Below are 142,302 nucleotides of genomic sequence, written 5' to 3' on the forward strand. Positions count from 1 at the left end.
AAATAAAATAAGAAGAAGAGTTGGTAATGGTCTGTATATATATGTATATATATATACACACATACTTACTTCCAATTGAAAGACAACTCACCCTACCACTGAGCTTTTTTAATACTTTTATATCTAAAACTTACTGTAAGTACATTTTATATCAGAAAATTACTTTTGATACTTAAGTACAGTAAATGTCATGTACTTTTACTTAAGTAATATTATAGTATAAGATACTTGTAATTTTACTCAAGTATCCCTTTTAGGTACTCATGACTGCTTAAATGTGTATTTATAGATTAATTTTGCATCATAAAAACAGTTTTTATTGCAAACTACATATTGTTCCATATCAGAGCAAACACTTTTATTTTCATTTTCTTGTCATGATTTTGGGCTCATACATATATCATCCAACGAGGGTGACCTTGTGTCTTCCCTCAATTGTCTGGGACTAGAACTGGGTCAAACCAGCTGAAGGAATTTCTCTTTGTGTCATGTGGTCATACAAAAGCTATAGTCATCATTACAAATGTTTATTTAGTTATTCATCTCTTGTAAATGAGATTTGTTTTTAATTTTGAATAAGCTGCATGACATGTAAATTCACAACTGGCCCCAACCCTGGAAACTCACTTTTACTCTTTGGCTTTTAACCCAGCATGGTAATTGTGTGGTCTCTGTCTGTCTTTGTGTTGTATTTTATGATGTATTGTATTAATGATTTAAAGTGTATTCTTAGTTTTCAAGCGGTGTACGAGGCTGAACATTAATTGAAAATACAGCGATACTGCAATTTACAAATTAGCAGCACAACGTTTTTTTAAAGCCAAAATGTGTGTCAAAATTAAATTATAAGATGAATTATTGTCTTGACCTTTACACATCTTATTCTACAGACTGAAGAGAACATCTTTGTTTCACACATATCTACACGTCACGCAGTAATCATGTTTTTTTCAAATGAAATTGAGAATAAAGGTGTAAAAAAATTACAATTCCCTTTTATATCACGAATCATATCCCCAAAAAATCAGTTTACAGCACTTTGTCAACCACGTGTTTTTTAAACGTGCTATATAAATAAAGTGGAGTGGATTGGCTATGCGCCCCTATAATCCCAGCTGAGTTATTGTGAGTAATTTAAGTTTTCTGAGTCATACCCACAGGAATCTCAGAGATGCCTCTGTCAAAACATATACTCAAAAGTTTTAATTGGGGGGATGGTGTTGTCGGCCATTTTGAAGGTCATAAGTGGCGAACCTTATTAACTACTAACTCTTATTTTGTAGACATTTTTTTACATACTCATAAATAAAAGTCTCCTAGTGTGGTTCCCACAGTTCTTAAAGATGTCTATAAATAAACCTATAAAAAAACTAATCAAATGAATCATGGCAGTACCTACATTATTTCACAGGGTGGCGACAATTGCTACATATGAGCCACACTGGTACATGGTAACAGCTGGTAACAGGTTTCTTTTCGTCTCATCAACCTGTGCTGCTGTTGTCCTGACTGACCGCCAGGAGGCGATAGAGGGGAAAAGGCGGGCTTCATTTCATCTACAGTCAAAATACTGACCGACATCACTGCATCCGCTTAATCCATAGGTACTTCAAAATAAAAGCAGAACAAAATGTGTTGGGGTTTTTTTTTTTTAAATACACCCACACTTTCTAAGTCGTATTCAATCGAAAGCTATGCTCACTTGTACACACAATTAATGTTTGATTAGAAACGTGCAATTCAGTTTATAACAGAATATTTACACAAGCATCCTCTTGTTTCTAACACAATCATTTCTATGTGATAGTCATTTCCGCTTGCTTATTAGAATAATAAATAAATAAAACAATATAAAACTGTTAACAAGTTAATCTCAAGGACACTGAGATAGGCAATATATTTTAGTTATTCAGTTTTCTTTTCCTTGGTGTTTGCATGTATATACTGAAATGTATTTGGGCACATAGACATGGTCAAGATGAGCTCCTGAAGTTCAAACATCAGAAAGTTAGAGATGCCACAAATTGCTGATCTGGTGATATTTATTTGTACACACAATCTTTAGAGTTCACAGAGAAAGCTCAGAAAATGAGAAAGCAGCAATTCTCTGTATTTCTTTATTTAACCTGAAATAAACATGTTTCCAAACCATAGTTTTACATGGATTAGCAGCACCCAACCACTGACCAAGTACATTAAAACAAAAATCTAGCAGTTGCTCATCTTCACGTGTAACCAGAGCCACTGGTAGAGGTGACTGTGAGCCCTCCTTTAAACAGATGTTGTTTTCAATAAACTTCCTCTCAGTCAAAGGTTGTGCTTTTTGGAACAGTGTCTCACCATCAGAGAGAGTGATCAAGCAACATTTAAAAAGCATCTGAAACTGTGGTTGATATAAATGTGTGAAATAATGGATGGATGGACGTGTAAGGGCTTTGTGCGTTGTGGGTTTATGTGCATTTCCCCCAGAGTGCTATATTTGAAGGGTGGTGTGCAATCAAGCAATTATGCAACAATGCATGTATGAGTATGTGTATATGTGCATATTCCCATTTTAATATTTATTAATACGCATTGTCATTTTCTTTACATTAAAAACTAAAGTAATTTAACAGAAATGCCTTTCTCCTGAAAATCCAAAGAGGAAGTCGCTCTTCCGCTTGACTGTTGTCGGCAGCAGCGTCACTTTACTTCACCATCCTCCCACAACAAAACACAACATACTGTGTGTTCCTACCACAACACAATGGAGCTGTAATGACAGCGACGCGCGCGTCCACAGCATATCCTCACCAGTACTGAGTCCGTGTATGGATCTAATGATGATGAAAAAGAAGAAATTCAAGTTTAAGGTGGATTTTGAGCTGGACGAGCTCTCGTCGGTCCCTTTCGTCAACGGTGTGCTCTTTTGTAAAGTCCGACTGCTGGACGGCGGCTTCTCCGAGGAGTGCTCCCGGTGAGCAGGGGGCTTTGGTTTCAATAACAAAAACACCCCACTTTTCTTTGACTAGTCGCAGGTTAATTAGTCAACCAGCTGCAGCCGCTCATTAAGCTACATTCATAGCCACAAACAGGGCTATTTTGAAGGGATAGTTCAGTTTTTTAGGGGGCAAGTAGGGGTGTGTGGAGCACGTATGCAGGAACAATGTGTTACATATAGTAGACATCGCTCAGTACACTGGCTGTTTGAAGAGACAAGAGAACAGGAACATGATTTACATGTTGTTTCGATATGAACCAGTACATCAAAGTGACGTTTTTGTAAGAAAAATCAATAACCTTCCAACTGCAAGCTATATTTCAAATATTTCCAGAGGTTTACATGCTGTCAGACAGGCCTTTCCTTAGGACATAACATTTACTCAACATAATCCTATAGATGTCAGGATGTCTGGTAGCATGGTAAATCCCTGAAAGGGTTTCATATATGAGAAACAGTAAGAATTATTTTTGCAATTTCTCAGTATGGGTTTCTACTACTGGTTTTCCCTGTCATCATTTACATCACAACAACATGAAACCTCTTGTCTTCCTCTACAAACAGGCAGCACACTTAACACAATAATACACACTGTCTATAGATAAGCAACGAATACACCTGCCCACTTTAAAAAGGCTGAACTGCCCCTTTAACCCAGTGTAAATTAGGTATAGTCAGTTGTCAGTCTTTAAACTGGGTATGGCTGAATCAAAATCGCAGGAGGCGCAATATTTGTTAAAGACAAAATGTGTGTTAAATTACAATTTTAGAACAAATGTTGCATGCAATATCTGTCCGTCCTCTGTCTCTTCCTGAGGTTTCTCCCTTTTTTCCCCCTGTACAAGCCCTTTGAGGCACAATGTGTTATGTTATTCAAATGAAAATGAAATCATATTGCAATCACAATCGCAAATAGATCTTTATTCTAAGTCATTCAGCTGCTCCCTCTTACTTTTCTTGTGCACTCTCTCACCAAAATGCAGACTTAGCGGTGGATGATTTTCATTACTATGTTTTTATTCTGTTATTCATTGTTGCAATGTTTCTACCCCTGTTGTACTACATGTAAATGTCGCAAGTGACGTGATCTGCAGACATTCACTAATGTACACTTTAATCAAGGAAGATCATCAATTGTTACAAAGAGCTTAAACTGTTGTGTTCTTTGCTATTCAAACCTTTAGGTAAATGCAAGAAGAAACAATAATTTCCCCCTTAGGGAGCCTTAGAACGCCCCACTTTCACCTCAAAATTTCCACTCCCTCGCATCAGAGTTTCTCTTATACAGAAAAAAAAACCTTGTTAGTTGTTCAACTTCAACGTTTCCACCCACTCAAAGCATTTTTAGGTGGGTAGTAGGGCTACAACGATTATTCAGTTATCAATTACTAATTGCTGTTAGCGTTTATTGATTAAAGTTGATCAGGCCAGCTGTACTTATTCAAATATCTGCCCTACAGTGGGGAATATTTTCCCAGTGTAAACGAATGGCAAGAGAGCGGAGTAGGCCTGCAACTAATGGTTACTTTAATTTTTCATGATTAATTAATGTGTCCATTTAGTTTTCAATTAATCAGTTTGTCTGTGAAATGACAGCAAGTAAAATGGCCATTAGTCTCTCCCACAGAGCAGTGTGATATCATCATGTCTTGTCCAACAGTCTAAAATAATAAAAGTATTCCTTCATATGTAACAAGATACTTGCAGATCAATCCGTTGCAGCTTTAGAACAGTGTGATCCACTTTTCTAACTCAGTCTGCAGATGTGTTGTCAACACCGTGGGGTTTTTTTCTTTAGTGGATCAAAAAGGGAAAAGGGAATAGCAGTGACACAATAATGCTACTATTGCCGTCAATGTTAGACGAGAAAAGACTGTAAACTATTCAAGGTTTTGATGGATGGAGAAAAAGTTGTTGTTTTGGAGAGATTATATAACAAGCCGTCTGTCTGTCTATAGTAAAGTAGTTCTCATAAAATGAGCACAAGAGAAAAGTGGAGTGATTTTCTGAATCAGGAGGGGTCATTTTAACATGGCTACAGTTTTCTTGGTTTATTTCTTCTCATCTAAGCAGCCACAACAGCTAAATATAATCAAGACAGACGAGAATTTTTTATTTTTTTCTTATTTCTGGCTTTGATTAAAACATCCTGCTCTGCCTCTGAAGTGTTTAGTACTCAAGCTCTTTGACGGTTTATGTCTTCCGCTATAGATTTTAATCAGAAGACTTTGTAGTCACAAGTCTGAGACAAGTTAAGTTGTAATTTTCTGAAGTGGTTTGATTTGTTGGACCTCTGATACTCCTGAGTCATCCCAACTGTGAATGTAAGGGAAGTGGGCATTGTTGTTTTATGAGCCTTTTCTTTCCCTTCAGTGTGGTCTGTCATCGGGATTGTGTCATTGTTTCAGCCCCAAAGTTTCCGTCTCACGTTTGCCTCTTTTCAGACTTGATCAAATCCATGTCAGATTAGTTTTTTCTGTGTAGCATTTGTGCTTGTGATAGTTTATCTGAAATCTGACAGCAGGGGCCTTCAAAGGGGGGAAACAGCTGTGGTTTAACAGCTTATCTGACACATACATACACACACAGATTAGATTGATAGGCACTGGATGTGATTAAAACCAGTTACTCACACTCACTAATAGGGTTTTGCAGCAATGAGAAGTGTTGTGAGCAACATTCCACGTAATCAAGACAGAATTCCCGAAGCTGACGGTGTCCAGCTGGATGGGAATACAACATCTGACAGAAAAACAAGATGAATTCAGTGTTTGCACAATATTAGTCACACTGTTGCTGCTTTTTTATTGTTTTATATTGCACTGAATCAGGAATGTGCTGTTGTGCAACAAGTCAGTCAGTTCAGGCAATTCAGGCAAATTTCCAAGCGATACATTTCCAGGGTGACCACTAAGAGCTTCTTTACACTACAGTTTTGCCATTCACTCACACTTACATACAGCGCATCTATGTGCAGCGCTTTTTTCTATCGCTCATCTTTCATACTCAGTCACACGCTGCCGGCACAGCCATCAGGGGCCACGGTTAAGTGTCTTGCCCAAGGACACGTCACAGCATGTAGACTAGTGGAGCCGGGAATCAAACCCACAACTGGAGACTTGCTCTTCCACTGACTTACCGTCGCCCTATGTTGCGCAAGTATGTAGAAGAAGAACAGAGATTTGGTGTCTGGGACACTCCATGACAAGAGAAGACATCTCCTACGATGTGCTCCTGGACGTTGACCAACAGGATAACAAGAGTGCTCTAACACGGCGCAACATACAGACATAAACATGGCGAAGAGAAAGAAGGATGCTGCTGTTAGGTGGAATAATGACACAGAAAAACGTTCTGTTGAGCTTTGGCAACAGTACGTCCGTCTCTTTGATGTGTCCTTAAGGGACTACTACGACAAAGTAAAAAGAAAACGGAGAGAAATAGCGGAGGCTCTTCTGCAACCGTTGAGTAATGATTGGCAACTCCATACCCCGACGACCTATGAATTTGCAGTGTCATGAATGATGATTAACATGGCAATAATCCGTGCCACTGGGATAGATAATCTGACATGGTGACCATCGGGAATGACAAAAACATTGTGTAGTCTGATCCTGGTGTTACCCATCTCAGCGTATTTTTATTACAGATGCAAACACTTCAGAATCTTAACTTGTTGCATAATTTTCAGCCACACTGTGCTAGAGAGGAAAATCCTCCATTTGGCTTGTGTTTAAATTCAGCAGAGTTGACTGAAATGAATGGCGTGTGAGCCGTCTTTACAGGAGGGAGTTGGGTGGGTGGGTGGAAAAGGAGACGATGCCAGTGAAAGAGAGGCCATCTGGAATATCGTAATGCTGCCCACGCACACAAAGTCTTTCTCCTGCACTTCATCTCATCCTTTCGCTAATAGTGAGCCGTCAGCTTCACTTTAGCTTCAGGCTCCTGAAGGATGGATAGTTCTCTCATGACAATACAAACCACACAGTCATAACCTTTGGGCTCAACAGTTCAATACGTGAAAAACAGGACTGTAAGTTATTGGTTCCTTCATTAGGTGGCCACAACCAGCTGATGATAAGCACACAAGCTTTTATTGGCAGTTTGAGTTAACAGCCTTAAGCAGGTACAAGATAAAGGAGTTTTAATCCAGTTGTCATTCACCCTAGTGGTTTCCACCGTTATGTAATAGTGACATTAGAATTAATGGCACGTACAGTTCAGTGATGTAATATGTGCTACAAAACACAAGAGGCAAGGCAGGAAATTGATGAAAATTTAAATAAATAATAAAAACAACCATTGTCAAAACCATTTGAGCAAGTTCTGCAGTGTATTTTATATTGCTAATGAATCAGGTAACCTAGCCAAACAATTAAGTAATAATTGTAGTGCGAGTTGTCAATATTGTAAAATGTTATGGACCAGTTTTATTTGTTTAGTGGCAACAGAATTCCGAGACCCTGCCAATATTTGTCTGTTTTTATCCATTTATTCTGTAACAGTTATCCGATAAAACACTTGCACTAAAGTTGCAATGCGGTCTCTGCACATGCATGATAATGTGACCTCAGCTTGTGCTGAAAGAAGTGTTTGTGATTTCCTCTCACAGGGAGCCGGTGCAGGCCAACTGTGTTCGCTGGAGGAAGCGGTTCTCTTTCCCCTGCAAGATGAGCGCCAATGCAGGGACGGGTGTCCTCGACCCGTGTGTGTGTCGTGTATCTGTCAGAAAGGTACAATATGCTGCGTTTTCCCCCCAAATAATCCATTTAAACAGCTGTGCTTTTATACCAGTGTTCAGGATGTAACATCCTGTGACACTGACCACTTCAGATTAAATGGCCTTTGAATTATTATTGTAAACGCTATACAGTGATGTCATAGCTTTCTATTTCATGATAACATCATTTACTGTACTCTCACATCATAACTGAGTATACTATGACTGCATACTGTAATGTAATAACCAACATATGATGCCAAAATGCACTACACTGTGTCTGAATTATAATGTCATACAAGTACACAAGTGGACTGAGCACACCCTGTGTCCTGAAGGTGTCTTTATGTCCAATCACTAATAACATATTCAGAGGTTGTACAAGGACACGTGTCAATGCAACGTGTCCTCAAAATGCATTAGAGACCACCTTCTCAGCTGACATCCTCCCACCAATCTGTTTCACTCAATCAATCAATCTTTATTAATAGAGCGGCTTTCATTTACATAGAAAATGCAACACAAAGTGCGCTACCCAATCACGGAGACACTCACATACCTCAACAGATAACAACCAAGACTAGAATCAGTCATATTATGACAAAGGGAGCTGAGGATTTATTGCCATCGTCACAATATTAACACTCCTCCACATGTTTTGTGGCTTTTTTCCTGATGGTTAAGTCTCTTGATTCGCTCATCTCCTTCCAACTATTTTCTCTCTACCTGTCACTCGTGCCACAGATGTGCACACACACACATAAAGGCTACACTTTACATTACCAGGCTGAAGTGAGTGAGACCAGGTTTTTTTTTCAGGCTGTGTAGACACAAAAACCCATTCACCAATTCAATCACCAGCACAAATTAACACCAGGTTAGCACCACATAGTTCAGACCTTAGATTAGAGTGGATGCTGGTAGCAGGTCCATAGGGAAATGTAAGTGTTATTTTGTCATCTAATCTGACCCTTGTAAAAGCTGCAAGTAAAATGGTTGTGTCAGTGTATAACAATAAATGTGGATCTGAAAAGGTGAAACATAAATATAAGTTTCAGAGCAGAAAGCAAACTCATCAATATGAATCTTTTTTTGCTATATTTTACACTTAAGCCTTAAAATGAATGGTCTGTGCAGTCTAATCGTGTCATGCAAAATAAACAGTAAAGGATTTTTTTAAAGGTTCAAAAAGGATATTAATTAGCCTGAACTAGTTACATGCATGTAGTATCCACATTGTTTCTGTGACCAAATGTATAGAACCTTGTTCAGAATTAATGCCAAAATTATGCGTACACATTTTGTAGTGAGATTTGTGCAAAAGCCTCATTTCAACATAGATATATGTAGAAATGAAGAGTTAATTGTCCATCTGCCCCATAGGAGCAGCTGCCAATACATACAACTGCTACGCAGAGCTGTGGCTATTTTTAGCATCCCATACCATAAATTAATCACATACACCATCATTATTTAAAGAATTACATCGTAAAAAAGAAAATGTTGAAGCTCAAAGACATCTGACGGGCCAATTATTTTTCAATTGTGCTTAAATTAAGGTTTAAGTCAAGGTTTTTTGAGTAATATTAAGATGTTATTGTCATCCCCAGGAACTGAAGGGTGGGAAGGCATATGCAAAGGTAATATGCTCGCACACTAATGCAACCCTCACTCTTGAACCTGACCTCCATGTCACCTACATTTACAGTAATCATCCATATTGAAGTAGATAGCCTGGTAAGCTCGTAGCACACAGATGGTCCTCAGTGCCTCCAGGTTGGCTCATTATGTCATCTGTTCTGCCTTTAACTCACTGACAGTAATTACTTACGGTGCTCACTTGTACACGTTCCTTTTTTTCCTGTAACTCGTTAATAGCTTCTTCTCACATACACATAGATTATCACATTGCTGACTGGGCAAAAAGTCAGTCTCCCGAGAGAAAACAAAAGGTCATATTTTGTCATTCTTTCTCCTGCAGCTCGGTTTTGCAGATCTGAATTTAGCAGAGTTTGCCGGCTCAGGGAACACAACCCGCAGATGTCTGCTGGAAGGCTACGATACTAAAAATACACGCCAGGATAACTCCATTCTCAAGGTAACACTGAAGATGCGATCAGGTATCCACCGCACAGTCATTTGACTTTTTCAATAAGATGCCATGCTGGGGTTTTTTTACATTCACATTTAGCATCGACAACAAAAATGGCCAGATGCCAATGTAGTCCATTAGATGGTAACCAGAGCAAAAACAGCACAAGTAAAGTGTCATCTTAAAAAATGTTGTGACAAAACCATTACTGGAATAACAACAGAAAAATAGGGCTGGGTATTTTAAGCTCCTGACCACTGCAAATTAAAAACACTGAATTCAACCTGAATAATTGTTATTTTTTCTTGTCATAGGTTGTCATCAGTACACAGCTCATGTCGGGAGATCCATGTTTTAAAACGTAAGTTATCGCATCTTTCTGCTTTTTTTTTTTTTTCCTGTCTGGTGGCATTACTGGAGCTATTGATACCGTATTAATTGAGTCAGGGTTGGTTGTAAATTGAGATTCTTGTTTATATAATCCGAAAGGATTAAAAGACAGTCAGTTTGACTATTCTCGTGCTACTGCGGTACCATTTTCAGAAACCAAAACCAAAGCTCAGAACTTGGCTGCACAAAAGCATGAATACTAATTATTTGTTTAAGTTTTACATCTATTGTGGATTATTTTGACTAATTAACACATTGAAATACAAAAAAAGACTAAATAAATAATAAATAAAACATCATTTCATCTGTCCTCAGGCCTCCGTCCACAGCCACAGTGATAGGAATTCAGGGAGACGGAGAGAGCCTGCTGGAGGAGAGGAGGGGAGGAGACTCACAGAAAGGCTCTTCTGGTGAGACAGACCGCGCCACATTACACTCTTTCCTTATGCATAGTCATTTCATTAGTCATAACACTTGCATGGACTAAACTTGGAGTTTCTAGTCAAGTCAAGTCAAAGATTATTTATATAGCACATTCAAAAATGAGCTCAGTTAACCAAATAAGTTGGTTGTTGTCATGTTGGTTATGAAGTTCTCAGATTAAGCTGTAGATACTGATCTAATAACCCGTGTCTGAATCTTTGCTTTTGTGCATCGGAGCGTTGCACTGATATCCTGAGAGTATGACGCACTTCTGCTTCGGCGTAACTGTTTATCCACTTTTAATGAAAATACGCCCATATCACATGTGAGCACATCTCTGTGTGGCGTATGCATGTTCCTCCTGGATGCTTCAGAGTGTAGCACAACCCTTTTCATGTATAATTTAAACTAGTGCTCTTTAGATTAGCTACAATCTGCTCTGGCCCTGTGGGCTCCTCTCTGGTTAAAAATAGGACATTCTGCAAGTCTGTCTCGTGTGGTGTTGGGTTTTTTTTTTGTATGAGCTCTCACCACATGTGCTGCAGATACTCTTTCCTGTCAGATGCTTCGTGTCTGTCTGTTTGTTTTTTTCGTGTGCAGGTGGGTTTTGTGTGTGGGATCAAAAGTAGATGTTTGGCAGATTTAGAGAAATGATGGTGTCAGTTTCTGTAAATGGATTATGGTAATGTGATGTCTTATCCTACATGAGAGACATACTCAAAGAAGTTTTGTTTACCCATCTCAACACTGCTGTTCCTAATTTGCACAAATGAATTGATTCTGATGTTGACTGTAATTAGCGGATCACTGAAATACAAGAAGTACAGTATTTAAACAAACCTATTTCTGAAAGGGACAATCACACGTCCATTTATTCTATTTTACACATTTATTTTTTGTTGAATTTTTGGTCAAGCTGCTGTGATATTTTTTCCCTAAGAAAGGACTGAAGAATACAGACAGGGCTGTGTTTCCACACGTTTTAAAAAGGGCCCTTTGTACACACTGTGTAAAAACTGTGTATTACATGGTTTCCCTTTGATGTCAAAACTGCTCAGTTCTTGTTCTATTGGACTGAATCAGCAAAATAGCATCAGGAGTTACAGTGAGATTTCCAGCCATTCCTCTAAGTGTGAGTAATCCTGAGCAAAAATGAACGCTGTACTTGACAAATGTGTTCACTCGCTCATTAGCTCAGGGAAGGTGAACGGTGTGTGTGGGAGGCAGAGAGGGGAGTTCTCTGTTGTTGTAGTTGCTGCTGCCACTTTACAAAAATAAGCTGCAAATCAAAAACACATCGACAAGGTGTGAGCTCAATACTGTAGATCCTCAATGTAAAATATCTAAAAACAAGACTGTTATATATCGTAGTGTACTTACATAATTCAAAGATTTTGAATCCATATTTTTCATTTTAGTTGCCCGTTTATAATTATAATCCACTTTAACAGCATCTGCCTCCAGGACAAACCCCCTGACCTATTTCATACAACCAGTGTGTTGGTCCTTTGTTTTTGCATTGTATTGTGTGTATTTGACACTAATGGATGTGGCCAAAGCGTTCCCGGTAACACAGTGGAACCAAACAAGACCACAGGCCATTCCATTATCCCACACTGCTTCCCACTGTCATAAAACAAGGTTTTTTGTTGTTGTTTTGATTGAGAGACCTCTGGTGGAAATTACAAATTGTCATTAACATTAAATATATCTAGTGTTTTCAGTGTTGCCATTATAGTTACTTTCTGAATATAAAATTAAGATAACTAAAGCTACACATATATTTATGTAACTTTCAATCCCTGCCATTTTCTCTCGTTTCATTTCATCCAGCAGAGAGCCGTGAAGGGAAGTGTCCGGTTACTTCTGAAGAGCTTGGTGGCTGCGGACACTCTCGAACATCCAGCTATGCCAGCCAACAGTCCAAACTTTCAGGTAGGGACACCTCACATCTGAGAAAAACACTGCTAGTTAGTGTGATATGAATGTCATACAATACTCAACGGTGTATGCAAGTGTCTAAGCTGACATAGTCACTAAACGGAAAGGTGTGCAAGTTCAAACCGAGACACCATTTGACTGAGGAGGAGGGGGGAAGATTATTTTCCTTTGTCACTCTCACTCCTCCTGAGCAGTTCAGACCTGGAGCTCGAGTTTCCATTACAGGCAGCTCAGATGACTGTAATAAAAGATCACAGGAAGTGCAGACGCACTAAGAACTGCTCTAATTGCCGTCTAATTCTGAATTTGAAATGTATTTCCTGCTACATAACTCTCAATACACATATTTCAGCCTCGTATTAGTGTGACGGAAGCTTGCATTTCTACTGATGCACTGAAATGACTTTCTGCTTTAAGTGGCTCGCTGCACGACTGTGCTGAATCATTGAAAAACGTGTTTCAAATCAGGCCTACAGGAGAGTGCATCGGGTTTTTACTGAAACTACGTCAGTGCAACATTTAGTAAGAATTGCTGATAACAGTTTTGTGAAATTACATTTTAAGAAATTGTGGGCTACAACTTATCTTCTATCATTAATGATAACATGCAGATTGAACCAGTGATGCAGCTCTTTCGAATCCTACATAAATCTTTGATGGATTTCACAGAACGCACACAATTACTACCCATTATTGAATGTATCCGTTTCATTAGTCGAGTTGGACTCGATACAGCAGATCAAAGATCAATTTTAACTGACATTTACAGAGGAAAAGGTTTGGCCAGTTCAATCTGAAAATGTCAAGGCACCCAATGTGAAATCAGTCGATGCCAATCTTTTTGCAGGCTACAGCACGGGCCACTCCCGCTCGTCCAGCATGTCAGAGTTCAGCCACCGGAGAAACCATTCCGTAGGCAGTGCCTCAACAGGCATCGGCAGCATCCCAGAACCCAGCGAAGACCGGGACAGAGAGTCCAGACCGTGTCCTGCGCTGCCTGAACACCCAGTCCCCACCAACACCACCACAGCAACCACTAGCAACTCACAAGGCACACCAGTAAGGAGTGCCTCATCCTGTGAACGTCTCAACAGGTAAGTACCTGTACTTGCTGTAAGAAGCACAAAGTAATGTAATTCATGAAAAGCAAATATGACCACTTTCTGTTGTAGACAGTGACGGAAATAAAGTGGAAGTTATTGTTTTTTGTCACCTGTGTTATACTTTTAGGCAGCTGTGAAGAAGAGCAGTACAGGAATGTTTGCGGTTTCACGACACGGTGTCGCCGCATTCTTATACATGAAATCAATATCATTCAAAAAACATTGTTTGGCAGGTGTATTACATATTTGTGGATGGATACAGTCAATATATGCATGTGCAAGATACAGTCGGTTAAGAGCACAATGAAGTCTGTGTTTGGATATGGGCGTAGTTTAAACAATGAATACTACGTAATCCTTTAAGAATATAATTTTGACACTTGTGTGGCTGCTACCAAACGTGTTCTCCGTCACATCAGCGTAAGCTTAAATGGAATGCTGATTCTCCTGCTTGGCCAAATACCCGACTATCCCAAAATGAAATGCAAACTTTAAGAAAGAAAACATTCTTTAGTGGTTTAATTAACATGAAATGGCCTCCTCTATCTTCCCGTCAAGACACCCAGTGAAACAAGACTCCATGGAGTCTCAGCTAAAGAGAATGGACGACACGCGGGTGGATGCAGACGACGTTGTGGAAAAGATTCTCCAGAGTCAAGACTTCACACCCAGCCTCCTGGACTCCAGTGCTGAAGGTAAAACACTCGCTTCTACACAGCTTGTTCAAGGAGGGAATGCTGAGTATTCTGTATGACAATAGAGATAATTAATAACTCACATATAGGGTGAGGGCTTTGGTCTCTTGGTGGTTTTTAGGTGTAATATCTTTGTAGATTTTTCTTCAGATAGTTTTTATTATGTCGTTTAAATATTGCCACTGTAAAACGTCATCCGAAGAACAGGAGAAGAAAGAGTCTAGGAACAGCAGACTGGGCTGTTATGATATTAATATTATTTATACGTTATTAGTGCTGTTATACAAGGACGTTATTAAATCATCGCAACTTACTGTAAATTTTTTGTTTTGTTGCATTGTCTTGCTCTTTCAGAATTAAGAATTAGAATTGTCCCCTTCTGCTTGCTTGCAGAGGTCCACTTGACCTACAATATATAGACAAAAGTATTTGACCACATATGTTAAGTATTGAATTCAGGCATTGGCCTCGGCCCATTATTTCCAATGAAGGACAATCTTAACACTTCAGCATACCAAGACATTTTGGACAATGCTGTGCTTCCAACTCTGTGGCAACAGTTTGAGGAAGAACCTTTTCTATTCCATTATTGTGCTCCAGTGCACAAAGCAAGGACTACAAAGACATGGTTTGACGAGTTAGGTGTTCAAGAACTTGACTGGCCCGCACGGAGCCCTGACCTTAACCGCATTGAGCAGCTTTAGGACGAACTGGTCCAACATCAGTGCCTGACCTCATAAATGCTCTACAGAATGAATGAATGGTCACAAATTCACATAGAAACACTTTCAAATCTTAAGGAAAGTCTTCCAGGAATAGTGGAAGCTGTTACAGCTGCAGAAGAAGTACCAACTCCATATTAAACTACTGTATATGTATTTGAATACGTCATTACAGTCCTTGTTGGTGTAATGGTCAGGCGTCTGAATACTTTTTTCCATATAATGTATATTTTCTCATCTGCCTGTTCCAGAGGTGATCTGTATCTACCCATTTTGGGAACGCAAGCAATCCTCTAGCTTGGGTTTGTGGACACTCTGCAGCACACATTCTGCACGCTCTTCATAGTACTACTACTCTCTAATCCAGTGGGTGGCACATTGTTGTTTTGGTCAAGAGCCAAAGTAGTAGTAGTAACCGTGGACACTTGCTGCAAGGAGGTCCACTGTTCACAAATCAGTGCAAATACAAGTACATCAACTCCTGGTGAGGAATCACCATTACTAGAATGGAATGTGAGATTGAGTAGATCTCAATGAAGTGACTGACATGGAGTCTTGTTTGGTATGAACCCAGCTGTGGGCATGAGAATTAGTTTGGAACGTGGAAAGTATGACCCGGCTCTCGCTGATCAAAACCTACTAATCAAGTAAAGTTAATCATTTTTAATTGCAATTTGCTGTTGTGCATCAGAGAATGTACTGTAAGTGCACAGCTAGTTTGCAAAAGACAGTAATTAACTTGGCAGTTCTCTGTCCCCCCCATGACTCCATGGGTCTTTGTATTTTGAGGAGCGTGGCGTTGTTTTTCTATGCAAGGTCTTGTCTCGCTCAAAGCTAGAAAAAGAAAGCTTCTGTCAATACATGATTATTTATAGGTTGCCTAGCAACTGGCAGCTTCTCATAACAGGAATCTTACCGGAGGACACTGTTGCTCTTGCTTCTGACTGAATGTTGCGACAACTGCCTATGTTTCAGAGGAGGGTCTGCGGCTGTTTGTCGGTCCTGGTGGAAGTACGGCCCTTGGAAGTCATCACCTCCCCACCAGGTGAGCTTCAGTTAATATTCACTGTTTTGAAGCCTTATTGATTTGTCCCTGGCAGCTGTACTCTGTAATTTCTAAGTCTTTTTATCTGGTCTTGTCTTCCTGTAGGGTTGGTGCCGGAGCGTATGAACAGGTGGTGATAAAGCGTTAAGACCTGTGCGGCTTACACCCAAAAAAAAAGAAGACAGGACTGTGTTCATTCCAGGCATGGGACAATATGAAAATTTCATGTCAGTTATCCTAACCAAAATAATTACAATTTACATGATTGTGATACATTTAAATGACCCTATCACACACAGAGAAATCATTTTAAGGGGCTTTTTTGCATTGCAGGTGAGATAGGGACGTTTTTAAAAGTGAAACATGATCTTAATTTTAAATAAGACCGTTTTAAATGATGCAGTCCCCTTTGTTGTACTAAAAACAAATCACTAGAACTGTTTGTTGGCAACGTTTACAGCATTTGCAAGTCACAAATGTGAGATATTAGCTATTTTCCCCATTTATGATTATACCTAATCTGATTATGGAAATCATTGTCCTATTGAGAGTGATATTTGTTTTTATTGCAATGAGGAAATAGTATATTGCTCAGTCCCGAGTTCCTTCCATTCTCCACTCCAAGCAGCACTGTGTCACTCAGTGAGGCCAACATCACAACAGTGCCCCCATGTGCTCACATCAGCAACGTGACACAGTAGCTACATTTCTAACATCTGTGATATGTGAAGGCAAATGAAACGCTGACAGATTTTTCAAGAACTTTCATATTCATGTAACAAAAACAGCCCATTCCTCACTTCCTGTTTTCAGTGTCAACTGTGTTGCCCCAACTTATTATAAACGTGTTGATAAATGACCAACCTTTAAATTCTAATGGAGGACAGAAGGCAATCTAGACTTAAAGAGTATGTCCTGGGTTTGATACATTCCTTTTTGTCACCTTTTTTGTATTCCTTCCTACAAACAGGACATTGTATTTAATATTTGCCTGTAAGCTGCAGTTGTTGGCGTCTTGAAGGTGAGAATATTTTACTACAAATATGAGGTGCAAGATTTGAGCCACTGGCCGTGTGAATGTTGTGTATGCGTGTGGTCATGTGTCTGCTATGTGATGAGACTTTTGGTCACTAGTACCAGTTATCCTGTTGTCTTGAACGAGTGGGGGGAGCTATTTGACCCTACAAAGGCAAAATGCAGTGAAACTCACTTGAGATTAAAATGTTTGCCCTACAATGAAAAATAACAACTTTTATGTATGCAGTTACTACAAACCTGATAGTCAAACTGTAATTGTCTCTGAAACACTCTTAGTGTCATGATTAGTTATCAATACATAAAGTTGTCTGGGGGGAAAAGAAGGAGAAAAAAATCACGATGAATAATTTAAATTTAGAACTACGGTTCACTTTTAGTGTTTCCCAACAGGTGATTCAGACATAGGGCGCTTTTCCACAATGCATACATGTACCACAACTTGACTCACGACTGTTGTTGTTTCTTTGCTTTTCCATTAGCGATAGTATCTGGTGCTTTTTAGTACCTGCTCTGGTGAGGTTCGAAGCGAGCTGAGCCGCTATTAAATGTGACATCGTCAGAATCTCAATATTTAACAGTCTGGTGTATTTAGCGACAGCACTGCCGAAAGCTGGCGACCTTGAGCCGCATCACAACCCCTTCAGCCGTATTTTATCTCAGTGACTGTGTCAGCCAGAGTCTGTGCTCCAGTCATGCTGGAAGTACTGAATTAATAATCTTATTAATTCAATTAATCAATTAATTGTAATGATTCAGTACACTGAAAACAACTGCTTTTGCTCGTCGCTAGTTTGTGTCACGTACAAAACAAGATAACCGCAGTTTCCTGCAGCCGTGGTATGATAACTCCATAGCCATGCTACAACTGTATAGTGGAAAAGCGCCAATGATGTAGTCAGCAATCTCTCTTCCACTGGATTTCTTTTTTAATTATAATTTTATTATTTTTCGGTCCCCCAGAAAACCTTATTTAGTGACGACTTTCCGGATCATGATCTTGGCTTATTGTTTTTGTAACTGACTGCTTATTTTGTCTCTGTAGGCTAGAATGTGCAATTAGATGAGGAGCTCATTTGATAAATATGCTATGAAAGGCATATATAGGCATACTGTATATCTAATTCCCAGTGTTTCAGGTGTGCATCTGTTCAACACCTATGCTTTGCAAAATGTTTAATCTCTCCAAGCTCACCAAGCTCCGGTATTGCACCTGGCACCTAATACTGATATAAACTGTAGTATGGACAGTACAATGAAGGACGCGTCAAAGTTACCCACTGCCAAGAAGAAAATACGTAGTAATCCTGAGACTGCATACATGCATCGCCTAGCGACATATCAACTGTTGGCTAGAGCTATCTCATCAGTTAGTGCTTTAGAATGAATTAATGCAGCAATGTCAAATTTGCTAAATACTACTTTGAAGCAGATTAAGTGCACAGTCTGTCCAACATCAAATTAGTCAAAGTACTCATCATGCTGATGTTACCCGGAACTGTGTCAGGCCTATGCATAAATTAATGACAGTATAAGATGCATAACAACTAGTGAACGGAGTGTGCAGTGTGTATAATCTTCTGTCTCCTGTCATTTATCACAGTATTATATCATGCTATATCACACTTCATCAGTGTATGGTATTTTAACTATACGTCAGTGTTCAGTTTTCGCGTTCTCGTGTTCTGCATGATTTAATACGTCTTTTCTTTTTCATACTGTGCCATGTGTTAAACTTTACCTTTCTACACAGAAGACACCGTTTTGTTTGCCTCTTTCGCATGAAGGCAGTCATTTTCTTCTCATTGCTTGCTGTTCAAAGACGATATCTGCACATTATGTCGGTGTGTAATTGTAAATCAGTGTTCTCATTTTATGTGCGTGTGTGTTGTTGTTTTTTTTTTTTTATGTTCAGCATGGTTTTAATGTCCCTGTGCTGAAAGTCATATTTCATTGCTGATGTTGTGCCATATTTTTGCTAAACATTTTATTTGGGGGGGGGGGGAGATAAACCATCCCCCAGACATAGCTAAGACAGTGTTACATGTAAAAAAAATATATATATATAGTTACCAATTATAAACTACCAATTTTTTTTTGTCCCTTTTTTGTCTTTTTGGATCAAAGTTACTTATGCCTGTGTGAACCAGGTATATTCATCTTGGTACCTAACATGTTGTTACAAACATGGTTGCTTCTTCTCTTCTGTGAAGCTGTTGTCTGTATAAAACTGTAAAATGTATTATTCTCCTGTAGAGTGATGTTCTGCGCTGTTCTGACACTGTCCAGTATTTCCTGTTAGAGACTTGTATTTTTTTGACCAACGTTTGCTTCCTTAACAAGTGTGCTGGATGCTTCAAATGTGTACCATGCACTGAATAAAACTGTTCAAAAGCCTCCAGGTGTATACATCTCCTCCCAACCTGTGTGCAAGTTACAGCGTTTGTCTGATTGATCATTATGAATAAATGTTTACATTTGGATTGTGCAAGTGGCTTTCACTCTGCACTCATATTTTAGAGACCAAAGGATTTTGTGTTTTCATGCCATTTTTAATACTCAAAACATCGAGCTTCAGACCAAATAAGCCTCTGTGCAGACTGTCCAACGGGGACTTTTTACACTTGAATCTGATGAACTGACCTACTTGTCCTGGAAAACAAGCTGCATCCTCCTGATCAAACATTTGCCCCCCAGTCTTCCTCTTGCTCAGCAGTGAGGCAGTGCTGCCTGGCCTCTGCATACCCGCTGTCCTGCAGATCATCCTGCTCCTCCTTTTCCCCGAGGTCTAAAATCACAAATGAAAGAGGAGCAGTGTCACAAATACAAATTTATTTAATCGTCACATTCATGAGCAGGATAACACTCTGTTAAGTTCGACTGAGGATAAGTTGTTTTTTTATGATAAAGTGCAATGAGCTGTGTTGTATAGAGAGATTTTGTTTGGGAACCGCTTCACCACTACGGAACCAATGCGCAGTGCCCTCATAAAACATAGTTTAAAGATAGTTTGCAGTCTAATTAATATTTACTGCCGTTACTTTCACCTGATGATCAGGCAATTTTGTGTCACTACTAGTCGGATTCAGTGTTGTGTCTTTTTATACCAGGAACATCACTAGTGAATAGGTAATACTGCATAAACCACGGAAACAGCAGCAACTGCATTATAAGTCATATTTCACCTAACACATCCATTCCCTTCTTCTATTCTCTAGTTGATATTTTACACATCTAAAAATGTGATATACATATAAAATCAAGGTTCCCAAAACTTGGTTGACATCAAATGACTTTCCAGGGCCAATTCCCTCAAATTCAAGGACTGAACATGCTGACACAGCTTAAGATGGGAGGGCAACTTGTAAGAGCCGCTGGACAAGCGATTATCCTTGGGATCTTGGTTAAAGTCAGTCTTTGTCATTTTCTTTGATGAGACAGAGATCTTTTGAATTTGCATTTCCCAGGCATCACATCATTTGCTCTCTCTTGCTTAACATTGCTCGCTCATTGTTCTGCATGGAATCTCACATCAACGGCAAAGAGAGACAGTGGACAATGTCCACTTTATTTACCTAAATATAACTTCTTTCTTGCACAAAATACAAGCACTTTTTCCAAATTCACAAACTTTCAAAGATTTTCAAGGACCCGTGGGAAACCCTGATGTGAAATACACATTAAAGTTTCAGTGAACAGATCAAAAGGCAACAGTACCTTGTTCATCATACTGTAAGAGCACAGCATTGCCGTCTTGGCTCAGATTGACATCAGGATCATCTGTTAGTATACGCCTGAGATTATCGAGACTTCCACTCAGGGCACTGACTTTGGGACAGTGAGACCACAAGACTTCCAGAGGTACAGACTCACACCTGCTGACAAAGACAAAAGGCAACATGAGTGTGGAGGTTATCATGAGGATCAAATACCCCTCAATACTTCTCTTCTGACATACAATGGAAACACAACTGACTCATCTTTCTTAAGAAAACTCACCGCTGTAATTTGGAGTAATCATTTTCCTGATCCTTGGACAAATCTTTCTCACAGGGTCCCATCAGCTCTCTCATCTCTGCTCCACACACTGTAGAAATGAGGGTTCATTTGTTTAAAGAAAGAGACTAAATGTATTTTATGTGTGGACCAAGTTCATAAACCCCCCCCTCTTGGGTTACCAGCATTTGTGATTATTTGTTTCTGGCTTTAATTATTCACCTGTCTGCTCCTCTTCCACCTCCATACATCGCTCTGAGAGACACTCCTCTTCTCCTCCTTCAATTCCACACAATGCCTCATCACAAGTCGTCTTCATTGACCATCTACTCTTCAGATTTTCTGTCCAACGTAAGACCTCGCACACCAGGACCCTTCGCAGTATGTTGTTATCACGCAGGCTGGGATAGTTTATACTGTAGAGCTGAAACAGAAACAGCTGACTTTGTTCAGCCTATTTACACCACTGTATTTTAGCGTTGGTGATAATGGTGTTACTTCCAGAGTTCATCATTTTCTCAGGTGGTACGTGGTGTAAAAAGTTTGAGAACCACTGCTGTAGGTGTTCAGGACCACATTTGCTGCAGTTCATACAAGCCTCCAGCAGAGGCCAGTATAGCTACAACTTTAAATGCAGTACACTCACCAGTGTGTATGCAAATACATCCTCTGCATTGTCACAGCGCAACATGTTGCATCCATCTTTTCCCTCAAGCCGGTGAAACACGCCAATCTGAGAGCAAAATCCAACGCTCTCCTGCTGCCCTGGTGGTGCCGCTCCAACACCAGTGAACTCCACCTCGTAACCAAACTTCAAACACACCGTCTGAGCCCTGAGTATGAATGCCAATTTAAAGATCAGTTAGAAATCATTATTATTATTATTATTATTATTATTATTATTATTAAGGACACGGATAAGAGACAGATTCAGTTCATCCATCGATGTTCCCAGTCACTAATGAATCCAGCCCAAAACAGGTTTTTTCTAAATACTGTACTGTACCATGTCTTGAATTCGGCTCTGGTCCACTCAAACTTGTGGTCACTGTGCCTGAAACCTGACAGTCCGGGGAGAAAAGGGTTGAACTCAGAGTTTGGGGTGCTGATGATAACGTCCACCGGGTTCATGTAACCAAACACCACCTCAGAGAAACACTCCACATCATCCAGAGTGAGGTGTTCTATGCTGGGGAGAATCAGGGAGAAATCATGGCAATAGATAGGGAGATAAATTGCACACAAAGATAAAGAAAGGATTCAACAGTAAAATAAGAAAATACAAGACAATGTTGCTGCAAATGTTTTATTGTGCCAGCTTCATGGTGCCCAGTGGACCTAATAAAGTGGTCAGTGTTGCATTTAAACAAAGAATTTCTGATTTTTCAGCTTTTTAAAAGTGAATATGTTCTGGTTGCTTTGCTCCATATAACAAAGGAATTGTTTAAATCATTAAAGGAATCATTAAAACTGAATAAGTTTGTTTTGTGGACAAAACAAGACAATTGTGAACATCATTTCCAGGTTTGGGAAACACTAATCAAGAATTTTTTAACGATTACTTAATTAATCAAGGAAGTGATCAACAACTACTCATTAGTTGCGTTCCTAATTAAGTGAACAGTGTCAGTGTAGTGTTTCCAATAAAGTAATCAGTGTTGTGTTCCACATAAAGTTATCAGTTCTACCTAATTAAATTGGTAATGGATTGGTCAAGGAGGGAAAGTCGGTGTTGATGATGGAACCTGAAATATCCTTTCAACATGAAGAAAGCACTATAAAATGGTGAACTTACTATATATATTTGGACTAAAGTGTAAGTAGCGAGTAATTGGGAATTCAGCCTCTCTAGTTTCACCAGTGACAGATAAGAAAGTGTTAATATGTATGTTCTGTCACTGGGCCTCATAATAAGAAAAATTGTCACTTACAGTTCTATACTGGTCACCAGATCAAATCCTCTGAGGCGTGCATCTTTTTGTGTGACTGAGCCCTGGTAGAGCTCAACGCACAGCTGTTCATAACTGGGCTGCAGGTAGTCAGTTGCCATAGGAGCTAATGCATGCCTAATATTAGACACAAGCAGAGAGGACACAAAGTCAGTCCACATAGATGGACTAGTAAGTACAAGACCCACGCGGTGTGAAGAGTCACAGCAGATGAGTTTAATGAGGGTAGCTGACTTTGTACTTACCAATTACATAAATTGTTTCCGATTAGGTTCGACTACACTTATACTGTATATACACTCCTGATCAAAATTTTAAGACCAGTTGAAAAATTGCAAGAATTTACATTTTGCACTGTTGGATCTTAAGAAGGTTCTAAGTAGTGCTTCAAAATGCAAACAGAAGAAATGAGTGAGGTAATTGAGTAAGCAACCATTAAACTGAAATAGGCTGTTCATCAGCTGATCAAAAGTTTAAGACCACAGCCTTTAAAAGCCTAAATCTTTGCAAAAATGTGCATTCAGTGCCATTTTCTGTCAGGTATCCACACTGTCATGACCTCCTGATAGCAAAGGCAAAAAAGCTTATTCTCTTTGAACGCGGTCGGATCGTTGAACCTGCTGAGGTTAGGGGAACATTTAGCAAATAGGGACTAAGCAAATATTCGATTAATAGATTAAGTAAACGACAAATGGATCGATTGTGAAAAAAAAATCGTTAGTTGCAGCTCCATATATACGCACATCTTTTTCTTGACTTTGGTCCCGTCGATGTCCACTCCGACCAGAAGGTCAATTTCACGTTGAAACCACCTGAGCTTTTCTAGGAGGGTACACTCAGCACAACCCAGGTCCACGACCTGAAGAGGACAAGGACACGGGGAGTTAGTGGGACATTTAATTAATTAAGACAGAGGAGAAACGATGGATTACGAGCAGAGAAGTGTTAACGTAAGCAGTGGACGTCACTAGCTGGTGCTAAAACAACGACTGTAGCTACAGTTAGCTCTGTGAAGCTAAATTACTCGGCACAACTTTGAATTTGAGGATAAATAGGGGGGTTTGTTTTCGAAAAACACATCGGCTACCTTTCGGGGTTTGTTTCTTTTGACAAAGTCGATGACAAACTGGTGTCTCTGTCTATGAAGAGCCGGACTGAACAGCGGTTCCATTTTCAATACCTACGTTCAGCAAACGGACTTCCACAGCGCCGTCCGCCGGCCGTAAGGGGGCGCTGTTAATCTGTGACACCGATGCATGTAAACAAACCAACGACAGTTACAGCAAGGTAAAATATCCTGTTTGTAATATTCATCAGGTTTTTTTTGGTAGAACTTGAATAAACTACCCACATGTTTGTTTTTATAAGTGCACAATCCCATTAAATAGCCTTAGGAAAATTATTATTTTTAGGCAACACTCTTGCTTTGTGGATACCGCCATTTTGCGGCGACGTCGTTTTGGAGCGTCACTACTGATTTTTCCACTCATTTTATATAAATAATAAAACAATAATGAAATACAAGCTAAAGAGGTGTGTTTCATATCTTCCCCCCACAAAATAGTGTCTCAAAAATCATTAAAATGTGAATAACAAAGGGAGATATCATATTTTATTAGACATATTTCAATATCTATTTTAAATAAAAGTCATTGTATCCATTGCAGCTAGACTTGTAGAGGATATGGAGGATATGTCATCTCTCAACCAAAGAGGCTTCTTCAGTTGTGAAAGTTGGTGGTGTAATACAGGAATTTCATCTCTGTGACATGTGGAGTGTGAATTATGTTTCTCTGTCTGAGACTCATCTGCAACATTTCCATGACCCAAGATATTTAAAGTGATCTCATCTAAGTGGTCACCACAGTAAAACAAGACACACAATGGCAATAAAGACAGTAATCATGTAATCGACCACAAAGATAAACTAAATTAATAAACAGTCACAAAATCCCAGTGATCCCCTCAAGAAAAGGTACAAATCTGACTACACAAAGCAGAAATGACATGAAACAGGTACATATGCAACCACAGGTAGAAGGCGACACAGAGAAAGGCTATAAAGGCACAGAAGTATTATAGTAAAGCAACTACAAAAGGAGAGAAAGACACAAAATATCCACAAACATTCAAAACCACTTGAGGGAGAGAGAGATGGCACCAACAGAATGAAACAAAACAAAACACAAACAATAGAGGGAAAACTAAGGTGTTTGTTCAGGTTCTCTGTCATCCAGGACATGCACCTTCAAGACTGTAGATTTAGGCAACTGGACTTGATTGAGTTAAGCTGAAGACACTTTAGTTAACCTCATACAAGATGCCTCTTTACTTCTGACTGGTGGGGAAACTCCATATATTTAAAGAAAATAATAATCTAATAGTTAGGTCATCTAATAGTTACATCATTGTTTATATGTGTAAAAATGTGGGTTACACCACACCGCGCTGCACCCACAGTAAAGAAAGCACAAACCTCCACCAGGGCTGCTCAGTTTTCCACACTGTTAATATCCTCAAGTGACCAGTATCACCAGCCAATCTAATCAGGTTTTCCTTCCTGCATAATAACCCATATCCCCAGACATTTTCATCAAAATCTGTCCTTTACTTTTTTTAATTTACGCAGCTCATAAACAGTCAAAAACATAACCTCCTCGGTGGAGGTATAATTACTTCTTTAATCAAGCAGAAACAAATAGGAACAAATTTAAACGAAGATATAATTTTTCAAGCAGAATGACATCATTACAGCTTCTTCGATGTCAGTGTTTGCTGCTTTTCATTGTCTCGATTTACAGTATTTTACTTTTACGTGTGTATTTTAGACCCAACTATTAATAATGAAGAACACACATACACACACACACATAAAAAGTAATACATTTTCAACACTGGTGTTTATACAGGGGGGTGTTTTAATGTTTCACATTTTTATTTGTATTCCTTTATTTCTGGGATTGTTTAAAAAAAAAAAACTGCCAGTTTAATAACATCGGAAGTATTGCTTGATAAATTATACGTTTCTGTTGAACAATCATCCAGAGAATCTAATATCCTAACTCAAAAATAAAAGCATTTATGATAAATATAATTTTAGCAATACTTAGTAAGACAGCTATGAAGCCTCTTGTTGCTATGATACCAGCCACAACTATGAGAATGTATGCAACCTATTGCTAACAAAGATTCATAAGCATTCAAATCAAAAGGTTCTCCTCAGGTTTGATCATAATTTATTAGTGACATGTAAGACATAGACCCCACACAAAAGAATTCCGCTGTAGCTTTGCAGTTGTAATTACTTTATTTTTATAGTTTCCCCATTAAAGTTATAGGTAACGACTCTTTTCATGGCACTAAAGAGTGGAGAAGACAGACATATAACCAGTCTGATGTCACTGCTGAGTCCAGGGTATTTATTTAAACTGTGTGTGGTGTTTCATTTGGAGCCACCTGTGGTTTTGCACACTGGCCTGGAGTAGCTGCTTTGGTTTAAAGCATTTTTGGCTGCAACCCTGAAGCAGTAGGTGGTCCAGCTCTTCAGATCAGTCTCTAAGGAATATTCAACATTCACGGTTTTCACGTTCACTGACTCATTATCCTGCTGCGCAACGTATGGTACAAGTGTGACGAGTGTGTACTCGGTTGCATCGTCCACCAGCGTCCACTTCACGAGCATAGACACTTCACTGAGTGATTCTATCTCTACATTTGGAGCGTCAAGATCTGAGATGGAAATGGGAAAAAAAGAGAAATTGGTAATAAATGGACAACTTTGATTGATAACTTTGTTTTCAATTATTTGCAGGTGGTGTAATATAGTAGTCACAGTATAGTCACCTTGCCCTAAATTGGCCTGGATTAGACTGCTCCGAAAATCCCTTCTTCTGCGACTTACTACTGGACCTGAGGAAATAGAGGAATGCCTGTTACAGATGGATTTCAAAGTCGCAAAGAGGACAAAGTGACACCGGCTGTTACAGTGACAAAAACCTCAACAAAAATACTAAATAATAATGATGTTGAATAATGATCATGTTAGTGAAATACTTTGTGTACAAACTGCACAGTGGCTGCAGTGTCACTCTGGCTTCTCCCCGAAGGTTTCAAAGTGTACTGAAATATGACTGTATAAACAATAAATAAACAATATTTGCACATTCTGAATGGTTTAGCACTGTGACAGTATTGCACAACTAATTGCACCTTACATTCTGCCTACACTACCCTTTTTTAACCATACTTGCTTTATTTTATTTATTTTCTATGCTTAGAGTTAAGTGTGTTCCTTTATTTTAGTTTTGTTAAGGTAACTCACAAAGTAACTTCCATTGCATAGTGTAACCACTATAGTGCAGCAACTGTAACATGTACCAAGGAAGGGGAGGGACCACCTGTATCCCTCACTGACATATTCACAGAGCCAATCAGGCAGAACAATGATGTAGGTGAATGATTTTATTCCAGAGAGCACTGAGACAGTGACTGAGCAATATTCACAACTACTACATATAGTAGATACTGGGCTCTACTACGCTCTGCTCATGCTTCCATGCTTTAATTGTCATGACACAGTCAAATTCCCTGTATGTGCACTCATACTTGGCCAATAAAGCTGATTCTGAATCTGATATCCATTTCCTGGACCTTCCAGGTGCTACAAAGTCTGGAAAAGCTGCTCCAGTTAAAATACAAATGCTCTGTCAAAACATTGATGATTTATGATACTAGATCAGGGTGCAGAAAGGACAGCGTCTGGGTCTGGATTCAGACCTAGGGTCTAAAGGGTAGCTGCATTACACTGACAGCCAGTACAAAAAGTTGACTTTAATCTTTTCACATCATCCACAAATGACTGAAATCAAGGAGAGAGAAATTTTGCTGCACCAGACCTGTAATCATTTGGTTCGGGTTGCTTTCCCCCACATCATTGCTAGCTGTCACTTCAGTGGCACTGGAATTGAAGTCTGTCAGAGGGCAGAAGAGTCCAGTGGTGTTGCAAAGCTCGGTGCGGTTTCCATCTGCTGTACTGTAGACGGTGTACATTGTAGCAAACACTGACGCGTCCCAGGTGAGCACAGCAGACTGTGAGTTACCGCTGTATCTCACATTCTGTGGAGGACAGGGGGCTGGGGAAGAACCAGTGAGATGCTGTTAATGAACAGACGGGAGTGTAATGTTTCAAACGTACAATAAAATGTGTGAAGTCTGCCTTTTCCTGGTCTTCGTATGCTGCTCTGTCAAGCAATACTATCAGACCTGACCGAGGGAGCGTTTGTGTGTATTCCCCCACAGTGCAGAGGTGGGTGGAAAACTGGAAAACTGCTGAACAACTAGCTTTTTTTGAGTAGCAGAATTCAATTATGTAACTTTTGTGGGCGTTTCTTTGTGTTTTAAGTTTTAAGTTACGGTTTTACCTCTGCTATACTGAGAAACACAAAGTGTGTTGTGTCGAACTGAAATATTAAACACTAGAGTTTTTTTAACAGCACCCTACTTTAAAGTGGCAATCTGATTTATTTTTAACTGAATAAATGTATTTTTAAATCATTCTCTATCACAGAATCAAGCCCACTGACGCAACACTTGTTTAAGTGCTTGTGTCATTGTAATATCGCATGTAAAATGTACTGTCTTGTGTTTGATATTCCACTTATGTACAAAGACATTATACATCAAAAGTGTCTCTACTATTTGTAAATGCCATGTTGTAGACTTGAACGTGATTTTCTTATTTTCTTCATATAAAGCTAAATACAAAAAGAGAATATTTGTGAATTTTTACAAGAAAGTCAAGTAAATCAGGGATGAGCACTATGTAAAATTACCTGTGACTCCAGATAGGGCACTGGAAGGCATGCCGGCACCAGCAGAGTTTCTGGCACGGACAGTGAGATTATAAGCTGTGCTGCAAGGCATGGGAAACTCAAAGTATTGTCTGGGCCACCAATAAGAAAAGACATCCATCTGGGCCTGTGGGTTATTTTGGATAAGGCCGGATATGTCTGCTCGATACTCAACATGGGAGCAATTGACATGGTCCCATGTTGTCATGGCCCAATATGTTTTTTCAATCCTCTGCATGCGGACCTTCAGAGAAGTCGGAGGACATGGAACTGAGAAGGAAAGAGACAGTATTTTAATAATGGACTGAGCCCAGTTACATTTTCAGCGCATGTCCTTCAGGTGTAGTTCTCAAAATGAGCAAATACAAAGGTACAGAGAAAAATTTTCTTTTTAGCTTTTGATGTGTACCTGCTCCAGCCTCCAGAGGTTCACTACATGAGCCGTTGCAGACGCTGTTAGAGGCTTCCACTGAGAAATTGTAAATTTTCCCACACTCCAGATATTCAAAGGTACAGGAAGGAGTAGTGCTTTCACAGTAGAGAGCGTCTCCATCCGTAGGTTGAGCACGGCCATAGTACATGACAGCGCCCGCAGTGGGATTCCATGACAGGATGGCAGAGTTGTCCTGACAGTCGATATTCACCGTGAGACCAGATGATGGACAGGGCACTGAAAGGAAGGAGCGTACATTTTAAAAACCTTGCACTTGTGTTATTGGAAAAACTGAAAGACCGCAAACCACAAAAATCACAGATTTTATAGGTTTATAGGAATAGTGAGTGAATCTTCTATTAATCGAATATTTCATTCAGTCATAAAAAATATAAATGTTATCATTACAGATTGCACTGTAAATTATACTGTGACCTGGAAAGGCTCCTTGTGGAAAATCCCCCAACAATTCTTCCTGTCTGAAGAAAGGAGGCTCACCTGTATCAGCCCATTTTCTAAGGCTGAACTGACCTCAAGTTTCAGCTGTGTTTATGGTATGCAAGTAGGGCTGCAACTAATGATTATTTTCAAAATTGATATAGCGGTTGATTATTTCCTCGATTAATCAAGTGATTGCTTGGTTTATATAATGTCAGAAAATGTTGATCAGTGTTTCTCAAACCTGCTGGAAATGATGATGTTCTCAAATGTGTTGTTTTTGTCCACAAACCAAAATTGTTCAGTTTTGATCATTTCTTTGTTATATGGAGCAGAGAAACCCACGCACACACGGGGAGAACATGCAAAACCTCAGTTGACCCTCTACTTGTGAGGCGATAGTGCTGCCTACTACACCACTATGTTCTGAAATCATTTTATCATTATATAATGCATACTTTGGTGAAAGTTTCGATTGGAAAACTCACATCTCTTGTGTTTATGTTGACTTAAAGGAATACTTCACCGATTTGCATTTAGATTTGTATTGAGAAATATCTTCATTCTTTTCTTTGTTACGTGCCCACCAGTGACACTTGGTCCTGTTAGCATAACTGTTTACATTCTGGGAATGAGGTCCCGTCTAAAAAGTGCGGAATTAGCGTTGCAATTTCAAACCTCGGACCAAGTGTCACTGGTGGGAACGTAACAAAAAAAAGAATGACGATATTTCTCGACTCAGGGGAAACTGAGGTTGGAAAGCAAAAATGTATTTACTTATTCTAGTAATACAAAGCTAAATGCAATTCGGTGAAGTGTTTCTTTAAGAGTAATCCTTAAACCAGCATTATAAAGCAAACTCTTGTCAAACTGGGGTCTACCTGTTTGGAAGGATGACAAATAAGGCATGCTGGTGCAGTTGTCTCCACTGGCAGTGATGTTCAAGTCGTACAACTGGCCACAGTGCAGATCAGCCAAGTTGCAGTTGCTCACTGGGGTGTTGCAGGTGGCGACATGTCCATCTTCTCCTGTGGCTGTGAGCAGGTAGGATATGGCCACAGGAGAGGCTCCCCACGTCACCACAGCCCCATTCTCCTCACACAAGTGTTCCACTGTCACATTTGCTGGTACACACGGTGCTACGAGAGGACAGGACATTTTCATCTGTGTTAAGTTTAAATTCACATCAAGCAGAGGAAATGTAGTACGTGCGAGTTTGTTGTCCCGAAAGCACAGAAAGTACCTGTTTTGATCTTCGTTGGTGGACTTCTGAGATTGCTGCATTTGTCAGAGGTAGCGGACACGATGACGCTGTACTGCATGTCGCAGGTGATGTTCTCCAACAGACAAGAATCAGAGGAGCTGTGACAGGAAATAAGGGTGTGGTTCTGATTCTCGGCAGTCACCACGTAGTCGGTTGTGTCCACTGTATTATCCCATTCAACCAGGATGGTGTCACTGTTGCATTGTGTCTCTACACTAACGGAGGTCAGAGCACAAGGACCTAGAGGACAGGGCACATATGATTAAAGATAAATTACTAGTACTACAACAAAAATGAGACCACATTGTATTAAATGTTACAACTATGCTGCCAGCCAGCAGACAGAGGAAATCAGTTTAAAACATTTAAATCATTGGACAACGTGCCCGTCTCTGGTGGACCACAAGATAAAATTGGTTATAAGGTAATTATTGGCATCACAACCTGGAATCAATTTATTCACATTCCCATTTTTGTTGTCCTTCAAACATTTAATTTGTTACCCAGGTCCAGAGTACGCAGTAATAACATTGTAAAATTAAAGTAATAACATTGCTAAAAAAACTAAAGACCCCAAGAAGGAAAACAATCAATGACTGAATAAACAAACAACCTCAAACCTTATCATAAATAGAACATATAGTTAAAAACTAAGCATTTAAGTGCATGGGGCAGATTTTTAGTGAACTTTTAGTATATTATAAACAGAAAGGGCAAGCTGTGACCCCATGGCACAGCGTCATTTATAGGACCTTCAATGTCAGTGTTTTATTTCAAGTTTACTTGATTAATTAATTAAATGAAATGCTTACAATTAACCCTTCAATGACTTCACTCAAAAATATCGATTAAATACCTGTCACAAGCTCAAAGATGCTGCTCTGGTTACTGTGGCAGTGTGTGTTGGCAGCAGTGACGCGGAAGGTGTAACGTGTCCCACAGTTCAGATCCAAGACTTCACAGTGAGAGGAGGTGCTGGTGCAGCTGGAGTTGTGTCCGTCCGATCCTTCGGCGTACACTAAATAGTGATGTGCCCCTTCAGACGTTTCCCACATCACGTTGGCCGAGTTCGCCACACAGTCCAGATCGCCCGTGGCATTGCTCGGCGAACACGGAGCTGTGGAGGGTGAAATGGAAAGGACTGAGCATCCAGACTGAATACTGTAAGAACTGTTTACATTATTGCAACTAACTGTTACACAAGATTAGATGTGACTTTTCTAAGCATGAGTGAAATGTCTTTTCATATTATTCTGTTTTTGTTTGCTTCGTTCTGATCTGGATATGCTTACAATACACACAACTCTCTTGTTTTAGAGCATTTTAGAGTTCAAAAGCTTTGCAGACTCAATTTTAGTTTGAAAACCTTGAGGCAGTGTTTTTAGTCTGGACAGGTAGAAACTGAGGCCTTTCGTTCTTATTTTCCACAACACGACTATTAGCTGTTAAGGAAAAGCGTCATCAACATTTAATTTCAGTTTCATCTAATCGCGATAAAAAAAAGAAATGTCTGCTCTGACTTTTTACTACTGTTGTTTCTACAACCACAGAGAAGAAAATCAGCCTAGTGCCCCCAAATGGAGAACTGTACGTCTTTAAGTGGACACATGAAAAAATAATAGGTGCAGCCTTATAAAGCCTGTTCCAGTGCATCACAGTACTTGATTACCATAATACAGCTGACTGCTTGAAGTTTACCTGAGCATGTCTTCACCACAGCACTCAGCGTGCTCTCACAGCCATCTCTTACAGACAACACAGTGACGTTGTATTTCTGTCCACATGGTAGATTGTTAATAGTGCAAGAAGTGCCGGTGGAGTTACAGTAGTGTCTCGCCCCAGTCTTGCTAACAGCCAGCGCATGGAAGTACTGGGCATCAGGGTTCGGAGCCCAAGAGATGGTTAAAGCACCTTCAGCACACTCTGTATTAACGATCACATTCTGAGGTGTACAAGGAGCTGAGGGGAAGAAAGAGCAAGAGCACAGAGTTAATACAGGAAACCAGAGAAATCCACATCGATAACCCACCACAAAGATGAGGAATTTACAGCACCTGTCCTAACGTAAGACACGTCACTCGCTACACTTGAACAGTACTCATCGAGGCCGAACACGGTCACATGGTAGGTCTGTCCACACTGAAGGTCACTCAGATCACAGTGGGTCATGGTGCTGTTACACTCCGTCTGATGACTTCCATCTGCTGTGACACCCACTGCAACATAGGACATTGCTCCACTGGCTTGCACCCATGTCACTGCAACAGTGTTTGAGTCACACTGTAGGGTAGCCTGGACATTAGTGGGGGTGCAGGGCACTGGGGGGAGAGAGGACAGAAGGTGTTAGAGGTTTTTTTTTTTATAAAAACACGGGACAAACATGAAAGAAGACCCAATGGACAAACAAACTCAGGTGCTGCCTCAATAATTCTTTAAAAAGATAAAATTGATTTAATAAACCAGAACCAAAGGAACCTGCTCACTGTACTAGCTAATCCTGGAAGTAGTCAGTGGTGTATCAGTAGTGTTGGTCAGTGAGTTGACTGAAATCCATTTGCAAATGAAAAAGGCCAACGTTAAAACTGAGTTTTAAGGTCCAGTGTGTAAAACCTAGAAGGGTTTATTTACTTAAATCAAATATACTACCCTTAAATATCTGTATAATTGTTTCAAATCCATCAGTTTTCAAAGCATTGAATAAGCCTTTTTTTATATATTTCAGGAGAGGACTTCATCATGCCGAGGCAAAAGGCCGACTCGACCAACACGAACCTGATGTGATAAAACCTCTGTATCTGTAGGGACCTCATTAGCTGCCGGACAACTCACAAGCAAAGGCCACCGTAGTTTACCGACACACTTGGGAAAGCCGTTACAATCTCACTCTCACTATTAGATGTCACTAATTGTTGGAATGGTTATTTCCATCTCACATTTCTTAATAGCAAAAGACCAGCAAATGTATACTTTCCTAAAAGGTCCTAAGTGTAGTGGATGGAACCCCTTATATTTAGATCCCACAGTGGCATCAGTCTCAACGCACAAGACAGGAATCGTTGTGTGGCACCTTGTACCAGCAAAATGCTGTGATCTAAGTCATCATATTTACTCACCTGAGAGCAGGTCCAGGTACGCGTGACTGTTGTCACACTGTCCATCCAGAGTGGTCACTGTCAGGTTGTAGAGTTGACCACAGTGCAGACTGTGCAGCTGACAACTGTTTTCATAGCTGTTGCATGTAGTCATGTGACCGCCAGGCCCAGAGGCTTGCACCAAGTATGAGGACATAACCTCTTCCTCGTCCCACCTCACCACGGCCGTGTCATTGCTGCAGATCATCACTGCGCTCACGTGCTGTGGTACACACCGCACTACAGACAGACAAGTAAGAAAGGTATTTAACATGTCTTACATCATAGGACACATGTCTAATGAAACTTCAGCATTATCCTGATAAACGAAATACAGAATTCTTACATGAGCTAATGTCCACATCAGAGCTTTCGCCGCTTCTACACGTCTCGTCTGAGGCCGAAACAGTGATGGAGTAGTTGAGGCCACACAGCAAGTCGCTGAAAACGCACGTCGGCTCGCTGCTGTTGCATGTTGAGGCATAGCCACCGTTGCCCTGGGCAACTGTGGTGTATGACGACGCCCCTTTGCTTGCCTCCCAAGAGACGGCCACAGCACCGGACTCACAATTCAGGTGGGCTTCCACCATCTGTGGTACGCAAGGTACTGAACAGGCACATGCAGACAAATATTAACCTCATAGCATGATTCAGGATCAATATTATTACTTCTAACTATAACTACTGCTAAAAGGCAAGTATATCTATAAGAACAAAATTTTTCTTCGTTATTTAAGTGAGCTTAATTAAAAAAAAAAAAAAAAACACAGCTATCAATCAAGAAGTTGACTTATTCCTACCTGCTTGTAGCTGCGTAGTGGCACTCCGCGATACATTGCACTTGTCATTGACGGCAAGCACACTGATGTTGTAGGTGTAGCCACACATGAGGTCAGGGAGGAGGCAGGACTGTGATGTCGTCTTACAGCTGGCTTCATGTTCCTCCATGCCAAATGCTTCCACAATGTAGGAGTCTGCCCCCACGCTGGCCTGCCACTCAACCTGGGCCGTGTTAGTAGAGCAGTTCAGGACGGCCTCAACGTTAGCAGGAGGACAAGGGACTGGTGGAGGGAAGAGAGGATGTTTGTGATCAATGTCAGCGTCTTCAGAGAACAGCTAATGTAAATTAAGTCACTTTGTCACAAATTGTTTAAAAACTTTTCCATGGATTCCAGAATGACAACATAACTGCAGATCATTTAAGAAAATTTATCAATACAATTATAATGTTGTGCTGACTAGAGAAAGCAGAGAGAGCACAAACCTTTCACCAAGGCTGCTCATTTCACTCAAGTGGTGATCTGTACTTGGATCACCACCAAAATGTATTCATTTCTTCCATGGGCCATAACCTACTCACCTAAAAATTTCATTAAAGTCTGTCCTTTCACATTATGAACGTATTTAAGGTGCTATTTAGAGAGTTTACCTGACTCCACCTCCAGACTGGTGCTTGGAGAACTGTCGCACTGCTCATTGGAGGCAACAGTAATCACATTATAGATCAGGCCACACTGCACATTCTGTATCTCGCAGTTGGTCAAGTTGGAGCTGCAGGTGGACGCATGGCCGTTAGAAGCACGGGCTGTTGCTGTGTAATCCAGGGCACCTCCTGAGGAGGTCCAGGCCACGTTAATGAAGTTAGTGACACAGTCCAGAACCACATTGCCGATGGCAGGGGTGCAAGGAACTGAGCGGGGGAGGGAAGAAATAGAGACTCGGTCAGTGACACAGTCACATATTATTCAAATAATGTTCTGAGATCCAGATTGTTGTACCTGATTTGAATTCCTTAGAAGGACTAGCCAAACTGGAGCAGATATTGTCCTCTGCTATCATCTGGACAAAGTAGGTCCGCCCGCAGGTCAGGTTGGTCAAACGACACATTTCATTTGTGCTGTCACAGGCGGAGAAATCTCCCAGAGTGCTCTGAGCCATCACTTGGTAAAACAGGGCCCCATTGCTGGCACTCCAGGACACAACGGCTTCGTTTGCAGAGCAGTCCATCGACACGTCCATGTCAGTAGGAACACAAGGCACTGGAGAAAACAAGAGGGATTAGCTCATCATATGACGAGTAAACAAAACCAAATCAAGTTGCAGGGATATCGAATCAAAATATTTTGCACTTGAACTGACTATAATTTATTTCCCCCATTCATTAAAACAACCTGTTATGAATCTACTTTTACAGCTGATTCACTTGAGATGGTGATAAAGAACAAGAACTGCACAACAAACACTGCTCTCACTAGACCACACCACACATAACCAGGCTCCTCATTCCTCCCTTCCACATGCAATATACTGTAAATTTTCAGTGCAATATACTTAATATTTATACTGTAAATATGAAGTCCTGTATATATTCTGCAAACTGTCTATAATGTACATTCTCCATTCTATTTTAGCAAATTTATAGCGTAAGTTTTAATATCTTTTTATGTTGTAATTTTTTTTGGTAATGCATGTTTATTATCTCTATCTTTACTGTCTTTGCTGCTGTAACAATGTAAATTTCCCCACTGCGGGACAAATAAAGGACTATCTTACCTTATCTTATCTTAAGAAGAATAGAGAAATATCAATACAGCAAATATAATAGCAATTGATCCAAACTAGTTTCATAAACTGTATTCACTTTTGTTAACCCACCTGATTGCAGGATCGTAGGCTCACTGGGGTCAGAGTTACACTCATCATTGGAGGCAACCACAGTCACGGTGTAGTTCTTTCCACAGGCGACGTTAGAAATGCCGCAGGGCTCACCGGCGGACCAGCAGCTCTTAGACTGGCCATCCTCCAGTGTAATTGTGGCAGTGTAGAAGTCAGCATCAGCTGAGCTGATCCACGACACCAAAGCAATGTTTGAGAGGCAGTTCATGGAGCTGGAGATGCCAGTGGGTGGGCAAGGCTCTGAGGGATCGATCAATCAATCAGTCTTTATTTGCATAGCACTTTTCATACAGATCAAATCTAACACACCTGTGTTAAGACATTGTTCATACAGAACTGAAAACATAACGCCAGTGTTTCAGGGGGATAGAATGAGAGGAATCTACCTGACTTAAGCACCAAGGGCTGACTGGGTTGACTTGTGCACTCAGAGTCGACCGCCTGAACAGACAGATAGTAATCCTGACCACACTGGAATTCTGAAAAGTAAGTCCAGGTGTCGTTGGTAGAGAGCTGCACTTTGTGGCCACTGCTGGTCTCTGCAGTCACGAGGTAGAGGTCTGCCTCTTCAGTGCCATTCCACGTCAGTGATACCACCTTAAAAATAGACGATTAAGTTTCGATTTTAGTCAAGAAGAAAATAATAATCAATCAAATCTTTATTGACCCTAGGGTTAGGGTGAAAAAGAGTTATACATTACCTCACAGATCCAAAACAGAATTGATTATTAAATTATTTCTATGTAAGAGAAAAGACAGAATATTCACCTTTGTGCTGCAGTTTATTGATGATGTCAAGCCATATGGTATGCATGGAGCTGAAAATGGCAGACACACAGCTTATTTGTGATTATGGTGGCATATACAATTGTTTCCATCATCAAATTTTCTGATGGTCATTGTGGAATCCTTATTTGATATATAAAATTGTACATAACAATACAGTGGAGATGCTACAACTATGGGAGGTTTGTCATGTCTGTGTAGAAATGTTTTGAATGATAAATCAAGTGTCATAATTGTAACTAACTCGAACCCTTAAGAATTAGATTTCATACTTTTATAGTAATGTGCGTACTTTATTGTGACCAATAACATTTATCTCAGAATGGGCATGTTTTCACATAATATTTAGGGGAATGCTGGACACTTACCCATCCGTATTGAGGTTGTGTTGCTTGGCAAGCTGCTGCAGTTGTAGTCCATGGCAATGACTTGAACTGTGTAGACCTTTCCACATTGCAAGTCATTCCAGGTGACGCTGGTGGTGTTTGTGCTATACGAGTGGACGGTGCCATGCGGTTCCGTTGCAAAGGCCAAGTACATCTCTGCTCCGTCGCTGCTGGCCCAGCTGAGCATACCCATACTGTTGTCACAGTGGATGATGCTCTGGACATGCATCGGGACGCAGGGAGCTGAGGAGAAAATAATCAGTGGAATCGCTGTGAACCCATGCATGTTTTATGAGACAAAAAAATATAAAATGAGTCATGTACTTGTCTTGAATTCTGCGGGCAGACTCATGTGGCTGAAACATCGATCATCCTGGGCTTTCACAGTGAAGCTAAACAGTTGTCCACAGGGCAGATGAACATCGATCGTTGTCTCATTTGTTTGGTAGAACATGACGTACCCCAGGTCTCCCATAGCCTCCACCATATAGTTTGACGCTCCCGCAGCTGCCGACCAATGCAGTGCCACCGTGTCGTTGTCACATGTCCCCCAGACCATCAGGCCAGTTGGCTGGCAGGGTTCTGGTGAAGGAGTTAAAGGGAAACGTCACTGCTTCAGCATAACATTGCAATTCAGGATTCATTTTCGAGTTGATTAGTCCCTTAGCCCTTCATTCAGCCCTTCAACATTTTGACTTTGAACAATAACAAATACTTGAATGCACCATACCTTAGAATTGTGTGGTCATTATTTTAAGTAATAAATAATTAAATAACATTAATAAAGAACGCCATTGAATATTATCACCTTGATTTAGAGAGAATAAAATACAAATATCATAAAATACAAATAAAATGCCAATACCAATTAAATTAACATCAATGTGAATGTGAATAACAGTGACAAAACTCTTGTGACGTCAAACCTTACTGACGTGCCAATGAATAAAAAACAAAGAAGATGTCTCATGTAACTATTATTAACAATCTCACATCAAGAATCATACAATTTTTTTGATCCAGTACTAGCAATAACACTCCAGTAATTCACATATGTGCAGTATCTTATGCAATCCTTCACAATATATACACTATAAATAGTAAACCTGTGTATATTCTGGTCACCCACTCTCTACACTGCATATTTTGTTCTATTTTTGTTGTAACAATATTTAATGTTTTTCTATACTATACATTCATTGATGTTAAAATGCATCTTTTCATGCATGTCTTTGCAAAACTCGTTAATTAGTGGTTAAGTGATAAATCTTTGTACCTGTCTGAATCGTCACAGTGCTGCTGGTTTCACTGGAACAACCATCAACATACGCAGTCACAGAGAATTCGTAGGTTTCCCCACAAAGCAGGTCGGGGAACACACAGGTGGAGTTGGTGGAGTTAAAGTGCAGAGTGTGCATGCTGCAGGTTGCAGTCACCACGTAGAGCTTCATTCCCTTAGCTTCTTCCCAGAAAAGGTTGGCCGTACCCGTCCCACACTGTTGGTCCACTTGCAGATACATGGGTTGACAAGGACCTGGACATGATGTAAATTTTAGTCTCACCAATCACAGAAAATGTGAGACATCTTATGTTTGTTGTATTGAACTCAGAATAAATGCACTTCCCCTTCATCTGCTCGGACTAACTAATGAGGTGTTGGTCTACTCACGTGTGCTGAAGGTGACCGCAGTCTGCCTCTCGACTTGGCAGTGGTCACAAATGGTTGTGAGGCTGATGGTGTATGTCAGACCACATTGCAGCTCGGTGAGTTGACACTGGAGGTCACTGGTCTCACAGGAAGCTCGGTAGCCCTCAAGTGTTACGGCAGTCATGATGTACGAGGTGGCGCCGTCGCTCGGGTTCCAGGAGATTACAGCTGAGTTGTTGTCGCAGTTCATGTCAGCCAACACGTGGACAGTTACACAGGGAGCTGGATACAGAGGAGAATGTGGTCAGAGGGAGACAGAACATGAATAAGGCTGCATTTAATTATTTCTAAAGATTTTTGAAAACCTAAACACATACTTTCTACCATCGAAACGTTGTTGTGTTAAGTGAATTTACTTTGTTGCTTATTTGCAAAAAAAGAAAATAGAGCTTGACAATACTTAAATTATAAAGATATAACCTGTGATTAATCTGTTCCTCAGAACCTGAGCACAGGCGAAAAAGTTCACCTGATATTAATCACATTTTTATCACATGCTAAAAATTGTATTATTTTGTGATTAACACCAGTTTTTAAGTCCATATTAACAATTTAAAGGAGCTCTTACCAGTTTGTCTTGACTGAGGATCAAAGTAATGCAAATAAAGTAACTTTACAAAGTTGACTTATTTGATTTATTTGATTATTTCTAATCCAAAGAAGTGCAATAAGCCTGATAAACACAGAAATGTTAATGCAAAAGCATTTGCACTTGGCAGGAGTTCCATTTTAGTTGCCTCTGTTTCTCTGTTTCATACAGGCTGTGATTTAGGGCAGTGGTGTTAACAAATGCAAACAGCCTGAACTTTTACTGACAGAGTCAGTCTGTGACACCAAGAAGCAGAAGAATTTCTCACCGTCTCAGCAGCTGCAGCTTAATTTATTTATTTAGATTCACTTCCTGACTAAGTGATTGATCCACATTTTTTTCCCCTGAAGTTGTTCCGTATTTGAACGATCATCAACTTGTCTTTAAAAGAGTTCACACTGGCCGACAAGACATTCTCAGAAAGATTCACTTGTGAACAGCGTAACAAAGGTAAACTAAAGTGCATTATATAGCACATTATTTAGTTGAACTGAAGCCACAACTGCAGGTGCAATACCTGCGACGAGTAAAACAGTGTTGGAGGCGCTGCTGTTGAGCGTCTCTCCGATGGCAATGACGCTGGTGTAGTAGGTCACTCCACAGTGAAGATCTTCTATGTTACAGAAGGTGTCAACATTGTAGCAGGACAGGGAGTGGCCATCTTGCCCAGCGAGTTGGACCATGAAGCCAACCGCATCAAAATTGGCCTCCCACGTCACGGTTCCCGTGTTGGTCTGACAGTCGACACTGGTCTGCACATTGTTGGGTGGGCAAGGTTCTGTTGACAGAAAAGTAAGGACAGGTTTAAAGATGTTCACAATATCTCTTAGACAGAAAAAATAAACACAAATCTGATGATCTGTGTTTTATTTATAAACTGACACTAAACATTGCATGACCTACATTTGGAAGATGCAGACTACAAGCACGTTGTCTCACCTGTTGTAATGTCAGCTGCATTGGTCGCGGTGGTCATGCCTTGACACACCTGGTTGTTTGCTGTGACACTGATGTTGTACGACTGGCCACATTGCAGGTCATACAAGGCACAGTTGTTATCACTAGTGTTGCAAGAGATGAGTAGGCCCTGCGCTGTCATTCCCTCCACTGAGTAGTTATCAGCACCAACCGCCAAGTCCCACATTACCTGGCCGATGCCATGGTTGTACACTGTGGTGATGTTTTCAGGGATGCATGGCTCTGGAAAAGAGGACAGAGAAGAGAAAAAAAGTGTTCAGGCGTTAAGGAAAACAAAAATGAGTCGAGAATCTGGAGGATTGTTTAAAAATGGAAAAAAACTGATAAATATCATAATACTGTACATGAATTAGTGCAATTCTGTTTGACTAATTTTATACTGTAAAATCTGCATGAACAGCAAGATCTTAAACACAAACCATGGCGTTTTACATGTTTCTTTACTCTATTTTATCAAGATACTGACACTGAGCTCTGTATAATTATTCTAACACGCTAAATATGAATCACAAAAACAATAAAAGTGAGTTGGACTACTCGTTTATTAAATCGTATCAGCCCAATGGGTGAGGATTATAAATTAATTGATTATGTACGTGTGCCACGTGAGGATGATGACTTTGTACATCAGATGTATGTTGTACTGCAGTTGGAAATTGGTAACACGTTTTTTGATTAAAAGCAAGAGTAAAAAAAAAAAGAGAAACTGTATATTGCCCTCAAGTAGACATATGGCATTTTCAAATCCCAACTGCAGTCTAGCAAAGTTAAACAGCATCATGTATCATAACATAAATGTCTAAGCATGCAGACAGCATCACTAAACCTGTGTGTGCTGTTGCTCACCAGTCAACAGTTGTCCTGTTACGTGTGCAACGCTGCTGCATTTATGTCCCACTGCGCTCACAGACACAGAGTAGCTCTCACCGCAGCGCAGCCCTTCCAGCTTACAGTTGGTCATGTTGGTGTCAAGGGTGACGTTGCCTGACGCGGCAACAGCGTTCACCACGTACGACAATGCTCCGTCACTCTCATACCACGCCACCCTGGCGGTCTGCGAGGGGCAGTCAAAATATGCCTGGATATGTGTTGGTTCGCAGGGAACTGAGAGAGGAACAGATGATAAGATGACACACATGTCTACAATGATATTTATATGTAAAAAAAAAACAATAAAAACAAGACATACAAACTTGTTTAAGAGTGAGTGAATGTTATGGTATATTATAGTAATATACTATGAATTATACAATAGGATTAGCAATATATATAACCTTCAAAGAATCACTTACTATGTTTGCATGGACACAAATAATTGGAAAATAAAATTCCCTGATTGGAATAAAACTAAAATAACTTAAACAATTGCTGGAGATGGACCAAAACATGGCGAGAGCAGGAACAAAAAACTGGTGTATGGTTAGTTTTCTTATGAGAGACTTTAAAAGAACTCTGGATTGTAGGTTAGTTTTTTGATTAAAATAAAAGTTAGTTGATTAAATAGGAATGAGCCAAATCATGCTTTGGGTTATTTATGGGATAGGGTTAGCGTTTCAAATAGCTTGAATGTGTTAACAACTCCAAAGTTAAAAAAGGTCTAAAATTACTGTATCAGCCTGATATCGGTATCGGTACATACTTGAGGTTGGTAATCGTTGTTGTTATTAACGTGAGGAGTAACTCTGTTATTACAGGTGCTTTAACATTTGAAGGGAATTAGTAACATCTAATGGTAAGACTTCATTCATTCATTCATTGTCTACTGATTTATCCTCCACATGAGGGTCACAGGGCCACTGGAGCCAATCCCAGCTGACACCGGGCAAAAGACGAGGGTTCCACCCTGCACAGGTCGCCAGTCAAAGGCAGGACTTAGAGACAAACGACAAACAACCATTCATTCTCACATTTACACCTACAGTCAATTCAGTGTCCAGTTCACCTCCACATGTTTCTGGACTGTGGAAGTAAACTGGAGAAGTTGGAAAAAAACATAAACACAAGGGGGATCATCACAAACCTGGAAGGCAACAGTGCTGAACACTGGTGATCAGACATGAAAAAGTGATATGGTGCCATCACTACAATTAAATGCAGGAGCGTAGCTTCATTGTGGTGATCAAAAGTATTGTTTGAGGAGCATAACGTAGGCCCACTTTTGAAAAAAAAGACAAGTAAATGGTGGCACGGCAAAGGGTCAAGCGACAACGGTGTTTGTACAAAATGCAGATTAGAAGTGGAGCTTCTACTCATACTTGTGGACAAAGTCTGCACATGTCAAAATAGTTTATTTCGGATTAAAAGTTTGATGCTTGTATGTACATTTTATTTAACTCCGAAACTTTTGAGATTAAAATGTCTAAGACATACAGTAGGTCACGGCCCACGGGCCACACCCGGCCCCCCTGTAAATTTCATCCGGCCTGCCACTTTGATATTTATAGCTTTTTTCACCTGACCATTTTAACCCCTGGTCTAAGATATGAAAACCATATTATAGGTGCTTATAGGACAGAGAGGAATCCTTTCTCTACTTGACTGGTCACTATTATGTAGTGAGAGTTACCTGAGGGCAATTCAACCACATGACTGGTTGGGCTGTCACATAGACCATCAGAAGAGATCACAGAGATGCGGTAGATCTGGCCGCAGCCGATCCCAGCCACATTGCAGCTGCCCTCCGTTGCGCCCTGACAGGTTGTGGTCTGACCGTAGCTGTCATGCACTGTGGCGACGTACGAGTCAGCTCCTGCACTCTCGGACCAGCTCACAACCAGGGAATTGGCCTCACAGTCCACCACTGAGGAGATGTTTTCTGGGGTGCACGGCGCTGGTGAGAGGAGGTGGAGAGAACATATTTTTGTTATTAGATGTTTCGGATGTTTGTAATGACAGAAAAATATTTCATTTTACAGATCAACAACTGGTTTACAGTCACAGAAGCAGAGTATAGTACAGCCACACCCACACTCTCACTCTACTTATCACTGGTTCATGCACATGGTAATGTAGGCGGAGCCATTCTCCTTTGCTTCCGCATCAATACACGTAACGCATGTGATTTTATGTGCTGTAAAATTATGGCAACCTCCTCAAATAAACTTGCCTGAAGTACACATAAAAGGCTTATTCTAAGGCTATGTAAACCATTATATACTTACACACTATTACACACTTATACAAACACACTTATGAGTAGGATGTTAAATTTCTGCCCTCAAACCCTCCTAAATGTTACACACTAAACTACAAAAATGCACAGTTACTTCCTGAAATCTGTGCTGGTTGACTTTTTGCTACACGTTTGAACAGATTGATTAAACACACTGTAACACAGCTTTACAAGGAAGTACATGCACACGCTTGTGAATAACAGTATTATGTCAGTGCACACCTGTCTTGATGGTCACACTTTCACTGGGTCGGCTCTTGCAGCCTTGGTCTTCTACTGTCACAGTCGCATTGTAGAGCTGCCCACAGCGTAGGCCTGTCAGCTCGCACTCCTTCTGAAAGGAGATGCACTCGTCCTCGTGGCCATCGGCACTCACAGCTCTCACTCGGTAAAGACCCCAGCCTTTGCTGTAGTCCCACGTCATGGTGGCAACATTGTTAATGCAGTTCAAACTGGCTTCGAGGTTGTCAGGAATGCATAACACTATGGGGAGAGGTTCATACAGCAATTAACTTCTGCATCATTTTGATTCATTTTAACTCTCATGTACTTTAAATACACTGTACCCGTCCTGGTGATGTGCATTTCATTCTGGGAGCTGTTGCAGACTCGTCCCTCAGCCATGAGGTGCAGTGTGTAGAATTCTCCACATGCGAGGTCACTGATGCTGCAGCTATTGTCTGCTGTGCTGCAGCAAGTTGTTTGTCCATTCATGTCCTCCAGTGTGGCCTTGTACTTTACTGCGCCATAAACTGCTGACCAGGTGATATTGACTGCGGCGATGTCACAGGACACTGTAGTTTCTACATTTGCTGGGGGACATGGAGCTAGGGGAAGGAGAAGCCATTTTAAAACTTTCACTTGCACAAACCCCTTCCTTTTCCCTTTTACAGCAAAACAGTGTTTTACCTGTCTCTGATGTGACAGCATTGCTGGGTGAACTGGAGCACTGATGGTCACGTGCCATTAGGGCGAAGGTGAGGTTCTGGCTGCACTTCAGCTCCGGCAGAGAACACACCCCCTCTGATGAGTCATTGCACACAAACGTCTGGACGGCACCTTGGCTGTCTGTCACCACAGAGACATAGTCCTCAGCCCCTGTAGACTCCTCATACATCAGCCAGGCTGAGTTCGACAGGCAGTCGATCTCCACATCAGAGACCTTGGGTATGCAGGGAACTGGAGATAACAGGTAAGGAAGGATCAGAAAATGTGCACATACATAAAATACGAGGATTTTAAAACACGTTGGATGGTTAAAATAATACCATCTTTTTAAGTTTTACAAAACTTTATGCCATTTTGTACATGTATAACATGATTACTTTTTTTAGTTTCGCTAAATATTTTGTCCTAATTTAGTTTCTATTCTTATTTTAATTATTTTGTTACAATTTTACTGGTCCTTTTATCTCATCTCATCTGAGAAAAATTCAGGGTCCATCAAGAATTATGCGAGGGTTTTAAAATTAGTCTGAAGTAATAACAGAAATCCTTTCCTGTAATGGCTTGCCCTCACTGACAGAATTGCTGTATAAAAGAAAATAAATGGAAATAAGATAAATAAAAGAAATCAAAAGATATGTAATACAAGCATTTGTTAGACCCACAGGTGCACAATGATCGCTTTATTTTCATTAAATTATATTGAATTAAACTAAAAATATTACTGATCCTTGCCTGTTGTGATCATTTGTGTGAGGCTGTCTCTGCCCACACATCCATCCCTGGACGGTGTGATGGTGATGTTGTACTCTGTCCCACAATCCAGTGGGCTCAGGTCACAGCTGCTGCTTGTGCCAGTGCAATTGTGCCTGTAACCCATTTTGTCAACCGCCGTCACCGTGTGCACGACTCCCGCCACGCTGGCGTTCCAGGCCACGGACACAACTCCGGTGCTGCAGTCAGTGGTAGTAAGGAAGGACGAGAGAGGGCAGGGAGCTGTGCAGAAAACGAGAGAAGATGAAGAAGTAGAAGAAGAGAACATTGTTGAGGCGAGGATACAAGATGACAAAACTGTACAAAAAAAAAACTTGTGTGAAAAAAAAAAACGTTAAAATAAAATAAATCATTTAAGGTTAAAGATATAATGTAAACCCTGACCAAACTTAAATATGGATATACCTACAGTATATTCTAGCTTTATAACTTTTTTTAAACATTTTTAAAGATGGAAAAGAACAAGACCACATTTGTGCATTACATAGCATTTCTGATTATTATTACTTCCATTTCCAACACCTACGATTGCTTTAGAGGGGTAAAGGACCCATTCACCTTTATCTTCAGGAGTTCGTTGTAGGCAACTAGACTTTACTGAGTCAAGACGTTTCACCTCTCATCCAAGAGGCCTATTCACTTCTGAATAACCGGTGGAAAAATGGAGATATTTTCAGACGACTGGAACCCTGTCTAGAGAGTCGTTCTGTGAAACTATCCAGGTCATTCACACCTGACCCAGTTTCAGGTGTTTGACCTTGCCCAAAACCCACACGTACACAGGGTAACTGTGCAAACTCCAGATATAAAGGCCCTCGGGCCAAAGCGACTCCATATTAAAGCATAAAAATACAGACAACTTAAACGTCACCTGGAGCTCTACCAACCTGTAAAGATCTGTTCTTGGGGACTATGGGAGCTGTTGCAGGAGTTATCCATGGCCATGACTGAAACGTTGTACATCATATCACACTGCAGGTTGCTCATTACACTGTGATGCTGATCTGCCACGCAGGTGCTGATGTGGCCTTGACTGCTGGACAGGGAGGTACAGAACTGTAAAGCGTGTCCCGTGGACTCCCAGGTGATGTTTAGGACACCATCCCGACAGTCCAAATGGTGCTGTATGTTCTGTGGCACACAAGGAGCTGAAGAGAGAGAGCACATGAGTGTGTGCATGTGGGCACAGGAGGATGAACTTCAGATTTCAGACTTCATGTCATTTAAGTTAAATTAATGCAGCAGCAGTTTCAAGGGAAAATTACCTGCAAAAATGTATGATCACTGTATAGATTATATTGTATATATGTTGCATTTCATGGTGAAGGTTTTATTTACTTACTTTGTAATAATAATCTGTGACTACATTGTTTGTCTGGTACATTTTTAAGACTTTATACATAAAAAATGTATTATTACAGTGAAGCTGCAGTATTTAGATACCATTTCAAAACATACATGTGTTGTTGTCGCTGATTTAATAGAAAGTAAACAATAACAATAACATCTTTAATTAAAACAGTTCAAGCAGGGAGCGCCAAAGACGAAATGGGTCTTGGATTTCAGATATAGTATATTGTGAATAAGAGTAATACTTATTTTAAGTACATACTGTATGTAAACTTCAGCCTGTTCTAATATTGCTTCTGAATCAATCGATATTCAAAACAGTGCACTTGCTTCACAAAAGCCAGACTCAGACATGGCTCAGGCTTATAAACCCACCTGTACTAAACACTTTGACGTTACTCTTGTCTCCAAAACACGTATCATCCACACCCACAGCGTAGACGTGGTACTGCTGCCCACAGGGCAATTGGAATATCTGGCAGCTGGTGCTGCTGGTGTTGCAGGACCACTTGCTGCCCTCTGCATTCTCAGCCACAGCCATGTAGGAGGCCGAGCCCACCGAGGGCTGCCACATCAGCATGATGTCATTTGATTCACAGATGGAGAAGACCCTAAGGTTGATGGGAGGGCAGGGAGCTGGAGAAGAATAGCCCAGTCACCTTCATTGCATGCATCACACGAGCATTTACATACAGTATAATGTAAACACACAAAAACAAAAATAACAATCGGTTGAGTGAAAACCGTGGGGGTGTTAATTAATATCACCATACCTGAGGTGATTCTGTTCCACTCCTGGGCTCGGCTGGGGCAGTTATGTCCCTGTCCACTGACCGACACAATGTAGGTCTCTCCACATTGCAGAGAGGTGATGTTACAGGAGGAGCCACCGGTGGAGCAGGTCTGCTGTGGTGCGCTGGAAGACGGAACGGCTGAGGCATTGTAGTACAAGATGCCACTGCCAGGCGTCCAGGACACAGTGGCAGTGTGAGTTTTGCAGTCCATTGTGGTCATTAGACCACTGTGGGGACAAGGACCTAGCATACATAGCAGAATGTCATGTGGATATGCAATGTATAAACAACTTTTTTTTTCTGTTTCTCAAGTTCTGTTGATTCCTGATTTTAAATTGACCGTATAAGCAGATTTAAAATGTGTGAATATTCAAATGGCATGATTCTTTAACCAAATCACAGCATGACTGTTGGTCTTCGTGAACAGAAATTATGTAATATTCAGGGTTCAGAATGTGCACAGAATGTGCTGACACAGCTTAAGATGGGAGGGTAACTTGTATGAGCAGCCTCGCCCACAGCGTCCACTTTTATTCATTTGCAGCATGCTCTGCATCTGGACAAGTGATCATCCTTGGGATCTTAGGCAAGAAAGTCTTTGTAATTTTCTTTGGTGAGCCAGAGATTCTAGAATTTGCATTTCGCAGGCACCTTGTAATTTGCTCTCTCTTGCCTAATTTTACTTGCTCATTGTTTTGCATGGAATCTCACGTCAACGGCGGAGAGACACAGTGGACAGTGTCCACAACACCGCTAGTAATCATGACTCCACGTTTGTTCAGTGTAGGCCTATAGTCTACGTACATCAAGCAATGCGGGCCATTAAACAGTAGGTGGTGTCATAACAAACAAGGGAGACATTTACCTATCAACTTAACTTCTTTCTTGCACAAATTTAGGGTGATTTTTACAACAGTTATTATTCATTTAAGTATTGCTTCTTTAAGCAGTAGAATTCACTTCTGTGTCTTTTTGTTGGCACTTCTTTGTGTCTTTAGTCGTGCTCAAACTTGTTTGCAGTCGTCCCACTTTACTAGCACAACGTTGCCGTTTCTCCCTGTCTCGATATAAACCAAATCACTTCCTGTGCACAGAAATGTTGCCTGGAGACATGAGATGTAAAAACAGCTATACTGAGAGAGTTAGGTGGAGTTGATAGGCTTTATCAACATTGTGTGAACTTATCTGACAATGGTTTAAATGTGTCAGATAAGTTCAGATATTTATTTACATTTTTATGTTACACACTTTATGAGTTATGACTGACATTCATCTGCAACAGGTTAGCAAACCTTGATTGAACAAAAATCCAGGAAAAATATTATTGTGTTTTATTACCTGTGGACTGAGTGACGGACTCACTGACCAAACTGGCGCAGGAGTCGTGAAGACCCACTACAGTGAAGTTGTAGTCTTGCCCACATGCCAGGTTGTTCATGGAACAGGTGGTGCCTGTGCTGTTACAAGTCGTGTGGTAGCCAAGAGTGCCGTGAGCATAGACGGTGTAAGATGTGGCACCAAGCGCAGAGTTCCACATGGCCGTGGCTTGACCGCTCAGGCAGTCTATTTGAACCCGGAGGTTGGTGGGAACGCATGGGGCTGGTGGAGATGAAGATTCAAATATGAGGCAAGGTCCTTTTGAGTTAAGCTGTACAACTGAGTACAACTGAAACTAAATCGTTATTTAAACAAGTTAGATTAGATCGTGATAATTCTATTCAAGCCTCTTGGTGAGTTACAGGGTGACAGCATCATCATTTATTATTGAAGCTTAATGCGTTCAATAATATACACACAAATCATATGATAATTTTATCACCACAGATTAAACCACAACACCATCTATCCCTTCACCACCAATACATAAAAAAATGCATAGAAATATATCATTCAGATGTAATTAAACAAATATGTGATTGTTATACATTACTTTAATAGAGTATTCCAGTTTTGTATTGCTTCATAATCTCATTATTTGGAAAAACACTTTGCACAGAATACAGATAAATTTCAACTAAATCATGAGGTAGATTTCTAAATTATTAAACCAAATACAAGTATAACTTCCATGCTTGCTCAATTTAAAAACAATATCCACAACAGTGTTTTCGTTCTTCTGCTAGTCATTTTCAGTCACACTGATTTGCATGTACCAATGCTATCCTTGCATGTGATCAAAATAAATTAATTCCTGCTTTTGTGTAGAAAGAAAAAAGAGCTATATCTGTAGAGACCAAATTGTCTGGTAAAAATCAATAAAATGAACAAAAGATGCAAGGCTTGTCTGCTGCACATTACAATAATGTTTGCTACCTTGTGAGTGATTCTACCTGTGTTGAGGCTTGTGACAGCAAGTGGGTCAATGCTGCATGAATTTGTGTGGCCGACCACACTGATGGAGTAGCTGTCGCCACAGGTCAGATCGTCGAAGGTGCAGTTGGAGCTGCTCGAGTTGCATGTGGTGATCACTCCTGCACTGTCGACCGCTGTCACCACCTGAGTCTGGTTCGGGCCTGAGTTTTCCCACGTCACAGATACCAAGTGAGTGCTGCACTCCAGACTCACCATTACATTGTCTGGTTTGCAGGGCGCTGGTGATTTGGACAAGGACAAATAAGATTAAAAGTGAAATGTAAGAGCCATGGCTCAGAATCGCTGGAATGAGTGGCCACATAACATTAGACAGGCCCCTTCACTTCCCGTTTTTAAAGCTTGTCTCAAGACGCACATCTTCTCCTTGGCGTTTCACACAGTGTGAGTTGTTGGCTATTTGCAGAACTATTTTTTATTTTTACTGTACAACACTTTAGGCAACTGTATTGATTTTTATTTGTAACACAAATCCTAACTTGTTTAAGGGTCTACAGAGGCATCGCAAATATAAATGTTATTAGCCATAGTGGCAAGTCATTCTTGAGTCATGAAATTTGAATCTTAAAAAGAAGACACAGAAAAGATGTATTAAAAAATATATATATATGCATCCACGTTAAAGTGTTGTTACACATTTTAAGAAAAACATCATGAAAATGTTGCAAAACCACAGGAAAACCAAGTGAGCATTAGAGATGCTGGTAGTCAAACTTTGTTATCGTCATTTCATTTAGCTCTTTTGTGGTAAAACAAGCTTTTAACAACATTCAACAACACCACTATTGACCATATGCATGTGTGGGAGTATTACCTGTGCCAGGGATGCTCTGGTATGTTTGCTTATGTTTATGTTTTTGTTTTCATTTGTCTGACTGTCTGATTTATGCTGTGAGCAGCGTCACTGACAATGAAACATTCTGATGACATTTCTGGGGATGTAGGTTATGGCCCTTAGGCTTTGCATTCTAATAGTGCTTTCTCTAGTCTGATATGGCATAATGAACTTTCGCTACCTGACTGCACCATGTAGTCCGAGCCATCGATGATGCCGCAGTCCACTGTTGGTGTGGTGACGACGATGCTGTAGATGACGCCACACTGGAGGTTCTCGATGGTGCAGTTAGTGGTTGTGGAGTTACAAGCAAGGCGTGTGTCATCACTTCCAATGGCGATGGCAGTGTAATAGCCTACATAACCAATGCTTCCCCTCCACTCCACCGCAAAGGAGTTGACATTGCAGTCCAGGTGTGCGACCACATTGTCAGGCAGACAGGGAGCTGTGGAGGAAGGAGGAGGAGGAGTAGTAGGAAAAGGTTTGATGTTCAGATAAAGAACAAACACTGAGTCCAGCTCAGACAGTTTCAGTGAGAAACAAGTTCCATTTACCTGAGATAAATGTCAAGGTGTTCCCAGCACTGCCGTTGCATGTCGCACTGGAGGCAAAAACCACCGCAGTGTACTCATGTCCACAGTCCAGCTTCGCAGAGCAAGTTGTTGTATTGGAAGTACAGGAAACTACGTGGCCGTGTGTACCAGTCGCTGTAGCTATGTAGGAGATGGCGTGGGGACTCGGATCCCAGGTCAGTATTCCCAAATTTGTGCCGCATTCAGTGGTGACATTAAGATTAGTTGGTGGACATGGAGCTGGCAGGGAACGACGTAAGAGAGGAACACTTAAGAGTCATGGGATAATATATTATAATACATTAGCAATACTAGTAAGATAATATTTCAGTGGTAAATGTAAAAATACCAAAAATAAGTGATTCACCTGGTTATGGGTCCAGAACAGTTTATTTGAAAAACGGAATTCTGTTTTTGTCTATAAAGGCATCTCTCTATCACAAACCTTTTGCAACATCCTAAGTTAAATGTGATTAAAACCTTAGCTGTAACACTGAGCTTAAATCCTTGGGACTGTGTTAATTGTAAATAATTGTAAAACTTTGTAAAGCAACTCGTACCAGTGTATCTTTATTGGGGAAAGTTAATTACTGAACTGGACTTTAACTTTTATCTGCAATTTCATATGAAATAAGTGCAATAACCCAGAGGAAACACAATATCTACTTCATAAATGTTAACACAGCAGCATTTTCAGTTCAGTTGCCTTCTCTGTTTTATACAGGCTGTTTGTTAGCGTTGGGATGATGAATGAACCCGGCTGCAGCATTATTACACTCTAATTAATAACACAGGCAGAGCAATTCTGTGACACAGAGAAGTGGCCGAATCATTTCTCATCACCTCTCAGCAGCTGCAGCTGCCTTTATTTAGTCATTCATTCATTTTACCAGCGCCGTACATGAAAAACATATCCAGATATTAACCTGTTTCAGCGTGTATTGGCGTGCTGAGGACACTGGTGCACTCAGAGTCGGTGGCAGTGACTGTGATTGTGTACAACTCGCCACACTGCAGTCCGGTCATCACGTAGGACCTCTGCATTGTGGAGTGGCCGGCCGTGGCTCCGCCGTCTTCTTCGCTGCGTAGGAAATAGCTTACACCACTTTCAGGGGTCGGGTCCCAGCTCACTGTGATGTCATTGTTTCCACATGAGGTCACTCCCTTCACATTGGTGGGGGGGCAGACGACTGATGACAAGAGACATTAAGAGAGTTATTTTAAAAGAAATATTGTAAATTAATTAATGAGTTTGAATATTTTCAATATAACCTTTACACTTTAAGATAAAACACAATCAAAACCACTTGTAAAACCGAAAGATTATAATACGTCACGAAAGAAACTTTAAGTAACATTGACCTATAATGTATTTAATGTGGTCAACTGTAAGCTTTCGATTTTCTTCTTTCTTTACCATTTTAAACTTTGGACAGTATTTATGCTTTACTAGGTTAACCACCTTCTCGTGCAATTCTTGTGCAAATACTATTCAAACAAAGCACATTTTTTTATTCTCAGACCTGACTGGAAATTGAAAGGCAGGCTGGGATTGCTCGTGCAGCCTCTCTCAATGGTGACCACGGTGACGATAGCCGTCTCCCCACAGTGGAGGTCTGTGAGGGAGCAGCTGGTACCGGTGGAGGTGCAGTTGTGTGCGTGATCATCCACAGCAGTGACCACATACTGCTCTGCTTGCAGTGCAGCGTCCCAGGTTACATGGCCCACATTGCCCTCACACTGCAGGGAAACATGGACATTGGTGGGAGGGCAGGGACCTGAGAGAAAGAACAAAGAGGGGGAGAAAATATGTAACAAAACACATTGTCCTTGTTATTATGCTTAAGTTGTGTTTAATATAACTTTCCAAAACATTCCAACAAGTCCTATGAGAACTAATATTTAGAGATTGACGCCAACATCTGTAGGCAGCTAGAGGTGAAGTGATTTCAGTTCATTTAGGACTGAATGTAATACAATTATTAACAGTCTTCCTCACCTGCAATGAAGGTGATTGCAGAGCTGTCGTCACCCTTGCATGTAGAGAACGGGCTGACAGTGATGGTGTAGGTCTCAGCGCAGTGCATGTTGGGTAGGTAACAGCTTGTTTCATTTGTAGTGCACTGTTTGACATCGCCATCTCCCCCGAGTGCTGTCACTGTGTAAGAAATTGCGCCAGTACTGTGTTGCCAGCTGACCGCTGCCGTGTTGAAGTCACACAAGAGGGAGGCACTCACATTTGTGGGAGCACAGGGGGCTGATGGGACATGAAAAGGGAAAATGTCATGCATAGAAATGTTTTACTCACAAACCTTCACCCTCATCAGCACATAACACCCTGCAGATGACCCAACACTGTCTTACCTGTCTCTATCTGTGTTACCCCAGGGACACTGCTGTTGCAGTGGTCAGCCACAGCTATCACTTCCACATCATAAGTGCGGCCACAGAGCAATGAATGCAGTGAGCAGTTGGTCTGCTGGCCACTACAGGAGTCCATGTGGTCTCCAGACTGGGCGTGTGTGTAGAAACTCTGTCTCCCCATAGTCTCATCCCAGGTGACAATGGCCACGCCACTGTTGCAGATGTATCTATGCTCCACATTTGAAGGGGTGCAGGGTGCTGGGAGAGAAAAAGAGGATTACACCAGGTTCCTGAACATGCAACTTTGAACTACAATTTCTTTTTGATATCAATTTAACCTTGAAAGGTTAAGTGTGTTGTATTTAGTGACATCTAGTGTTGAAGTCATTGACTGCAACCAGCTGAATCCCCATCCCCTCACTGTTCCCCTCCCTTCCAGTGACTTTCAAGCAAAATGAGAATAGCCAGTAATTTGTTTGTGTGTTATTCTGCACTTCTCTTAAAACATGGCGGTGCAACATGGAAGAGGTCCCACTCATATAGACATGAAGCTTTTTTGTTCCAGGTAATCATGAAAAGTATTACTATTTGAGACATTGCTTGTTAAACCTGATCTAAATCTAACACCCTGGGCTTTTAAACCCTTTACTGATGAAACAGGAGAATTACCCTCAGAGAATTAATAATGTTTTACATTTAATTTATAAAGTTATGACATTGCTCCACATTTAAAAGGTCCTGTGTGTAATATTTTGGAGGGTTTATAACCTTTGTTTAACCTCTTTTATATGAGCTTAAAGTAAAGGGTTAGATTTGCAGAGACCGCCGTCTTGAGCCGTCATGGTTCTTCAGCAACGTGAACAGATTTGCAGTACAAATGATCGGTTAATCAAATAAACCCCATGCATAAAAAGGTGTAAACAGAAAAAGCCTCTGCAGTTTACTGCTACACTGGGGAGTGAACATTTGTTGTACTCTGCAGTCTCACCATTAGATGGCACTAATTCACAATAATTCTTACACACCAAACATCTAGACTGAGAAATAATGGTCTACAGGTCATTGCACTGCAATATACCCAGCAAACAAATGTGCATTAAATCACATACAAACACAAGACTGTATTGACTACAACTTACCAGTGATGATCTCAATAGTTGTGCTGTGTTGGCTCTGACAGCGGATTCCTTGTGCAACAGCATGGACAGTGTAGGTGTGTCCACACTGCAGCTCCTCCAGAGTACAACTGGTGACCGAAGAGGAGCTGCAGGATGTTGAGTGACTAAGAGTGGAAATGGCGACGACTGTAACATTCAGAGCATCCTCATCCTCAGCCCAGGTGACCACGGCGTGGTTGGAGGCGCAGGCTAAAATGTGAGTCTGAATCACTGGCGCACAGGGAGCTGGAAAAAGGAAGATCACCTTTTGCTTTCATTTCAGCTTCGATTCCAAACACAAAACTTTGTATTCAATTCAGTTTTTTCTTCAGACCTTGAACAAAATATGATTTTTTTTTTGTCAAAAGGATAAAGGTTAGATTATGCAGCTACTCAGCTGCTACTGATTTTAAACAATTTTGTATTTTCTGCAATCTGGGGGGAGTTTACATTATGTTATTAAAATAGTAAACCCACATCCAGATGTTTCTTCTACCTCAATGTCTGTCTTATGCATAGTAATTCTCTCCTTATCATTTTCAGAGTGTAAGACAGACTCAGAAAGCACTTCTATGATCTTCAGTTACCTGTGGTTATATTCGTTTTGGCGAGTATGGAGCTGTTGCACTTTCCATCCCCCGCGAGTACGGTCACAGTGTAGTCCTGCCCACACTGCAGCTCAGTCAGATCACAGGACGTGCTGGTGGAAGTACACGAGTCAACGTGTCCGTTGGCCTCCGCAAGGACAGAGTAGTAATTTGCTCCAGCGCTGGCCCCCCATGTTACCGTCGCAACACCAGACATACAGTCCTGTGCGGCAGTCACACTTGTAGGATCACAGGGCGCTGAAAGATGAGTATCATGACTGTGTTTAGTCCATGACGAAATATTTTAAATCTTAAAGAGGTTTTAAAATACAATTTGAATTGAACAGATCAAAAACAGAATTAGAATTGCTCATGTGATAAATACTATACCAGAAATGTAAAAAAAACTAAAACAAACTGTAGTCTTCAGTAAATTTTTCTAAAACAGAAGAAGCTGTGGAATACTGTGGGGGTCGTATTTAAAAGCATTCACCTGTAAGTGTAAAATCTCAGTACGTACCTATACTCACAATATCTAGTCTTAAAATTTAAGCCTACTGGATGGAAATTTTGCAAGATATGTGCACTCAGGTATTATCCTTAGTTACCCTTTAAATCCTGCTCTGTATCTTCCTTCCAAAGAATGTGATTACAACCTCGTCATCTGAATTTTTCCAGAATAGTGACCTGGGATATATTCATCTATCATTGTGTTGTTGAGAAAATGGAAAACTCACCCAGTGTAATAGTGTGTTTTTACTGTTTTTATGGCACAGACAAAATATGGCTATAATGCAGCTACCAGTGAATCGCACATTTAGAATTTAAAAGCATATATTTACCAGTTGTCGCTGAGACTATTTCGCTCTTCGAGCTGTTACACCTGTCATTGACAGCGACCACAGACAGCATATATGTCTGAGCACACTGGAGGCCAGGAAAAATGCAACTCTTGTCAGTCGTGGAACAGGAAGTAGAGAAACCTCCTGCTCCGCTCAGAGTTGAGATAAAAGACACTGCACTTGAAGGGCTCAGTGCATCCCAAGACGCATGCAGCGTGTGAGTGGGACACTCCATCATGCCTTGGACACTCATAGGAATACAGGGAACTAGCCATGACGCAGAAAGAAAGAGGACAATTGTTTTATCATGAAGTCACAATATCCAGATACATCAAAAACTTTCTACGTTTTTTTATATTTACAGATAACACTTACCAGAATTAACAATCTCTGGGACGCTGCTGTATCCTTCACATGTGTAGCTGATGGCTTGGACTGTCACAGTGTACTGCTCTCCACACTCCAGATTAATCAGGGTACAGCTAGAGCTAGAGCTGATGCAGCGAAGAACAGTTGCACTTTCATTTGTGGGCAAGGCAGTGACGCTGTAGTTTACCGGCATGGATTCAAGTGTCCAACTGACTGTTAGTGTGTTGGTGCTACAGTTTAGGCTGCTGAGCACATTTTGAACCGAGCATGGAGCTGAAATTGGAGGCAAAGAGTTAGAAAGGGGGGTAATTTGATCACAAAAATAGACAGAAAGCTGCAGTAGTCGCTAAATTACTTAAAATTGCATTGATTCATTTTGTTTGTTGGTCACTTGGGGTGATAAGAATTCAAGACACTCATAAAAACAAGATACTGAAATGTATGAAAAAATATAAAGTGTTGTTTTGTGTGTTGTTTTATCAACGACTTAATAGCTGCTCTGGATTGTGTGACACTTTCATTATCAGAAGTTAAACTTTGCCAAGCAGTGATTAAGCCCCACCCCAGTTAATGAAAGGTTCTCATATTGTTGTTCCCTTGAGTCATTAATAACCTCCAGGTTGTCAAGAAGAAGAAAAAAATTATTTTACATTTAAGGACACAGCCAGGAAGGGAGCTGCTAAGTAGAGGTTAATAACGGACCAAGGAAAATGAACAGAAACTGTAAAAGATTCAGAAAAGGAGTAAGATTAGACAGAAAAAAGGCAGAGATGTCGCTCTCTTTCTCACCAGTTTTTTGGACGACTGGATTGCTGTCAGGACTCGGGCAGTAACCATCTGAGGCTGAAACCGTGAAAGTGTACTCCTTGCCACAGTGCAGCCCATCCATGTGGCAGCTGAGCGCCGTTCCTGCATCACAGGTCACATTGTGTCCATCTGAGCTCACTGCTTTGCCGGTGTAGGACACTGCATTGGGGCTGCTGCTCCAGGTTAACTCCACTGAGTTACTACTGCAGTTCACTGAGGCATTGAGCTGAGAGGGGGGGCAGGGTGCTGAAGAGGAAGCACACAGAACAGCAGGATGATGCAAGGCATCACGTAATATACAGTTAATATGTATTTATTCACTTAGACAGCATGTACCTGTTGTTTGTGACACCACGGGGCTCCCTGGGCCAGTACAGTTGTCGTCCACTGCGGCCACACTGACATTGTAAACCTGGCCACACATTACACCCACCAGGCTGCACGACGTCTTGTTGGACTCACACGTCAAGACAATGCCAGTGGTACCCACAGCACTGGCCGTGTAGGTTTTGGCTCCAAGACTTGCTTGCCATGTCACTTCCATAAAACTCTGACCACAGTTCCTCTCCGCCACCACATTAGTGGGCGCACATGGTGCTGGGTGAGGTGAGAACCTTGGATTAGCTCAGTATATTTGGTTTAAGAAAGTTTTGACTTGCATTTCAGTATATGGTTGTTGTTTTTGTTTTTTTAATCCTGACCTGATTCAGAAAGTAGGTTCAAGCCAACTGATTATAAAGCAAACATCCACATGTCTTTTCAGTTTCATTCACTCACATTCCCAACTAGATCCAGCATCCAGACTACTGCCAAACTGTAAAAACCTTTTACAAACCTATTTATAAATGTCTCTTACCTTCCCTGACAGGTAAGACTGTGGGAAAACTGATGCAGGAGCGATTGAAGGACATCACCGTCACCGTGTACTCATCTCCACACCCTAGTGTGTTGACACTGAGCATAGGCTGTGAGGTGTTGTGTGACGTCTGACCGCTGCTACCTGAGACCACCGCGAGGTAGCCTTCTGCATTTTTGGATGAGTCCCAGTATATGCTCAGTCCACCCGATGCACAGTCCACATTGGCATGTACGTTGACTGGCCCACAAGGAACTGGACATAGAGAAGACCTGCTTTAGAATGTAACTTAATAACCCATTATTATGTTGATCCCAGACTCTTCACAAAAATGATTGTCTACTACTTTCATCGAGGTGGGTTTCTTTGAGGAGACAAGAGAAGCAGAACATGTCCCTACCAGACTCAAAGGTGATGGGTGCGGAGGGGATACTGGGGCAGATGCCATCGTGGTGGCGGACAGTAAGAGCGTAGAGCGTGCCACATTTCAGGTTTGGTATTGAACAGTTGGACACAGAAGAGCTGCAGCTGAGAAGTACTTGGTCTTCATCCTCGATGGTGGCTGTGTAGGAGTGGATTTGTGGCTGGCCATACCATGAAATATGAGCCTCATTGGCTGCACAGTCCAAGGAGGCACCGATGTTACTCGGTGGGCAAGCATCTGAATAAAAAAAAACACATTATTAAACTTGGGAGTATTTTGAAATGATAAGACGATACAGCTGAAGATGATGAGGATTAGGATTATAATCGAGGGACAGCTCAGGTTGAAGGGTTTAGAAATAAAGTATAAGAGAGGCAAGGTTGAAATGGTTTGGTCACGTGCAGAGGAGGCATAGTGATTATATTGGGCAAAGGATGTAGAAGATGGTGCTGCCGGGCAGGATCAAAACAGAAAGACCACACAGAAGGTTCATGGATTGTTGTGAAGGAGGACATGAGGACAGTAGGTGTAGCAGAAGAGGGAACATAGGAACATATCGGAGACCGGAATTTTTGGTCTTATTTAAATGGCATGTGGGTCATGAATCTGTGTAACATTTCCAGATTTGAAAGTCTAGTTCCCAGAATTACAGTTCGTTCAAAATATGACATTATATTACATTCCACAGATTACCTCTATGGAACTGAACATGCATTTTCCATCCTCTGAAAAGGAATCTCAGCAGCTGAACAATAAAATAACTCAGAAGAAAACAAACGGGTATTATCTCATTACCTGTCTCTAAGGTCACCATCTGGCTTTCAGAGCTGTTGCACAAAAAGTTGGAGCCAATGACGTACACTGTATAGTTGGTGCTGCACTCCAAGCCCTTGATCTTACAAGTCAGATCAAAAGAGTTACAGTGGTGACTGACACCATTGCTGTCCTTTGCGATTGCAACATAGAAAATTGCACCAGCAGTCATGGTCCAGGTGGCTGTGATGGCGTCAGCTCCACATTCCTTCACCGCTGACACATTCTGGGGAGTGCATGGTCCTGAAAGACACAATTATCTCATTACGTTAATCTTTAAATGTATACATTTTTTATGAAACACACAACAATCAGAAAGTAAAAGATGTATTTTAGAATCTAAAAACGGTTTGCTTGAATAACTAATTAATAATCAAAACAAACTGGTTGCTTCAGTTTCAAACAAAAACCCATGCCAACACTGGGTGAACAGATCATTTTCGGGATATCTGATTACTTTTACTAATTACTGCTAATATGTGATGAACAGACTCTTAGAGATTTGCCTCACCGGTCTCAGCCACAGTACCCAGCTGGCTTGGACTGGGGCATTCATCATCAAAAGCTGTGATGTAGACAGTCAAGTGTTCTCCACAATTGATGCCTTCTATAGCACAGCTGTTGGACACTGAGCTGCAGTTGTACGTGTCGTTGACTCCCTGGTTGCCAAAGGCCTCTACAGTGTAACTTAGCGCCCCCTCTGCCAGATCCCACTTGCTGAGCAGGATATCTGATTTGCAGTCGGATGATGTTTGCAGATTTGTGGGAACACATGGTGCTGGAGAGAAGCAAAATTCAAGTCATACACCTACATGTAATGTTTTTTATTTGTGAGTACAAACATGGAAGAAAACAAGGCTGTTAGAGAGTACACTGTTTCTTTTCTTTTTGTTCATAAAAAGTGAGCCAAGTGACTTTGGAAATGTATTGTATTTCCAAATTTCACAAATTCAATCCAATTTTAAACATTATGAGTACTTTTTGCTCAGGTGTGTTTATATAGTTGGTGAAAAAAAGAAATATTTCATCAGATTGCCTAAGTTGTGCTGAAATAAAGCATATCAGAAACTCTATACTGCACATTCTTATACCCTCTGTATATCATTTACACATTGTAATGGGAAGAAAGCAGCCAAGATGCTCTGTTTTAAGGGTTAAAGTTAACAAGTTCTCAAAGCTTAATTGTTAAGTTGTTAAGTGATGCAATTAGACATATTTATCAGGCAGGTGCTTTACTTACAAAAGAAAGCATCTATAGTCACAGCAGGATTTACTGTTTATTACATGATAAAATGAAGGGTTTTTACAGGGAGTACAGATCTGCTGTTCTGTATACGATAGCTGTATGTAAATATCTTTATACACATGAATGGCAAAAGTGACGTCATTAAGACTAGTAAAACGTGTATTGCAGATATCTGTAACTGTAGTTTTGACTAGTAAGAATGACGCGGATATCAGTAGTGAATATCCAACCGTTTTGTTAGTTGTTTTAATACAGCCACAAAGACGGCGTCGGAGTCTCTTACCTGTGCGGACGTCAACAGCGGCGCTGGCCTGGCTTGTGCAGGTGTCAGTGACTGTTGATACTGTGAATACATAGTGTTCTCCACACGCCATGTTCGTGAAAAAACAGGAGTTCTCTGTAGTAGTACATGGCTTGACCACTCCCTGGGACCAGAGAAAGTGTTCAAAAACACAGTGTTAAACACTAAACTGCTAACTGCTAACTGCTAACTCCGTAACTCTTTGAGTCTGTGGCATAATTGTGACACAAGCCAAAGCAAGCAGTCGGTTTAGCACAAAGACTGAACGTTAAACCTAATTTAAACATTTAAAGTCTTTACTTTACTTTTTCACAGGAGACATTTTGACTGTGTTTCATTTCAGTAGGAAAATCACAGGTGTTACTACTACTAGTGATTACATAAACCCATGGTTCCCAACCTGGGGTTCAAGCATCCCTCAGGGGCACGCCAAAGATCACATGGGTGGCACAGAGCTTTGTCTTTTCTAAGGCTGTGAGATTATTAAAATTATATTTAATCACCCAAATTAAAACCTATTTTTTGGTCAACCTTTAAATGTATTAAGCCATTTGTCACCAACACCGCTGTGACCTCTGAACTTTACTGCGTGAGCAAGTCTCATCAGGTCAGTTAGCGGCTACACTTGACCACGTTCCTGTTGCCTGAGAAACGTAAAAAGTACCAAAGACTCAAAAAAGAAAACAAGGCAATACCTTGGTTTTGATTTAATGGGAGCACAGGACAGTTTCTCCAGTATACACTGTGAGAATAGGAATAAAAACCTACAACTGCTGTTTTACATTTGCATATAAACGTTTCACTTTATCCTTTTGGTGTGCATGCTGTGAACAGCAAAGTCCTGGACACAAGCAAAGGGGACATCAAGAAAAAAAGGTTGGGAACCACTGACAAGTAAGTCAGGACTGTGTGTCATAGGGATCCAGTATGCACTATGAAACTGAGGGAGCTAAATGGAACTCATCTGATGTAAATTGATGACTTACACCTGTGGTTTTCCTATGTCTGCTATGAATGAGACTGATGCTCATTAATACTTTGGCCTTATTTTACCCTTTAATAATATATTTAGTCGTACAAGTTAAGGAACAAAGTGGACTGGTTATTAAACTGCCCTAATACTTTTTGTATCCCATCATGAAAACATAATATACATTTTATATCAACAATTATTGATCCTAGTCTCGCGTGTTGACCAGAGTCGTGATTCCAGGTTTGGGTGTGGACCTCAGAGGATTTTCAGATTTCAAAGCAGGCCCACGGCACTTATCGACACAGAACGCGGTAAACACAAATCAATACATTTACATTACCTTGGAGTCTGTTGCAAAGGCCTCGTAGTATTCCGCGTCATCTATGTGCCCCCAGGAAAAGAGGATGGCATCACTGGAACACTCTCGGACCAAACTCAGGTTCCCAGGAGGACAGTGGACTTAAAAGACATTGATATTTTATGCATTAATTAATCAGATAGATAGATAGATAGATAGAGCAAAGCGGAACAAGAGAGGTAACACAGAAAAATAGGTAAAGGGATTAAATATCAACATTAAAGTCAAGCATGACAAATCCTTTTCAGGTTAAAACGCCCTGATACTGAAGATTACAGCTCCAATGTTGCTTTTCACTGTATGAGGTTTCAGGTTTAAGAAAAACACAAAAACACAGGCTCATTTGAACACAAAACAATATGATATTGACAGTGGAGCTCAATAGAAGACCCAGTTTACAAAGGAGACACCCAGTGATGCACAAATAGAGGCCAAACAAAAGTATGCTGAGAAAAAACAGTTGTAAACACATTACATTCCCAAATGACCTCTGCTATGACCACACAATAATCCTTATCCTGTGGTGAAAACAGAAGAAAAAATCTAATCTCATTACCAGCTTTGTGCGATTTTAATGTCCAAATCCAAATGTGATTTGAAACCATGAACTGTATTATTACAAAGGTAGGTCTAAACTTATCATTGTGCCTGTAGGCTTTCCTACCCAGGCTTTGTTTCACCAAAGTGAGTTATTTAAGGTCCTTATATCAGGTGTTATATAGCTGTATATCTGACATGCAACAATTACATGTCATGAAATCACATACAGCATCACAACATCCTAGTGGTGCACAATGAGGCTTCAGGGGTGGGGTTGGATAGAAAATCTGGATCAGGCTCTCAAACAGAATAGAGTGACATGTGAGATGAAAGGATTATCTGCCAGCACAAAATAGATGACAGGGTGGAGTAGCAAAGATGTTCGTCATTCAGACAGTTTATTAACCAGTGCTGGTTACTTGGTTTGGTTTGGTTTAGTCACATAACTTTCCTTGCTGCAATGCCAGAATGTGCTTCAGAATACCGCAGTTTAATTCACCAGTAAGTCGTCAAGTTATCACTTCAACAAATCAAAAGATGAGGGGAAAGGATGTTGACAAATGACACTGGGTTATTTAATAGTTGCAACACAAGAACATCCTGATTCTGAGTCAGGAACTTTGAATGGATGGTGATGTAAATCTGCATTTGAAGCACCTCCTGTACAACGGAGGCTTAATCTTGACAACAGGTTTCTCTTATGCCAACCTCAAGTTTAAAGTTTAACCTTTGACCTATGAAATTCAGAAGTGTTACACCACCTGAGATAGCTTTCAACGTCTAGGAAAATCATTGGTTATGAGTTAATTTCAGGGTTGTTTTTTTTCTCAATTTGAGCTTGGAGAGTTATCGTGAACATGAACAGACATTGACTCCAGATTATTCCGTTTTTTCAAGAGTTTCTCCTGTTGCATCCTCCGCAGAATGTCAGGAGCAACTCTTGCGGACATTTGCATTTGCACGTCCAGCCTTGGAGAACATCTGGACTCCACTGCATGTCTGAAAGCAACTTAATTGTTGGCTTTCAATTATCTGAGTGTGTGATTAAAGATATTGTTGGGTTTGGCGTTTTATTTAAGGATAATAAGGATGGGGTTTTTTTTGTTTGTCTCACCAGTGTGAAAAGTGGCTGTGATGTTGCTCATCGAGTTCTCGCAGTTCGCTGCTACGGGAGTTACTTGCACCGTATAGCTCTGATCACAGTTCAGTCCGGTGATCTGGCAGCTGCTGCCCTGGTCTGTGCACATCAGCTGGGCACCGTTTTGGTCAGTCACCTTCGCCCTGTAGGAGTCGGCTCCAACCACAGTCGACCAATGTATCGTGGCAGAGTTAGTGTCGCAGGTGTAGTCCACCGAGACTGATGAAACTGGTGTGAGCTCTGTAGGCAGCACAGAACATGAAATGATTATGTTTTCATCTTCAGTGGACAGAAGACATTCATCTAATGGGGATTCTAAATGTCCAATGCACACACTTGATATCGCTCTGTTCAGAAGAATCATATGCTCTATGATAATGGAGCTAAAGAACAGTTTACTGTATATACTGTGATATATAGTTGCAGGTCAAATATCTCATAATAAAAAAATAAAAGTACCAAGGACCTGTTTTTTTTCTCAGGCCCATGTTTACCCTGATAGGGTAATAACAAGTAGGTAGTCAGAACATCTGAGTCCTTTCTCTCCCCGAGGATTATATTCTGCATGTCTGAAAGGAGCGCCTCGGAGAGAATAGCTGACCTAGATCCTAATCACAAAGTTATTCATATTGGTTTGGCTCTGCAACTCACTGTTGGTGCTGTATGTGTGGGTTGTGGGTTCGCTCGGCACCAAGAACTGGCTCAACGAGGAAACTGATATCAGATAGGTGGAACAAGGAAGGATGTTATTAACAGCCAACTGTGTGTATGGGATTTCCTGCTCAGATGGCGTGCTGGTGGGATCGTCGATGTTCTGGATGGAAACTTTGTACATCAGGACATCCTTCACTGCGCTCCACTCCACCCTTGCTGTGAAGTCGCCAGTCTGTATGGCGGTGACAATCTGTGGAGGCTGCGCCACTAGAAGCAGACATGTAGACACTTAGCCAGAGGGTAATAATACACCAAGGGATGTCACCGATATAATAATTATATGACTAAGCTTGGGTTGAGTCTGATGAAGCAAATAATAATAATAAAGTATACATGCTAATTAAGTAACAGACAGTGCTACCACACAAGAGATTAGCATTAGATTTGTGCCACTTAAAGAGAATGATATACTCAACAACGTCCCTGTAAGTCATACTTCTAAGGAACAATTCCCACGTCAAGAAAATGGATAATTAACAATGAAGAGTTATTAAAAAGATTAGTGTCTCTTGCACTAGTACTGGTGTGATGTAAAATCACACCAGTATTAGTGCAAGTAAACTGTAACTGTATGAATATGCATAAAGATATTTGTGTGCGTGTGTTTAAATGTGTGCCTTTAAATAACATTTTAACTTAAATGGAAAACTGTGGCATGTGATGGATCATAAGTAACATAGCTGACAACAATATTAAAACATAAAAATTGTGAATATTTGTATTGTTTGAGGGTTTTTTTTATGATCTTTTTCAGCCACATATTTGTTAAAAGGAGATATTGTCTTTGAAAAATGTATTTTCTTTGACTTTTAATGCAGAGAGAGTTCTGTTTTATGTCTCTGCTTTAGCTTATTTTTTTATTTTTCTTCTCATAACTTGCTTCTTTTATTGTCTTTTATCTGTGACATATGTATTGTTTGTCATTTTTAGCTCTCTTCTTGTTGATTTTGTATCTTTGCACTTTGGTCCACCCTGTGGTTTCAAAATGTGCCTTGTAAATAAAATTGGATTGGATTCTCTCAGATCACAGCACTGTTACATCTACCCATATTTGAAAGGGTTTTCACGGCTCCAAGCGGTCAGAAAGTGGTCACTCACAAGTCGTGATGGTCCTCACTTTGCTGGTATGTCCCATGCCAGCATTGTTAACTGTGTAAACGTGGAAGTCATAGTGGGTGGAAGGCGTGAGGTTTTCCACTACAGCGCTGCTGTTGGTGTTGGGGAAGGTGAGATTGAACTTTTTTCCCGTGGCTTGACTGGACACGGTCAGGATGTAGTTATCTGTTGAGGGCACGTCACTCCATTTTAGATAGACCGAACGACTCGTCAGTGCCTTGCCCTCCTTGATCTGCGATGTGTCAGGTCCTGAGAGGAAAGAGCAATAACACATTTCTTTTGTACAGTCCATATGACGAATACTCTGGGAGGTTATTTTATAGAATGTATAGGTTCATGCTCTTGACTAACTTTGCTTGACAGATATTTATAATGATTATACAAATACATGACCCCTGAGGGCATCTTGCACGATGAAGCTGTGCCCAAACCAAAATCAAAATGAATATTAAACACTGTCATGTTTTTTTTTTGGAAAGATGTTACAACTACAACTCTTATCTTTACCTGTGCCCGCTGTAGCTGTGTCCTTACACACCACAAAGTAGTACTGGAAGACTTTGAGAGTCACAGTATAATCCATCCCTGGTCTCAGACCCTGGACATTCCACTCTATGTTCTTCAGTGGCAGGGTCACCACGACCGGTGCAAAATCTGTTCTGTTTTTTACCCGTAAGTCCAAAAAATAGCTTGTTGCCATGGCGTATTTCTCCCATTTTACCTTAATGGATGAGGGGCCTGTGGCGGTTGCTGACAAAATTTTGCAACCTACAAGCGAGAGGGAGAGAAAAACATGGAACAGAGTTTTGAATATTTAATTTAATCGAAAATCCAAGCAGATGCATGCTAATTTACACATATTGTTATTTTATTGAAAATACATACACAAAATCTTATTTTGACTTACCTGCTGCATCTGTAAATGGTATCTGTAAACGACAAAAATAACGTTAGTGAAATATCTTGCTTCTACACCTATTTGATCCATATTCTTCACCAGATTTACACCTGATAATACAAATAGACATATTTACCTGAGTTAGAGACACCAATACTAAAGAAAAGCCTATAGCTCCCAACAATCCCATCTTTGACATTAACGGCAGGATTACATTTAGTTTAGTATACAAGGGAGACAAATACAAAAGGTGATCTGGATTCTTTTGTGGTTTAGCCCAGTGTGCGTGGGAACCAATCAGTATAACCCAAATGGGGCCAGGCAGTCCCACCAGTGGCCCCAGGCAATCAGAGCTGCCCTGAGAACACAACAGAAGGGAGGGAACGATGGATGGAGGGATGAAAGTTTGCTGACTTTACCTGTAATCGGGATGACAAAAGAAACTCTCTTTCCACTGCCTGTCACGCATCTATCTGTGTCCATAATCATTATAAAGTATCAGTGCAGTTTTATCTCATAACTGCCTGTTTGCACCAATCACTCCCTGTTTTACTGCACTTCCAATGTATTATATTTTTATCTTCAATGATAGAGTTTGTTGAAAAGTTTTGAATAAAGTACCAAATCATTTTTGTTACAAACAAAAGTCACTAACACTGGAGTTTATTTTGAGAAAGTTGAGCTTTTTTGGTGATTTAAAGAAGGCCCGGGTTTGTGACCCGGTCAGAACTAGGGCATGGAGTTTGCATGTTCTCCCCGTGTGTGCGAGGGTTTCCACAGTACAAAAACATGCAGATTTGGGGATTATGCAAAAGTGGACACTCTAAATTGACCGTAGGTGTGAGAGTGGATGGTTGTTTGTCTTTGTGTGTCCCTGTGATGGACTGGTGACCTGTCCAGGGTGGGATTGGCACCAGCGACCCCCACAAATCCTCATGTAGAGGATAAAGCAGTAGAAGATGGATGGATTATTTTTATTTAAATACTTTTAATCCTTTTTTGCAGACACAACGCGCAGATTTTGAGAGTGTTATTCAATAAATGCTTTTTGTGTGTCATTTGTTATTACTGAAATGTTATATTTTATGATTGAGTAGGGGGAAAAGAAAATTGTCCAAACAAATCAGCAAAATAAATAAATAACTAAATAAATAAATAAATAAATACAAAACAGCATCACATATCGGGTGACTTTTAAAGATGAATCCTTGCAGTTTGTGCAATAAATTGAGGTCCTGGAGATCATGCATCATTGTAACAACTAAAATACATGAATGCTATGAATTATATGATTCTTACGCACTGGCTTACAAAAAATGTTAATCAAAATGATATACAGTGCTTAACAGATTTATGAGACCACCTGTCGTTTAGAAATCTTAGAATGGTTAAAACTAAAAATTTGATTGTTATTCATTTGGCAAATAACAAACTGAATTCACCTTATTTGAGCCGACTCACTGGGCTTCTTCTCCGAGAAGTCAGAAATGAATCAAGCATAACATTCAACCACTAAAACTAATTTTTAAGTGAGGAAATAATGAAGTAAATAACTATAATTTGACATCTTTTTGTAAAACAGTACATTTGAATATTCATGGGTGACAAAATATAATTTCGGTTAAAGTGCGTCTACATACTGGTGCAAAACCATTACAGAAACTTAAAAACGTGATTTTGATCATTACCAATGCTGTTCATTTAGGGCAGCTGTAACATAGTTGTGTGTGAATGGTATTGACGACACTAAAATGCAGCTTATTCATTCATTTCAAATTGAGTTCAGTCACCAAACGGTGCACCGTGCTTTGTTTAGCTGTGCTGATCAAAGTATGGGACACATGTGACGCCTGAGAGGCGAGCTCTCAAGGGTACATAATATGAGATGATCCACTTAAAGACTTCAGTGGTGGTCACAGTGGGTCTACTTTTGTGTCCGACAGAGGCCGCATGCAACTTGACTTCACTGACCCAGTAACAGAGCTCTCCCTCACTTACAAATTCCACCCGAGAAAACACTGTGTTGTACAAAAACCTGTGACCTGCATCATCCATTTGTTTTTGTTTTTTTACAGTATTTATAATTGATTTCTCTCTACAGTCTGTGTCTCTTTCCCTTTCCACCCTTCTTCAGCAAAAGTCAGAAAACCTAACTGCTCTGTGCCAACTCCTTTTCTTTCTTTCTTTTTTTTGTAACCTTTTCACAATACGTGAGAACACAGCGAGTGACCTACACCAAAGAAATAAAGACTTAGGCGGGGCCGCCAAAGCAAAGGGGACAAGTGCCACTGAAACCAAAGGCAAGAATGCGAACTTGGGAACTAGGACTTCATCTGAATAGGATGAATAGGAAAACACGAGGCCTGGGACTGCTAATGAGTTCTTTCTCAAACCTTATTGCCAAACAAGTTTTGAGGTATTTAACCCTTAGAACACAGAGCATTTTGGCGTTTCTTTTCCATTACTATGTTTAAACGTACAGTATATACATGAGGCTATAAGAATAAGCAATATAGAGTGTCTTATATCCTTTTTTCAGCACAACCTAGGCAATCTGATTAAAATTCGATTGAATTTGTGAAATTTGGAAACATGGCACAGTTCAAAGTTCACTTGGTTGGCCACTGATTGGTCAGAGTGCCGTCACAGGAAGAGACGTCCGACATAGAAATCAATCAGATCAGTTAAAAAAGACTTAACCATCCTAAAAATGTGGGTTAATCTCCAACTATTATCAGGGAAATGTCTAAAATCTCAATATTTAATAGAGGATTCTGGAGTATTTAGTGAAATCACTGCAGATTGCGACCGGCATCACAAACCCTGCCGCTGTAGTTCAGTCTTGTGATGGAGTCTGTGCTCCGGTCATGGAGAAAGTATTGTAACAAATACACACAACAAACTGCTTTACAAATCACTAGTCACTCGTTTGTGTGTGTCGCGTGTAAAACAAAGGCAGCGATGACTCCGCCCACGTTGAGTAGGTAGTTTTTTTGTAGTGGAGATGCAACCTAAACTGTGCCGTGCTGTGCCGAGGCGAAGTGAGCTGGGACCATGGTGGTAAAGGGCCATAAGAGTTAATGGATTGCAGATTGTAGTGAGAACCATCACTACTCGTGAGTGACCACTTTCTGACCGTTTGGAGCTTTGAAACCCTTTTTAATTATAGATTGATGTAATAGTGCTGCGTTAAACTGAAGACATAGGTTCACCAAATTCATGTGGATAAGCGACTATCCAATCCAATTCAACAATAAGAGAGCTAAAAAAAAAAACGACTAACGTCACACAAAAAAGACAATAAAAGAAGCAAGTTATAAGAAAATAAGCTAAAACAGAGACGTGAAACAGAACTCGCTCTGGGTTAAAAGCCAAAGAAAATTGATTGATTTTGAAAAGTCAATTTTCCCCCGACATATATGACTTTATCTAGGTTATGTGCTGTAACGGCTCCTTTATCACTGGATAACAAAGAGATATAGTTACTCATAGAGTATTAGAAGAAAAAAAAAAAAGGAAGTCAACATGAAAGTGGATATAGGCCATAAACCTGACAGGAAACTTAAGCTCCCCGACTTCTGCAACACAGCACTTTATTTAAACGGGTGAATAACGAGAAGTGATGCGAAACACCGCCATATTTCATTTCACTGTATTTTTATCTGGTTGTGATGTCGTCTTACACTGTTACAGGTCACAGGTGTCCAACATATTGTGATGCAACCGCTGACAAACACGGTGCCGTGTGTGCACCTGTTGCTTAAAAATGAAAATGATGCTTTTCGATACATGATGATTCTCAAACCGTGGTACGTGTACTGGTGGTGGTACTTGGGAAACAAATGACAAAATCCCTCAACAGAAATATTAGTGGTTGAATGTTATTGCTTTATTAAATGTCTGACTTCTCAGAGAAGAAGCCCAGTGAGTCGGCTCAAATTTGGCTTATAAAAAGGTGAATTCAGTTTGTTATTTGCCAAATAAATAGCAATAACATTCGTAGTTACTTCACCCCACGGAGTATTGTTTTAGTGGCTTTGTGTGTCTGTGTATATATACACATATATGTATATATGTATATCTATATATATATATGAGACGGTCTTCTCCAGAGGTGGATAGATATGTATGTGTATATATATATATATATATATATATATATATATACATATATATATATATATATACACACACAGTTATGATAATGCAAACATGAATATTCTATTACATTTCTGGCTATAGAAGCCCCCTAAATCCAACACAAACATATGCAACCACCAATATCATCTATCCTTGAAACATGTGTCACCCTGCATGGATTTCACAACACATGGTTTCGCTCATCTTAAGTCCCCTGAAACACAAAAGCGATGGAAAAGGGTTGTTCACGGCTTTATCCCCAGTGGAATGGAAATCAGTAAAAAGGTTAAATGATACTGTCATGGATCTTGGAGGGGGAATTCTTGGCTTTTATTGAAAACTGCAAAATGACTCAGCCAAAAAAAGACAAGAAAGCTCTCTCCCGCACTTAACTGTCCCAGCGTCTTACAAAAATAACATTCCGACATAGGAACAAGAAAGCCAAAACTGCACCCACTGAAATAACCCTGAATAGAAGATGTAATATTATATGTATAATATATGCTCTGTCAAGCACAACTATCAAACCTGACTATGGGAGCGTTTGTGTGTATACACCGGCAGCGCAGGGGCGGGCGGAGGCAAGAGGCATTTATCGTGTGAAACTGCTGAAAATTCACTTTTGAAACTTTTGAAACTTGCAACTGGCAACGACCCTATTTCTGAGATTCTCCAAGACTTTTAGCTCCTGTTTTTTGTTCCTTTGATACTTTTGCTAATTGCTAATTGTTTCGCCCCCTCTTTCCCTGGACTCAGAGCTCTGCCTGCAAGCCAGCCAGCCTCTGCCCCATTAGCTGACACAGCTGTTATCAGCTCCTGGTATCTCTCTCTCTTTTGTCTCTACCTCACCTCCCTCTTTCACTTTCTCTCCCCCTTTTCTGTCCCCCACCTCTCCTCTGTCTCCCATGCTTCCTTTCACCCCAACCTGTCTAGGCAGATGGCCTAGCACATTTTGTCAGAGATTTTCTATCTTCCTGTTAAAAGGAGTGTTTTTTTTCTCTCTCCATTGATGCCTATAGTGTTTGCTCATTGTGTGAACTGTTGGGTTTCTCTTCTCTCTATAATACTGTGTCATACTTCAACCTCTCATCTTGTTTTACTAGCTCAATGTAGCTGCTGCACAAAAAATGAATTACTTCCTGTGGGCATCATGGGAACGAAATACAGAGGGAGTCATGTGGCGGGAGCTGACGATTTAATTCAGACTTTTGTGTTTCTATGTTAAAGTTATGTCATCAAAGACGTCTTACAAGACACATTCATCTGTACGGACAAATGAAGGGTTTTAATTTTTGGACGTTCTTTTATTGTTTGTTTGTTTGTTTTTCTTGGGGGTCTATGGGGGAAGTTTCAACAGGCTAGAAGATGCTTTTATATCCTTGTATTGTAACTGATATATTTGAGTATAGTCTTTATTTCCAAGCGGATGTAGTTCCCGTAATGGTAGAAAACTTGATAAGTGTAATCCTGTAAGCACAATAGCTGTGTCTTATCTCCTTATATGGACATCCTAGGGATGTGTGTTTATAGGTCACATATTCAGGCTTTAAAAAATGTGTGTGTTTTTTCGTCTTATGTGTTTGTTGAGTCCAAGTTATGATTGCAGTTTTAGTATTGATATAAAGTAGCAGTAATTGTGCAGAGGTCACAAAATTAGATCGTCTTTCTTTTCTTTTTGTTCATAAAAACGAGCAAAAGTGAACTGTGAACTGTGACGTGTTTCCAAAGTTCACAAATTCAACTATTCATTACTTACAAATTCATTACTTTTTGATCAGATGTAGAGCTTTTCTAGTCTTGATGAGCTGCTTTACACTACAGTTTTGCCATTCACACAATGCAACGTGGGGTTAAGTGTCGAAGTGATTGTTTGTACCAGGTCTGGATGTCATAAGATCTTCTGCAACGCAACTGAGAACAAAACAGAAAATAGTTGAAACACACACAACAAAACAAATGACGCCACCTGCTGTCACCTGCTAGACACACACCAAGTTTGCTGCAGAGACTGTGATGTCTGTTGTTATGTCCCCGTGTAAAACAAATCACAATACACACCTATTATAATGCTGGTAATTCTTTATTAGCAGAAATATGGTTCATTGGGTTTACACATATTCCATGATTCTTCCTGAGAACGAGCAACAGCGCCTGCCACTTAATCGCCAGGAGGCTTCTTACTTAGGGGTCGAGACTAAGACACTTAACTTAATCTGATTGTCGATCGTTATTCAAATGTTTATTTAAGAATTAAAGGCGCCAAAGGTTTCATGAGAGATACAAAATGTGCTATTGTTTGTTGCTTTGGGTTAAAACTAATTAACTGTATTATTACTGCCTTCAAATTCAATTGTTTTATCATGTTTTCACTATTTATGGCATTTTAAAAACTTGTTTTTCTTGTCCGAGTATCAATTAAAGGCAGGTTATACAACACTGAACAATATCACAGACAGCAATTTCATCGCGTTTTTTTATACTGTATGTAAACATATATATCTCTACAGCCAACAGACAAACATGCTGAACAACAGTACAGCTTTTTCTTCTTTTTATTTAATTTTTTCAGGCAGAAAGAGGAAGATGATGGAATTTATCTGTGCGGAAGATTCTGTCAAGAAAAAAACACAAATATTATTGTTGGATATTTAATGCAGGAACGCTAAGTACAACAACAGCAAGACAAACAAACAAAAAAGATTTACAGTTGTTATACTCACCATACGCTAGTCCACACTTCTTTTACCTCTGTAGATCACTGAAGAGATTGAATTGAGTGATATTAGGAAAATAAATCATGACATGATATAAGTTGAAGAAATCAATTCTACACAAAAATGTTAAAAAAACAAACGGTGACATGCTTACCTGCCCCAATGTTGCTGTTTGAACAAGTTACTACAAGAACAGAGACAAAGACAACAATTAAAACAAAGTAAAAATCTAAATATTAGTCAATATAAATCAAATTTAGGTCGGTCATTTATGGTAATGTGGTACTTTCACACACAGAAACGCGCAGCATTCGTAGTGAGGACACTAACCCTAACCTTTAACCTAAACCTAAATCTAACCCTAATCCTAAAACCGAGTCTTAACCCTCAAAAAGCCCTTTTACATAGCAGTGACATCATTCTCAGTCTTTGGCTTTTGACCCAGTATGGTTTATTGTTTGTTCTTAGGTCTATTAGTTCTCACATTTTTTATATTTTATTTGTTTTATTTATCTTTGATGACCAGCACTTTGTCTCAGCTATTGTTGTTTTTAAAGTGCTTTATAAATAAAGTTGGATTGGAGTTGAATTTGATTCTCCCAAAATGTCCTCACTCCCTATGGTTTATACCAGGGGTCAAAACTGGCACTCCAGCATCAGTATCTGGCCCAGCAGATGATTTAACAAATCTAATCTTGAAATGATTTGCTTATCTTCACAAAAATGATTTAATTTCGTATCAAGTTCATAGATTCTGTTGCTAGAATTGACAGTTAACCTAAACTAAATGTTAGGTTTGAAAAAATCCCAAAACACTGCTGTTGTCATGGAGACAGCCAGGTTCGGAGAGTAACTGTCTGTAAAATAACTTCTTGCATGAGTTCAGGCTCAATGAAGAAGCAGTAATTCTTAACAGTAAAATAATGCACAATAAATACTTACAGTATTGTTATTATTAGCTTCAGGCAGCACACGTTGGTTTTTGTGTGTGGAAGACGTTTTAAGGCACTTAAAACTTACCTTGACCACATATACTTGCTGATAGCTGGTTTATACATTTGTTGGTCCTCACAAAGGTACCCATGCAAGAACACACACTCTGGTTTCCATCACTTCAGAGGACATTGCATTGATTTACATTCATTTCCTGGAGACGCACTCTAATAACCATGATAACTATTGGCTTAACTCTGACCCTAGGTTCCCACAACATAAGGAATACCAGGTACACACACATACACACAGCAGATAAAGAAATGACAACACAATAACAGGTTCAATAAAATTTAAAGCTCAAAAAAACCCTGAGATTTCAAGATGTAGGTGTGTTTTATTATTTGCCACACATCTTTTACATCATACCTGAGAACACTCTTGCAGAACAGAAGATGCCTTTACTGCCCTCTGCCGTCAGTGGCGCCACCACCACATGATAGGTGTCCCCACACAGGGCGTTGGCGACGTTGCACTTGTGTTCCCCGGGTGCTGCAGTGCAGGTGTAGTTGTTATTGCTGCCCGACATCTCTACGCTGTGGCTGTGGCTGCTGCTGGAGCTGCGCCAATGAACCTGCAAAGAGTTATCTGCCATCTTGTAGAGCCTGATGCCTGATGGACAGCAGGCACCTGTGAGAGAGAGAGAAGTTAAATGTGGGTGTGATGTCACTTAGTAGAGAATATTACTCCTGGTCCTTACTTTCAGAGCTTTACATGGACAAGCCCCTGGGTACATTCTACGCATTGTACCTTTAAACAATTCAAAGTTGGACAGATACTACTTTAGTAAAATCTTTGTTGCGTCTCATTGCTTGTAATGGCCCTCACTCACTGGACGAGAAGCCTTCGTACGCGCAGTTGGACACGCGTCCGCTGTGGCTCTGCGCCTCCACGGCGACGGTGTAGCTCGTCCCGCAAGTGACGCATCCCATGATGCAGTGGGAGTCCTGCGTGTGGCACCGGGCGTGGCCACGCGGCGACGTCAGAGAGGTGAGGAAGAATTGTGCCCCTTTGGCGTGAGACCATGAGACGTTGGACATTGCCTGGGTCACCTGCACCACCGTTAGATTCTCGGGGCAACACGGTTCTGTAAAAGAAGAGGTTATACAGTATATAATATATTTGTTAGTATTCAAATCTTAATGAAAAAGTAACTACATGAAAAATTTGGTCTGAGAGAGATAAAGAGAGATTCTGCGTACACTGGCGGACCAGATTAAGATGTTGTGCATAACGTTAGGCTCCTTGACCACTTCTTAAGTGACTTGTTTTCATAGTTTTTCACTTTTACAGTTATTGTACAATTACTTTAGCTGAATTCATAAATTATGTTCAATATAACTGATTTTTGTATGGGTTTATTTTCCAATCACTACAGTAAAAGGCCGGTTTTATAATGTCCTTATTGGCAAAAAAACACCTGTGGAACATCAGCCTCAATCTTTAACTTAATCTGTGTTCATGTAAACAGATGGAAAAGCTGTAGAAGCGGAAGCTCGGTTGTTTATATCTGGATAAGTCCAAACCTTATGGGCTACTCACCGGTCTCCAGAGATTTAGAGTAGCTGGGTAAACTCTGACCAGCGTCGCTGTCCGCTGTGACAGTCACTTCAAAGGTGGAGCCGCAGGGAAGGTCTGTGATGTCACAGCTGGTTCCCGTGGTGGTGCAGGTGAGTGTGCTGCCGTCCTCTCCCAGCGCGCTCACGGTGTAGTTGGCGGCTCTGTTTGTTGACGTCCAGCTGACGGTGACAAAGGTGGAGTTGTTCTCGGTCAGCCCCATGTTTGTCGGCATACAGGGAGCTGATGAGCAGTGAAAGAGGAGAGTCAATACCTAAAATAGTTCGAGAAACTCCATTGCATTAAAGCAAAGCATGCGTTTCACTTTAAATATCATCACAGTGCAGGTCTAAACATGTCCAGTTTTACAGTTTTGCAAAAACCAACTGACAATAAACAAAGACTAAAATAACACCTGAAAAAAGGAGAAAAAAGAAACCTCTGAAATATCACTTTTCGGACCATATACCAAAAATAATAATGATAGACGTTGACATGCTCCATGTTAAATTATCATAGATTGCACAGTTATCCCTATAAAATGACTAATAATACTTTATGTAATGTGATAAAAGTCAGTTTTTGTCACATAGAGCTTTTGTATTTTTCCACTGAACCATAGGTCATACTACAAACTCCTGTTTATAAATCATTGCGTGAAACTACTGTATATCAGACAGGTGAGGTACAGGTGCAAAATGTAATGGGTTATTTGCTGGATACAGTATGTTTTCCTACCTGTGTCTTTGGTATGAGCTTGGCATGCATGGTTGCATCCACTGAAGTCATTGCAGGGTATCACCACCACGCTGTAGGGACTGTCACAGGTGAGGTCAGAGAGGGCGCACTCCGGTGCCGTGTCGTTGCACAGGATGACCTCGGAATTGTCCACAGCACGAGTCTGGTACATGTCTGCCCCACGTGCAGCTGTCCATGTGATCTCCAGAGTGTCCGTGCTCACCACAGAGACAGTCAGATCCTCCGGACAACAGGGCACTGAAGGGGGAGATGAGGAAACGAGAGGAAAAGATTAAAGTTAAAGTGGTAGTACAAATACTTGAGTACAAAATTGCTACTTTACTGTGTTATTTATATTTCTTAGTGTTAGTGTACACGACCTTCGTGTTGAGGATTAAATCAGAAAATTAATAAAAAATGTCTTTCAAATTGGGCTCTTATCTGGTCACATCCTGGCAACTGGGATCTATCTGTGCATATCTATGTTTGTGCTGCTACTTACAGGTGGTGTAATTGAGATTCTCCCCTGCCGGACTGTTGCCGGCCTGGTTGAACGCCACCACAGAGAGCAGGTACATGTAGCCACACTGGCAGTGGTAGGTGCAGTTGTTGCCGGTGGTGTTACAGATCTCCTCGATGCCATCTCCTCTCTTGATGAAGGCCTTGTAGCCGTCAGCGTGAGTCACCGTGTCCCACGTCAGTGTGCAGTTCTCCTCTGTGTCCTCCACGTTATGAGTCAAAGACTCGGGTGGGCACGGGACTGGAAGCACAGGAGAGTTCAGTCACAATTACACAGAAGCAGTGCTTTGACGCTGTCAGTGTATTGTTCTTTTTGTCACTTCTCTCCCATAATCAACAGCTATTGGTTGGATTGCATTCTGGACCCTGCATTTTCATTATTCCAAGACTGGATCCAAAATATAACAAATATAATGATAGATATTTGTCTGCTACACCAGCGTTACTCTGGTAAAGGACCCACAGTCTAACTTGTACATACTGGTTGACTTATACATGAAAAGGAAAGCAATCAGATGGCTCTGATGGAGTAATAAGTAAAAAAAAGTGTGATATAACTGATCTGATTTAGCATTCAAATCTTAACAGGAAAGAAAAAACAGTGTCAGTTCGAGTACTCACAGGTGACGAAGACTTCAGGGTCCGACGGGTAGCTGGGCCCGGCCTCGTTTGAGGCTGTGACCTGGATCGTGTGAACTTCTCCACAGCTCACTGGAGACAGGCTGCAGGGGCTGGACGTGGAGTTACACGTGAGGTTGTGGTTGCTGGTCACAAAATAGTCGACGGATCCGTAGACGTCCGGGTCGATTGCCCAGGACACGGAGAGTTCGGTCACATTGTTACTCGTCACCATAGAGACACTGACAGACGACGGTGTTGGAGGACCTGTTGAAGGAGAGGACCACACAGGAACACGCATCAACATCCAGTGAGGTGGTACAAAGCGTATGTAGATGCTTAGACCATCTATCAGACCATAGACGCTGTTTAAATACAGTTTTGGTCTTTAGATTATAGAACGCTTATCATTATGTCAGTTAACTTGAGAACAGTGTTGTAAGGACGCTGGTTGATTTAATCAAATATAGTAGATTCTGCCCAACGTGCAGATACATATTAGTGAAAAAAACACCAATTCTTTGGGACATTTATTTTCAAGATAATCCTTAATTAGTCCCACGACAGAGAAATTTGCAATTTGTTTAGTTTTTGTCCTCTTTTTTATTCAATTTAAAGAACTAATTTCTCTGAATTTATCCATAAATGACACCATCTTTCCATCTAATATCATCGCGTTTGCTACAAAAACCGGTGCAGTCTATGTGCTGTTGTCAGCCAAGCTGATCCAGACCTGTCTGTTTTGACAGATATCATGAGGAGTCTCTTAAATGTTCTGTTTGCACATTTCTTTTACTTGAAATGAAGTATAATTTCCACCACTCAGTCACTCCAGGATTTTACAATGTTGCGACTGCAACAATTAATGCAAATATAACCAAGTAATGTGCCTTTTGACCAATGAGAGTAGTTTTCTACAAGGAAAATCATTGTTACAGAGGTTGTTTGGTGGGTATGGACCAAAAAAGTGCGTCATGGGACTGGACAATACCATTTAATCCTGGATATGATGCGTTCAAGTGCACCACAGACTCCACAGTAAGCTGTAAGAACTCTATCATCACAACTGGAGATTGTGCCCCCAATATTGTGCAGCAACAATATTTTCTAACGGGCATGAGATAGAACTATATCTAGCAAATACGAACTCGGAGCTGTGAATCAGACACCACTTTTAGTGGAAAAAAAGAGTGATATGGTCAAATAACACGTTTTCAGCACAAGTGTGCTAGTGCCTCCTTACGTGTTGTCTGGTTGACCTCCAAGCTCAAATCTCCCTTTCGACCCTCGGGGTCCCAGGCGTACCCTTGGATGGAGTAGAGGGAGCCAGCGTCTAGGGCAGAAATGGTCATGTAGGTGTCGGAGGTGTTGTACTGCATGCTGGTGTTGGAACCAAACTGGAATGTGGACACACTGTACAGGACAGCGTGAGCCACAGGAGCCCAGGATATGGTGATGCTGTCGTTGCTGGGAGACGAGGTAGAGAGCTGAGGAGGAGACAGAACTGTGGAGGAGGAAGATTTGATTAGTTTTTGTGAGATAAAAGGCCACAGTTGCTTCATAAAATGCTGATTTTAAGAAGTAACACCATGATAATTAGATGGGAAATAATGTTGTTATTTGCCTGTCTGTCTGTCAAAGACAGAATATATGTGTGTGAATGAGAGGAACCCAAGTAGAACCATGAGGCAAGAGGGAGTGGAGATAAAGAAGGTGGAGGATTTTAAGTATTTAGGGTCAACAGTCCAGAGCAGTGGAGATTGTGGAAAAGAGGTGAAGAAACGGGTTTAAGCTGGTTGGTATGGGTGGAGAAAAGTGTCAGGGGTGATGTGTTATAAAACAGTATCAGCCAGAATGTGAGGAAAGATATACAAGACAGTGGTGAGACCAGTGATGCTGTATGGTCTAGAGACAGTGGCACTGAGGAAAAGACAGGAAGCAGAGCTGGAGGTAGCAAAGATGAAGATGTTACGGTTCTCTTTGGGAGTGACGAAGATGGATAGGATCAGGAATGAGTCAATCAGAGGAACAGCACATGTTAGATGTTCTGGAGATAAGGTCAGAGAGGCCAGAATGAGATGGTTTGGTCATGTACAGAGGAGGGATAGTGAGTATATTGGTAGAAGGATGCCGGGGTTGGAACTGCCAGGCAGGAGGTCTAGAGGAAGACCAAAGAGAAGGCTTATGGATGTAGTAAGAGAGGACATGAAGTTAGTTGGTGTGAGAGAGGGGGATACAGAGAACAGGGTGAGATGGAGGAGGTTGATTCGCTGTGGCGACCCCTGAAGGGAGCAGCCGAAAGGAAAAGAAGAAGAAGAAGGTGTTATTTGCTTGTCTGGACACAAATGAACACATTTGCAAATGAACATGTTCAAATCAAATCTCAAGTCTATCATCTGTCACATTTGTTGCTGTTAGGTCACATTAATTACTTGTGACATGTGGATCGCCAGTTCAAATCCCCTAAGCGCCCCTGAGCAAGATGCCCAACTACCAATGCTCTCTGGATGCAGGTAAGTGCTGCCCTCTGCTGGTGTGTAAAATGGATTTAGGTTTAATTCAGAGGTCAAATTCACTACAACTCACTGGTGTAAATAAAACCAATTCTAAAGTAGATTAGATCAGATTATTTTATATATGCATATATATTTATATATATAATACATATATATGCGTGTGTGTGTAATGTTTTAAAAAGTAAGAGGCTTTGTCTATGACAACATGAATATAACATGAATATGATCTTCAATAAAGTTTGAATAGATCTATGAATTGGATTAAGTACTATTAGCATGTATTTTAAGAAAGAGACTAAGAAGATTGTGTATATGAGTAAAATACTATATTGCTTATTACTGACATACAGTATTTCAGTTTTAAGGGATTTTGTGACGACGGAGGGACTTACTCCACATACCACTGCAATATTAATAGACCAATGTTGCTAAAATAAGTTAAAATCTGAAGATCTATAAACAAAAGACATGAAACTGCTACATGTTTTTTTTTTAGCTCATGAGGATCAGATTTCTCAGAGTGGAGGTGAGAGGTGACACTTTTGTACTCAGGATGAGGTCAACCCTTTGTGTGACTGTCACTGAAGGGTCAGGTGGAGTTGATACCGATACAGGAGGGACCCCGCGGGATGCTGATGCATTTCTTGGTTATAAGAAAAGCCTGGATTTTGCCTGAAGACGTGTGTGTATACATTGGCCCATAGTGACTCTACATAATGGAGCAGATCAGTTGACTTCTGGAGGGCATGGGGGAGTGATGACAAAAGTGTCCTGTATGGTTCTCATTTCTATAAAAACCATCAAACTGCCCCATGGGTGTATTCTTTTAACAGTTGAATTCAAACACTCTCGTTCTGCTGATAAACAAAGACGACGCGAGAGACAACAGTACCTGTCTTTGCAGTCACAGTGGGAGAGGGCTGGCTGCGGCCTCCACTGTTCACAGCCATGATGCTGAGCGTGTACTCAGTGTACGGTGAGAGGGACTGAATCTGCGCAGGGGAGGACGACACTGTGTCTTCTCTGTAGAAGCCGTCAGAGTTCAGGACGCGTATGATGTAGTTAATGGCGTTACTGTCCAAGGTGAACTCCGCTGTCAAGGTCGTGCTATCCTTTGGCTCCGCATTCTGCAGGGGATCCATCATCTCCGGGGCTTAAATGACAGTACAGAATATGCACTAAAAAGAGCTCAGATTTGATTGATTATTCTGTCACTATGTGTGCTTAGACTGAAACAGAAGAGTACCACACCTGTTGATGACACACCAGTCGTTGTAGTGCTCAGAATTTCTTGACTACTGCCCAGAGCTTCCACGGTGAAGATGTAGTTGGTGTTTTGGGACAGCGAGCTGATGGAGCCCATCACTGTGTTTTCCCCAAAATGAGCAAAGGCAATGGGTTGGCCTGGTGAGCTTTGCAGGGCAGCAGAGACTTTGTATGAACTGGCTCCAGAGTACCTGCTCCATCTGAGAATCGCAGTCTTGGATGTGACTGAGAACACGGACACTGTGAAACCTGATGAGAAAAGAAAATTGAGATGGGTCACTTTCATCGCTTATCACACCCGAGACATGGTTTATATGTATAGCACATTTCATACACAGCTGCAACTCAATGTGTTTTACATAAAAACAAAATACCAAACTTCATAAATAAACATAAATAAAACAGATTACATCAAGGTGACAACTTTGTTTTTAGGATAGGGGTTTAAAGATACCTGAATTTCCCCAAGTGGATAAACAACGTTTATCTAATCTAATCTTAAATGGAGCATAAAATATGACATAAAAAAAAAATTATTATGTAATACAGTGCAGAAAAAATATTAAAGTGCTTTAATGGAGCTTCATCATAAGCATATGAAGAAAAGAAATGTTTATGATCTGGATTTAACTTGGTTTATATTCTTTTAATATGTCAATAATACATTCTGGACCTAAACTATTTAGTGAACACACATAAATGCAAAGTATATTTAAGGTTTTGTGCCTTCTATATAATCACGTATGACAGTAAAAAAAAAACAGCTACAGTTTAATATGTTAAAAAAGAATATAGAGTACCTGTTGCTGTCACAGCCTGCAAATAGAAATGAGAGAATATTAACAAAAGTTTGTGTGCAGTCAATATAATGAACTACTTTGCCCGAATTTGAATTTGAAAAGTGTCTGTTGTGTTAAATGTCATTACTGTACCTGTGAGAATATGCCCAGCAAGACAAAAATCACCAGCCACTTCATCGTGCCCATTCTTCACCTCTGCCAAGAAACACTCGTCTTTTTTGTTTTATCACTTTGTAGCCTGTTTTTGGGGTTTCTTCCAAAAAATGGTTCACTCTTAACTGTTTCATTCTCTTGGCTGTTAAAGTTGAAATACCTTCATGTGGACCCTCCCACTGGGTAAAAATGTCCAACCATGGTGCAGAAGTGGTGTGTGTGTGTGTGTGTGTGTGTGTGTGGGGGGGGGGGGGGTATTACTTGGGGGACAGGTGCAGTTTGAATAACATGAGAAGGAGAAATGTTCAGCCACTGGCCTGATATTCTATATTCAAGGAAGCAGTCAAGAGAAAAATACAGTATAATACACTGGTCAGTGATTCCCATAGCTTGAGGCATCGAAACACTGATAGGGGAGGAATGACTTCATTGTCATAATACACTGTAAAACCTGATGAGTTAGTTCAACTCAAACAGATTGAGGAAACCAGAATCAGAATCAGTATCAGCTTTATTGGCCAAGTATGTGAACACATACAAGGAATTTGACTCCGGTTTTATCCTTAGCACACAAATTAAACGTAAACTAATTCCCTTATATCAATTTAGTTTAAGAACTCAAATAACATGAATATAAGAAAGTATATTATTAAAATAAAAGTGACTCAAACATTTATTATTCAGGTAACTTGAGTAAATTTGTTTAATTTAGTTACGCATTTCTCCAAACTTGTTTTAATTGTGTTAAATAAGAGTGTTTTAATTTAGTAAAGACAAATGCTTCTTATTCATATAAATGTTAACGCTTAAGTTGAATTTACTCTAAGGCTAATGATTATATTTTGGATGGATTGAATTTTTTTGATTTATCTTACTGTCACAGACTCAAAAACAGAGATCGAGCCGTTTTCGAAGCTTGACATTGTAAAAACATTAATTCCACAACTGTAAACTTGAACAAATATATTGTAACAGAACAAACAAAGCATAAAAATCATAAATAACAATAATACATATAATAATACATAAACAGTCCTTCCCAGGATAAACAAAGGAAGGGTGTCACATTCAAATGGAGCGTAAGTGCTCTCACAAACATAAACAGAGTGATCAAACATTGAAAATACTTATTCTGACAACAGGAAAAATGGAGAACTATATTTCAAAATATACAATGACACATCTTCATGTCCCTCACCAAAAACAGTTTGTGTCTAACAATAGACAGAGGTGAGTGTCACATGTCTGACACTTCCTGTTGTGCACACTGCTGCTGTTGTGTAGTGTTTATATTAGCAGGTAGATCAGCCAAACTACTTACCTTGAATCACGATGAAAAGGTGAGTCTTCAACAAAGCGCATCCCTTTTCCTGCTGTGCACCTTCCAGGACACTGTGGTTCCATAAAATTATTTTAGTATTACAACATAAAATCAAGAATACAAAGACACTCAGACACTCAATCATGTTTTGTTATCAATTGACTGTGTTGAAAAATGTCACCATCACTGCTAAATCAAGACTAAATCAAAATTTAACATCACTTGACAGTTTATGGGCCCACATTATTTTCACTTAGCTGGACAACAACAGCATTTGACATCGTCAATATGTCTACAAATCAGACGGGTTCACATCATTTGGTCCACCCCAAATTCTTCTCTCTGGAGAAGAATTTCCAGGGAGGAAGACGTTAAACTGACTGCTTTCAACAGGCACAAGAGCACAATTTCCAGATAAAAACATAGAAATGTATTTGAAAGAAAGGTGCAATTTACAGCATAGTTGACCAGAACAATTAGCAACAACATAATTTTTAACATCAACACAATTCAGGCGTCCAGTAAAAATGTCAACTTTGAAGACCCGTTACTTGATTTCAATAAACCAATTAAATTGTGTTCTTCAGCAAAAGGCCCTCTAAAAAAATACAGGATAATAATTGACAGAAAAGTGTCACTAGATCATTAGAATAACTTACAACAAAGAGCACGGTGTTCTGCACATGTTAATTTGATGTGTGAGGCCCATAAGGTAGGCACATGCTCCACATCTGCAATGCCGTACCCTCGAGCACAATCCCAGCCCACTCAGAGTCACCTTCTTCAGTCCCTGGTTTGGAGACCACAAAAATCTTGATGACAAATGCACCAAGTGCCTCCGTCACAGCTGCAACGTCGTCACCATCATCATCATTATCACGGACCTGTGCAAGAGAGAGAAATGATTGCCTAATTTATTTTGAGTTCTAACTAACTCCGGGTTATACGTTTAAAAAATATATATCAAATGACAACTTCAAAATGTCTCCAATATGCATCAACAAATTTCAAATGTTGTGTAAAGGTACAGAAGCAACTAAGGCCCAGCTTTTGAAATTAGCAAAGTGGCTGGAAGGGTAAAAATTTAACATAATACATATATCAAAATTATTATTAAGGTCAGCTGGCTTTAACCCCAGCATGTGAACAGTTACACGGTCAATGGCTAATAAGTGTGAAAGGATCCTCTAAGCGTGTGAACCGTTTGAAAGTACTGAGCAGCAGCAGTCGTTGTAGTGGTTAAAGGTCCTGACCGGAAAAAACTACAAAGCTTCGTCGCACACTTGGTGACGCGGATGACGTCAGAGACCGGGGACCGGAGACAGGAAGAGGCGCTTCGGAGGAAACAAAAATGGCAGCGGCCTCAGATCACGGACTGAAGAGAATAGTTTGGCAAAGTAAGTACACTACATGGAAACAGTTTTTACAACATTTATGAAGCTGCATAAGACTTATTATTCAAAGCTACAGGACTCAAAAGTAACAACGAGCTGTTATTGACTGTGTCCTTCGCTGGGACAGTGGACATTTTACTTCCAGTGAAGTAGTTGTGTTGTTCTTTTGGGAGCGGAAGTTGACAGATGAAGGTTGAAGGGAATGGAGAGAATTATAACCACAGAATGAAAACACTGGATCTAACTCTCGATGGTGTCGTTTGTATGGCGACTTTACCGTCATCTTCTCTCGCAGTTGCCCACTGTTAGTTGTGTGGTTATTAACAGGCTGTTCTCCGCCGACTGTGACATCGCACCCCTGTCAACCGTGACGTTGGTGGAAGAAAGAAACATTAACAAAGCGTGACGCCTTGTCAACCGGGGATTTACCAAATAAACGCAATTTAAATACTCAAAAAACGGTGTTGCAACGTTTACAAAGGGAAGCAAACGATAAAGAGAATCCAGCTAGAACACGGTTCTATGAAATTTGACGAAATACACCCAAATTATTCATGACAATGAATCAGGAAAAATACTAATTTAAGCAAGAACACATTGTGTCATTCTCTTCTCCTCTCCTCTCTTCAGCCTCATCCTCTTCTCCTCTCACCAGTCTCACCTTTCTTTCACAGGATATTGTGTATTTCATGTGAAGTCCTAAAGTATGCTTCAGAAGTCACTTCAGAGCTTCTCCTGCCAGCTCCATACTCTAATACAGGGTTTCCAGGAGTCCTTGAAATCCTTGAATGTTTGTGGATTTGAAAAACAAACAAACTGGCCCATGAAAGTTAATGAAAATCGCCCAAAACGACATGGATCATTGAAAGTGCTTGAATTTTGTCAAAAAAAGAAGATAAGTTGATATTTAGTTAAATGTCTGCCTTGTTCGTTACGACGCACTACTGTTTTATGCGCCCTGCATTGCTTGATGTACGTAGACTAGTCCTATGCAGAACAAACGTAGAGTCATAATTACTAGCGGTGTTGTGGACTGACTTGCCCAAGATCCCAAGGACAATCACTTGTCCAGATGCAGAGTGTGCTGCAAATCAAAACAAGCTGTCTCAGCATTTGAAAAAGATTACTTGCTCCTGCAAAACGTTTGCGCACAGTGATATAATTGGTTAGTGACACTGATGTTGAACCATATTCTGCATCTCCTACAGGAATAAAAGAAACAATCATTGCAGACTGCAGAAAATCTGAAGTATGGAAGGTAGGACAAGTCCTGTTCTTTTACTATTTTACTGCACACAGATACATAAATCAGAATTGTAATGTGGAGCTCCATTAAGTAGTAACAGTAGAGTGTGATACTTATTGTAACCGTCTTATTTATCACCTTCACAGATACTGATCTTGGATCCTTTCACCACCAAGCTCCTCTCATCATGCTGCAAAATGTCCGATCTCATGGCAGAAAAAATAACAAGTAGGCTATGTTTCAATGACAGTGAAAGTATAATACCGTAATACTGACAATAGAGTGGATCTACTCAAGTATGTGGGCGCCATTACCCGTGTGTTAAAGTACTTTTCTTATTTCAAATGTCTAGTTGTGGAGGACCTGTACAGAATCAGAGAGCCTGTTCTAGAAATGAAGGCCATCTACTTTATGTCACCAACAACTAAGGTTTGTCACTGTAACACTGTCATGGTCATTGGAGACATATTGCAATTGCGATTTGATTTGTGATGGAGCGTTATCACATTAAATCTCTCTCTTAAAATAATAAATTAAATGCTATAGATCATGCATGCATATATCCTAAATTGTGCTGTTTAAATTGTGATTTGAATTTGAAAATGATCGATTCTTCTGCTCCAATCTTGCATTTGCATCCCTTTCTTTACACATTTCCTTTTATTTCAAACATGTTCTCCCAATTTTCTCAAATCCCTTAGTGTGTGGAGGCCTTTATTGCTGACTTCAAGCCCAAACCCAAGTATAAAGCAGCATATGTCTATTTCACCGACTGTAAGTAACCTACAAATACCTTATCAAATCTACTGTAGCAGCACATTCACTTCGAATAGGACAATTAAACTAAGTTGCTTAAAATGTGGCAATTTATACGCAAAGTAAATCTATTTTTGCTTCCACAGACTGCCCCGATGAGCTGTTCAACAACATGAAACTGTACTGTGCAAAGTATATAAGAGTCTGTAAGGAAATCAACATGTCCTTCATCCCCCAAGAGGCACAAGTGAGTGTGTTCCAGGAATTTCTGTAACGCTCTTTTTCATATTTATGCAGATTCTGTGGTTACTTGGTTGCCAAGGGATAGTTTCATTGTTTAATTGCTTGGAAGGCTCTGGCTGCTTTAAATAGGCATATATTTATTATAGTAGTTTGGGAATTGTGTCCAGTCCTTGTTTCTACTTTGAGTATTTTTTATTGTTTTTATTCATATTCGTGCAGTTCTGTAGCTGTAAAAAGACTAAAAAAAAAAGATTTTCACGCTGCATTTTAACTGACTGTATTAACTAAATTTTTCAGGTGTTCACATGCGACAGTCCAGTAGCCTTCCATAGTATTTACAGTCCCAACAGTCAGGACAAAAAGAAGACCCTGGAGACACTCGCAAACCAGCTTGTCACGCTCTGTGCCACATTGGACGAGTATCCAGGAATCAGATACAAGAAGTAAGCCAGAGGAGATCTTCCTCCTTACCTTACCTTATCATATCTCTGCCAACATGCACAGTGAAGGAAAAACTTGAACCAAGATCAGAGAATGTATTATCTCACTTCTCCCTTAGGGTCGAGTGGTACTACACAATAAGTCTAAACATGATCTCAATGCTTGGAAATGTTTCTGGTTGTTGTTTTAGGCGTTTTGAGACAAAGGGAACTCATTTTACCCATTTCTGCCAGTCAATCATGAAAACTTAACATTCAAAATCTAACAGAACTCACATGTTGTGCTAAGTAGTAGTTTGGTAATGTTCTTTATGCTTGGAAACTATTACTCAGTATTATAAGTGTCATATTTTACAAAATCAAATGTGTGCACACCTGTTCTGTTCAGACGCACAACTCAATCGTCACTGTGAGGCAGAAGACATCAAATATTTAGTTAGTTACAGATGAAATATGGAGTTTACATGTAAAGGAAAGAGAGAGCCTGTAACGTATACTTATTTATGTAAAAAATGTGTGTTGATGCATCTCTGCTTTAATCTTCTGTCTGCAAAGGTTTTGTACATTGAAAGCGAAAACACACTAGTTTGAAAAGAGCATTTGTCACAAGAAAAAATTTGACTCCAAACCTGCATTGTCTGATGTGTATCAGCGAAGCTTCTATATCTACCTCACTGTGATAACTTATGGAAATCAATGTTTGACAGCAACATGGAGAATGCAAAGACTCTTGCAGAGCTGGTGGACAACAAGCTGGCCAGACATTACGAGCTGGATGATAGTGGCAAGAAAAAGGTGAGATTCCTGCTGAACACAGAATGTTTACAGCTTCAACAACGGCTTAGCCCGGGGAGTAAATGGGAAACTGGAAATGGAGTGGGTTTTTTTTTTTCCCCCATTAACAGGTTAACAAAAGGTATCAAGTAAAGAAAAAAAAATTCCCTCCTTTGCCTTAAGCAGATCAAAGTGTTGTTTGTAATATTTGGTAAAGGAAACATTGACTGCTGTTGCCTAATAGAGGCTCAGCATTAGCACAGAAAGGCAGGAAGAGTGTATTGACAACATTAAGCTGTAACAACACAGTTTTTTATTAAAAGGTATTTTTGTGTTGAATCATATTTGTGTTTTTTCTTCATATCTCCAGGGAAAGACCCAGGCCCAGCTGCTGATTGTGGAAAGAGCTTTTGATCCCGTCAGCCCCATCCTACACGAGCTCACCTACCAGGCCATGGCCTACGACCTCATTGATATCCAGAATGACACCTACAAGTAAAACAACTTCTCCATCTTTATTTGTCCCTATTCACATGCTTACATATTACATATTACACCCGTATGGCAGACAAGGACGGTTTCAGATCAGAAAATGCCAGTTATGTTCTTATTTTGGTGGCCAGGTACAAGTCCAAAGACGGCTCAGAGAAGCAGGCCCAGCTGACTGAGGACGACATGCTTTGGGTTAGGCTGAGGCACAAACACATTGCTGAGGTTTCAGAGTAAGTATGCAACATTTGAAGGATGGGTGTGTCCCATTCCTGTCTTCCTCGCCACAACTCTGAGCCCATTTTATTTTGTTACAATAGACAAATCCCCAAGATGGTAAAAGAAATATCTGCAAGCAAGAAACAGCCAGACGGGAAGGTAAAGTTATCTGATCTCATCACCGCCTGAATCTTGAGTGTTATGCAATTTTACTTTACTTCAAAATAAAATGAATTTGAATTGAATTTTCTTTCCAGATCACAATTAGCAACTTGGCCCAAATGATGAAGAAGATGCCTTCATTTCGTAAACAGATGACTGAGGTATGAACTATCCATCGTTTAAATATCTAACCCTTACCTGCCAACCTCTACGCATTTTGCATAGCAGATTTTTACATTAAACTACGTATCTGTTTACGTGCAACAGCCCACAGTCTATATGGGTCTAACTTTAGCAATTGTAGATGATTTTAAGTTGATTATGGTGTGTGTGTGTGCAGTTAATAAACATGATGTCTGATGACCTAAACAGAAGAGAATATGTGCCCCTCAGAAGTAATATAAAATGTCTGTTTAAGGGACATAACACATGCCTTTTGTGATTTTCAATTATTGATAATGTCGAATGACTGTTTAAGGGACATTTTCCTGTTATTTCTGTTATGTTAGGTTATGTCAAATATATGAAACCTACATTTAAAGTCAATCAGTATCCATAATATAAACAACTGTATGGGTTTAAATCGAATGTTAAATAAGTAATGCCTTGTTCGTTGAAGGAGTTCTTGTTTTCTTCATTGTCTATTTGTATGTAGAATATCTGACATAGAAGTGAGTGGAGGAGTGATTAGTAAGTATGTGAGAGATGCATATAAATTGGGTTAGGGTTAGAACCAACACGCTCCACCACCTCCATACGTAAGAACAATAACATTGACAATAAATCCCTGGTAAGTTGCTACTCAAAAATGTTTTTCAAGGTTGGCAGGTCAGGTATTTTTAGGAGCAATTTATAGAAAATTGACATACCATGGAGGTAATTTGGAGGTAACTCATGTTATTTACTTCCTACAAGTAATTATAGAGCCAACGGATCATTTTGTCATCGTTGGGTGTGGTGTTTTAAAACCTTGTTATTGTGTGGGTTAACTGGAATATTATACATGTACCAGGAAAACAAAATGGAAAAGTCCTCTTATATTAAAAATAACAATTTTGTTTTGAAATAAAACCTGTTTGAAACTTGTGTTCACTACTGTGTTCTCTGTGTTTCAATTCTAGCAAACCATTCATCTGCAGCTGGCCGAGGACTGCATGCAACATTTCTCAAACAATGTGGAGAAACTCTGCAAAGCTGAACAGGTATGATGTCCATGATGTATGTTTTAATGGGACTGGGACTTGTTCATGTGGCAAACATTAATTTCTTGTCTTCACACGTTATAGATGTTAGAACGTAGTGGCTAAAAACATGCAGGTGTACAGAATTATGGAGTTTAAACTGAAAATAATCTTTAGGCTTCACGATGCGCAGGAGCCATAGTTAGCTCAACTCCTCCTCAAACAGGGTGTCGATATAAAAACTCTCAGCACACCTTTAACTGCGGTTTCCCAGCTTTCGAAGTAATACACATTTCTGGGACAAAGTCAGCTAGCAAATTAAAGGCAGTAGAGTAGGAGCTGGTCTCATCATGGCAACCACTTCGTTCAGTATCGCTATGCATTGCCTCCATAATTTTCTATAGTTATGTCACTTTTACTATCAATACATGTAATCAGATAAAATGGAAAAAAAATCCCTTAATTTTCTTCTTCAGTCTCACAACAGCTTCTAACAACTGAAAAATCCCATGTACAATTATCCATGTCCACATCGCATTGCATCTTAACAACAGTTAAACGTCAACACCCCTGGTCTGATCGCTGACTGACTTGAAGAGAAACTTATCAGGTGGTGAAACTGATCCTGCTAACACTGATAAAATTGCCAGCCCACATGACAGTTATCTGTCTTTTGTCTCCGTGTAGGACCTCGCAGTGGGGTCAGACGTGGACGGGTTGAAGGTGAAGGATTCCATGCGGACCCTGCTGCCTGTGTTGCTTTACCAATACAGCACTCACGAGAAGGTCAGAGCTGTGCTGCTCTACATCTTCAGCCTCAACGGTAAAACTTCACCCTACCTTTTTAGTTTTCCTTTCATGCACAAAGACTTAAAGAGACCAAAGCTTTGAGTTGTCGTCAGTTAGACTTTTCAGAAACATCAATGAAATGCACCTAAAACCAAGAATTTCCCTTGTTTGTTTGTAAACAGGAACAACAGACGAGAACTTGAACAAACTCATCCAGCATGTTAAGATCGAGAATGAACGGGAATTTATCCTGAACTGGAAAGAACTGGGCGTTCCTATCATCACAACGGTATGTGGATTGCAGTTGATTTTTTAGCGACTTCTTTTATTTATTTTATATATCAGTCCCAACTGAAATCGTGTTACTTCTACTTTTGTTTCTAGCCCAGTATCTTCCCTCGCAAAACAGCCAGACGGGATCGTTCCCAGGAGCAGACGTACAACCTTTCCAGATGGACTCCGGTCATAAAAGATGTAATGGAGGTCAGTAAGGGGAGATAACTGGAATTTAACCTTTATTCTTACATTCTCACATTCTTACATTTACTCAGTTAATATTTCTGTCTTTTTTTCCCCACATCCACATAAGTACAAGAAATGTGACATGAAAATCCCTGTTGCAGCTTAAATGATAACCACACTAAAATTTCACTAAGACAAATGTTGGGGGAAAAAAATCACATAATAGGATACCTTGAGAGTTTAAAAGTCCTGTGTGTAAAATTTAAGTAAAGATGAAATTCAAGATTTGATTTGATTTTGAGTTTTTATGCCAACTCCAGGCTTAATATGTTCTCTAACACACTTGGAAGAGAAGAGTGAAGCGAGAAACATGCAACTTCACCAATAAATGTTGTTGAAGTTTGTACACTATACCTTTTTAAAAATGAAAAAAGCTAAATAAATTAAGTTAGATAAATTAGGTTATTAAAATCTAAAAAGCCACTGTTTCCTGAGTTATTCATCAATATTTTACATGATTAAAGGTTTTAGACACAAGAGCTTTTCTTAGTTTTCTTTTAAATAGAGGTAATGGTACCAAAGAACCTTAACATTAAAGCAACTGTTATTTAATGGAATACTGACTTGGGGATATTTTACATAAACAAGGATAAATATTATTTATATTAATATTATTATTATAATTCCTGTCTAGTGTGGATGTTGAACTGTGGCTAAAATAGTATTATTGAATTATGAGTTGAAATACAAAAGAACAGATTTCTGTGTTTAGTTTATATACAGTGCTGTGACAACTCTCTCCATGTTTTATTATAACAAGTAACTAATGATACCAATAATTAAAACAAGCTTTCAGATTTTTCAGCTTCTTAAATGTGAATATTTTCTGGTATTTGTTGCTCCATTTGACAAAGAAATCATTAAAACCTGAAACATCTGAGAACATGATCGTTTCGATGTTTGGGAAACACCGATCAACATTTTTCAACATTTTCTGACATTTCATATATAAAATGATCGCCAGATCAATCGATGATTAAAATAACCGTTAGTTGCACCTCTAAATGATACATTATTGAATTAAATGATTGAATTAAATTGCATAATTCCACATTGGGTGAGGCTATGAGGCAGTTATGTAATGATAGGATGTAGGAAAACAACTACGGCTGTAAGAGACTTACTTGCAGCAGCATGTAAGTAAGTCATTTTCCATACATGTGGAACCCAGATCCGGTTCAGGACGCTGACACTGTCTCCTGAACGGGATCCGTGAGAAAATTAAACAGACCACTGAAAGCACCACAGAAATGTGTTATCAGATTCGTGTCATCCAATAGCCAGTGTTACATGTATGATTGTGTTTTACAAACAGCATCTTAGCATGTGTAAGGTCCAGTGTCACTGAAGCCCCTCGTGTGTGTCGATCCCCTGGGAAGATCCTTTGTACCGATCTTTAAACGCTGATAATAGTGTTGGTTTGTTGTTGTTGTTGTGAATCGGTTAAAATCTGCCTTGAAAAAGGTCAGTAAATATAATTAGTCTTGAGGTTTTTGTTTTTTTTACTTTTTCACTTTTGGATCTACTTTTTTATAACAGCTGACAAAAAGCAAGTTTAAGTAACTTTAATTAATCATATACATTTCATGTAATTGCAATCATTTCAAAACCTTTTTTATTTTATTTCTTTTTAATAATCTCTCACAGCCCATCTGCACAACTGATAATCAGCTCGCTTGGCTCTTGGCTGAAAACTTTCTTGAAAAGAGTTAAAATCTCTTTGTGTCTTTAAAGTCTTTGTGCCTTTCTACCACATGGGAGACATGTCATTGTCTTCTCTTCATTGTCACTTTCCTGTTACAACATGAAAAAGCCATTTCCAGTCAGCGCGAACACCTGAGTTCCTGTAACTTATAGCTCTTGCTTACTTCTAGCTCTTATTTGTACCCAAACGTTTAAATGCACTTATTGTAAGTCGCTTTGGATAAAAGCGTCTGCTAAATGACATGTAATGTAATGTAATGTAATGTAATGTAATGTAAACTGCAGTGAACAATTTCCTCAGGAAACGAGCAAAGGTTTTTAAGTGTGGAAGCATAATATCAGGTGTTTTACAGAGGTCTTGTGACAATGCAGAAGTGTCTTTAACTTTGAACTTGTTTTTTTTGTATGTCCCCAGTTGCATGTGTATGTAGCAAAGGCAACTGTATATTGAGGTCGACCATTGTGCGTTTTTCTATGGCCGATGTAGATTTTTGTAACTGACACTGATTGTGTAACTGTTAAACAAAAAATACAAAAAAAAACTTGCTTAATTTCCAGTTATTGAACACAGTGTTTTTTTCAATCTACATTTTAGGTCTACACTGCAGTGTAGTGATATACAATATTTTCAATTCATATAATGTATTAATATTTTATATAATGTATTGTATTGCTATGGTTATGTTGCTGTTTAACATTAGTTAAGTTGCTGACTGAAATGAAATGTAACCTTCCATAAACACAGTTTCTCGCTTTCTGTGCATATACATGTATGTAAGACATATGAACATTTTAAAGACTGAGATTCTCCAGATGATGAGTTTAAGTTTTAGTTTTTTTTCTTATTTTTACTTTCAGGATGCTGTGGAGAACAAACTGGACACCAGAGAGTGGCCTCACCAGTCCGAGTCTCCTGCTGCCTGGAATGGCTCTGGGGCCGTCAGGTGGGTTTACTTATGACTGGGTCACTACTTCACTTCAACAGCTTTTTTTGTCCTCCTGTGAATCATTTCCAGGGTGCATTTATGAAATGTTTGGAAAAGACCTGCCAGCCAGGCTTTTCCAAATGAAATTAAATCCCTTTTATCACCACTTACAATGGAACGTCAATGAAAATGTTACGACAACTGCACTGTTGCATAACAGAACACATTATTTCCTTAAGTACATATTAAACAATCACTTTTAGAAATAATTTCCTATAATCTGTAACATTTATGTCATCTGTAGTCCGACGGCACATGGTAATATGCAAACACGATTTATGTTTATTTACTTATGTATGATACTTTTTTTTTTACAATCCAAATTAAATTTGAAATGTGTTTCCAGAAGAGTTGCATAAAAAGTTTTGATGTCAAACTTTTCTTCTTGTTTTATACTGTACCACATGCTATTTTCTATTTTAAATTATACCAGCTATTACTCCAATGTAATTAATTAATATTTATATAAGATACATATTTCTCACATTGAATGTACCTGCAGTGTGATAAGTTAGCACCCCCCCATTGATGTTTTGTGCTACTGCATACAGGTCTAGCTAGGTGACGTGTACAGTATGTCTTCCTGTGTTTGTTGTAATGTTTTTCTTTTGTTTTCATTTCTTTCCACAACTTGGACATGCAGCCAACACTTTTAGTTTTAAAAATTCTCCGAGTGACTTTGTTTCATTTGCCCCACAGTGCCCGTCAGAAGCACAAAACCAGCAGTCAGGACGAACGCCGGAGCGGCTCGCGCCTCATCATCTTCGTCATAGGTGGAATCAGCTACTCTGAGATGCGCTCAGCCTATGAGGTCACCCAGGCGGTCAAATCCTGTGAGGTCATCATAGGTGAGCGTCAATACTGGACTACTACCTCTTTCCTCAGCCTTCTTTCAGCACTTTGTGTTTACACGATACATTTGTTTATTGGTTGCTGGTTGGCAATGAAAGTTATTCGACTACCTTTGCGTTTTTGCACATTCGGTAATGTGATTTATTTGAAGACACACTACTGACGATTCCCCACAGGTCCTTGAAATCCTTGAAAGTTTGTGAATTTGAAAAGAAAATAATAATTCCAGGCTCTTGAAAGCTTTTGAAAATCACCCTAAATAGACATTGAAAGTGGAGTCATAATTACTAGTGGTGTTGTGGACATTGTTCACTGTCTCCCTTCACCATTTATGAGCGAGTAACGTTAAGCAAGAGAGAGCAATAAAATTACAAAGACTGATTTTGCCCAAAATCCCAAGGACAATCACTTTAGTCACCTGATACAGAGCATGCTGCAAATCAATAAAAGTGGACACCACATGGTGAAGCAGCTCTTGCAGATGCCCTCCCATCTTGCACATTTGGTCCTGGAAAGTCCTTGAATTTGATGTCAACCAAGGTGTGGGAAGCCTGATAACCGTTCAGTCCTGCACTTGACACGATCTGGTTGTTGTTGGTGTATTTGAGTGGGCTCATAATTGATCTTCATGCTTTATTTTCAGGGTCGTCCCACATTTTGACCCCCACCCGTCTCCTGAATGACATCAAGGTCCTGAGCAAAGGTCCCGTGGAGACTTTCACAATAGAGGAACGGAGCAACGCCTGAGAAGTTGCCCTCCCCCTTACATCTCATATCACTCAGCACACTGCACTCAAATCAACGAATCTCCTGAATGGGAGACTGAAGGGAATTAACCTTATACTCATCTTTATTTTTTCATTCTCTAAACTGGGGGGTGGGGGAGGTTATTTACAGTAGACATGCAGTCAAATTCTCCTTAAAGCAGATTTTCTCAGTGGAAATGCTTTGGCTGTGAGAATGTGGTCTGCACTATCATGGTTTTGTTTTTTAAAACACTACATGCAGATGATATTGAAGGCGGACTTGACCTCATCCTACTGAGAGCTTCACACTGTCTTCTAACCTGCACCCGTGTTTGCTTTTGTCCTTAAAGGTAACGTGAGTAAAAATTTTGCAACAAATATCACTCATCCCTTCCAGGTGTGTTGGAGAACCCATATCACTTCTGGTTAGCGTTGAATCTTGAAAGATGTTGTGGGTTATTGTAAAAAAAAATGGCAGCCCCTGATACATTTCATACAATCAGGTGATTGTACCCACACACCCAAATTTTACACACTGGACCTTAAAAAAAATACAAGTGATGTTAGATGATGAAAGAACTCTGGAGAACATCCAGAGACGGGGCAAAAAAGCACAATGATAATGTATATACAGTATGTAAGTACCTGCTACACCATGTTGGCATCCTTAATCCCTGCTGTTCATTAGCACTTAATATAATTTCCAAAAGTGTTTAACCCAGAATATTTACGTTTTTCTTCTGTTTTTTTTTTCTTGTGTTGAACAACTGACTAATAAAAGGATGAAGTGGTTCAACATTTGGATTTAGAGGTGACAGTAGTGTTTTGAACGGGCACCGTAGTGACTGATTCGGTGGGATGCAATATTTAGGTCAGTTGAAAGAATCGCAATGAAAGCTCATAATCACCGCAGCTCATCAAGACAGATGCAACTCGATATTCTTTAGAAAAATAACGACTAGGCTTTTACACGGACAGAAAAAACGAGTTGAATTGAACGGACAGTTGTCAGGAGCGTTCAGAGGACTTGAGCGGTGCGTTCGTTCCTGCTGAGGAGACCACAATACAATGGGACACAAGGATGTTGTGCTGTTTCTGCCGTGCCCTGAATCATATCTACCCTACTTTTCCTATTGTCCACTACACACTACACACCATACACACAATGCACAAAAAGCTCCATCATTTCACGAGGCTAAAAATGAGACGGGCGCTCCATCTTCAAGTGGTGAAGGGGAGGCTTTGTCCGGTTAGTAAAAGGAACAAGTGCTATATGATAGACTGCTTTTATGGACATGAATGGAGGGGTCTTTGAGTTCAGAGTGGTGTTGACACAATAGCAACAAAAGACGGGGGGGAAGCATAAACTGTATACTAGTTTGTAACGACTAGGGCTGGGAATTGCCAGAGATACTTGCAAGTATTTGAAAAATCCACAAAATGTAATACTTTTATATATTTTGTGGTGTCTTTGCTCCAGTGACAGTAAACTAAATATTTTTGATGATTGGGAAATGATGATGAAAGACTTTTTATGACATTTTATGGCCCAAGCATCTAATCCGTTAATATTTTACAAATTAAAACGCATTACTAAAAGCAAATAACATGAATCGAAGAAGGTTTTTAACTTTGTCTCGCAGCATTTTCACTTCCTGTCAGATGGGCAGCTGAAGATTGGACGATGACGATGTGAGAAGTCAAATCAGTGCGTTAACGTTCATGTTAAAAGTCTGATTTTAGGCCGACTAAGGCAATAATTCGGTTTTCGCAATGTCATGTAAACACGTTTGTCCGACGAAAATCGAGCTTAGTTGCACTAACGTACCTGGATAATGCGATTCATAGTCTGACTATTCCTGCATGTATACGCTTTGTCGGAATTAATGTTAATCTGGCATAGTTTCATCGCAGTTTACAATAGTGCGATTGCAGTCCTGATTTGTCTGCTTTAATGACAGATTATCATATTATTATGTTATTATTATGACACAGGTCATGATCTGATTATCGATGTGATTATAGAATAGGGCTGCTCCAGATTTTACATCATTTGTAGATGTGAAACTATCTGAGCAAAGTTATCCTGGATTTATTAATTATATAGACTAATTGTAATACAGATTACATTGTTGGGGTTGCGTCTCAGGAGTATGTGGTTCAAATGACAAATATGTAAAGTGAGAGAGTCATTTGATGTGATTTAAAATGTCAAGATGCCTGGTAAGTAACCACACTTATATTATTACTACTGGTAGTTACGTGAAAGAGCGACAATTAAAGGAGAATTATCTCATCTGCTTCTTTTCACACGTCTCTGATAATCCTGTGATGAAAGCTGTGTCATCCACCTCCATAAAGCAGGTGCAGAGAGGAGTCCGCTCCAGGAAGAAGTGTCAGGTAACATATACAGTATACATGAATACATTTTACACATACACACACACTGGTCCTGCTTCAGTGATGCTGTATAGAAGACCTCTTACCTGTAACAATGTGACCATTCTCTTTGACAGTGACCTACATTCCCTTTAATTCATTTTTTATGTTCCCACTGAGATCTATTTTGCAAGGGAGACACTCGCATAATTCCATTAAAAACAGTAATCAACAGATTCAATTAAAAGTTACATTAAACACTTGCACACAGACAAGGTAGACTGAAAAGATTGCTGAAAAGGTGCTTGCAAAATTAGCTAATTACAAAAACTGCAAATATATACATGTACAAACATCAAGCATGCACACACCATCCGTTAGTTTTGGCTAAATATAGTTCGGCACTGACATCTGAAATTGATTTGATTACAGTTGGTGATGAATTCCATACTAGAGAAAAAGACGATGCAGTATTTTACAGTTATCATTGACCAAGCTCCTCCACTTAATATATCCAGTTACACATTCATGTTGCATCATAAATATGTTTTATTGTGATCTACATATCGGTCCATATCAAAACAAGCACTTTTATTTTGAAATCCTGCAAAATGGTGGCTATCACGATGGATTATCGTGATATCATTTGAAGCTTTTTATGAAAAAATTTGACTTTTTTCACTTGACTGACCCCTTACTGACCAAACTGGATTCTCAGTGGCCCCCAGGTCATTTGAGTTTGAGACCCCTGTCCCCTAAATACACTCATACTGTCCTGTCTTTGGATAAATCTGGAGAGGAGATACATTCTGACACACTGAGACACTATTTTAAGAAAACAGAATTTGGTAAAGCTGTGAAAACTAATCTATTTGTGTGAAAATGATGCTATCACTGTTCTGTCCAGAGGAAGTTAGTAAAGCAACATTACACATGCCAACAGCTGCAAAACAACAAAAACAACAAATAAGATAAAAGGACAAAAGGTAAAAGAACAAAATAATGAACATAAGAGAAAGAGGACATTGTGTTTTGTAGCAGTTATGTGATGTTTGAGGTTATTGTTACATAATGGTACGTAAAATTTGTAAAAACCTGAGTTTAAAATAACTTGGACGTTAATAGTTCGTCTACGCATGCGCGAGAAGCACACGTTTTTTTCCCCGCTGTCATGACAACCGTCGGTCCATGTCTCGGCAAATCTAATCACACTGTGACAGTTCAACTTTACTCCTTTTAACCAAGAAAAAAAAAGTTCACTTCAAACTACTTTCTGTTTTCATCGAACAGATTCAGCCGCGCGGGTTTTCAGAGAGGAAATAATGAGCTCGACGACCTCTAAAGGTGTTTCAGGAGGAGCAGAAGCAGGTGAACAAAGTCCCCAAAACCGAGAAGGTCAGGTCGGTGAAGAGAGGCGACAAGGTCCCGGTGTTCAGGTGTGGCCCGACGGCTCCACATATGAGGGAGAGTTTATGAACGGGTTCAAACACGGCAGAGGAAAGTTCACCTGGACAAGCGGAGAGGTAAAAAAAGAAGAAGAAAAGAATTAGGTCATGTACAGGTTCAAAACTCAAGCGCAATCTGCGCTGAAGCATAAAAATAACAGCAGAATAATGGACAATAAAAGCCTTAACTAGTGGTGGAAGAATTTACGTAATCCCCATGCAGGGGGCAGTGAGTCCGTTACAATTCAGGTGTGTTGGAGCAGGGCAGCATCTAAAACATGCAGGGAACTGGGGGGGCCCAAAAGGACCATAAATTCACCCTTTTTTAAAAAATTTGATTTATTAAATAATACAATCCTAAATTAATCAAACTTATAATATATCGTTATTATATGGAAGAATACAACTTTTTTTTCTTTTTTTTTTTTTTACCAATTTCCAATAAATGTGTTATTAGATCATCAGACAGTGGATCTGAGATACATGTCTTATTTCCACAACAACAGAGGAAGTTGGGATTGAAATTTCTTTACAAAATTGACAGAAAGTCGACGTCAAAGTCACTTCCTTCAATGAAAATACAAGCCCTACACTGCTCTTTACTGTGTTTCTGTTAAGTTTTATGAGTAAAAGTAAAATTTAAATACATAAATTAAAAGATTAAGATCAGATTACATTTGTAAACACGCTGATTTTATTTTCTGTGTTAGTGTAAATAAATGTGACTAGTTTGATTTATTTTCTTTGTTTGTTTTCATTGGTGCAGTACTACGAGGGCTCTTTCTACAAAGACTACAGACACGGGGACGGACTGTTCTGTTGGCCCACAGGCCACAAGTTCATTGGCAAGTTCTACCTAAACAGAAAAGAAGGATATGGTCAACATCTGTTCCCCGATGGAGCCTCTTTTCAGGTAAACTGTGTGGAAGCGTGATGGCAGATATTTAGATTTCTTTGTATGTTATTTGTAAAACAAACAGACAAAACAAAATCTGCCTACCGACTGTCAGGGCTTGTACCATGCTGACCAAAGGTTTGGTCCAGGTGTGGTCAGTTATTCAGACGGACGTCAGGACGTGGGTCTGTGGCTTGGGCAGCGCCTGCTGAGGCTCTGCACTGCTGTAGATGAGGCCTTTACCCTGGAGAACTTTCCTGAATATGCTCCCTACATGGACCCAGCTGCCACCACTGACTGTCTGACTCAGGTACTGTACGTGATGATGGTTAAAACATCTACATTTAGTGTCTGCTTACTAATAATCATGTTGGTTTTTTTGACGTAAACCAAATAAGGCTTTACGAAGAAGAGGAGATAACTTATTTTTGTCCTGGTTTTACAATTATATCACTGACATGAATACAAATGTGCAAAAATGATAGTGAATGGACCTTTCTGTTTCTCCTCTCCAGCCTCCCGATCTCTCAGGACTCGCTAGGACACGCTCTGAGGTAAAGTCAATTACCATATACTGTACATATGTGACTTAATGGTTTCTAGTAAATTTAGGGGCTGTCCACATGGAAAAGGGTTAAGGTGAAAACTGTATTTTTTTAAAAAATCTCAAAACGCCACCCTTGTGGCAGTGATGTCATAGTCCCACCTATGTTTTGCGCTGACATTCACTGTCCTTTCTTCGTCGCTGTTCACTTTATGATAACTTTTATTGTCTTTATTGGCTGTGTCCTGTTCCTGTGATTGTATACTGTACATTGTAATGTACACTCCTTCAAATAAAACAAAAAAAAATACAAAATTACATACAGAGCACATGCTTTATGCGCATGCACAACGTCTTCTCTGTTTTTGGTGTAGTAGCATTACAGCGTCACATACGGGCCTGGCATACTGTATGTACTACATCGCTTTAAGTCGTTTTGGGGGGTTTTGTGCAGATGGATCATGGGAATTGTTGTATAGTCTAGTCTTTTTTTACTAGTTCCTGTGGGAGTTAGTGCGTTACAGGAAGAGCTTAGGCGGCAGAACGCAGTGCAAATATGTAGTTGTGAACCATAAGTGACAAATACACACAATAAAATAAAAACAAAAGACAACGCACTGGCTAACTAATGATACTGAATATATAATACATGTATGTTCTTAATGTATATTTTAATCTAGAAATGTTACATATCTTTAACTCAAAGCAGGTAAACTAACTTCCCTATCCTGATTAGGCACATACAGACAGAGACCTGCTGTCAGATGAGAAATATATCTACCCCGCTGACATGGAGAGTTACTCAACAGACGGCGACCACCTGCCGCTGCCCCCGGGCCGCAGGAGTGAGCTGGATCAGCACTTTTATGGCGAGCAATGGGAGCCCGGCGCTGATCTGCACCAGGGCTATGAACGAGACCCACTTTTTAACCTTCCCTTACAGGCGCGCATGCAGGCTCACTTGTACAACCACAGGTCAGACTTACAGTACGTCACAGAGACTTGTACTTCTTGTACAGGGGACTGCTAACGGTTGGACGTGTGTGTGTGTGTGTTTTGTGTGTCTCAGACGACAGGCTGAAAATGTGGGCTGGGATGTGGCAGCCGTTCTCTCTCTGGACAGGGATGGTTTTGGTCCTAAAGGGCCTCTGGAAGTGGACTCAGAGCAGTTCATCTGTCACGCCGGCCGGGGGGAAGTGCAGGCTGTTCGTCAGATCCTCAAAACTGGTTTGGTCCACCCTGACGTAGCAGATTCACAGGGACACACTGCACTGATTGCTGCCACGGTAACACATTTTCCTTTGTTTGTTAATTCAATAAGAGACTGGAGAACAATGGTAGATGACTGAACTTAATCAACAAAAAAAAAGAAGAGGTAGAGGACGCAGCCTAGGAAAGATGAAATAACAAAAAGACCAAAACACTGTCATAATGCGAGGTAGAGTTAAATCTGGCTTTTATATAAAAGTAGATGATGCTCTGGAAACAGGTGTGCGTCATCATCTGCCATGGAAAATGCTAGTCACACCCTTGCCACATTTCTGTCTGTTTGCATCCACTAAAGGTTTATTATTGTGTAAGATTTAGTGACATCTCATGGTGAGACTGCAGACTGTAACAAACAGAGACCTCCTCAGCTCACCTACTCTATTCCAAGTGCTCATGGAACTACGGTGGCCTACACACACCAGAAAATGTGTCGTTCTTTATGTTGTTTAATCCAGTAAGCTTCCCCTACAAAATGTGAAATGCAAATGTGAAATGGTTTGTCAATTTGGGCTCTTGTCCATGGCTCTTGTCAAAAGTACATATAAAAGGCGTATTCTCAGGCCCCAAATACCAAATGACTTTTATTTTAAAGCAATTATACCCTTATAAAAACCTACTAATAGGTATTATGTTCAAATCTGTCTGCCAATGTATCGTCACGTAGTTTAACAATGGGATGATTCTTAAACATGATCTGTGCTTAAATTACAGTTCACAATGAAAATATTTGTTCACTACTATTCTTTCGTGTCTCATGTTTATCTCTGTGGATGCTTAATATTAATTTGTAATCTAATTTGGACAGGTTGCCAGTCCATCGCAGGCAACAAACAAAAATTTACTCTACAATTTAGAGTGTCCAAATAACCTCTGCATGTTTTTGGGGCTTTGGGAGAAAATGGAAAACCCGGAGAAAACCCCCCCACACACACAGGGAGAACATGCCAGACCAAGTCGTGAACCCAGACCCTTTTTCTGTGAGACAACAGCTTAAAAATTCAATCCAAATACAAGTACAAACAAAGGTCTTAAAAATAAGTAAGGTATGGCCAAAATGAAACCTGTGATAATCAAATATTCCCAAAGCTTTGATTAAAAACAAGGTTTTAAGGCATTATTCTTAAAGAAGCCAGGTAAAGATCGACGGATCTAATGTCGAAGGCTCCATCTCCTGTCGTCACAGATTGAGATTAAGGAGCAATTTGTATCATTTGTTTCTCGCAGGTCCACTGCCATAATGACTTGATCCAGCTGTTGTTGGATATGGGTGCTGACATTGACAAACTGAATCATGAAGGCATGTCTGCCCTGGCCGTGTGTCACGTTCTCTACTACCCTTTCTGCTCTCTGGACACCACCTTGGCCAAACCACCTGCCAAAACTCAAGTAAGATTGAGCGTAGTTTATGAAGGAGAGGAGGCGGGGCTTTAGTTAATATTGTGCCGAAACCACGACTGCCCCTAATGTTTAGTCTTGTTTGCCCTATGTGTCCTTCAGGCTTTGTTGTCCCTGTCTGCATGTGGGAACAGTCCTCAGATCAGCCAAGTAGACTCTAATACAAACACAACGGAGTCTTACAACAGACCTCAGACAAGTACCACATCCCTGAGTGACCAGAGCCTCATCTCTGACCAGTAAGAACATAGCTAATAAGGCTCATCTGTCGTAGAATAGATACTATCAGTGTCTTTAAAATAAGCGTATCTATGAATTTTAATTCTGCATTGGATTGGTTTTCAGGGCAGCAGACGAACAAACGGAGCACAAGTCAGATCATGCAGGTAAAACGTGCAATGACAGTGACCTCGCCACTGAGAGTCGGCCTGCTCCAGAGGAGACAGAGGAAGGAGGAGAGCTGCAAATGAGTGAGGAAAGAAGACATAAGGACGACGGCGGAGGGAGCAAAAGGAAGGGAAGGGGTGTTGTTGAAGAACAGGATCAAACATGGGAAAGTGAAAGTTGTGTAAAACATTTTGTTGAATCAAGAAATGGAGCTGTTGAGTCGGACGACTGTGAGAGTGTGAGACACGTTCTTAAAAAGGACAGAGAGGAGAGGAAAAGTGTGCACCGTTCCATTCAGGTGCTGGATGGTCACATCGCACTGGGCAGTGTGCAGTGGAGGGAACGTTGGGTTAGTGCAGCGGCAGTCATTCAGGTGAAACGCGCACAGATCCCATCGTCTCATTTGTTTGAATCGCTTGCCATGAGCTCACCAATGTCTTCTCACCTGTCTGTCTCCAGCAGGACAAGGACAAAGACAAAGACCTGACCAAAAAGCAGAGCTTTGACTCTGCCTGCGCTCTCAGCAGCTACAGCATCCACGTCACAGAGGAGGCGATGCAGCGTTCAGCCGAAGCTCTGAGTCGCACCGGGCTTCTTCGGTTCTCTAACACGCAGGAGACCGTTCGCAAAATGGCTGCCATGAAAACTGAGTCAGTTCTGTTTCCTGTGCTGTTTTCTTTGTTTTTATTTTGATGATACTTTACTGTCTCTACTGTCTCTTGTGTTTGACCAGGCATCGCGGTTATCTGAACACCCTGGAGTTGTTATTAAACCGGGGAGCTGACCCCAATGTGTCCAAGGTCCCCATGCCTGTCCTCTTCTTGGCTATCATGGCTGCTGACACCGAGGCTGTCAAGAGGCTGCTGCTGTGTGGCGCTCACACCGACATTCCCCTTCCACCTGAGGTCGGAAATTCATGTTCTTTTTCCCGAAATGGGGTTTGTGGCTTAGGTTAGGTTAAGGCAGATCCTGGTCTTCAGGGACCCACTGCCCTGCATGTTTTAGATGTTTCCCTGCTCCAACACACCTAATCTAAATGGTTAACTCGTCATCAGGCTCTGTAAAAGCCGGGTAACGGAGTTCAGGGTAAGGGTTAGGCGCTTAATTGACATGGTTAAGGTTCGGGTAAGGGGCTTGGGAATGCATTATGTCTATGACATGCTCTCACAAAGACATAAAAACAAGTGTGTGTGTGTGTGTAGTGGTATCAGATCCATATTTTTAAATGGGAACTCTTGCTCTACAGGAAGAGTTTGTTGAGAGCACTGCACTGCACCATCCATCATGTCCATGAATGTTATTATTCCCTTATCCTTTCTTGTAGAGGAAAGGTCTTTACCCTCTCCATGTGGCTGCAGCACTGCCAGGTTCTGCAGGTTGCATGATCACAGAGCTGCTGTTGCACGCCGTCACTGACCCAGATTTACAGGCTTGTGACCAGGACGAGATCTATGAGCCAGACAGGGTACGTGTGCTCTTACTTACTGTGTACTTTGAGCTTCGTTTGAATCCTTTTTAGTAGTAACTGAATCCCACTCCTGGTCTTTCACAGGCTTTCATGAAGTCTCAGAAACCACCGAGTGTCAAACAAGGTGGCAGTACACCGCTGCATGTAGCCTGCCAACGAGACAGAGGCTACCAAGTCAGTTTAAACTGTGCTCACACTCACTCACAACTTACACACACTTTCCCTTAACATAAATCCTGATGTGTAAAGGCTGATTAAGGTATGGTAAAATGAAGCAACATTTATTGGTGTATATTTATTTTCTGTACCTGAAAATCTCTTACCTAACTCTTGCCTTCCTTCAGTTAGCGTTAAAACTAAAATAGATGTTTTATTTGTCCATTGTGAGCTTCTGTATAAACATTTTGGTCCAAAAAAAAGGCTCATTCTCGGATAATAACAAACAACAATTCACAAGTATAATTATTTTATCTTCAATTTTGGTCAAATTAAAATAAATTTACCCTCTGTAAAGTTTACTCACTGGACCTTCAAACAGTGTGTTGATATATTTAGTTTGAACTAACTTTTTTCGATTTGTTGTTTGGTCCGTAAAATATCAGAAAATGATGATCAGTGTTTCTCAGACCTGGAAATTATGATTTTCTCCAATGTCTTGTTTTGTCCACAAACTAAAATACATTATTTCTTTATATGTTGCAAAGAAACACAAAAAACACAACATTTGACGATCAATCGAGTATAACAATATATTAATCAGCAGCATGTGTTTGGAACAAGCAAAATTAAGCAGATATTAAAGCCATTTATTTATTCAGCCTTAAAACTGTACCTGGACATGATGCCAATTAACAAACATGAGAAAATGTTACAGAAACAAATTACGGACTTTAAGCCAACATGTTTGTTTTTTGTTGTTTTTTAACCAGAATGCCAGTACGGTGGTGGCCCTCCTGCTCTCACACAGCGCCAGGACCGATCTCATCTGGAGTGGACACTCACCGCTCTCTTTGGCCATAGCTAGTGGCAATGAACTGGTATATACATTATAAACACACACACACACACACACATGCACTCACACACTGTCCTATTACATTTGTTTTCTTCTTTTCTCAGGCGGTAGAGGAGTTGCTGAAAAGAGGTGCAGATCCAAACATCCCTCTGGGCCGTGGTGTGGGCAGCGCCCTCTGTACTGTCACCAACTTCAGTTATCCCTTAGATGGCAAAAGACCCAACCTGGTATCTATTAATGTGTATATATATACATATATACAGTATATATGTATATATATATACACATGCACACGCCTCAACAGAGACTTATCCCTAACCTTAACCAGTTAATGACTAACCCTAACCTTAACTTAACCACAATTCATATCTGATCTCTAACCTTAACCAATTAGACACAAATTTCTTCATTAGGACCAGGATTTGATCCTGAAAAAGTCAGTGTTCATACCATTAAAAAGGACCGTTGAACATCAATAACTCAATCATTTTCATTACTTCTAAATTTCAAAATTACACTGTCACAGAGGAGCAAATAAATCAGAAAATACTCACATTTCAGAAACTATTGTTAAATTAATGAAAAAGGTGATTGTTTTAGTCGTTGCAACCTGAGACTAATGTATTTTATTTAAATATGACGTTAAATTGAGAATGTTAACATTCAAAACATTACGACAATAATCTGTACTTAGATTTGTTGTCACATTTTCAAAATAAAAGTAAAAATTAAGTATATATGTATGTATATGTATATCTGTGTATATATATATATATATACATATTTATATATGTGTGTGTATATGTATATATGTGTATATATATATATATACATATATACATATTTATATATGTGTGTATATATATATTCATTCATATATACTGTATATCACATGATTTACTATGCAAGAATAAAAGAATAGTTGCTGTTTTGACTAGTCCACATTGAATGTACACGTGTGTCTGTGATGTAGCTGGACATGGTGGTGAAGGCCGGCGCTGACGCCCTGATGCCAGTGATGGTGGGCGATTTCATGGGAACCGCAGTGGACTACGCACACGCGTCGTTTTACCAGGTAACGCAGCACAATTTATGCAGAACAAAATATATAAAATAGTGTATATATATGGAGTATAATCTATGCAGTGGGTTTCAAACTTTCATATACCAAGTACCACCTGAGAAAATACTGAGTTCCCGAAGTAACAGCAGCGTTAAAATACATTGGTGTAAATCGGTCAGCAAAGTCAGCAATAGGCTTTTCACAGGAGGCCGATTTATTCCCAAAAAGATCATTTGCTCTCTTGTCATCCTCCTCTTCCTCACATGTACTCCACACACTGGTATAGTGACATTAGATTAAGGTGGCGCGAGAGATAATTCTTATTACAGAAGTGATTTTTACAGAAAAAGTATGATCAAGCAGACTTGTGAACTCCATCTCCTCCTCCCATGTCCCATGGGTCTAACAAATTTCTCCTGAATAAGTTATCTGTACATTTAACATTTACCACGTAGGACTTACGGATCGCCAACACTCCCTTCCACGCTCTGAACGTGCAAGAGAGGGAGACGTTTATAGCCCGGCGCCAGCTGCTGAGCACGATGGGAGACCTGCTGAGAGAGACTGTCATAAAGAGAGAGGCAGAGGCTCTAGAGAGAGAACGACAGCTCCTGCTAGACGGTCAGTAGAACCTGTTTGTGTCCGTGAGAGGGCAAAACAATATCGGTGTATAGCTGTAAATCACCATCTGTTTTCATATGTACTGTTTGATTTAGGTGGCGCAGATCCCTCACGACTACACTTAATGGGAAAACATAAGTACACACTTATTTTTTTTATGCGTTTCTCCAATAACATGACAAACAAAAATCCTGTTTCATACTGTGTGTGTGAATTTCCTTTTCAGGAAGTCGTCGTTTAAGTTCTGCTACCACTGTGGTCTCTCTGCGGCCATGAAGCTGACGGCATGCACTCGCTGCAACAAGGTCTACTTCTGCTCCACGGACTGTAAACTGAGAGCATGGGATGAAAGACACAAGGAGGAGTGTGTCCGGGTGTCAGGTGTGCGAATAAAGACATGTCCCAGCCTCCAAATCCTACATCAAGAAATAATCAGATTGATAATATTGTCCTTCATCTGTGATATCTATGTTATCGCTGGGACAAAAATGAATCATGTACAGTATCTTGGGTAACACTTTGTCTTTCGGTCTCTAAATCCAGCGTCTGCCAAGAAAAGGAATAATACTGACCCGGGGACAGCAGAAGCAGATGGAGCAGAGACAGATGTGGAGAACCAAGTCAACCCAAAAGAAAACTACAGCTGCAACTGATGGACAATTCAAATTTACCTTTGCACTAAAAATATTTTTTCTTCTTTCCCATTTCACCTCAGCCGGCCGAGGCAGATGATCCAGGTTCTGCCAATAATGTATTTATTTATTTTTTCTCTCCACTGTCGCCAAATCCTTGCTCACAGTTTAAATATTAGGTTTATCTTCTTCAGGTTTAAGCCTTACTGTATCAAGTGCTGAGATTCTCAAGGTCAGACGTGTCAAACTGGCGGCCCGTGGGCCACATGGGGCCCCTCCAATCATGTCATAAGGAGCTCCAATTCCTTTAAAACACAGTGTGTGCAGCCAAGATGCAGATAGTATGTTTTATAGAAATATTTGTATAATAGTAAGTAGTGTAGTAGTTCATTCAATATTAAATTACACACACAGACACACATAATTAATGACATTTGTTGTTTTTTTTTTTACATGATTTATTCCTGTTTTTGATATTAATCGGTTTATTTAGCATCATAAATGTTTTTTTATATTGTGAAGGACACATCGTTCTTTACCAAAACAAGCACTTTTAATTCAGTGAAATATCATCATGAATATCCTAATTGGGATATCATGATGGAATATTGTATAATAAACTTTGTTATTTTACTGAAAAGTATTTTTTTCCCCCCATTTTTTGGAAAGTGACACCCTGCCTCTAGGTCATGATATTCCACTAGCCAACAAAATGTCTAACAAAACCAGGGGAATCTTTTTTACTGACATCAACATGACAACTGTGAACAGTGGGCTTATAGCTTTACATCTTTAATAAAATGCACATAGAATATCTTTGGTTTATCATCTGCTTGAGTAAAACAAAAAACATTTAGAGACATTGACTGGTGAAAACTCACCTGTAAAACTGACATCTTCTGATCATACATACCAAATAAATAATAAGCATATTGTTTAACCCAAAGTGCACCTCTAAAGCAGTCATTCCAAGTGTACTGTAGGTGGGCCTACAATTAAATTCAGTTTTGTAATTAACTTTTAAATTGTAAAATATGTTCAACATATTTTAATAAATACTTATAAAGGGATAAAACAAATCCATAACATTTAAATGATGAGTTGTTTTTCTTTTATCTGACCTAGTATAGCTGGTAATATATAAATATATACATATATGTATATGTATATATATATATATATATATATATATCTCAATGGATATCTATATCAATCTATATCAATGGATAATAACGCACTTTGTTGTGAAGCTAAACCTTTCAAATATGACGTATATGATGTAGCCTAGCTGTAATAACCACATGCACATGCGGAAAGATTATGCAACATGAACTGGACTGAGTCACATAAAAACATTAATATACTCTATATGGGAATTATTAATCCTAGTCAGAGTTGTTTGTTCAAGGTTTGGGTTTGGACCTGAATTTGGGAATAGATGCCCTAAAGTAATTACAGTTGCTCTGTAGTTTATTATCACCACCTGGTGGTCATAAATCAGTATGACAAATGGCTGTTGGTCAAAGCAGGGTGAAGGTGAAGGACTGGTTTTAGTCGTAACCTGTATGGAGCGAGCAGGTACCGTCCTCAAAGTGACCACCTGCACCAAATTCAGGCAGTCTGGTGAGACATCGCCAGCAGAAATGCCGTCTACACCTGGAGCAGGTCATCATGTTACATCCTCCGTCCTTCTGCAACACAGCACACAACAACAACAACAACAACAACAACAACAACATCTTTATCAGCAAAAACACTGTTTTAAAACAGTAACAGACTACAGGTCACTTTTGTAAATACAACCAAAAAAGTGATGTACAACCCACCAGCCACTTTATTAGTTACATAGGACACCTAATACAGTGACATGAGTGGCAGAGAGTGTATTTTTTTTTTTTTTTTGAGTTACTGTTGCCTTTCTATCATTTCGATCCAGTCAGACCAGTTAGTGACCTCTGGCACTGGATCGTTTCTCGGTTTTTTAAATGGTTTTGCATTAAAATCTCTAAAATTTTATTTAAGTTCAAAGTCACTTGCATCACCTTTCCCACCCATTCTGATGTTTGTGAGTTGCTGCCACGTGATTGGCTAGTTACATATCTGTGTTAACAAGCACTTGATACAGGTGTTCCTCATCATGCATCATAATTAATACCTGTATTTTGCAGAAGCAGTGCGGACAGTTCTTGCTGTGGATGACGACCCAGTCTTCGCTCAGATACTCCGGCAGGACGACCTGCATCGCCTTGCGTCCGTATCTGCTCAGCAGGAGGCGCTTCCTCTCTTTACTGCCTCCAGTGTAGTCGTCCATCAGAACCTTCATCCCCTCTGAGGTAAACAGACACACAGAGAGTAAAGATTCAAATAACACGAATGCACACCTGCGTCATAACAACTAAATGTCATATAATTGGGTTATCAATTTGGTTTATAAACAAACTAAACACAGTTCATACCTGTAACTGATGAGTACCTTTTAATGTTACTAATGTGTTTATATTTAGAAAAAAACAAATAAAGAGATTTTGTTAAGTGCAAAACACACAGTCCAGATACATGGTTGACTCACTGTGTGGCAAACAAGTAACATCTTAGTAATAATTAATAGTAATAAAACAAATTGACCAAATTTTAAACCATTTATGAATCGTAGATAATGGTAGTCAGTCGTCACTTGTAATTCAACTGTTTTTGAATGTTGACAAAAATATGTTTTATACTAATAGCGTCTAATATCAACCCGTTATGTTATCGCCTTCCATTATGACAGTGTTTTGTTTTTTAACTGTACTACGTAAAATACTGAAGTGAGTGAAAAAAAGTCAAAACAAGATTTTATAATTTGTAATATATGATGACATAATTAGGTCAAAGTCAAAAGCAGTGTCTTTTTGCATAAACTATAGATGTCAATCTCCAAGTTATGTTTCAGACGTTCGGCTCTTTTTACTTCTTACTTTATACAATTAGAGAATTGTTTCAGTTTTTTTGACAAATTGAACACCACGCTGTTCCACAAACACAACGTGCACCAAGTGTACTTCATATCTTGTTGTTCTGAAATATGCAAAAGGAAAAGTCTTATTTTGATCTACTCTTAAAAGGGGTGTTTTATTTTCCCAACAATCTATGCTACTGCTTGTACAAATACCATTGTAGCACTATAATCATATCATAACCAATTCAAACCTAAAACTTAATGCAACAGTAATATATCTGCTCCTGGTCTTTCTCTTCTGTCCATAACTTGCCTCCCTCTTTCCCCGTTGCTCCCCTTTTCTGTCCCTTGCCGCTCTCCTGTCCCCCATTTTTTCCTTTCACCCCAACCTGTCTCGGCAGATGCTGCACATCTCTGAGTCTGGTTCTGTCCGATATTTATTCCTCTTAAAAGGGAGCTTTTTCTCTCTCCACTGCTGCCTAGTGTTTGTCTTCTCTCTGTCTAATATTGTAAGGTTTTTGGCTTGAGATAATGTATGTTGTGATTTGGTGCTCTACAAATACATTTGATTTAATTGAAAAGGAGAAGCAGCAAATCCTGATTGTATTTGACTCAGTATCTGACAGTCATTTTCTTGTGTACCTCGTGACTGTGGCAGATCGGCACCGCCTTGCTGTTCGTCTGTGAGAATCTGTCCTTTCGCCACACTCGCCTTTGGCGCACAGGTGTTGGTTCCATGGTATGTCTTTTTGCAGGTGACACAGAAAGCAAAATTGCACACAGAGCACATTGCTGCAGTGCTGGACTTCTCCAGGATGACGGGAGAACCACAGGCACGCTGGGGACAGTACGTGACATCTGCATGCAGGAGAAGACGTCAATTCACTGTACTTACACGATGATAGCTAAAGATGTTCTTTTTTTATATCTTTGACTCTCCAGGAGACATGAGGCTTTGAATGCCTTCTCTCTTTCACAGACAAAACAACCGAACACGCACCAGACATGCGGTCCAGAGTGGACATTAGAAGGAGACGATCGTAGCGGCTAAACAGCTTGTCACCCACCAGATCTTTCACCTTCAACACAGAAACAGAGAACAAAGAGTGTGAGTAACCAGTTGTTTTGTTCAGCTGATGTGAGATTCTGGGGCCATATTATTGACACATTTTAAAACTAAATTAATTTAAATATGTTTACTGAAAGTAACGTACTTGTGCACAGTCTGACGTACGCATGTCCGTGTTATGTTTGCTTCTTTTAGAGTGAAAATCCTGAACTTGACTCAACTACATTTTTAATGGCTATAGTTTCTATAGTCATTTAAAGAGTTAAAAGTTATTCACAGAGATGAATAAGTACCTGTGCAGGTGTGGGGCTGGCTGTGCAGTTTGCCTGAGGACAGGCGACACCGCGGACGTTCCCCTCTGTTATCCTGATTCTACAGAACTCTGCGAGACAACCCTTGCAGATGATGTGTCCACACTCGGACAAGTGCACACAGTCTGAACCGAGCCAGCCCACACAGCACACGCTGCAGTCAAACACTGTGAAGGCAAATGCCTTCTGTCTCTGCTCAGCATCATGGATCAGGATCTGGGACAGCAGGGTTTGTGATGGAGTCACGGAGAGATCAGTGGTCAAGGTTTCTTGGACCGGCAGAGAAGCAGCAGCTCCTTGTGTATCCAACTCTCCTGAGGAGGCAGAGGCTGAGACTTCCACATCTGTGCTGTTCCAGCTTTGTTCATCTGTGGATCCTGATTCTGAAGCACCTGGATTATTCTTTGTTAATGACAGTGCAGTATTCTGTGAGTCCTGAGTGCTGTGGTCGTCTGAGGGGAGCTCCAGAGTAGTGTGAATATCCAGGAACCTGAGGACATCCTCTCTGAGAAACTGCACCCAGGAGAAGAGCACCACAGCACCTCCTGTGGCCTGGTAGAGATCAGTGAGATGAGATCCCAGTGCAGAGAGCTGAGGGGGGAGAGAAACAAGAGTGAAGCATGATGTAACCTCTACACATAAAATGAAATCAGTCACATACACTGGTGGTGGACTGGAAATGTGACCAGTCATGATGTTTCTTCTGATTACCTGTGTGTGCGTGAGCCAGCTGCAGGTGAGGGTGAACGAGGGAGGAGAGGAGGATGGGTAGTCTGCGGGGAAGGTAAAGGTCAGGAGCAGATGTGGAAGGAATGAGATTTCATATTGTCTCACTGTTTCACCTGAGGAAGAGACGGAAAAAACATAACCACACATTAACAACAAACAAAACCAATACTGTCAACTGTGGACTGTGGATCTGTTTCTCTCCTTACATTGATTTCAAATGTATTTGTGTAGCAAGCTAGTTTAAAATGCCATTAAACAACATATGTAATAAGTAAATTTCACCTGCATTGGTTAGAAATAGCAAAGGATTATGAGTAATCCTCAAAACTACGGAGGATTTGCCTGAAGCTAACCTGTCTGTGCTTGTGTGTGTGGACAATAGCAATGCTAAGTTGCTATATAAGCACATTTTGGCTTCATTTTGTTAAATATTTTTTGTTTTCATCAAGTTAACCACTCGTTTGTACATGTCAGTCAGACAGATCTGTGCATTGTAGCTAGCTAATATTAATGTTACACCGTCTTTAATGCACAGATCACTCTCTCTCCGCCACAAACTGCGCAGAAAAAAATAGCTGCTAGAAGTCCTCTGTTGTGTCGCGTTTGATCAATCGTTGTTGACGCACAAGTGCAAAGTCACGCCCCGCTACACCCCACCTATCAAGTAAAGATACTGTTCTCAGTCGGAACGCAAGCCTGACCGAGGGCTTTACACACTATAGATGCTCATTGGCCCCAGGTCTTTTAAATTTGTATACCCTGTACACCCCTGGTTTAGGGTATAGAGGTGATGAGGGTGGGTCAGAATAGTCAAGTGTCCTTCTTTGTCTGGGGCCCCCAGAGTCTAGGTTCGCCTCTGTCAGTATGCAGTGAGTTTAAACGTTGTTGTTTTTTTAAACAAACAAACAAACATAATATATGTCACTGCCCCCGACATGGTAATTTTGCTGTCCTTGGCTTGACTCATTGACTCACCTTCTGTCAGTGACACACTGAAATGTGCCGGAAGCTCCGCCGACACTCGTAATTCTCCGGCATTGTTCGACTCCTTCCGGATAAATTCCTCGGTGTCAAAGATACTGTGGAGGGCGAGCAGCTCGTCTTCCTGCTCCTCCAAGTCCGCGCTCATGTCAGTTGTTCAAACCACGGAAACAATCCTCACTTCCTCCACCTCCTCCTCTGCTCTCCGTGTGTCTAAAACGTCTGTTTCCGTAGAGTTTTGTTTGTTTAAGTTTGTGTTGGAACGTCTTCGTCAGAAGCTGTGCTTGTTTCAAAGGTGGCGAGTGAACAAACTCCACAGCGTGAGTGAACAAAATCTTAACCCGTCCCACATCTGACTCATCACCTGAGTATGATGTAAGACAAAAGCAGCAGCAGCAACATCAACATCAACAACAACAGCAGCAGCAGCAGCATCAAGTATAGACAGTCAAATTATTCTCAATGACGCATTCACGCTTCATGTTTACACTTAAAAAACTAAACGTGGGGGACAATTATAGGGTTACAACAGCACAAAAACAGGTTAAAAACAACAAAAATGTAGTATGTACACATACTGTAACAGTATAGTCCAAACATTAACAATATAATACATACACAAACATAATCTGATTTAGGCCATTAACTCTACAATAATTTCTGGACAAGATTGATAGCACAATTAAAAAAAGTACAGTAACACTTTCACTTTTTTTTTTTATTTTAGAAATTCCAATGTAAAAGTCCCATATTTGCACTTTTTAATACAACAGAGCAGTGCAGCAGTAGTGATTCAGATGTTGTAAACTTACAAACATGCACATAGAGACCTGAAGATGGCAGTGTGCACACGAAAACTTGAAGGTGAACCCACATGCAACACCCAGCTCACAGGGTTCAAGCTAAAATCCAAATTAAAGGGTTTGGACTCTAAAAAGAGAGTATCCAAAGAGTATCCAAAATACTGGTTGTAAGGGCAAAGTGGAAGGTAATAGACACTGGAGTGGAGAACATAAGGGAGGATGGAAGGCTAACAGGTACAGACAAAATAAGAGTGAATACTGTGAGGCAATAATGAGGAACAGGTGGAACTTATTGGGAAGTGGCAGTTTATCATAATTGATATGTGGGGAAACAACAGGATGTAAAACGGTTTAGAATAAATACAGAACAAGAAGTAAGGTTAATCCAGAGAGACGGACAGCTACTAAATAAGACGACAAAATGGAAATATGAATGCAAAACCACAGTGCAAGACAAAATAAAACAGTAAAAAAAACACTAACACAGGATGATCAAAGTCAAGCAGAAGTAAAAACACAACGGAGAATGTTGGGGACACTAAACACAAAAGATAAAGTGACAAGAACAAGGAAAAGTGAGATAACGAGAAGCAGCAATTGGGAACAGGTGCATCTAATCAGGAAAAAACATACAGTAAGGGCAGCAGAGAAAACGAATAAGAATCTCAGTGAACAAACAGCAGCAGCAGCAGATGATTCTTGTGCAAATGATTTAGGTGCAAGACCTCCACTTTAAGCGTTTTCGGTAGCCGTGTGACTTTTTGGAGTTTATTTTATTCTGTGGGGAACATTTTAAGACATTCCTGGAAAGGAGTGAGCCAAGTGCCAAGTGCCAAGTGCTATTAGCAATGAAGCTTTTTTAGCTGCTCTTGCTAGCCAGGAAGCTGACATACAGGTGGACTATTTAAAATTTCACAAAAATTAAAACAGTTCAAATTTTACACATTGGACCTTTTTAAAAAAGTGTTGGTAAAGTCATGGGTGATACTGGCTCAAGTTAACAAATTTAGTAGAACCGCCCAGGCACAAAAATACTGATTGTCCCCTTTCATGGCAGCCATTTTGATGTTTATTAGCACTAAAAGCACAAAATGTTACTGATAAATGCAACAATAGCTCTTCTCTGAGACTAAGGAACCTGTCCATCATACACCTGTGCCTTTTCTACCATGACCTGTCATAGGTGAAACGTACAGTATAAGACCAGGAAACCGCAATTTAAACACCTGCCTTTGTGACAGATTGAGACACTCTTTTCTTGGCAGAAGTAATAAAGGGAGAAGATTGTGAAGAGAGGCTTCTCCCTGTGAGCCAATAACATTATAATGTCTAACAGATTGAGTATTTTTAAGAGGGAGAGCACATAAAACACTGTAATAATCACAAACTCAGCTCAGCTATTTATATCATCTGCACGTTTATTCATCAGTCAGAAAACACACACACACACACACACATCTCAATCATCCATTGAGTCAGTGAGTACAGTGGTTTATTGGCAACACAGAAGTTCAGAGGCACTGACAGTGTACTGAGGTTTTCACAGAGAATATTGATGTGTGTGTAGATTTAAACAGTTTTTACTGTCCTGCAGGGGGCACTGCTTTGAGGATGGAGGTGTGGAAGGGAGGTCCTGAATTCTGACCGGCTCATACTGAACACCAGGATACACAGGCTTTTCTCAATGTGAGGTAAGCAGAACACATCCACTGTACTGTGATTTAATGCATGCAAAACAGGACAATTTCACTTAGGTAGAGATGCACCTGCGCACTCTTTATTCATGGTTCTGAAACTGTGGTATGTGTACCCACCAGTGGTACATAAGCTTCCTCTGATTGGTATTTGGAGAACTTTTTTAAAATACAGTTATACTGTATATACCAGTGTATGTACGACGGGGGGCAAACTGAAAAGAAAAAAAAAAAATCTTTCAAGAATAAAGTCGTAATATTATGAGAATAAACTCGTAATATTAAGAAAAGTCGTAATATTATTTGAATAAATTGGTAATATTATGAGAATTAAGTTGTAATAATGCAAGGATAAAGTCGTTATAGTATGAGAATAAAGCCATAACATTATGAGAAAAAGTCGTAATATGAGAAAAAAGCTGCAACCACTACATGAGAAACGCAGAGCAATTACATTTTTAAATAAAATTAAATTAAATTAAATTAAATTAAATTAAATTAAATTAAATTAAATTAAATTAAATTAAATTAAATAATGATACAAAATCTCGTAATATTACGACTTCATTCTCATAATATTCATAGTATATCCTGGTTTTAATCAATCCCAACAGTGCAGCACATTGACTTTACAACACACAGGATTACAAATATGACCCACATCCATAACAGCGTTGACGCCTCACCTTGTAAACATTAGGATAAAACAATAACAATGGTAGCAAAGTGTTCACTTGAAATAATAAATGCTAGTATGTCATTTCCTTTGATTTTATGTGTTCAGTGCAAAAATCGCGTCATTTTGTAGACTTAGCACAGCATACAGACGTTTCCGACAAAACAAAAATAAATAAATAAACATCATAAAAACAACAGTCTTCAACCAACCTCTCCATAGTAGAAACATCTTTAAACATCGGAACAGCTATAAAGCATAACATGCGGGAAACAAACAAAAAATTATAATATTGTATAATAATAATAATATTAATTATTCCTCTGTCATTTACAACAAAATTCACTCAAGTTCAACTTTAAACAGATGCTTCCGTCAGACACATGTTAGAATGTATGTAAATACATTGGTTAAGAGCAGTGAAACCTTTAGTTATTGATATATTATAGTTATCAACCATTACAGTCTTTGTAAACATGTGTAAACATGAAACAAACACAGATACTACTGAAGTGTGTATTTTTTTACCAGACAAAACAATAACTTATTTCTCTCCAGTATTTTAGTAAACAGAGTAAATCAAAGTGCTGAATGCCAAAGTTTGTATTATTATTATTTTCTAATATTTGCCACAGTTGTTTGTTTGTTTGTTTTCAAGTCCTTTTGGTCTGGCTCAAGATTTTCTTAAATGAAGGAGAATTGACTTGAAACTGACCAAAGGGATAATCATCATGTCCTTTCACTACAGTTTAGTTTAATAAAAGTGATATTTTATGTTTTTTCAAACTTAAATAAATGTAGAACTACTGTGATTTTCTGATATTGTCAGGAAAAAAGTAGATGAAAGTGCGAAACAGTTTGGAGCTGCTAAATCCTCAGTGTTATACTAATGATTTAAGATTAGATATTTTTATGACTTTTCAGTTATTCTTACTTCGGAAATACTCGATCATTTAAATTCTTCTGGGCCTGTGCAAAAAATAGTCGACGTGACAGTTTTATAATTTGCCCAGCGACCCAGAAAACAACCAGCACAACATCCAACAATAAAAAAAAAGAGTCCTTAAACCAAGTATATAGTATTTTGGGCCCAAGAGGCAGGCGACTGGATTTAATCCAGCCTTGTTCAAATGAATTTAATGGAGAAATATCAATCTTTGGTTGAGCTGCTCATAAATCATTTCCATGCTAAGGCCTTCACCAGTGATTTTGGTGTGTGTGTGTGTGTGTGTGCGCGCACTTTGAGGGATCCAAACACACAACTTAAGTGAAACAGCACTGGGTTCTTGACTTGACAGGATTTTAAATGGTCCCTCGACTACCTCCTCATTTTCTCTATCCCTTTTACTGCATTGTGATTTATGACTGCTGGAGCTTTTTAACATAATAAAAGGTTTATGCTGCCACCGCTTTCATGTGAGACAATGCTTGTTATTACTCTGAGGTGTAGGAGTGCTATTATCAGACGGCAGCATCTCCTCGAACGTGTCTCACCCACAGCTTTGGTTACAGCTCCGCTTTCATCCGTTCTTTGTTCTGCTTCGGAGTATACTGCACAGCGCAGTGGGGATTTTTTTATTTTCTAAGCTTTGTCTGCATCTCCTCCACAGCACGCCGCAGTGCATTTTTCTCCCTAGTGTCCTCGTGGGAGCATGTGTCAGGTGTGCGTTTGTGCTCTAGAGACAAATGTGAGATGTAAACAGCTGCCTCGCCGTCCCACAGCTAATCAGACCGCTCGCACAGAAAGCCAGGAGGCTGCTTTCATTTCACTTGTGACCCCATCAGGCCTTTGATAGATTCAATTATGTGGGAATGTGTGTCTGAAAAGCTTGTTTGTATGAGACGTTTGAAGGACAGGTACAGTAAAAATAAAACATGTTGGCATCTAAGACTCTAGCCTAGACAGAACATATCTTTAACTGTTACCTAGACATTATATTTAATAGAATAAAACTTCAGTGTGTAACTTCTGAGTTACCGGCTGCAGTTGAGAGTCTACAAGCAGCGGCACAGAACATAGGAGAATGTGCGCTAAGGAGAAATAAATACAAAATGGATGGTGATGAAAACCCAGGTGTTGACCAGAAAAAAGTTTTGCATTTGGGACGCCGCTCACGATCGCCGGCTTTCAGCCGTGCCGTTGCTAAATACACCAGACTCCTGTGTTAAATTATGAGATTTTAGAGATTAACCCACGTTTTCATGATTGTTAAGTATTTTTAACTGATCGAAATTTTTCGGTGGCTGAATTTTCGGTGCATCTCTAGTTATTTTGGTACTCTTTCTAATGGAAATGCACTCAAACCCACTCAATGGAAACATGCCAATAGTCGTCTTTGGATGCAGTCGTGCTGAAAAGCGCAGAACACACACTGTTTTCATTCGAATGCCTTGTGACTGCTCAGAAAATCAGATAAACAGATTTTATGCAAATTACATAACGGTTCTTTTCAGGATGAGTCAAGAAGTGTGTGAATTTAGACAAAACTCCACTGCAGTCGTTTCACACTTCAGTTAAACCAGGTGATGTCTCCTCTGGGATTCAGAGACTGATTGGGACAATTCAATTTGTCTTAAACAGAAACACAACACAAGCTTCATTTGCAAATGAATTAAAGTGTGTGTGTTTTGTGAGAGTGTTGAACATGTTTGGACTTTCCTACATCACAGTACCGTTCAACTTATATTTTGTCTGAAACACTCGACACCAACAGCTTTTTAACTAAAGACGAACCAGATAGTACCAGATTTACATTATCAATAAACAAACGTGGTGTATGGACACAAACATAGTGGGCCCACATTCAATCAGTGCACACTTTGTACTGAGAGGTCCTGATAAGTATTAAACAGATAATAATAAATGAGTGTTTATAATATATACTGAGCTAACATTAACCAAAAGAGGCAGCAGTAATTGTTGATATCATAACTATATTTATATCTATACTGAAATTTGAGGATATTTACACAAGATTTAAAGAATATAGAAAATCCAATCAATACTTTCTACCAATGCTAAATGATTAGCTATGGTTAACTACCAAGCCTTATTCATCCTAAAGGCACAAACAAGGCTAACCAATGTCTTTAGCCTGGAAAGCGGTCGACTAAAGCATAAACATATGCGGCCGTTCACATGTCGCATCTGAAATGCTTGGAACACCTGGTTTCTGCAGCCTCGGTGAATAATAATGAACCCATTCGACTACTGTAAGAAAAAACTGAAATAAAAACTAAGTATAATGGACGCGTCTCATTCTTCAGAAGCCAAATAAATGGCAGAGAAATTCACTCACTGATTCAGAAGCCGCATCAGTTTGACCTACTTCTTAGAATGGTTGGCCTGAGTATCCAAAGATGGAGTGTCTGCCGTAAAAAAACTCTTTCCATCCCCATCATCCTGAGGAGCTGATTGGTTCATTCTTGTCACGTGATTAACAAAGTCGGTCGTAGGTTTGTACGTGTGCAGAAAACAGGCACTTCACGGCAGATGCAGTCACATTTTTGTCCACACACACACAAAAGACATGCTACATGTGAACGGCCTCTGCTTCTACCCGATGATATTATTCATTGTGCTTTTGTTTTTTTATTGTGTGTTTTGGGTTTTTATTGCCTCTATTCATTTATAAAGATGTTGAATTTGCACTTTTTGAGCCCGGTGGTCACTAAAGTGGTCCCTGCTGCAGGGCCTGTACCAGAAATGACCTGCACTCTCCTCCTTTTTCAAAGGTTTCTCTCTTCTTTTTCACGTTTTGATTTCTCTCTGAATTGTATTCTTGAGCCTTTTGTCCTCACCACAAAACAAGCTCAAAATTGATTTGCAGTTCATTTTAAATTTACACGTATCCTCTCAAAATGCAACTCCAAATCCTTGAAGAAAGTTGACCAGAGTCATGTCCATTTATCCTTTTCTTGCACGTAACAGATACGTCATATTAAATTATAACTCTGTATGAGTTTAGGTTTGTTTTGATCCATAAATCAAATGAGCTACAGTAAAATCTTGAGGCTGTTTTTGAGTAACACCTTCATGTAATATTATGCCTCCTAAACACAGTATTTGCCACCAGCAGCTTCTCTGTTTCCACATGTTCCTTAGCTGTAGCCGAGGTTCTCCATCTCGTGGCGGTACCTTAACTCCGACACTTTAGCTTTGTGCTGCTTGCTCTCCAGGTGCTGCCTGAAGTCCGTCTCCTGCTCGGCTCCACAGTTGCACATGGAGCAGTAGAACTGTCCACTGGGAGTCACGCACATGGCCAAGTCCCTGGGGATGCGCTGCCTTGGTCTGGGGTTGTAATACGGCCCTGCAGAGAGAAAACAATTCATGTTTATCTTTCATGACAGTGTGGAGGATTAATGGTTCGCAACAATATGGTTGTTTTATTCGGGCTGTCACTTCCAAACCCAAAAGATAAGATTAGGATTGGAGACTAGAATCAGAATCAGCAAACATTTGGCTTTTTCAACCACATTAAAACAAGTGCTGCGTTTCCATCATGATACAGTTCGGTTTGGTACAGTACGGTATGTTATGGAATGGTAAAGCCTTGGGTCAGGCTCGTGTTTCAACTGTGAACAATATCTTTACTTAGGCAGGCAACAATGAACGACGACTTCGAACAAGACATCCAGCAGCTCATTTTTTTCCTGCTTGGTTTGTGGCTCTTTGTCTCAACAAGACGTCAAGCTCTTTATAAGAATAGACTGCGGGCGTTGAGGAAACACAGGTTGCAAGAGAGTTATGTTTTTCTGTCGCCCAATCAGCTCACTGTCTTGGGTGGAGCCGGTCTAGCTCTGGCACCTCAAGGGAAGGGTACCAAAAATGGAACGGTTGGGGCCGGTTATTTTGGTACTACTCCTAATGGAAACTTAACCGTTCCACTGGGTGGAAACACGGCTAAGGGGTCAAAGATTTTCTGTTGGTTCACCTTCTTGGTTCAGGCTGAAACATTCAACAACAACTACAGGTTGACAGACATTCATGGTCCCCGGAGACATCGGAATATGAGTCAATGTTTTGACAGTTTATGGACGAATTGCCATGAAACTCGTATACCTTCATGTTCCCCTTGGGATTAAATTTAGAACTGTATGTCTTAATTTTAGTGCCCAACCTTGAATGAATCAACTATTATTGGGTACATTGTTGGATACCGTTAAACAGAGAGAGAGCTGCATGAAATAAATTAGCATGAAACAGAATTTCGTGCTAATTAGCAAAAATATTGCGACAATTATACAGTACTCGACATTTAACATTGTCAAAGTTGACTATGTGAACTTGCTGGTGGTAAAATGACGGCTGTGTTTACGCTGCTCATTACTGCGGACTTGTTGCTTTTCTGATTATCAACATAGATGAATCCCATAATGATGTTTGCATGAACATAAATACAAAACATTTAACGTTAGGGGAAACACTCAAAGCTACATTCCACAGCTAAAGATAATATAGATATTGAATATAGCCGAGATCAATATCACACACTTGATCCTAACTACACATACTGTACAGGACAAAAACTAGAAGCAGATAGAGAGCGAGATAAGACGGTGACTAGTCAACCGCAGGAGAGGCTGCAGCTATTCTGGGGTTTGTCCACCGAGGAGACCGATTAAATCATTGTGGTGTCTGTGGTGTGTGTGTAAGAAAGAGAGAGGACGAGAAATGGCTCAACTGTGAGACTTCTGCTGTTTCATGCTGAGCTGGAGTGCAATTGTTTTGTTTTTTGTCTGCAGAAAGACACAGTGAGAAACATGGCGACAATGAGATGGCTTTTTCTGACGTCAGCAGAGACTCTGACGTTACCTCGTCTGTATCTGTTTTCACACACACACACACACACACACACTGGTTTCCATGACTTCAGAGGACATTGCAATGACTTTAACTTTAAAACATGTCTTCATTTTTAAAATGTTATTGGGACTTGATTTTTGTGCCCATAATGTGACTGTGTAAACAGATTTAGGTCCCCATAAGATAAGGAATACCGAGTATTCAACCTAATTCTTAATTATGTCAAATTATGCGCCTGTTGGTAAAGAGCATTTAAGCAAGTAATTAAATCTGTCAATCTATCTATTTCTTGATTTCATATATTTGTCCCTAACATTGAGAAATATTGAGATTACTGTCATAGAGAGGAGCATAGAAACCAGAAGATTCAATCACAGAACTTGTATTGATTTTTGTAAAAAAAAAAAACAGATTCATTGATGCAGCCCGACAATAAAGTGAAGCTGAACATGTCGGGATACATCCGAACACCCGTGTGTTCAGCACAGATATTAGTCTTAGGAGTAAAATGTGAGGAGTTTTTCTCTATCTCTCTAACTGCAGCAGCAGCAGCAGCAGTTTATTACACTGACATTCTGACATTAGTATATGGAAGAACTGCTTTGGATTTATTTTTCCCCTCTATCTGCCTCCAGGCTCTTCCATCACAGCTCAGTGACTGAGGTTGAGAACGGGAGTTCTGGATGCCCTGGTGGATTCTGTAAATGCCGGTAAAAAGTAAGTGTTTCATCATGAATGACTGTTGATTATGTCATAACAATTACCGTGATTATGACTGTGCTAAAAGCCCTAAAATCACACTCAGCGAGTGAGAGTGTGAGCTGATTATTTGACTCTGTGACCATTGTTTTTACTCTGCTTCTCAACAGGAATCCAGCTCCTACAACAACCATCAAATGATGGGTGATGATGATAGATGGTTGATGGTTGAATACAATGGCTTCATTGGAATACAATGGCATACAATTGGTTAGTAAGTTCCAGCAAATGCAAATCTTACTGCAGCTAATCTTTATATTAGCAAACCTTAAAACGCTCATGTTGGAAAAACAGATCCTAGAGTGACAAAAATCTCAAAACAGCATCCTTGCATTTTATGTAAACAACAAATATGTAACTCCACCCCTCTGACCCTTAACCCTGCTAGTTGTCATTATTCTTCCTGTGTTTGGAGTTTGTATACAGCCTGAACGTTTCATGCCCACATCGTCATCTCTGGTTTTTTCTCTGTTGTGGTGCATGAAGACAACACTTTTTAAGCACTAAAAAGAACTATATCATGGAGGGAAAGTTTAGTTTCCATGTGGTTAAGGCCTCAGATGCAGAGTTGTAGGAAAACATTCCCAAGCTAGAGTGTTTTGCTGGAGTTGTGGGCAATCCTGTCATCTTTCAGCCTTTTTCTAGTCTACTATACAAGACTATATATCTTTTCTAATGTAAAGTGTGATGACTTATAATTTTAACATGCAGTATATTTGATATTTTACCTGACATGGAGGCAGGTAGCTGTGGGCTGCGACGGTTTTTCACCAGTTTGTACTCACTGCCGTCTTTCCTGTTTCTTCTAGGGGCCGCTTCGCTGTTACCTTCGCTGCAACAGACAAAAACACTTCAGTTTGGTCCAAAAAGTGAATCAACACTATTCTGATCTTACGATATACACTTTGACTTGATTAAGTTGATCAAGTCCAAGATGAGATAATTTCCTGACTATAACATGAAATTTGGTGCATTTCACATTAAATCCAAGGCCAACATAGCACAAAGAGTATTTGCTCAAACCTACATGCTGCTGGCGTTCTGTTGGGCCTCAGCGAGTCTCAGTTTTTTGGCGTGGTTCTTGCCCTGGTAATGGGCCTGTGCAACTGCCGGTGAACTGAAGGAGGCGTCACACAGCTTACAATAGTCGTTCTCTGTGGCTAAAATGACCCGGGTTGCCCCCTTATACAGCGCCTGCAGACACAGGACAAAGAAACGCAGTGAAAAGCGAGAAAGGAACGACAGAAATGCTACGTGTTGGTGGGGTGAAGAAAAGAACAAGTGAAGAAAGCACAAGTGAAGGGAAGTTGCAGTTGCTCTATATAGGTATAGCCCAAAACTACATTTGACAAGATTTGTAACTGCATGTTAGGATACACAACATTTAAATATGATTATCCTTTAATTCTCCTCCAGGTTAATATAAATCTCCTAATCGACACTACTGTATGTGCTTTATTTTGTCACTGCTCCTCTGCATTTTTTACAACCCACATCGAGTTGTTGCTTTAAATGTAACTTTTAGGTAGCAGCAACAAAACACAATGAGTCAGAGGAAGTTTTCTTTCCAGAGAATGGCTCAGTGGTGAGAGAGTTTCCAGTGTTCACATGAGAGTGACTGCCACCTCCTCACAGAGGGATGGAAGCTCAAATGGAGATTGCTCACTTCATCAGCAGCAGCAGCATTAAACCCACATCCATTTTTAAGTTTGAGCCTGACCTGCCTGCCTGCGTCACTGTCGTTGGATCCTGAGTTGAGGGCGCTCTGACCAGACGCATCGAGGGCTTCTGGGATCCGAATGGCCGGTGGCTGTTGACTGCCAGCGTAGAAGTTTCTCAGCTTTTTACTGTGGTTCTTCCCCTAAAAGGACAGATATGAGAAAATAGATGTTTACATTTCTATATCATTCAACCTGTACTGAGGTGCAGAGGTGGAAGGTTTTTTAAGGGTTGTACTGCGTTACATTTTAAATCATAACCATTATTGTGTAGGAAGGTGCTTAACGCATGGTGTTTGTCTTCTTTGGGTCCTTTAATGACAGTCACAGCACTTGTGACCTTGACCCTTTTTGAGTTTTGAATAAAAGGAGGATGGTCACGGACTGCACTTACACCCTATCCCAGCCAGCATGTCAATGTTGGGCCCCTTAAGGGTTATATTAAGGCTGACAATATGGGTCCCAAGTGGGTTTGTCCATGGTTTCCATGGTGGCCCCTCCTGTGTTTGCTCACATGGGCTTCCCATGTGACCGAAACCATATGGCACCTCCATAATTTTTCCACTTCAAGCTCATGGCCACTTGGTACCCAGGTAACCTGGAGCTTAAAGTGGGCAAACACGTTTGGGGCCACCATGAAAACCATGGACAAAAGGGTGTAGTCACCTCCTACTTTTAAGAGGCGTGGCCAACAGATGTAGATCAAAATGCCTCGGTATGTGATTTGGATAAACCTACAACCAATTGAACCAATGATATCAGATGACGCATGCAGATCGGCGGAAAAGGTGTCAGCAAACATGCTTGTAGTTTTCTAGGAGTGATGGCTTTCTAGTCACGGCTAGTTGACCGGGGAAGCTCCGTGGAGCAAGTCCCTTAAAATGGAATCAACAGACAAATTGAAAGACAGCTGTTCTTTGGTGGCTGTCATGTTGGATGTATACACGAGCTGCTAGACATTGGTTCTCTGTCGTCATTGTGTTGGGCGGGCATCTAGCACGCCAGGAAAAAAAACTGCTTGTTATTGGTGCCCTTTATTCGAAGATTCTGAACTTGGCCAAAGTTGGCCTCCTTGCCAGACTCGGCTGAGTTCACCCAGGCTACTTCCTACCTCTGTCTGAATGTGTGAACGTGTTTTTCAACTGACCTGGTAGTGAGCCTGTGCTTGCTGAGCAGAGTTGAGGGTAACATTGCAGAGTTTACAGTACAGTGGTTTGCACAGTTCCTCCAGCCCCAGAGAGTCCTCCTGCTCCTCCATACCCAGTGGAGAGCCCTCGCCTTGGAGCTGCTCGCTGGCTGGAGCTGCCTGAACTGGATGTTGAAGGGGGATGAGGCCGGACACTGGAGACTGGATGAGGGTTGGTCCCGGAGGATGTGGTGGTAGCAACTGTGAAGGGTCTGAGCCTGGAGCAGGAGGGGACGACAGAGGACTGGGAAGGAGGGGGAATCTGGGCGCCACTACTGGTGGGTGCACCAGTGCTTGTGCAGGGGCCAGAGGTGGAGGCCCCAATGGCTGTGTGAGGTCCATGTTTGGAGGCACTATTGCTTGTGTGTGATCTACAGGCGGGGGCCCCAGGGTGTGTGGCATTGGTGGGGGACCCAGAGACTGAGTTGGTGCCATTGGAGGGGGGCCTAATCTGTGTGGTGGGGTGATGTGGGGAGGCCTCAACGTGTGAGTAGAATTTATGGGAGGGGGCCCTAGATTCTGTGGAGGAGCCATAGTCGGAGGTCCAATTGCCTGAGCAGGGGCGATGGGTGGAGGGCCGAGAGGCTGCGTAGGTGCCATTGGTGGAGGTCCCAGCTGGTGCAGAGAGTCCATGTGTTGGAAAGGCTGCTGGGGATGGCTGAAGAGACTCAGCGGAGGCTTCAACATGTTGTTTGGGCCTTTGGACACCAAAGGCAATACAGCAAAGAAACTGATTACACAATGTTTATTCAGACAGACAAGACTGCAGTTGTACATGTATTACATATTATTATATTTTTTTGCTTACAGCCTTGATGGTCAATTTAGGAAGGTTTATTGGTAGAAATCGAATATACTAACCATAAATAACCGACAAACCAGCCAGAACATGCATTACGCAAGTGAAGCTGAAGACACAAACAAAGAAGAACGGTATCCTTTCTGGTATGTCAAGGCCACCATAGTTCCCTGTTCACGTTTAGAAAAGGAATGAGTGAGAGAAGAGTCCTCTGTTTGTTACAGTGACATTTAAAAATTATACAGTCTCACCAGTAGATGTCACTGATACTTACAGACTGGGCATCTTTCAAGGCCATTATAGCCTTGAAAGACCCACCACTTAGTACCAGACTGAAATATCTCAACAACTATTGGTCGGACAGTTATGGATTTTTGTACAGAAATGTATTGTCCACAGAAAATGAATCAAAAAGACTTTAGTGCCTCCCTGGTTTTTCCTCTTGCACCAATGTCACCAAAGGCTCAACAGATATTGTTTACTTGTACATTTCTATGAAAATCAGGCTGGTCATATGGACCATTTTACATTATAGATTATTAGAGTTTTGTGCAAGGAGCAGCTCTACAGATTAACTTAATTTGTGCTTTTTGGTGCTTGTCTGAAATTGTGATGTACTGTGACCGTGTTACGTAAATCTCTGGACATAAGTATGAACTGTTCTGACCGACACTAAGGTTCTAGGAAAATTCCCGTTAAATGGCATCAGAAACTTAATCTTAAAATAATTTAGACAGTTAATTGTCCACAAAATAAGACAGGGAATAAATAAATAAAGACCAATTCGGTTCACCAGAAGAGCAGTTCCCCTCATGAACTTGCAATTAAAGCTCCAGTAATATGTTCCCTGTGAGTCAGAGTTATCATAGATATCTTCCTGACAACGTGGAAAATAACAGGAGATCACAACATTAGCAACAACCCCCCTCACCTCATGCAGTACTACTGTATTAATTGTTGATTATTATGCAGCAGATGCTGCAGATTAAAGTGAATATTGTGAACTCCAGAACTACAAGAATAAGAGAAGTACAGACAATAACATCTCTGAGCCCTGAGGCTGCAGAGACACGAAGAGATGGACGAATGGAAACACATTCTCAAAGACAGGAGCTTCAGTGGCATCAGAGAGATTAAGCTGAGTCTGTGTAACAGTACACACACACACTCACAAATGCAGTGACAACAAACCCCTGAAGCCTCTCTGATCCAAAGAGATCACACAGCCTACAGTGTGACTATGTTTGTGTATGCATGGCTGCATACATATATATAGATATATATCTATATATATGAGCAGCACAGTGGCTTATTTGTCTGTGTTGGTCTGTGTGACTCTAACGCTACATTATATTTGTATGTTTATGTGTACATGTGTCAATAATAGGCCAACAGCTGTGTCAAAACCCACCGCATTGGAAGCTTTCATCTGGAATCCAATCAGACGCCAAATGGCTGTGATTCATGGACCCAAAATAACACTCTGGGGTGTTTGTGTTTCCGACTGCTGCAAACTGATGGTGTGTCCGTCCCGTCAAACGGGCTGCCTGCCTGTCACCTCGCCTCACTGACCTCAGGAAAAGGGTATGCCACAGAAAGCCCTGACCTTACGACACGTATGTCAACTGCAAGATGAGACTGTCGGCGTGTGAGTGGGGCAAGTTGCCCGCACAGTAGTAAAAAAATAGCCTAATAACTGTTTTCGTTGAGATACATTTAAACATCATTGCCAGAGGATCGTGTGACGTTTTAACAAAATTCTGCTTATGAAAGATTTTCCATTTGCTGTTCTTAGGAGCTGCTTTTAAGTGATTGCTCTCCGGGCATCTTCTGAAAGGAGAAGCAGTTATTTTTATTTCATAAATAGAGGCACTGAGTTAGCAATAATTGGACAATGAATAGCAGCAAACCACCAAGAGACGGGCCTGCTCGCTCGAGCATCAACGATAGAAAACCCACACAGAAAAAGACACTATACTTATAGTACACACATGGTCGCATGAGAGATCTGTGAGAAATGTAGTGCAGAAACACCACAACAAAGACAGCTGCGGTACCAAAGATGTGCGGCCCCGTTACTCAATGTTTATGTAATGTTCTTATCGACAAAATAACAAATACATAAAGGGTTACAACAAAATGATACAGTATTTTGAGTAAGTCAGTTTTTCCGAGGATAGCACCTGAAACATGCTGTAAAACAGAGGTCTCAAACTTCGTCTACCACGTCCTTGTAAACACAGAAGTGCTTGAATAATAAATAAAATAATATTGATAATAATAATTAATATTAACTTTAATTACAGTTAATTACAGTTGTCCACATGTTGTTATTTACTTGTGTTTTTCTTATTTATAGATTAATTTAGCATCATAAATGTGTGTTTTTTTACATGAACTGTACATCATTTCAGATCAACCACAAGCGTGTTTAAACTTGAAAATTGCTGTTGCAGTATCACGATGGAATATTGTGTTATAAATTTTATTTTAATTTAGTTTTTTTTTGTCCTCTAGATCGGCCCCCTCTTGACCAGACTAGACGCTTATTGGCCCCCAGGTCGTTTGAGACCCCTGCTTTAAAGTGAGTCATCTGACCAGGATCAGGTGAGTGAAGGCTGTAGAAATTCAGAGTTATAATATTCATATCAGATACAAAAAGTGGTATCAGGCCATCCATCGTTGAGATGTTTGTCTTGAAGCTGCTGTCGTTGAATGAGATCAATAATAAAAAAGCATATTTGCAAACAATGGAATTAGGCTGCAATTTAAATATTCTATTTTTGATTGTTAAATTTTTCTATGCCAGTTTAAAAAATATACATTTCCTCATTCATCTTTAGATTTCATTTGTAGTTAATATGTCGATGGTGTTGTGTTGTAATGCTCCAATGAGTGACATTTTCAAGCTCTGTGGCAGCAGCCTCATAAAGAACTGTGTCATCGAGACTTAACTGTGCAGATTAATAGTGTCGATTTCACTCAGTTGAGACTATCCCAGTGCAGAGGGAAGAAGAATGGGTTAATCCAGAAATAGATCATTACAACTAAACGAGATCAATGAGGCCTTCTGCAAAACATGTTTTATTTGCGTGAGCAGTTCAAAGAACACACTGTGCTCCCACACAATAGATCTGACTTTTTCACCACAGTGTTTTTATCTTGGCCATGGTTTCAATAAGCTGGCTCTATTCTTTCTTCCCTGACATGCTCTCCTTTATGTGTTTCCTCTCAATGGAAAATACTTATATATTCATTGTCGTTTTGCAGTGTTGCAGTGTTGCACTGCCTTTTCATAGGTTCATTGTGAGCTTGTATTGAATGTACAGTATGTGGGGCAAGGTCAGTGTTTCTCCTCCCCTCAGAGACGCAGATCCAGGCCCATGAAGTGCGATCCACGGAGATGCAGCAGTGGACTTTGCTGCAAAGTCAAAAAAACATCCATTCATCCATTTTCTACCGCTTTATTCTCCACATGAGTGTCATGACCTACGGTTAGTTTACCTAATCCCCATACTGCATGTTTTTGGACTGTGGGTGGAAACCGTAGAACCCGGAGAAAACCCACGCACACACACGGGGAGAACATGCAAACTCCATGTAGAAAGGTCCTTGTTCCAAGGAACCCAGGTCTTCTTGCTCCAAAGGCAAGAGTGCTAACCACTACACCAACTGTGTGGCCCAAATCGAAAAAACACATCTTAATCGTTCTTCTGCATTCATAGTAGGGCTGAAACAATTACTCCATTATTCGATTATTAATCGATTACTACATGAATGGTCAATTATTTTGATGATCGATTAATCGGTTTCATTATTAAAACAAGATTTCTGATTGTTTCAGCTTCTTAAATGTGAATATTTTCTTCGTTTCTTTGCTCTATGTAACAAAAACACTGATCAACATTTTTTAACGTTTTCTGACATTTTATGGACCAAACGATCACTCGTGAAAATAATCGACAGATTAATCGATTATGAAAATAATTGTTAGTTGCAGCTGTAATTTATGGCTAATGAGTGTGACTTCACCAACACACACCGCAGTAGCAATAATGTCATATTTGGACACAGAATATGTGAATTTGGGCTGAACCATTTTGAAATAATTATCTAATTGCGATTATTTTGACAGGAACTGCGATATGATTTGTGATATCAGAGGGAATGGTCATTTTTTTAACGGATCTGTGAGAAGCAAAGATGTTCCCTTCAGTCTGTAGAATAAGACGTGTATAGGTCAAGACAATAATTTATCTAAAAGGATATTTTTGACACACATTTTGGCCACATTGCGATTAATCGTTCAGCCCTAATGTGAATCAGCCTGCAGTCAGATTTGGAAGATTTTTTCCTTTGCTCTTAAGTTTTTTGCTTCTCATGAAACTGAGCCACAAAAGGACTTCTGTCCTGGACAGTGATAATTCATGACGTCTATCAAGAATCTCTAAATAGGCCAAGCGTTGGTTTTCTCTAGAGTTTCCCTCTCTGTGCCGTGTTGTTTCACATCAATTATAGAGCAATGGGAAGCACATGCCTCTCCTGCATTTATTCTATGTGCTTCACTGAGCTGCAGACGAGCACAGATAACAAATCTATGTGACTCTACTTTGTAATTTATGTACTGTGCCATCACGGCAAAGCGTTTCCACTTTTGTTATCTCAGTGGCTCTGACCGTTCAAAACTCGTCCACCTCTAAATTTCCTGTGATGAAGAGTGGACAATAAATGTAATAATTAACATAAAATGAGTGGTATTTCCTTTTAGCGTCACCTACATTACCCTGCTATTACTGAATCGATTCACTTATCGTTTATCTTCTGTTGGGAAACAGATGTGTATATTTAGAGCTGCACTTATTATTAATGCATGGATTATTTATTTTTCATGAATTATTAAACACATATTCTTCAGTAATACTAATATCTTGTTTTACCAGGGACTAAAATTTGGTTTTAATTTTCTGAACTTGACAGCAACAAATTTGTTTATAAATGCCTTCAACTGTTTTGTGTTCTGGAAATATCATGTTTATTTTCTACTGACTGACACTGAAAAGAAAACCTCATTATTATAATCAGAGATTCTGAGTGGAGACAATAAAACCAGTTACACTGAACAATCTCATACAACTACAATATACAATATGACTCCTGCAATCAATTCTAATTTTCATTTTTGATTAATGTATAAATTATTTTCCCAATCGATTAAACGTTCAGTTGTTCTGCATTTCAGAAACCTCAAAAATGACGATGACATCCTGAAATGTCTTGTCCACAGAACAAAGATATGATATGTTTATGCCAGAAAAATAGCTAATGTCTAATAAGGGTTAACACACACACACACACACACACAAACACAGTCTGGTTTCCATACCTTCTGAGGACATTGCATTGACTTACATTAAATTCCTGGAGATTTAGTCAGAATTACTACTGGCCTAATCCTATTCTAAACCTGACCCTGACCTCAGCCTAACCTTAAAACATGTATTCACCTTAAAAATGTTGCAGTTTTTGGAGACTTGATTTTTGTCCCCATAACAAAGACAATTAGCCCCCATAATGTGACTGTATAAACAGATTTAGGTCCCCACAACATTAGTAATACATGGACCACACACACACACAAAGTCTGGTTTCCATGACTTCAGAGGACATTACATCGACTTACAGTCACCTCTTAGTGACTTAGTACTACTGGTCTAGCTCTAACTTTAACTCATCCAACTTGTCTCCACCTTATCATGTAATAATTTAAAGGGACATGTTTTTTGTCCCCATAATAAGACAGATGTAGGTCCCCACAACACCTGGAAGTAATACCTGCAACACACACGCGCACACACAGTGGGGGGCAGTTAGAGCAGCGAGTGCGCAGGTGCCATGGAGAAACACTCCTTGTACATTTGCCACATGTCACCATCAGCTGTGCAGAGATCAGAAGCAGCAATGATTCACTTTCTATTTCTTCACTTGTGTCAGGGAGGAGAAAGATTGAGTGCCACAGTGAAGTGATGAGAAGTGAGCAGTTGCTCTGATGCTTGTGCTGCTGCTGCTTCATGTTACAGTCACACATCAGCCCAAACATGTCCCCTCTCTCTCTCACACACACACACACGCTTATCCCTGCAGAATAAAGCTCAGTGCATGAGACCATGAGAGGAGACAACTATACCTCCTCTCCCTCTCTCTCGACCCCAGATTTTGCATCACAGCATCCCTGCTATGTGAAACCTGGTGAAATCTCCTCCTCAACACTATAACATGACAGCAGCAGCTTTTCACCCCCATCTTCCTCTGAACCGTCTGCAAATGTGTCCAGTTTGAATGATTTTATGCACATTGGGCGCATCCTGACAGCGGACACTTCAAGAGATCCTCATCATAAAAGGCCAAAGGTTATTTTTTTTATATATTTCTCTTACCTGGTAATCGGGTTAGATAATGGCTGCTGTTGGCGTAGCTGAGGGAGGGTGAAGTGTAGTTTGTGCAGTATTGTGCGCTGTGGTAATACGCCGCTGCATCCCCGCTCTTTAGCTGCATCATCGCACTTGCATCCCCTCTTCTTCTCCTTCTTCTCCTTCTCCAACTTCTCCGCGTGAGAGTGTGTGTGTGTGAGAGAGAAAAACCCCGGCGGCGCAGCAGCAGCAGCAGCAGGATGACAGCAGCAGCAGCGCGTACCACACACTCGGACACTATGGTTTCCAACGGAGGGAGGAGAAAGGGGTGTGTGTGTGTTTCCAGTAAGAGCCAGCAACTCTAAACAACACCTGCTCTCAAGAGACACTGGAGGATAAAAACACACCTGTGCTGTATTATCACATGTCATCAGATCATATTTTTAATTTCACAGGTGTGGGAAAAAAATCGTGCCAAGGTACCTCCAGCTATCCCCCTCTCTTCTGTCTTGGTACAGTCCATTTCCGATGCCACCGCTGCTGATTTGCATGGGCGGCACAATCATGACACATTGTATAAATATGTTGCACCTCTGTGATACTCCTCCTCCTCCTCATCCTCATCCTCCTCATCAACACTGCTGCCTATTTATGAGCCGCAAATCTGCAGGGAAAACAGCAGCGTAATGGAAGTGATGATGTGATATGGACTAATAACATAAACACAGTAACATAATAACGAAACAGCTTGTAAATAAGTATTTTTAAAGGCTGACACCATTAGATGAACTGCCAACTATCACTTGGATGATGCTTTTGTTTTGTAAATATACACTATATATACATATAACTTATTATTACAGCAGTGTTATGTCTATGTTGCAGTGGTTCTCAAACTGTGGTACGTGTACCACCAGTATTACGTGAGCTTCCTCTGGTGGTACTTTGAGGAAAAATCAGATCTACTGTCTCATATCATTTTTGACCAGAGTGCGTAGAAAATGAAACAAACAAAATCAAATCATCATATCTTAACCCTTCTGTTACTGACAGGATTTGGCATGCGCTCTTCTCATTACTATAGCTCGTAGACCATTTGTGATATCTAGAACATTCAACAACATGGACTTTCGACACTATGTCAGCTGAGATTGGCACAGCACCCCCGCACAACCCTCATGTGGAGGTTAAAGTGGTAGAAGGTGGATGGATGGAAACCGTAAAGCAGAGAAAAAGGGCTTTGTTGGTTGACGTTTGTTACGTCAGCTTCTCAGTACCGTAATTCCTATACGGTTGAAGTTATTTTGGAAAGAAGGAGCAGAAACACTCACTCACTGAAAATGTTTTGACAATTCTACAGCCATAAAATCAAAAATAAATCCAGGCAGCCTGATTATCTTATTCTGCCTCTAAGTTGAAGCTGTTGCCAAGTAACAAATAAATGGTTCAGTTTGTTTACTACTACATTATAGTGAGTGTTTATATGCTGATTATAAATGCTAAACTGGGGTAAATTAGATGTGTTCTCTATTGTTCATTTACCTCTTTCTTACATGCCTCAGGTTTATGGATATAAATAATTATTATCTATCGGGCATGTTTACACCATGTACATGTGCAGCCCCTATTGATATGATATTTATCATTCTGGTATAGAGCCTGAATTACAGCGATCCATTTCGACATTGAGACTGCAGAGCTGCACTGCTGGCCGACAGCCGACAGTGTGAACATTGTTGGCACTTCAGAGGCTACATTCGTCATGTAACACCATCTGGAAGGCATCTACTCGGTGCCAGATTCACGGTGCACCATAAGCACAAATGTACAACCAGACTCATAAAGATGGACCGACTCCAGAGAGCTTTGACCTTAGCATCATGAGGTCAGTGTGGGTTTACATGAGACGACTGAAGACAGTGTTCTCCAAGATGGTTGTTCATTTTTTAAAATTATTTTTGAAAACACTTTCACTTTTAATTGCCTGAAACTTATATGTGTGTTACTGTGTTTAATACATATACACGTATATTAAAGGATAAGCTTGCAATTTTTGAAGAGTGAGATGTAACTGATGTTTATACTGGTCATTAAAACACATATACTGTATATGATAGAGACCAAATGCGTAGTCCTTTTTTTCGGCTGTGTTTATCTGGAGTTGTATAAAGGCACTATACGGCGCAACGATTATTCGATTGTTAATAGATGACTAAATTAATCGTCAACTATTTTGATAATTGATTTATCGGTTTTAGAGTTGTTTTTTTTTAACAATTAACACAAGCTTTCTGATTTATTAGCTTCCTAAATGTGAATATTTTCTGATTTCTTTGCTCCATTTGACAAAACAAGTCATTAAAAGTGAGAAAAAATTTGAGAACATCATGATTTCCAGGTTTGACTTCACAATATAAACAGAAATGGAGGACTCCTTTTCTTTCCCCAAGCCAGTCGGGGAACAAAGGTGGCCTTTGCAGGATGTTGTTCTTCCTCTCTCTCATTGTAAGCTTTGGCTACAAATTTCAAAACTCACACTCTTTGAATACTTTAAGACTTTCACCAGTCTTGTATAAAGTACCTTAAAGGGATACTTGAGTAAAAGTAAAAGTACCAGAAAATGACTTTTGTAGAAGTTGAAGTGACTTTTTCTTATATAAAATGTACTTAGGTTTTAGAAGTAAAAGTATTTAAAAAGTGAGGAGTTAGGATTGAGCAATGGTAGCTCAGTGGTAGGGAGAAGAGTTGTCTCTCAATTGAAATGTTGTGCCTTCAATTCCTTGAGCATGACACTTAATCCCAATGTTGCAGCATGTGAATGGGTTTGAAAAATGATCAAGCTTATCAAGACTAGAAATAACTATATAAATGTAAACTACTACTAACTCTTAGTAACGGGTAACAAAGATAGTTAGAGGAAATGTAGTGGAGTAAAAGCAAAAATATAAAGAAAGTACAGATACTTGAATTGTGTACTTAAGTACAGTAACAAAGTACGTGTTCTTTGTTACATTACAACACTGTTAATAGTCTGTATTTATTTAAAGATTTGTAGTCTTGATGAGCTGCTTTTCACTACAGTTTTGCCATTCAGCCATTCACATCTGCAACATGGGGTTAAGTGCCTTGACCAAGGACACACATAGACTAGCAGGGCCAGGAATTGACCCTACAACCATCCAATTGAAAGACAAAACTCCCTATTTTCCTTATTTTTTGATACTTTAGTACAGTAAATGTCATATATTATTAAGACTTTCACTTAAGTAATATTATATAAAAAGCGACTTTAACTTCTACCAAAGTCATTTTCTGGTACTTGTTTACCATGTACTAGACTGCTCTTTAATAACAATGTGTGTGTGTTTTTGTGTGTAATTGTTTGTGTAGAGTGTGTAGAGGAAGGGAGGAGGGCCACACACACACACACACACACACACACACACCAGCGTGGCTACATTGTCGCAGCAGCAGCAGAAGAACAACTTGTCTGCTCCAGCACCAACAGCAGCTCATTAACACCCTTATGTCGAGCTTTTTTTCTCCACTGGAAATGCTCTTATTTTTCCGGACAGCACAAACCCACGACCATTGTGGAGTGTTTGTTGCCGCCGTGGAATAATAAATAACGGCTTCTGCTGCTGCTGTATCACGGGCATCCGTCACACAGGCTGAGGCGCGACTGATAACTGCCTGCTCCGCCCGGCGCCGGGAGCCACAAACCCGGCCGCTGGGAGCTGGACGGGTCGGGAGGCTAGCTAACTGGCTTTAGCCAGGAAGAGCCCGTCCATCCCCTAACACGTCGCTGCCTTGACGACACCTAAAAAGGGGTAGGTCACCGCGTAACACTGGTCATATGTGTTAATTTTAGTGGGCAAATGTGTTTAATGTTGGTATTAATGTATTTACCAACAATAAGGAGGGGATGGCAGCCTCAGCGTTGGCTATTAGCTGGCGAAAAACAGAAATAGCTAGCGTTAATCGTTCACAAACCGGTGGGCATGAGTGAAAGAGGGTGTTTGTGATAACAAAGAACAATATGGTTGTTTTGTTATTTTCACATTCGCGTGTGTATTCGTGTGTGCGTGTCATTGCGTGGAGACACCCAGTGTTGTGTAGCTGTCATCCCGAACACTCACCGTGAGCTAAACCCACTGTTAGCCAGTGTGAATCACTCTCACTGCACACAGTCTGCTGTCAGTATGTGTCTTTATCTCCTTTTCTCTCAACACATAGTTCAGTGACACTGAAGACGGACTGAAGAATAAAGGGTGGACATGTCCCATCATCGGAGTAAGAGGATTTCTTCCTGAGGTATGTGCTGTATGTCTAACTCCCATCATCTGAATCCATATGTTCTCTTATTTATGACAGACCAGCAAAGACACTTAATGTCAAATATTGACTTTTATTTTGTCGCTGACACCTGTTAAGGTAAAAAAAAGAAGGAAGTTGAAATAAGATCCTTAATCACACATGTATTTATTATTACCACACTATCATGCCATGTTTAGAAATTTCCTTCCATGATTATTCTGACCAAAATAATCACGATTCACTGTGTGAACGACAAAAACAATATGTTTTTTTATAAGTGAAAAGTAAGGAATTTAATACATTCATAATAAGTCATGAAGAAAGATGACTCTTTCTGGCACATTAAAAAAAATATATCACAAGGACTGTATGTTGGTGAGTTAGACTTTTCAAGTCACTCACAATAACTATTAATGTTTATCTCCGTTAACGAATATCACAATTAAAGAAAATCACCACGATTAACTTATTTTAACTTAACTTAAAGCGCTTTTTTATCATGGTGAGCTATAATTGTCCCATCAGTCACCATGTGATGCATCATGACAGAGTTGATCTTGACAAACTGTAACAAAAAAAAGCACCCAAAGGTCCCAAATAGATTTGGATCATTTTGACTTCCCAGTAACAAAAACCTACATGGGTTCTATTTCATGATTACAGAAACACAACCTCCTTGATGGAGGTAGTAAACACAAACCATGCCTCTCAGTGAGGTACTGATCATGGGAAACTGTCAAGTGTCCATATGCATTTTACGTTTAATTCTCAATGGCGGTTTAGCCCTTAGGCTTTCTGCTAGATCACATTGACTATAGGCATAACAGAATGCAAAACATTTCCTATGTAGGCTTCACTCCATACCACACCTTGCAGTGATCAGACCAAGCCTTTGCACAGGGGTGAGAGCAGAGAGTTCATCAACTGTGAGACAACAGATCAGCTTCAAACAACTCACAATCATTCGAAAATACCCAGAGATGACACAACCCCAACCTGACCCTACAATTTATTGTGCAGTTGTGATTCAGTATTCAAAGCAAGCTTGTGTCTCGGCCCATGTTTTCCCACTCTCCACATCCTGTGTTGTGAGGAAGCTTCCTCTTTTGTCCTAAAGTGCTTAGCTGCATCCTGATCAGGGTCACAGATCTCAGAACGACTCAATGGGTGGTTTGTTCCAACTCTGGGTTTTCTGTGTTGGCTTGTTTCTGTACGTTTTCAAAACTACCTTCCTTCGTAAAATAGGTTTCCTGTTTTCTTTTCCCATTAAGTATAATTTCCATTATAACTCTGGCGGACATCTTTCCATCAGCAGGTTTGATGTCAGAATTTCACAGGGTGTTACTGTCCCTATGATCCTTTCACTAGCATTTAATTTGGTCCCCGAAACCCTTCAGCAACTGGATACTTATCCTGGTCAGTATTGTTTTGGCAACAGGGCGAGCAGAGCGGGCCAGTCAGGCATTGTTTTTTTTCCTCGGCTGCTTCCTGCAGCTCATCGGGGTTCCCTCTGG

The 142,302-nt window shown here is 40.2% G+C and overlaps 9 protein-coding genes and 2 long non-coding RNA genes across 17 annotated transcripts in view; 5 read left to right on the plus strand and 6 right to left on the minus strand.

Moving 5' to 3' along the window:
* Positions 1-2,049: 2,049 nt before the first annotated feature.
* Positions 2,050-24,314, minus strand: henmt1 (HEN methyltransferase 1). 4 transcript variants are annotated; one of them, XM_058638978.1, is made up of 10 exons: positions 24,179-24,314; positions 23,835-23,950; positions 23,074-23,208; positions 22,149-22,331; positions 21,789-21,975; positions 21,365-21,566; positions 21,146-21,233; positions 20,864-21,024; positions 19,790-19,934; positions 2,050-2,816 (listed from the first exon to the last, which is right to left on the minus strand). In XM_058638978.1, exons 1-9 carry the CDS (start codon positions 24,260-24,262, stop codon positions 19,825-19,827), a joined length of 1,266 nt encoding a protein of 421 aa, XP_058494961.1. In that variant the 5' UTR covers positions 24,263-24,314; the 3' UTR covers positions 2,050-2,816; positions 19,790-19,824. The 4 variants fall into 4 exon arrangements, with proteins under 4 accessions (XP_058494961.1, XP_058494962.1, XP_058494963.1 ...); XM_058638979.1 differs by having other exon boundaries at positions 2,700-2,816; positions 19,794-19,934; XM_058638980.1 differs by lacking the exon at positions 2,050-2,816 and having other exon boundaries at positions 18,851-19,934; positions 20,864-21,021.
* Positions 2,811-16,291, plus strand: LOC131465971 (EEIG family member 2-like). 2 transcript variants are annotated; one of them, XM_058638982.1, is made up of 11 exons: positions 2,811-2,956; positions 7,593-7,713; positions 9,311-9,340; positions 9,682-9,798; positions 10,107-10,153; positions 10,498-10,592; positions 12,439-12,540; positions 13,394-13,640; positions 14,208-14,344; positions 16,042-16,111; positions 16,217-16,291. In XM_058638982.1, the coding sequence occupies exons 1-11, from the start codon at positions 2,811-2,813 to the stop codon at positions 16,257-16,259; spliced, it is 1,155 nt and encodes a 384-aa protein (XP_058494965.1). In that variant the 3' UTR covers positions 16,260-16,291. The 2 variants fall into 2 exon arrangements, with proteins under 2 accessions (XP_058494965.1, XP_058494966.1); XM_058638983.1 differs by having other exon boundaries at positions 12,442-12,540.
* Positions 24,315-25,989: 1,675 nt separating the features above from the next.
* On the minus strand, positions 25,990-67,859 carry LOC131465968 (uncharacterized). Its single transcript, XM_058638976.1, has 59 exons — positions 67,781-67,859; positions 67,654-67,675; positions 67,254-67,514; positions 66,729-66,995; positions 65,568-65,837; positions 64,893-65,156; positions 63,221-63,339; positions 61,890-62,031; positions 60,872-61,138; positions 60,343-60,603; positions 59,524-59,784; positions 59,124-59,378; positions 58,604-58,864; positions 58,250-58,513; positions 57,467-57,733; positions 57,092-57,358; positions 56,250-56,507; positions 55,645-55,908; positions 54,506-54,763; positions 54,141-54,398; positions 53,665-53,919; positions 53,068-53,331; positions 52,124-52,381; positions 51,751-52,014; positions 50,695-50,955; positions 49,703-49,963; positions 48,344-48,607; positions 47,946-48,206; positions 47,108-47,368; positions 46,182-46,442; positions 45,411-45,680; positions 45,068-45,328; positions 44,724-44,984; positions 43,896-44,159; positions 42,176-42,433; positions 41,291-41,551; positions 40,869-41,129; positions 39,724-39,984; positions 39,331-39,588; positions 38,379-38,636; positions 38,037-38,297; positions 37,651-37,700; positions 37,269-37,479; positions 36,862-37,122; positions 35,985-36,245; positions 35,636-35,896; positions 35,007-35,267; positions 34,553-34,813; positions 34,189-34,446; positions 33,130-33,393; positions 32,774-33,034; positions 31,932-32,192; positions 31,055-31,315; positions 30,693-30,950; positions 29,350-29,610; positions 28,923-29,210; positions 27,987-28,223; positions 26,935-27,000; positions 25,990-26,820 (listed from the first exon to the last, which is right to left on the minus strand). The coding sequence occupies exons 1-59, from the start codon at positions 67,841-67,843 to the stop codon at positions 26,534-26,536; spliced, it is 14,301 nt and encodes a 4,766-aa protein (XP_058494959.1). The 5' UTR covers positions 67,844-67,859; the 3' UTR covers positions 25,990-26,533.
* A 5,986-nt stretch (positions 67,860-73,845) lies between these two features.
* LOC131465668 (fibronectin type III domain-containing protein 7-like) lies at positions 73,846-83,839 on the minus strand. Its single transcript, XM_058638532.1, has 14 exons — positions 83,638-83,839; positions 83,506-83,521; positions 82,691-82,954; positions 82,332-82,592; positions 80,167-80,427; positions 78,927-79,190; positions 78,289-78,546; positions 77,787-78,044; positions 77,034-77,291; positions 76,324-76,578; positions 75,861-76,121; positions 74,653-74,682; positions 74,505-74,542; positions 73,846-74,395 (listed from the first exon to the last, which is right to left on the minus strand). Exons 1-13 carry the CDS (start codon positions 83,689-83,691, stop codon positions 74,511-74,513), a joined length of 2,472 nt encoding a protein of 823 aa, XP_058494515.1. The 5' UTR covers positions 83,692-83,839; the 3' UTR covers positions 73,846-74,395; positions 74,505-74,510.
* Positions 83,840-83,920: 81 nt separating this feature from the next.
* On the minus strand, positions 83,921-86,839 carry LOC131465670 (uncharacterized). Its single transcript, XR_009241332.1, has 3 exons — positions 86,651-86,839; positions 85,639-85,863; positions 83,921-85,050 (listed from the first exon to the last, which is right to left on the minus strand). It is a non-coding gene; the product is annotated as an uncharacterized LOC131465670 (long non-coding RNA).
* Positions 86,276-98,286, plus strand: stxbp3 (syntaxin binding protein 3). The gene is made up of 19 exons (XM_058638533.1): positions 86,276-86,376; positions 87,582-87,631; positions 87,766-87,847; positions 87,972-88,048; positions 88,321-88,393; positions 88,522-88,622; positions 88,916-89,061; positions 89,766-89,853; positions 90,203-90,327; positions 90,456-90,554; positions 90,642-90,699; positions 90,798-90,863; positions 91,824-91,904; positions 92,571-92,706; positions 92,855-92,961; positions 93,057-93,155; positions 95,757-95,842; positions 96,584-96,732; positions 97,380-98,286. Exons 1-19 carry the CDS (start codon positions 86,331-86,333, stop codon positions 97,481-97,483), a joined length of 1,773 nt encoding a protein of 590 aa, XP_058494516.1. The 5' UTR covers positions 86,276-86,330; the 3' UTR covers positions 97,484-98,286.
* A 2,628-nt stretch (positions 98,287-100,914) lies between these two features.
* Positions 100,915-111,411, plus strand: ankmy1 (ankyrin repeat and MYND domain containing 1). Of its 2 annotated transcripts, none has more exons than XM_058638258.1 (20): positions 100,915-101,384; positions 102,073-102,219; positions 102,317-102,511; positions 102,717-102,755; positions 103,482-103,720; positions 103,815-104,031; positions 105,239-105,400; positions 105,512-105,648; positions 105,755-106,169; positions 106,256-106,446; positions 106,530-106,701; positions 107,121-107,261; positions 107,349-107,438; positions 108,194-108,301; positions 108,384-108,506; positions 109,253-109,354; positions 109,798-109,963; positions 110,059-110,101; positions 110,190-110,344; positions 110,507-111,411. In XM_058638258.1, exons 1-20 carry the CDS (start codon positions 101,184-101,186, stop codon positions 110,614-110,616), a joined length of 3,153 nt encoding a protein of 1,050 aa, XP_058494241.1. In that variant the 5' UTR covers positions 100,915-101,183; the 3' UTR covers positions 110,617-111,411. The 2 variants fall into 2 exon arrangements, with proteins under 2 accessions (XP_058494241.1, XP_058494242.1); XM_058638259.1 differs by having other exon boundaries at positions 106,259-106,446.
* LOC131465516 (E3 ubiquitin-protein ligase RNF14-like) lies at positions 111,372-116,934 on the minus strand. The gene is made up of 7 exons (XM_058638260.1): positions 116,618-116,934; positions 115,625-115,755; positions 114,896-115,504; positions 114,534-114,612; positions 114,176-114,391; positions 112,751-112,923; positions 111,372-112,286 (listed from the first exon to the last, which is right to left on the minus strand). Exons 1-7 carry the CDS (start codon positions 116,769-116,771, stop codon positions 112,146-112,148), a joined length of 1,503 nt encoding a protein of 500 aa, XP_058494243.1. The 5' UTR covers positions 116,772-116,934; the 3' UTR covers positions 111,372-112,145.
* Positions 116,935-123,609: 6,675 nt separating this feature from the next.
* zmat3 (zinc finger, matrin-type 3) lies at positions 123,610-136,732 on the minus strand. Its single transcript, XM_058638262.1, has 6 exons — positions 136,499-136,732; positions 129,227-129,963; positions 128,082-128,222; positions 127,389-127,555; positions 127,090-127,193; positions 123,610-124,106 (listed from the first exon to the last, which is right to left on the minus strand). The coding sequence occupies exons 1-6, from the start codon at positions 136,617-136,619 to the stop codon at positions 123,898-123,900; spliced, it is 1,479 nt and encodes a 492-aa protein (XP_058494245.1). The 5' UTR covers positions 136,620-136,732; the 3' UTR covers positions 123,610-123,897.
* Positions 129,884-138,680, plus strand: LOC131465518 (uncharacterized). Its single transcript, XR_009241321.1, has 3 exons — positions 129,884-131,648; positions 132,582-132,671; positions 138,128-138,680. It is a non-coding gene; the product is annotated as an uncharacterized LOC131465518 (long non-coding RNA).
* A 1,251-nt stretch (positions 138,681-139,931) lies between these two features.
* pik3ca (phosphatidylinositol-4,5-bisphosphate 3-kinase, catalytic subunit alpha) overlaps positions 139,932-142,302 on the plus strand; it is a 20,497-nt gene continuing 18,126 nt past the window's right edge. For both annotated transcript variants that reach the window (XM_058639413.1, XM_058639414.1), the window contains exons 1-2: positions 139,932-140,301; positions 140,708-140,785. The gene's annotated coding sequence lies outside the window, so the exon portion shown is untranslated. The remainder of the gene's footprint in view (positions 140,302-140,707; positions 140,786-142,302) is intronic.

The sequence above is a fragment of the Solea solea genome, chromosome 9, assembly GCF_958295425.1.
Source record: "Solea solea chromosome 9, fSolSol10.1, whole genome shotgun sequence".
Lineage (NCBI taxonomy): Eukaryota > Metazoa > Chordata > Actinopteri > Pleuronectiformes > Soleidae > Solea > Solea solea.

Bases quoted from the DNA above. Each gene is read 5' to 3' on its own strand.
- zmat3 (XM_058638262.1), bottom strand. From the start codon at position 136,619: ATGATGCAGCTAAAGAGCGGGGATGCAGCGGCGTATTACCACAGCGCA. The intron at 128,223-129,226 runs GTCAGTTGAAAA...CTGTCCTTTTAG, and splicing joins AAGCACAGGCTCACTACCAG to GGGAAGAACCACAGTAAAAA. The intron at 127,194-127,388 runs GTAGGTTTGAGC...TGTCTGTTGCAG, and splicing joins CAACAGAACGCCAGCAGCAT to CGAAGGTAACAGCGAAGCGG.
- henmt1 (XM_058638978.1), bottom strand. From the start codon at position 24,262: ATGGAACCGCTGTTCAGTCCGGCTCTTCATAGACAGAGACACCAGTTT. The intron at 23,951-24,178 runs GTAGCCGATGTG...TGTCCTCTTCAG, and splicing joins AAAGAAACAAACCCCGAAAG to GTCGTGGACCTGGGTTGTGC. The intron at 22,332-23,073 runs GTAAGTGACAAT...GATTCTCCCCAG, and splicing joins CTGGTGACCAGTATAGAACT to CATAGAACACCTCACTCTGG.
- ankmy1 (XM_058638258.1), top strand. From the start codon at position 101,184: ATGAGCTCGACGACCTCTAAAGGTGTTTCAGGAGGAGCAGAAGCAGGT. The intron at 105,401-105,511 runs GTAAGATTGAGC...TGTGTCCTTCAG, and splicing joins AACCACCTGCCAAAACTCAA to GCTTTGTTGTCCCTGTCTGC. The intron at 106,170-106,255 runs GTGAAACGCGCA...GTCTGTCTCCAG, and splicing joins GTGCAGCGGCAGTCATTCAG to CAGGACAAGGACAAAGACAA.
- LOC131465971 (XM_058638982.1), top strand. From the start codon at position 2,811: ATGGATCTAATGATGATGAAAAAGAAGAAATTCAAGTTTAAGGTGGAT. The intron at 10,154-10,497 runs GTAAGTTATCGC...ATCTGTCCTCAG, and splicing joins GGAGATCCATGTTTTAAAAC to GCCTCCGTCCACAGCCACAG. The intron at 14,345-16,041 runs GTAAAACACTCG...CCTATGTTTCAG, and splicing joins CCTGGACTCCAGTGCTGAAG to AGGAGGGTCTGCGGCTGTTT.
- LOC131465668 (XM_058638532.1), bottom strand. From the start codon at position 83,691: ATGGGCACGATGAAGTGGCTGGTGATTTTTGTCTTGCTGGGCATATTC. The intron at 82,593-82,690 runs GTGTGGTACTCT...CTGTCATTTAAG, and splicing joins GACTGGTGTGTCATCAACAG to CCCCGGAGATGATGGATCCC. The intron at 76,579-77,033 runs GTGAGTAGCCCA...CTTCTTTTACAG, and splicing joins CTCTAAATCTCTGGAGACCG to AACCGTGTTGCCCCGAGAAT.
- stxbp3 (XM_058638533.1), top strand. From the start codon at position 86,331: ATGGCAGCGGCCTCAGATCACGGACTGAAGAGAATAGTTTGGCAAA. The intron at 87,848-87,971 runs GTAGGCTATGTT...TCAAATGTCTAG, and splicing joins CATGGCAGAAAAAATAACAA to TTGTGGAGGACCTGTACAGA. The intron at 92,962-93,056 runs GTATGTGGATTG...TTTTGTTTCTAG, and splicing joins GCGTTCCTATCATCACAACG to CCCAGTATCTTCCCTCGCAA.
- LOC131465968 (XM_058638976.1), bottom strand. From the start codon at position 67,843: ATGTCAAAGATGGGATTGTTGGGAGCTATAGGCTTTTCTTTAGTATTG. The intron at 67,676-67,780 runs GTAAATATGTCT...TGTCGTTTACAG, and splicing joins TATTGGTGTCTCTAACTCAG to ATACCATTTACAGATGCAGC. The intron at 48,207-48,343 runs GTATGGTGATAT...ATTCTTCTCCAG, and splicing joins GTGGAACAGAATCACCTCAG to CTCCCTGCCCTCCCATCAAC.
- LOC131465516 (XM_058638260.1), bottom strand. From the start codon at position 116,771: ATGAGCGCGGACTTGGAGGAGCAGGAAGACGAGCTGCTCGCCCTCCAC. The intron at 114,392-114,533 runs GTGCGTGTTCGG...TCCTGCATGCAG, and splicing joins CACTCTGGACCGCATGTCTG to ATGTCACGTACTGTCCCCAG. The intron at 112,924-114,175 runs GTACACAAGAAA...TGTTTACCTCAG, and splicing joins CGATCTGCCACAGTCACGAG to AGGGGATGAAGGTTCTGATG.